Raw genomic sequence first — 144,179 nt, forward strand, 5'->3', positions numbered from 1 at the left:
TTGGTCTTAAACTCCTGGCCTCAAGTGATCTTCCCACCTCAGCCTCCCAAAGTGCTGGGATTACAGGTATGAACCACCGTGCTCAATCTCACATATGTGGTTGAGAGAGATCTCTCTCGTGGCAGGTAGCAGCCAGGAGGTTTAATTTACCAGAGCAATTGAAGCTGCAAGTCAAGGAGTCCAGGCAGGAAATTGGAGTAGAGAAATCAAGACATTTTAGGGTAAAAGCCCAAGGACATGATGACTAAACGCCTATGACATTGATTGTCTTGAGCACATGGTAGGCTCTCAGTAAATATTGAAGGAAAGAATCTCACAAGGGAAGCTGGTGATGATGGGGAAGGGTCAAATACGGACACTGAGGCTGAGTGAGTCATTGCCAAATTGCTGTGCCTTTTTTGAAGCAGTCACCCAAAGAAAGAGATACCATGGTGGCCCTTAGCCCCAGCACTTTGGAAATGTCTCCCCAAATTCTAAAGGATTACCCTGATCTCATGTTTATGAAGTAGGATCTGTTACATGAAGGACTATCTTTTACAGTCCCATGATCTTGGCAATGAACAAACATCTCAAATTGCCAAGAAGAAAGCCATGGTTCTATTATGAAATTAATTTTCCACTGATCCAGGACCAGAAGGCTGTTTGAAAGATAAGCGTTGATTGATGTGAGCATGAAGACTTCCATCCAGCTTTGCAAAATATGAGATCTGCAAATCTGCAAGTAGAAATAGAGTCTCTCTGGAAAAAATATTAATACTGTACCTTGGTGTTACTGGGTGATTGCTTTTCAACACCTGGGAGGACTTTTAAATGAACAATTCCTATTTATATCTTCCCCCAAATAGCGTTGGAACTCCCAGGCATCTTATAAAAGTTTGGAACAGGCCTGTGTTGCCAAGGTCATAACTTGATTAATCATACAGCAAGCGCAAGCCCAGGCATATTACAATTATAGAAGGATCATGTCGCAAATGATCCAGGCACCTGAATTGAGTGAATGTCTAAGTCCCAGGAGGCATTCTGAAAACAAAAATGCAAGGAATGAATCCAGAGGATGGTCATGAAATCTACAGCAGTTGGCGAGTTTAAGAAAGAATTGAGAAATGACAGATGAGAAAAGAAAGATAGAGGCAGGACCCTGAGAATGCATTTCCATGGCAGCTGTCAACTAGTGGGAGAGAGAGTGAACAGAACAGAGTACTGAGATGACAACGGAGTGCAAACTCGCACGTTGCAGACTCTGGAGAAGGGGAAAACCGAACGAGGCTTTGGAGGCACCCAGAAAATCCTTTTTGCCTCCCCATCTTATACAAAGGAGAAAACCCAGTTTCGATCCTGAAAATCAACCCAAAGCCCGCTTACCAGGATTTGATTTGATTTCACCAGGCTGCTCTTCATGCAGCCCCAGCCTGATTCTATGCCCATGCCAGGGACTGTGCAGGGAATTAGATGAACACAGATTCTGTTTCCATTTGCCCAAACATTGAAATAAGACTAGTGGTTCTGTGGAACATTGAGGCACAAATAGTGATTCAAGAACAAAGCGACAGCTTTTCAGACAGATGCAGGAGGTTTTCTTTTGGTGTTTTACAAACTGGCTTGGGAAGACATGAGAGGGAGCAGAACTCACAGTGATGGGCAAAATAATAGACACATCCGAAAGACAGCCACATCCTAATCCTCCTAGTCTGTGAATATGTTACCTTATATGACAAAAGGGACTTTGCAAATGTGATTAAGGTTAAGGACCTTGGGATAGGAGATGATCGTGGATTATCCATTTGGGGCCAATGCCATCGCAAGGGTCTTGGTAAGCAGAGAATCTTTCCTGGCTGCAGAGAATCAGAGAGACAGCAGCCTGAGAGACACCTGGCCCAATGCTGCTGGCCTTGAAGGTAGAGGAAGAGCCATGAGCCAAGGAATGCAGATGTCCTCTAGAAGCTGGAAAAGGCAAGGAAATGGATTCTCCTGTAGACCCTCCAGAAGGAACACAGTCTTGCTGACACCTTGGTTTGAGATTAGTGAGATTCCTGTCAGACCCTGAGCTCCAGAACAGTAACATGATGAGTTTGTATTGTTTAAAACACTAAGTTTGTAGAATTACTTTTAGCAGTCACAGAAAATTAAGCCACTCATCAGGCTGGTGGAGAGAGAAGGCCCCCAAGATGAGAAGATCTCCCCCCAAAATAGAAAGAAGCAGAGTTCTGCCAAGATTTAATCTCAAGATTTGCCTTAGTCAGCTTGGGCTGCTATAACAAAATATAACATGATATAACAACATACCACAGACTGGATGGCTTAAACCACAGACATTTATTTCTAACGGTTCTGGAGGCTGAGAGGCCCACGACCAAGGTGAGGGCAGATTCAGTTCCTGGTGAGGGTCCTCTTCCTTATTCTCAGGTGGCTGCCTTCTTGCTGTGCCCCCACATGGCAGAGAGAGAGACAGAGCAAAAGAGAGAGAGAGAGAGAGAGAGAGAGACAAAGACAGAGAGAGAGAGAGAGAGAGAGAGAGAGAGAGAGAGCGTTCTGGCCTCTTCCTCTTCTTCTAAGAGCACTAACCTTGCCATGGGGGCCTCACTGTCACAACCTCATGTAAACCTAATCACTTCCCAAAGGCCCCGTCTCCAAACACCACCACGTCTCATGTTAGGGATTCAACATGCACATTTTAGAGGGGCACAGACCTTCAGTCCATAGTAAGATTCTTAAAAACATCGATGGGCAAGAATGAAAAGCAAAACAAAATAGAATATTTATCTAAATCTACAAGCAGGTGAATTTTCCTCAGGGGTAGACATTAAATGTTGATTATGACTGGTATAGTAAACTCTCTGAGATATTTCTTTTCACGTTGGGTGTACCTTGAACTTATTGTTTGTCATTGGAGAGGCGTGTATATCCTGGACAAGCTCACAACTGTTATGGCTGGAAGCGCACAAGACTATGTGAAGCCTGTGTGGCTGCTCATTGCGATGGAGGAGGCACAAGGAGAGAAACTCAACCTGACCCAGGGAGGTTCCAGCTGGGTTGTCCTGTTGGTTTTTGTGTTCATCAAAGTAAATAAGTAAAGCAACCCTGAATTTCAGTCAACATAAGTCAGTTTCTCAACTCAATAACAATCCTGTCAGTTAACAAACTGTCGGTTTGGCAGTTGACATTCTACATAATGGCTCAGGGACCCAGGCTCCTTCCCTCTTGTATCTCTGCCCTTTCCTAGGGCCTTGATAAACTTTATTCCTGGCCAGTGGAAGAGGAAAGATGGTGGAGAAGACCCACCTGCTTCTCCTCTGTCCCAAAGTTTTTTACTTTCACTCACATTCCACTGGTGAGCCACTGGTGAGACTCAATCATGTTGTCTTACCTAGATACAGGGGAGGTAGGGGCCTGTCTCTGCACTAAAGAAGGAGACACAGAAACCTTTGGGGCAGCTGGCAGTCTCTGCCATAGAGTTAAACACATTTGGAATTACTTTTAGCAGCCGCAGAAAACTAAGCCACCCATCAGGCTGGTGGAGAGAGAAGGCCCCCAAGATGAGAAGGTGGGGTTTGTTTTTGTTTTTGTTTGTTTTCGAGACAGGGCCTCACTCTGTCACCTGGGCTGGAGTGCAGTGGCGTAATCCTGGCTCACCACAGCCTCCATCTCCTGGGCTCAAGCGATGGCATCTAGTAAGATGTTGCCCAGGCTGGCCTCGGACTCCTGAGCTCAAGCGATCCTCTTTCCTTGGCTTCCCGACGTGCTGGGATTACAAGCATGAATCACCATGCCTGGCCAGATACTAAGTATTTTTAAGAGTCAGGGATCTAGACCCTGGGAAATGTACTGATATTGAATGATAATGTCTGATTTAACTGTCCAGCTATGAGCTGCAGAGAAGATCACTCTTTTGTGGGTAGCGTGTGTGTTTTTCCATCAGGGAATGAATATTGACAAACTCAATCACCCTGGAAGGAGCTACTCCGGGAAGAGGAAGGAAGACTGGAGAGGTGAGACCAAGAGCTAAGAGTCAGAAAAACTTCTTTCTTTCTCTGGACCTCCCTGGTTGGGACTGGACTCTGAGGTGCAGAAGTAATTTTGATTTCAATGGCATAAGAGAGTGGTTGGTCACTGCCAAGTATAGACAGGTTGGGTGTTTTTCGTCTGTTTGTTTTTTGAGATGGAGTCTTGCTCTGTTGCCCAGGCTGGAGTGCAATGGCACAGTCTCGGCTCACTGCAACCTCAGTCTCCCGGGTTCAAGCAATTCTCCTGCTTCAGCCCCCAAGTAGCTGGGATTAGAGGTGCCCACCACCAAGTCTGGCTAATTTTTGTATTTTTAGTAGAAACAGGGTTTCACCATGTTGGCAAGGATGGTCGTGAACTCCCAGCCTCAGGTAATCTGCCCATCTCGACCTCCCAAAGTGCTGGGATTACAGGCATGAGCCACCACACTCGACCACGGTGGGTGTTAAGCAAGCTAATGTCCTTTCAAGTGGCCAGGGGATTTGGTCTAGACTTGCAACTTTTGAGAGCACCTCTGTGCAGAAGTAGTTGTAGCGGTGCTTTCTTCCATATTCTCCAAACGATTAGTAAAGCCCTCTTAAAAAGTGTGCAATGGTAGCAGTTCTGCTGTGAAAATTAAAAGAAGGGCTTGTGTTATGTGCTGCCTTGTGTCCCGCACCAATTCATATATTGAAGTCCTAACCTCCAGCACCCAGAATGTGCCTTTATTTGAAAATAGGTGCTTTAAGGAAGTAATTCAGTTAAAATGAGGTCATTAGGGTACGCCCCAACCTAACATGCCTGACGTCCTTGTAAAAAGTGGAGATTAGGACACAGACATGCAGAATGAAGACCAGAGGACTAAGCAAGAAGGCAGCCACCTACAAGTCAAGGAAAGAGGCCTCAAGGGAAACCAACCCTGCTGACACCTTGAGGCCAGACTCCTGGCCCCCAGAATTGTGAGAAGACACACTTGAGTTGTTTAAACCACCTAATCTTCGGTCTAGCAGTCCTAGCAAATCAGTATAGCCTGGTTCACACTTGGGGCAGAAGAGTGAAGAGGAGGGCAGGCAACCCTCCCCAGGCCACAGTGCTGGTGTTAGGAGAAGTCACTGGCAGAGGCAGTGTATTAGTCTGTTTTCACGCTGCCAAGGCTGGGTAATTTACAAAGGAAAGAGGTTTAATTGACTCACAGTTTCATATGTCTGGGGAGGCTTCACAATCATGGTAGAAAAGCAAGGGATGTCTTACATGGTGGCAGGCAAGAGAGAAAGCAAGAATCAAGCAAAAGGGGAAACCCATTATCAAACCATCAGTTCTCATGAGACTTATTCACTACCTTGAGAATAGTATGGGGAAACCGCACCTATGATTCAATTGTCTCCCACTGGGTCTCTCCTACAATACGTGGGAATTATGGGAGCTACAATTCAAGATGAGATTTGGGTGGGGACACAGCCAAGCCGTATCAGGCAGCCATGCCCAGTGTGCAGTAGCAGAAGTGGCGAGGTACTGGGCCAGGGGGCCAGGCAGGGGGACATGGGCGGATCTGCTCTTGAGAACACATAGAACTCATGGAACTTACTGGGCGACCAAGTTTTCCCATGGCCTGGTGGGCTGGAAGTCTTCATACATCCTATTAGTGGATATATGACCTCTTCTGGAAGTTTCCAGTTGGTGAAGCCAAGCCTGGTATGGGCTGCAAGAGAATGCTTGTTCTCAGACTAAACCGTTCAAAGGAACTGACGGTGTGATTTGAATCCCCAACTCCCTCTCTTTCTGTGTGTTCTTTACTTAACCTCCATGAACTTGGCTTTCTCATCTGTAAAACACTGATGGCCGGGTGCAGTGGCTCATGTCTGTAATCCCAGCACTTTGGGAGGCCAAGGCAGGCAGATCACGAGGTCAAGAGATTAAGACCATCCTGGCCAACATGGTGAAACCCCGTCTCTACTAAATAAAATACAAAAATCAGCTGGGCATGGTGGCGTGTGCCTGTAGTCCCAGCTACTCGGGAGGCTGAGGCAGGAGAATTGCTTGAACCCGGGAGATGGAGGTTGCAGTGAGCTGAGACTGCATCACTGCACTCCAGCCTGGGCGACAGAGCAAGACTCCATCTCAAAAAAAAAAAAAACAAAAAGTTTATACTGACAGTTTTTGCTTATAATATAATATATAATATAACAGTCCTGCCATTCAACCTAATGACCATGACATAAGGTTTTTAGTATTGGGCTTGGCACATACTATGTGCTTAATAAATGGCAGCTGCTGTGTTTATTATAGGAAAATATCACTTGTGAGAGGAACAGAGTCCCTGGAGCCTGGGTTCCTTCCTCATGAGCAGAATGGATTACTATGAAGGCTGTTGGCCATTTGTGTGCTGGGGAGATATCAGCCCACTCTGACAACTTCCAGCATGGTGACCAGATTCCCTGTGGAATGAAAACGTCCTCAGAAAGGAGCAAGAAGACTGAACTACACAAAGATCTGTAGTTCTCTTCTGTTTCGAAAACTAATTCTATTGTCACAGGGCCAGATTCAAGCACATCGTCCCACCAGAGTCATGTGCCTGTGCTCACCTGAATTCTCTTTCTCACAGCTTTGATCATTTCTAAAGGAGGCCCTCTATGTCTCAGCATAAGCGTGTTAGCCATTACCAGAAAGGAGGTTCGTGAAGCCAGATCACAGAGGAAAGTTGTCCACGTGTTTAGCCTTTATACTGTGTTGGCTGTGTTTAGGATACACGGTGATGCATAGATACATAGGAACCAGAGTGGATTTTCTTTTTGGAAGGGGCAGTATTTAGTCCCTGTGCTATTAGAATATTTCACCTCTGAGCACGGAGATGAAATACTCTAATCCATATTAAATATGGATTATAAATTCAGCGGGTATTTGATTTCTTGATGGAGCTCCTGTCATCTCCCACCGTTTTCTTGACCCTAAAGACCTTCAATGCTGTTTCCTTTCGCTTTTCAGACTGATAGAATTCAAGGAACTGTAGGAAACTTTGGAACAGAATGCTTGCCACGCACACTGCCCTGGTCTGCGCCTGATTACACACAGGCAGCTGCACCTCGCAAAGGCTGCCGGGATCACATCATCCTGTTATGAAATCGGACTTTTAAGGAGCTGGAGTTAAGTGGCAACTTTAGTGGCTGTCAACACAGCCTCAGTCAAGGCCTGAGAGAGTGTAGTTTACTAGGCGAGGTTGTTCTGGGTAGCCATCAAAGGGCCTGGAATTGGTGGGTGAAGGAAGGAGGACGAGGGCAGGGAAGGAACCAGGAAGCCGGGAAGCTGCAGCACGAAGTTCCCCCATCTTGCTCTGTTAGTGCTGACCCCAGTGTCTCGGCTTCCAGTCTCCATTTGCTCCCTGAGCTCCAGCTGTGCTCATCTCTGGTCTGCTCAGGACTGGGTCTCTCTTTTATTTCCTCGAGCTGTGCTCCTAAACCTTGGGGCAGAAGGGATAGGGAGTCAATCAAATCAGGCCAGGATTAGAAAATCAGCTACTGAGTTGAGGGCCACAAGAAGCCACACAGTAATTACATTACAAATGTCCTATCTCATCAACTCTGAGAGTGGGCATGATTTTTATCTTCATTCTGTAGATAAGTAAACTGAGGCTGATAGAGGCTACATGAATTACCCAAGGTCACACAGTCCACAGATGGTGAAAATTCAAATGCAGAACTTTTGGGGACCCAGGCTTATTTTGTTTCCTATACCACACCGATCCTCCATTCAAAAAGGAAAAATATGAGAATTCTTGGAGGTGGTGTTTCAGGGAATTTCTAATGTGGTGGTGGGTGTGCTTGCGCACCTGTGCATGCCTGTGTGTGTGAGGGACAGAGGGAGGAAGGAGGAGATCCCGCTGGAAAGACAGAGAAGGATGAAACTGAGGAGGACTTTCAGTGTCAAGGGGAAGAGTTTGCATTTCATTCTGAGAGAAGCGACTGCACAGGAGGGACGTCCTGAAGGCTTGTGAGGAGAGGAGGGACCTACAGTATGGTGAGCCCACTGTTTCACTTATCAGGGATGGACTTGGGTGGGGACAAGAGGCAGCGAAATCACATGGTGTGCATCCACAGAGCCCCTGAGATGCTGCTGCTTATGGAACCACTCATTCCGTCAGCCAATACGAGGCTCTCCATGTGTGAGTTTCCAACTTCCATCTGGATTGTTAATTATTGGATGGCAAAAACTGCCTCGCACATTTTTGATTTCCCACAAAACCTAGAATAATGCTGAGCACACAGCCAGAGCAAACTAACACATGTGTTAATTGTTCTTCCCTTTCGAATGAATCCGAAGCTATTGTCATACATCTATGTGTTACATATGAATCCCAAGAGAAAGGGTGCGATAACTCTTTTCATAGGGAAAATTTCCTCCCCCACCATTGTAGATCTTTTAGCAAATATGTTCTAAGTTGCTTTGGAAATTTCCCAGTCCTCAAAATAAGAAATGACAGAGAAGTCTTACTGAAAAGTCTTGTTTTGTTTTTTCTTGTATTTTTTAAATTTAATACTTTATGAAGATCTTCAATAAATACTGTGAAAACCCAGTGAGATCTCGACTCCCTACCCCAACTCTGCTGGATTCACTGGAATTTTCTGTCAAACACACCGCTGAATTCATGCATAAATGACAAACTCTAGAATCTGCTTACTATCTCTGATGGGCTGCTTCTTACTGATCACAAAACAAAAAGGTAAAAGAGGCATTTCCTTGGCTCTGCCCTCCCTTTCAATTGGAGAGATTTACAGTGACCAAGGGCTTTACCTCATGCTGTGAGCTGATTTAAGCAAGTCAGCTATCAGAGCTGATTGGCACTTGATGAACCAGCAGGCTAAACACTTGAGGGGAGTTTTTTTGTTTGTTTGTTTTTTCTGAGATGGAGTATTGCTTTATCGCCCAGGCTAGAGTACAATGGTGCGATCTCAGCTTACTGCAACCTCTCCCTCCCAGGCTCAAGCGAGATCCTCCCACCTCAGCTTCCCAAGTAGCTGGGACTACAGGCACACCACCACACCCAGCTAATTTTTGTATGTTTAGTAGAGATGGGGTTTCACCATGTTGGCCAGGCTGGTCTTTAACTTCTGACCTCAGGTGATACTCCTGCCTCAGCCTCCTAAAGTGCTGGGATCACAGGTGTGAGCCACTGTGCCCAGCCAGGGATGACTTTTAAATAATGGGACTCAGCTTCCTGGGAACTTTGTTATCTCAAAGATTTATTATATTTATGCTTTTATTATTATCTGTGATTGACATAGTAATTGTATATGTTTATGGGGTACAGTGTGATATTTTGATATATATGTATACAGCATTAGTGATCAAATCAGGGTAATTAGCAAATCCATCACCTCAAACATTTATTATTTCTTTATGCTGGGAACATTCAAGATATGCTCTACTAGCTATTTGAAAATATACATAAATTGTTGTTAACTGTAATCACCGTATCCTGCTATAGAATGCTAGAACTTATTCCTCCTGCCTAGCTGTACTTGGTATTTGCTAACCGACCCTCGGCTATCCCTCCTCCCTCAACCCTTCCCTGTCTCTAGAAACCACTATTCTACTCTCTACTTCTATGAGTTCAACCTTTTTTGGCTTCCACATATGAGTGGGAACATGCAATACTGGTCTTTCTGTGCCTGGCGTATTTCACTTAACATAATGTTCTCCAGGTTTATTTATGTTGCCTCAAATGACAGAATTTTCTTCTTTTTTATGACTAAATAGAATTCCATTGTATATATCTACCACATTTTCTTTATCTATTCATCTGTTGATGAATATTTAGGTCAATTTTATATCTTGGCTATTGTCAAACACGTATTTATTATGTATAGTCATGTATTCCTTAATTATGAGTATACGTTTTAATGAATGCATCATTAGGAGATTTTGTTGTTGTGCAAACATTAAAGAGTGCCCTTACACAAACCCAGATGGATTAGCCTACCACTCACCTAGGTTATATGATCTGGCTTATTGCTCCTAGGCTACAAGCCTGTATAGCATGGTACTGCACTAAATACTATAGGCAATTGGAACACAAGCGTGACAGGGTGTATCTTTGTTATTTAAATAAATATAAACATAGAACAGGTATAGTACAAATACCTATACAAGATAAGAAACAGTACACCTGTATAGGGTACTTACCATGAATGACACTTGCAGGACCGGTAAGTTGCTTTAGGTGAGTCAGGGAGTGAGTGGTGAGTGAATGCGAAGGCCTAGGACATGACCCTACACTACCATAGCCTTTATAAACATGTGAACTTAGGTTACACTAAATTTGTTTATTTCTAAATGATTGTGCTATGACATTTTAATGGCTATGATGTTGAATTTTTCAACTTCATTATAATCTTACTGATACACCGTTGTGTATCAGTCCCTAACAACCAAAACCTAATTATGCAGTGCATAACTGTAATTCAACTTACTTATAACCCAAATCATCCTGTCAAGGATTTGAGAGCTTATGGCAAAAACACACAGAATGAACTGGTAACCTCAAAATCAAATTAAAAAATCAGATCCAGGGAAAATGGAAATTAAAGGAGGAAGTCAAACTCAGGGAGGAAAATTGAATGCAAATATCTGGGCCCCACAAGAGATTTCAAAATGGCAGCACATAAGCAAACTGAGCTGAAGTGGCATTTTGTTTGGCCCACATCGTGTTTTTTAAAAGTTTTTTATCCTGTTTTACAATCCAGTGAGAGGAGAGACTGTTATAGGACAAAAGCAAATGAAGAGGTAGGTGTAACTAATAAATGCAATGTGTAGGCCTTGTTTAGTCCAACTGCAAAACTAACATTGGTTTTGAATTTGGAAGATTTGAATGTGGATCAAATATTAGAGGATATTAAGAATTATCGTTAATTCTCATAAGTATGATAATGATATATGTGCCAGTAAAACCACAAAACATCTGAGATGTATTTTTAAATATATAAAATAAAATATGTTTTAAAATATATAAAATTAAAAACAAAGTGGGGTAGGTAAATAAGATTAACAAAATGTTGACAATTTCTGAATCCAAATGACAAGTTTATGAAGGTTCATTCCGCCTCTCTGTTTTTATATATGTTTGAAAATTTCCATAATGAGTACTTTTTTTTTTTTTTCGAGACAGAGTCTCGTTCTGTTGCCCAGGCTGGAGTGCAGTGGTGAGATCTCAGTTCACTGCAAGCTCTGCCTTCCAGGTTCACGCCATTCTCCTGCCTCAGCCTCCCAAGTAGCTGGGACTACCCACCATCATGCCAGCCAATATTTTTGTATTTTTAGTAGAGACGGGGTTTCACCATGTTAGCCAGGATGGTCTCTATCTCCTGACCTCGTGATCTGCCCGCCTTCGTCTCCCAAAGTGCTGGGATTACAGGCGTGAATGAATACATATTTTTTAAATGTAGGTATAAACGTCTTGAGATAGGTTATATGCTTCCTAGTGTCATAGAGTCTCCAGGCCTCCAACATCCCCCCTGCCCAGACTCAGTCTCTTAAATTAATTACTGGCTTGGGCTACATTATTATATAATTAAGATTCTTAGAGTCAGATAGAAAAGGGAGACATGGTCAGTTGTTGAAGAGCAATAAACATAGTTTTCTTAACTGGGAAGGACTTAACTAGTACTTAACAGCAAAATAAATGTCTTTCAAGGAGCTTCACAAGGGACCAGAGTAATGTTGCTGGTGTCCTTTGCAGTAGCACTTCTCAACCCACTTTGGTGAAGGATCCTCATCTTTGGGACTGGTGAACATGCAGTTTGAGGAATGACATCCATCTGTGGGCCACACTCGGAGTAACACTCCTCCACTTCAGCACCCCTCAGCAAGAATCAATCGAAACTGATCGAAATCCCTTTCTCAGGAAAGCCTTTCTGGGAGGATCCAAAGCAAGAAGGCCTGGGGATGCAGCTTTTGATGGTCTTGCTGAACCTAAAGACAAAATATGAACTATTTGAGACTTGAGGACAATGGGCAGAAGACATTTCTTCAAATAGCCCTCCATAAACATTTCTCATTGCTGTGGGTTACATTGTAGTCCCCCTCAAAATATGGTCAAGTCCTAGCCCCCAGCACCTGTGAATGGGATGTTATTTGGCAGTAAGATCTTTGCAGATGTAATCAAGATGAAGTTTGTGATTATTAACGTTATGTGTTAACTTGACTGGGCCGCAGGATGCCCAGATAGCTAGTTAAACATTATTTCTAGGTGTGTCTGTGAGAGTGTTTCTGGAAAAGATTAGCATTTAAATAGATGGACTAAGTAAAGCAGATGGCCCTCCTCAATTTAGGTGGGTGTCAGGAAACTCATTGAGGGCCTAAATGGAACAAAAAGGCAGTGGGAGGTTTGAATTATGTTTCTTTGCCTGGCTGCTTGGGCTTCTCCTGCCCGTATAGCATGACTTACTTTTACCATTGGCACACCTGTTTCTCAGGCCTTTGGATTCAGACTGGCTCTCCACCACCAGCTCTCCTCAGTCTCCAACTTGCTGACTGCAGATCTTGGAACCTCTCAGTCTCCATAATCATGTAAGCCTATTCCTCATTTTGTGTGTGTGTATGTGTGTGTGTGTGCTATATATATATAAAGACAGACAGGCTGTGTATGTATAGATTTATACATATATATAGAGAGAGAGACCAATAGGCTATATATGTAGGGGACACAGTTGACATGTACTAAAATGATGGGTCTGAGGTTACGATGGGGAACCCACAGCTCCCACCATAGGGTCTGTGGTAGGCTGAATAATGCCCTGCAGGAGACCAACATAAATAGCCTATTGGGGTGTGTGCGTATATATATATATATAAAATATATATACACACACACACACACATATACACACACCCACACACACACATATATACACACACACCCACACACACACATATATATACACACACACCCACACACACACACATATACACACACACCCACACACACACATATATGTCTATACATAATATATATTAGTCTACAGTCTATTATATAAGTCATATTATATATAGACTAATATATACATCTATATATAGAGATTAATAGGCTATAGATATATATAGAGAGATATATATGCTAGTCCATTAGTTTGTATCTATTATATAATTTTATATATATGCGCCTACATATAGGCTATATATGTAGTCTAGTATATATTTTAAACTATATATAATATATAGTTATATATAACATATACAAACTAATATATATATGAGTATAGTTATATATAATATATACGTCTATATATTAGTCTATTATAGTCTTATATATTTTATATATAGACTTATATATTAGACTATAATATAGATTAATAGATATTAGACTGATATATAAACTATATATAACATAAACTAATATATATTAGACTATATATATTATATATATATTATAATAGACTCTACATACAGAGAGAGAGCCTATTAGTCTGTTTTGCTGGGAAACCCCCATTGGCTAATACAAAGTCACACTAGGTTACATTTGGCTTTAGTTGATCACTGGTGTCTTTATAAGGAGAGGTAAATTTTGGCACAGAGACACAGACACACAGGGAGAAAAACACGTGGCGATGGACGCACAGATTCTAGTGATGCATCTAGAAGTCAGAGAACACCAAGGATCACCAGTAACCACCACTAGCTAAGAAAGAAGCATGGAACAGCCTCTCTCTCAGAGCTTCCCAGCGGAATTAACTCTGCCAACACCTTGTCGGTAGACTTCTGACCTCCAGAACTGCGAGAGAATAGATTTCTGTGGTTTTAGACCACCAGTTGGTAGTAATCTGTTACAGCAGTGTCAGGAAGCTAATACATTCCTCTCAATCAGGATTTTGGTAAGTTTGGATCTCAAACAATTCTTTCCTGAGGCGAGTTTCTTGAGAACAGGCATCCTGTGCACCTGCTGAGGGCAGCTCCCTGCTGTTTGCTGTTTGAGAGAGTGGGTAGACACAGGTTGCCCCCATTCAGGGGAATGAAGCTGCCCACCCAGACCGTGTTAGGGAACAATTTGTCTGCAGGTAGTGCCTGCAAGCTCCAAGCCATGATTTTTTCTGGAACAAACTGTGAAGGATCCACTTTAGAATGAGAAAACTGAGGGGAGTGGGAGAAGCCTTTTGGAACGCCCTCAATGTCTCATAAAAGTTAGTGTGCATGAGACCTGGAAATCATATTTCTAACTCAGATTCCCGTGGCTCTCTCTAGAGATTCAGAGGCCCAGGTGGGACCCGAGAATTTCTGGGTTTCCAAAAGCTGCTGGTGATGCTGATGAAGGGGTTTGGGGAATGGTGCTTTTAGAAACACAGACCCAGGTGAATCAGTTTTGCTTGAAGTACTTGTTCCCAGAACAGACCGGCTGGCATCACCCCCTGAAGAGACAGCAGCCTATTTTGGCTTTGTTTTCTCCTGGACAGACAGAGAGTAATGCAATGCAGAAGATGAAAATGGCACTAATTTAATTCTCTGAACAAGGTGGGGCTTAGGTAGTTTTATTTATTTATTTTTTTAAGTAAAAATTCCCCAAGAACTGTGAAAATATCAATGGTATGAGAAAAGGATAGAGGCAGACACTGGACGGTTGCGGTTTTTTGCTTTTTAATCTGTCACTTAGCAACAACATATGTATGGCTGACAGTTGGACTAATCTTTGAGTTGGCAACACCGAATTGTTAGGAAGTTTAAAATTGTGTTTTATCATTGTTAGCGGTGTTTTAGCAAATCGTGTAAGGTACAATATGTGCTTTCTGCTGTTTTGGAAGGCAGACATTTTAAGCCAGAAATATTTGACTATAAACATATTTTGTACTGATCCCTATTTTCCTTCTACATAGAAGAAAAACCAAAGCTTACCTAAGCACAGTAAGAAACCCAGTTAATCACTGCTATAGGATTAGGGGGAAATGTGCTTCAAAAATAGTTTATGAAAGTTTTAATTACACACACAATCATAAAATGTTCAGTAATTGCTGCATATTGATTCCGTTTTTTTTTTCTTCTGGAAATGCTAAAACTATTTCAATATACACAGAATCAATAAACATAATTAAAATATGAGCTCATCAAAACAGTAATTAAATGTACTTAACAGCTTTTGTGGCTTTTCCCCATATGGTTACTGTGGGAGTGTGAATCTGGCGCGCTAGATAAATGTAACAAAATAAAGTGAAAGCCTCAGCAAAGATTACTGTCGTATCATAATACAATAAAACCCAGCTCTGCAGCAACTCGTGCTAAATCAAAAAGTTGACAAAAGGAGTGGTGTATGCAATTATTATACATTTTGGGGCTGTTTTCTATTTATAGGAGATTAACACTATCATGGTCCGCATTCAGAAGGAACAGTAAAATCCTCCAACATGAAAGGAATTTGGGAACAGCACCCTGAGCTCTGAATAGGAAAATTCCTTTTTTTAGGATCTTGCCGGCAAAGAGTTTGATCTTCAACCTCTTATCCCCCTAGACTAGGTCTGACTTTCAGGGGCCGAGTCACATGACTCCAGAGGCCCTAAACCATGTGGTTCTCAGAGTCATCTTTTGGTTTTGCCCTTTCCTTAATTCATTTCAGCAGACCCTGGCAATGGAAAGGTAAATTAGCTACGGCCCTTGCCGTGAAGGGGTGTGTACAACCCATGCTGCCTGAAAATGGGGTTGAATCAGAAGGTAAGAACATGAGCTGTGTCTGAGGTTGGTTTCCTCCAGGAGGAGATCTTGAGACAGGCTTTCACTGCAAGTAGTTTATGTGGGAGTCCATCCTTGGAAACATGGCCAAGGGACAAGAAAGTCCAGGAAGGAGAGGAAGCAATTAACGTGCATCACCAAGCAGGCTACCATGGTGGGCAGCCAGAGCTCTACCCCAAAAGAGAACTCCGAGAGATGGTACAGAATATCTCTGAGCTGTTCTATGTGAACTGGGATATTTATCCTCCAATTTCTATATGCCTTTGCCAGAACTAAGTATATGCCTTTGCACTAACTCCCTGGTCCTCTGACCTGATTCTGGCGGCAGCTGAGGGCCAACACCACATGGAGAATCTTAAGCACTTGCAGGGACACCACTGGCATGTACAGGGGGTAGGGGGGAGGTTCCCTGTGGTGGAACCCACAGCTTCCATCATAGGGTCTATGATAAGCTGAATCATGCCCTGCCAGAGATGTCCATGTTCTAATCCCTAAAACTTATGACTGTTACATTACATGGCAAAACTTTGAGGATGTGATTCCATTGAGGATCTTGAATGAAGATTTTACCCTGGATTATCTAGATGAGAAATAAATGCAATCACAAATGTCCTTATAAAAGGGAGGCAGAGGGAGATTTCAAGCAGAAGAGGAAAAGGCATTGTGACCTCAGAGGCAGAAGGTCAAGTGATGTTATCATAAGCCAAAGAACACCAGCAGCCACCGTAAGTTGAAAGAGGCGAGGAAGGAACTCTTCCCATGAGCCACTGAAGAGGGTGTGGCCTTGTTAACACCTTGTTTTGGCCTGAAGATATTGATTGGGACTTCTGGCGACAGAACCAGAAAATAAGACATTTCTGATGTTTTAAATCACCAAGTTTGTGATAATTCATTACAATAGTTACAGGAAAACAATACAGGGTTGTAGAAAGGAAAGATTCTTTTGAAGGGGAAGGATAATGGTAGATAGAGAAGAAACAAAGTCAGCAATCATGTAATTATCAATAGGTAATTGAATCTGACAGGGTATTTTTTGTTGTTTGTTTGTTTTGGAGACGGGGTTTCACCATGTTGCCCAGGCTGGTCTTGAACACCTGGGCTCAAGCAACCTGCCTGCCTCTGCCTCTCAAAGTGCTAGGATTACAGGCATGAGCCACTTCGCCTGGCCTGCATCTGAAACTGAGATTGATTTAAACATAATCCCAATTTCCTGTTCTCTCTCTCTCCCAATACCCTACTTCCTGCCAAATATCCTGCAGAATGTTTTTTTGTTTTCGTTTTTTTGTTTGTTTGTTTCGTTTTCTTAGCAAGTTCATCTACACTTGATGGCTGGACCTAGTTCTTTCTTAAACTGAAATGTCTAAAATTAAGCCATTCTTATTCTGTATTTTCCTGTATCTTGGCCATGGAGGGTTATCCACATGGGCTGTCTTTTTCTGAATCATCTGGAGGCTTTCTACCAACACCTGTGGAACATGTTCTCTATGTGTTTTCCTGCATCCCTCAGCACACCTGTTGTAGAATTCTACCCAGGTGATAAATGAGTGGGATCACTCGACTCTGAAGCCGTACATGAAATTTCCCCAGACTGTTTGGAAAAAACAGACTGTACACTGTGATTCCTCCAAAGAGCCTGCAATTAGACCTGGTTTTTAAAGTTGAAAAATACCTAATCTATGAAAATTAAAGAAGATGAAGGAAGAAAAATGCATGAAAAAATAAACTCTAAAACCTCTTGATTATTTTGGACTTGGGATACAGATGGGAGTTCCTCTTTGTGCCAAAAAAATCCATTGAACAACACCAGCTGTGGGGGTAAAGACAATCTGAAAGGATCACACATTGCCATTCACGGAAGGAGCTGTATTAAGGAAGGAGGGAAAAGTTTTGCAGATCAGTTGATTTCTCAGCGCATCATGTGGCCAGATGAAAAGCCTAAGACTACATCTGCAGGCGGATTGTACTATTATTAATATTCATGCAGAGACAATCTAGAAAGCTGTTTCCTCTGCATTTTTAGCAGTATGGTAGGTCTGGAGGAAAAGCGTTTCTTTTGTGTTAAGGAGTTTGTGCTGCATTACTTTAGAGCTTTATGAAGATTAATTTTAAAAGCATTGGGAGTAAAAATATTAGGCCTTATGCAAGGGTAATATTCAAAATATTATACAGTCAGCAAAACCAGGCTGACCGGTCAGATGCTGTCCTGGAGCCCCTGCTGGGGTATTAACCTTTCTTCAGTTCCCGGATCCTGGGGAGGCCTGGGGATTTCTGGTGGCCCAGAGACTGGGAGAGGGTGCCAGGGGACATGCAGGGGCTCAGAGGAGCAACTATGTACAGCATGGCCATACCAGTATGCACCAGCTAAGTGTGAACCCTCACCATACCATGTATAAAAATACCAGGCCCTCCTCTCACCTCTTCTCAACAGGGAGAGGTAAGAGCAGGCATTAGAGAATCAGTTCTTTAGTGAATGTTATTTGTGCTTACTATGTGCTAGGCATCATGCTAACTGAGCGCTAGTTATAAAAGCGCTTGCCAACTGAGGAGCAAGGGGGGAAGTGTCATTGTTATGATTCATTTGAGATGTCCAAACACTTGTCTTCTCTGGGGTTTCTTTAGCTGCAAAGTGGTGAGAAACTTGATGCTGGCTGCCTTCAGTAGAACAGGAAAAAGGAAGGGGATTGGGTGGCTCAAATGATGGAAATGTTCAGAGGCAGTTGCTGCTGGGCCCAGGGGATCGTGAATGTGTGTGTGAGTGTTAGTGTGTGTAAGTGCCTGTGTGTGAGAGTGTATGTGTGTGTGTGTATGTGAGTGCTTGTGTGTGTGAATGTGTGGGGGTGTGTGTGTGTGAGTACATATATGTATGTGTATGTGTGTGAGTGCATGTGTGTGTTTGAGTGTGTGCGCTTGTATCTGTTTTCCCACTTTCCTTCTACTGGCTAATATACCGTTTGAGTTTCCTTGAAAGCAGAGCTTGAGACAATAACTTGGGAGCAAATAGTTTATTTGGGAAGAGATTCCCAAGAGGCAGAAGCAAGGGAGAGGGAAAGGGACAAGGCAGGAAGAAAAGCCACCACGTGCTAGGGTAATGAGCTGAACACATGAGCAACTGGGGCTCTGGGGCACCTCTGAGGAACCACATAGAATTCAGAATTTCTACAAAACTGTCCAAAACAGAAGATGGGGGAGGCTAGGACATTTATCTACAGATCTTTGTCTCCCATTGGTGGAGGGTTGCTCCTGGGGACATTAAGTCCCTGTACTTCTGGGCTGTACCTGCTCATGCCTGGTACAGGTGGCACACTTGACACGGGACACCCCACAGTAGGGGTGTGAGTGTCCACTCCAGTTGTCTTCGAAGTGGGTAGACCAAGGAGATGTGGCACGGTGCTTCAGATACATCTGCCCAGCTGGGCTTTCCTCAGTGTTTCTGCCAGTCCCAAACTCCACGTGGCTGCCCCCATCACATAATACCAAATATAGCAGCCTTGGTGGGAACAGGCGCTTCCTGGATCCTTGGAAAGACCAGCTGAGCAAGCCCTCTTCTCTCTGGTGTTCACAGAGGTTATTTAGCATAGAATCTAAACTCTGAGCTCCTACATAACAATTTCAGAATGTCACCCTGAGGTTAAACTTAGAACCATCTCATCATCCATGTTCTGGATTTGTTTCACTTTATCTTAAATGTGGGTAAAATTCCCCAGGCCTTTACTGATTGCCCACCAGGCACCTCGAGAGTTCCATTGGTGAATTCCCTCAATCTATGAAGATAGCAAGTTAGGCGCCCAAGAAATGGTGATCAGGCTTCCTATCTATAATTAGGTAACTATAAATCAACTTGACTCTAAATCACCAAGCTCAGCCTCTTAGTAGCCCCCTTTGAAAAATACTTGCTGTGCTGCATTTGTGTTCCCTTAATATTGTTTTGTATGGTTTAAATGTCATGTTATGTTGGCAGTTTAGCTCTATATTGGAAAAGAATGAAGTGAAAATTGTGGAGTTTTGCCTCTCATTGAAGCTTCATTTGCTAGGCAGGGATATCTACCTGGCTCCAAGGCATAACGTGACTCTTCCAACCTGATTCAATGTTAAAGTTGACCTTACTCATGGTGAAGTTCCCTGTGGGGTGTCAGCCATTTCCATTAGGTTCCAGTCAACCACTCAGCAATGCAATTCTTGTAACCTTTAGGTCCCTAGATCATGATCCCCGATGCCGTTTTCCCTAGAGTTTCTGGTGAGGTCAACTGACGTAGATGGTGTGAATTCTAGTCAATTTTTTTTTTCCTTACGAGCAACACTTTCATCTGCAGGGGTCTGTTTTGGTCAGAATTCAGGGAGGCGTGTTGGACTTGAATGATCTTAGCAATTGTCTTCACTCTTCACCGTGTTTGGTCTCTGTTGACAAAACCTGCTGATACTCGTAAGGACTTTGAGGTCAAAATAGTTGCTTTCTGCCTCTTACCTTTGTGAGCCTGATCACGTTTGAAAAATAGATTTTCCAGATGGACTGCAGGTCGCAGAGCCTCATGGTTGTGGAAGGGACACTTAAACTGTTTTACCTGCTGCCAAAAGCCAATAACAGAGCACAGCTTTTTTCCTCCTGCGGGAGAAGGTGATGGGCTACAAGAGCCCATGCCTCTCACTCTGCATTAGGGCATTCCTGAAGACCATATGTGCAACGTCGTTCCTCTTTAACTCCAAAGTCATTCAAGGTGGAGGGTACTTCCTCTAAAAACTCTTGAATTAATCTCTTGGTACCAATACCTTTTCAAATTTGTTTCTGGACTTTTATTAACTTTCACTTCAAACGCAATAGTCTAAGGGCTATGAAAACCCACAGAGAAACTTGAGTGAACACCTACTATATCTTGGAGTGGTTCTAATTTATATCCTGTGAGGAATGGCCTGCTGAAAGTGCGTATTCATTTCCATTTCTAGGTTGGCTTTTTGGCTGATCTAATTCTTTATCACCATTTAGCTTATGAAACACCTATTGGTGCAGCCTGAGTTGACCTTCTGCATTCCTACTGACAGTTGAGACATAGATAGGCATAAATTAGAATACAGAAGTTTCCTTTTTGGATATCAGTGGCTTTTAACCCTTCAGAGATTAAGTAAGCAACTAAAATAAATAATCTTTCCTTAACATTTTTTCTCATGCCCTAGTGTGATATTTATTGGTGTTTTAGGTAGTGCTTTTTATATAATGTAGTATTGGTTAATGCTTTCTCTGACTATACTAGTAAAGAGCTGCTAACATAGGCAACAGCTGTCGTGTCCTCGTGCCCTGTTGGGTTGAAGGAGGATGTCACAAGGAGAAATTTTTGATGACAATTTCATGAATTGTTTATTTATTTAAAGTGGTTGACAGCACATAGTCTGAAGTTAGACCTCCTGGTTTTGAATCCTGATGGCTTTACTTACTATGCATGTGACTTTGAGCAAGTTACTTGAATTCTTCGTCCCTCACTTTCTCAATCTGTGAATAGGAATAGTACCTGCCCTACATAGTTGTTGGGAGGACTAAATAATAGTATATCTCAAGAGCTGAGAACAGTACCTGGCACACAGTCAGTGCTAGATATGTTTTTAAGCTCTGTCTGTTATTTTAAAATCACTTTTAATATTATTATTGTGTGCCATATACTGTTTGAGGCTCTAAAGATACAATGGTAAGCATGACACAAACTTATTAATTAAACAAATATATTTCAAGATCCTAACATAGGAGCTGGATGCTGGGGACACAGCAGTGCGTCAAAGAAGATCCCTCTTCCTCCCTGCAATCTAGCAGGGTAGACAGAGAATAAAAAAATCAGAAAAAGAAAAGAAAAGAAATGGAAATGCTAAGAAGAGGAAAGTAGGATACCAGGATGGAGAGGGAAGGGTGTGTGAATCACAGGCTTCTCTAATGCATGATGTTTAAGCAGAAGGAAGTGTGGGACTCTTGTGGATATCGGGGTGAAGATTCTTCTGGATAGAGCAAAAGCAAAGTACAAAGCTCTGATCTGCAAGCAAACCAGGGTGCCTGGAGCACAGTGGTAAAGGGGAGATGGCAGAAGATTAGGGCAGGAAGGTGCGAAACCAGACCAAGAACTGGTGAGTGATGATAAGGACGTGGGTATTGACTCTGCATAAGGGAGCATGAGGCAGGTGCAGGAGATGTTGAGTAGAGGAGCGGCTTGATCTAACTCATACTTTTACAAGGTCCCCCTGGATACCATGAGGAGAGAAGGGGGCAGCAGTGGAAGCAGAGAGAGCAGCGAGGAGGTGAGCGCAATCATCTGGGTGAGGGGTGCTGCTAGCTTGGGCTCCGATGAGGGCTAGGTGGTGGGAAGCAGTGGCTATCCACAGGATACATCTAAAAGTGGCTCTCAGGGATTAACTAATGTTGGATGTGGCACTCACGTTCTAGTAGGAGGTGCCAGAGACTAAACACGCACAAACAAAAATAAATAAGATAATACAGATAGTGACAAGTGCCAAGTAGAAATGAGAGAGGACCGTGGGATAGTGGGAGCCAAGGAGACCTCTCAGAGAAGAAACCATTTGAATCAGACTTCAGTGGCAGCCAGGTGTTGTAAGCTCACTGTTGGCAAGGGAGGGATTCCCACCCGAGGATGATGGAGATAGGCAGCTACGTGACACTGGGCCCTGGGCAGGTGAGATGGCATTTTATTAGTCACACATATTCACAGCCTGGGACAGGGGAGCACCACATACCATGCAGGGCTGCCTGGGGCTTGTACTTGGGAACAGAGTGAATATCCAACAGCTGTATAGTAGCAAGTGGATGGGGTGACCTGCAGAAAGATGTCATTGGTTTGTCTGAATAATTCTGCAGGTTGGCAGCAAACTGAAACCTGCTACTCAGGAATAGGCAGGAGCTAGTTGGTCCCTGGATACAGAGGTTATTTTGGTAGTGGGTCTTATCCGCAGGAGAAGGAGGGGAGCTTGGGATCAGGCCATTTTAGACCCTCCCAGTTTTAACAGATGTCAAAATTTGGGCCTTAAATTTAGGTTTTACCCCACACCAGGTTGGGAAGGAGATGATATGGACCTGGACCAGAGGATAGCAGCACGGATTGGGAGAGGTAGGGGTTCATTGAACATTTCTGAGGTGGAGGTGATAGAATTTGCTGATGAACTGAATGTGATTGGGTGTGAGATAAAAATATAAATCGAAGATGTCATCTAGATTGTTTTTACTTGAACTACTTGTGAATTGTGGCATCATTTACCTTCTGGGCAAGTCATGGGATGGTGAACAGACTGCCTGGGAGTAATGAAGAGTTTATTTTGTATATGTTATGTATGAGATGCTGTTATACATACAAGTGGAGCTACCAAGTGGGATTTAAATGTATCTAAAGTTCATGGGAAAGGAAGGAGCAGAAGAAATAAATGGAGGAATTATCAGTATATAGATTGTATTTAAAGCCAGTGGACTGGATGAGATCAACTTAGGGTGTATAACAGAACCTTGAAATCTTCAGCATTTAGAGATTGAACAGAAGAGAAGCCAGGGAGGGAATCAAGGGAGGTTCAGTGAGGTGGGATGAAAGCCTGGAAAATACGATACTTAAGAATTATAGAGAATAGAGGGTTTCAAGAAGGAAGGTGTAGTCAAATGTGTCAACAGCTTGCTCCTGAGAGGTGGAGAAAGATGAGAATAGACAGGCATTGCATTTGGGAAGATGGTGGCCATTGGCATTCTTCAGAAGAAGCAGAAAGCTGGGAGTGAAAGAAGACAAAATGAGGGAGCAGAGAGCAAATTTGGACAACTCCTTGGAGGAGCTTAGCTGTAACAAGAAGAAATAATATGAAGAAATAATGTGGAGGAAGAAATCTTTGAAAATTGGCATAAACTGGTAAGAGTGATTAAAAAAAAAGATGAAACTTGTGATGCCAAGGAGATCAGAGCCACAAATCTAGGAAAATCTTGGGTAGCTGGTATGGTGTTTAACAAAGGGGACAGGCACTTCCACTGCACATTTCAAGCTGATAATATAAGTTGGAACTACAAATAGTATTTGTGAAATTGAGGACTATGTGGTATGTGGATAGTCCTAAAGAGAACAGGGATTCTGTAGGACAGGCCCCGAATAGAAAGATGGAGATGAATTATTCTAAATATATAGGACAGAGAAAGATGGCATGACACGCACACTATTTCTGTATAGCTGATAATTTTAAGACTTAGAAAAATATGGAAATGTTATGAGATATTATTGGAGAAAAGCTGTTCTATACTGACAATGTGAAAGACAATTTTAAAAGTACCTTCTTTGTATACGTTCACATTCTAGTTTAATCATTAACCCCATACCACCAAAGAAGGCCACGATGGTAGATGGTTAGAGCAGTGCACTTCAAGTCAGATATAGGTCTAGGTTGCACTTTTCTGTGACTCAGTTTCCCCATCTGTACAATGGAAGTACCATTACCAGCTTATAGTGGGGATCAACTAGAAAAGGCACTAATGTCCTGTTTGTCATTCATCAGCGTTTTACATGCGTTAAAGGAACCCTAAAAAGGTATCACAGTTATCAAGTGTGAAGTGGAGAGAATACCAGATGAGAAAAAATTTGATGGTAACCTCCTCCAGCTACATGTAAGGTAGCAAGACATAATGGAGTCTGCCATTTTTATGTTTTTGTACAGGAGCTCTCTTAACTTTCCTCAACTTCATCAACTCATTAAGTAAGGTTCTCTATTTCCTCAGTAAAACCTTCTGACTGATGCCCAAAGCATGTCAAGTGCTTATGGCGACGACTACTCTCTCTCAAGCCCTGACACTTCTATTCCCACCAGTTGTGATGAGCAAGAGTCAGCCACGTGTCTCCCCAAACCTATTTCTGTTCGCTGGTCTAGCACCTGTAATGCAAATATTATATTCTTATTATTTACATAAATATTATGTAAACTGATGAACTATTTGATAATGACAAAGTGCTTCAATAAATTACTATCAGAGTATATGTAAAGGACACATAAAAGATGAGAAGAGAGTAAAAATGTAAGAAAAATTGCTTCATCAGCATCTTAAAGATCTCATTCTGCCTTACAGAAACCAAAATGGAAACTTCTGGATGATGCATTATGGGTGGTTTTGAAAGAAAGACTGCTTAGAACTCAGATCAGACCCTGGCACAAAGAAAGGGCCTTGGCTCAACATCAAAAGAGTGGTACGTGAATGAACATCCATATGTTTTAAGTTAAAATTAAATCTTTAAGGTATGTATATATCACGTTTTATGATTCACTGCCTTAATTAACTTTTGCAGTTGACTTGCCAAGTGCCAACCCAATTTCACTGGATAACAGTAAAACTGTAATGTTTATTTTTCAGTTATTATAAATGTATACTCATTGCTTATACAAAATTGTAAATGCATAAAGAAGAAAATAAAAGCTATTAATCCAGAGACAAACACCAGCAATAATTTAATGTAGCCCCTTGCAGTCATTTTTTCATATACTTTTGAAAATAAAATTATACTACGTTCTTTAGTTTTTGTCTCTGCTTTTAAATGTTATATTGTAAGTATTCCTCATGTTAATATTCATCTATATTCACCATTGTATTTGTTTTGTTAAAATTTAGAATAATATTGTTGGTAATTGATTACTCCATTCTCACGCTGCTAATAAAGACATACCCGATACTGGGTAATTTATAAAGGAAAGAGGTTTAATGGACTCACAGTTCCACGTGGCTTGTGGGGGCCTCACAATCATGGCAGAAGGCAAAGGAGGAACAAAGTAACATCTTACATGGTGGCAGGCAAGAGAGCTTGTGCAGGGGAACTCCCATTTATAAAATCATCAGATCTTGTGAGACTTATTCACTACCATGAGAACAGTATGGGGGGGAAACTGCCCCCATAATTCAATCATCTCCACCTGGCCCCACCCTTGACACATGGGGATTACTATAATTCAAGGTGAGATTTGGGTGGGTACACAGCCAGACCATATTAGTAATAAACATGATAATCAGTTGTTGTTAACTTCCATCAATACAAAAAGTATACAAGGCAAAAGCAACGAATCACCCTGAAGCCAACTACCCAGAAATAGCCACTGTAAAATTTTGAAAAACATGATCCTAGGCATCATTTTTCACAAAGATTTAGATAAAAGGATAGGTAAATATGACACATACTATTTTGTAAGAGACTTTCTATATTGGAATTAATTTAGATTTACTGAAAAGTTGCAAAGATAGTATAGAAAGATCCCAACTACTCCTCACCTGGGCTTTCCTAATATGAACATCTTATATTACCATGGTGCATTTGTCACAGCTACTTAATTTGCTATTAACTATAGATTTCATTTAGATTTTACTAGTTTTTTCACTGATGTCCTTTTTTATGTTCCATGATCCAATCCAAGATACCACATTGCGTTTAGCATACTATTAAAAAAGTTAGGTTGGTGTAAAAGTAATAGATAAATTTTAAGTTTATTTTAACAGAATAAAAAGAAATTGAATAAACATAAAGAACTTCTAAACCACAGATAAACATTTCTCCATCATAAGAGAGTGTTTCCTAAATGAACACTATACATTTTTAAATAAATATTATGAAAACATTAAGAAGTTAGAGTCATTAATTTTTTTAAATTAGATGTTATTTTTGAACAATATTCATCTGCTATGAAGATAACATTTGTTCCTTTCTATCTTTTCCTATCTCCCTCCCCACTTTCATTGGTTATATTGTTTTGTAGAATTTTTCCAGGTTTCTAATGTGCATATTCTATTCTGCAATCAAATTGTCACTTTCTATCTTAGCCTATAATTAGTTGGCTTCATCATTTTTCACCAGTCTCTTTAACTACGACTTATCTATTCCTAATTCTATATTTGATTCATCTCTTGGTTGGCTGGTGTACTCTGTTGGAAATTCATTTCAAAAGTGGGTTAAGGGTGCTATATTCTACTAATTTTTGAGAATGCTGTCTGTGATCCTTATATTTAAAAATAAAGTATCTCCATATTAGCAAATCTTTTCTTTTTTACTTAGAAAAGAATTACAGCATGTCTGAGATCAACCTCATAGTTGCCCTTTGATGGTGGATTGCTTTTACTCCCTGACAGTTTGAAGAATTCTTTATATATATTTTTTACGTAAAGCAATAATAGTCATTTATTATATTATCATTATCAAGTATTATGTACTGTACATAATTGTATGTGCTATACTTTATTATTGGTTGTCATTGATGCATAATAATTGTCCATGTGTATGGGGCACAGTGTGATATTTCAATGTATGTGTACACTGTATAATGATCAAATCAGGGTAGTTAGCATGTCCATCACTCCAAACCTGTATCATTTCTCTGTGGTGATAACTTTCAAGATTCTCTTTTCTAGCTATCTTAAAACATATGATAGGATTATTATTAGCTATAGTCACCCTACTATATAATAGGACACTAGAAAATATTCCTCCTATCTAACTGTAACTTTGTATTTGTCAAATGACCTCTTCCCATTTCTCCCTCCTCTCTCCCTTCCCCAAGCCTCTAGTAACTACCATTCTAGTCTCTACTTCTGTGAGATCAACTTTCCTAGATTCCACATATTAGTAAGATCATGTGGTATTTGTCCTTCTGTGTTTGGCTTACCTCACTTAATATTATTTCCTCCAGGTTCATCCATGTTGTGCAAATGACGGAATTGTATTCCTTTTTAGAGCTGAATAGCATTCCACTGTGTAGATACACCATATTTTCTTTATTCTTTCATCTGATGATGGACACTAAGGTTGATTCCATCTCTTGGCTATTGTGAATAGTGCTGCAATAAACACGAGAGTGCAGATATCTTTTCAACATATTTACATTCTTTTGGATTTTTACCCAGTAATGGAATTGCTGGATTATACGGTAGTTTTATTTTTAAGTATTTGAGGAATTTTCATACTGTTTTCCAGAATAGCTGTACTAATCTATATTCCCACCAACAGTATATAAGAGTTCCCCTTTCCCTATGTTCTCAAAAGCATTTGTCATTTTTTTAATCTTTAATAATAATGATTTTAACTCGGGCGGGGGCAGTGGTTATCTCATTGTAGTCTTGATTTACATTTCCCTGTTGATTAGTGATGTTGAGCATTTTACCATACACCTGCTGGCCACTTGTATGTGAAAAAAAATTTTTCTTCCTGAGTTTACTGTTTTCACCAGAACACATTTCCATCTGGACTCATATGTCAGCTTTTCCCTAGAACACAGTGTACCCTTTCAACCTGCAAACCTAGTTCCTCCTTTGTTTCAAAGATTTGGTTTTTCACTATTATGTCTCAAAAGAACAGAAGTTCTTTTGCAGTGTTACATCAGGAATACCAATTATTCTTGTGTTAGATTATCTTCATTCTCTTTCTTCTTTCTAATTGCTTTACTTTCTGCTTTTTCCTCTGTATTTACTATGATTACCCTCAGATTTTCTCCACTCCAGCAACTTAATTTTTATTTTCATCTCTTTTCTTGCTAATTTTGGTTTGTTGTAATATTGTTGTTTTAGTTCTCAATGTTTTAATAATTGCTTCAAAATTCATTTTTGTCTCGTGTTATTTTATTATTCTCACTTTACTTTCTTTTATTGACTTAATGTTTTTAAGTTCTATAGCATAAAGCACTTAATCACTTGGAATGCTTTCGTCTGTTTTTTTTTTAAGTTGTTTTCTTTCAGATGTGGTTGCTCATCTATGTTCTATACCATAGATCTTTTATTATATAAATAAAAGAATAATCTAATTCTTATTGTGTAAAAGAATAATCTTCTATTATCCTCCAGCTGGCCAACGATCTCCCTCTCTCACTATCCCTCTCCCTCTCCCTCTGCACCACCCCCCACTGTTTTTTCTTTTCTTTTCTTTTCTTTTCTTTTTTTTGTTTGAGATGGAGTCTCACTCTATCGCTCAGGCTTCCAGGCTGGAGTGATCTTGGCTCACTGCAACCTCTGCCTCCTGGGTTCAAGTGATTCTCCTGTCTCAACCTCCTGAGTAGCTGGGATTACAGGCATGCACCACCATGCCCAGCTAATTTTTGTATTTTTAGTAGGGACGTGGTTTCACCATGTTGGTCAGGCTGGTCTCAAATTCCTGACCTTGTGGTCTGCCCTCCTAAGCCTCACAAAGTGCTGGGATTACAGGCGTGAGCCACTGTGCCCAGCACATCTCTCCCTTTTCTAAAAGATCTTGGCATGGTTGTCCAGACCTTGTATTTGCTGCAATATAATGTGTATGACTCCTTCTTTATGGCTTTCCCAGCTTATCTGAAGTTGTGTGTGTGTGTGTGTGTGTGTGTGTGTGTGTGTTTTCCTCTGAGTTTGAGGACAGAGTGCTACCTCTTAGCTACTCTTATCTTTTTTTCCTCTCTCTTAACCTAACGTATGGAATGGAATGTGGAGATGCAGTAAGTTCTTGTAGGGGGAACACAGCTCTCTTTCTTCTGAAGTTCTGTTAGGTATCTTATGTTCCATCTTTAGCCTGTCTCCTAAATCGACACAGTAGAATAAAAGGCCTTGGCATCCCTCCTTTGCTAACCCCCATGTGGTATGAAGGGTAATTTGCAGAGTTTCTTCAGGATTTTCCCCATGTTACCTGTTCAGTCTTTTCTCCAAATTAGAAGCCATTAATGAGACATCTCAACCTTTCATTAACTCACTCTTTCTTCAGTGCTAGGTACTCAGTCTTCCCTCCAAGTTAGAGGGCATTAATGAGACATCTCAGCATTTCACCCAGGCTTGAGTGCAGTGGTACAATAACAGTTCATTACAACTTCAGTCTCACAGGCTCAAACTATCCTCCTGCCTCAGCCTCCTGAGTAACTGGAACTACAAGCACATGCCATCACACCTAGCTGAAAATTTTTAGTAAATATGAGATCTTGTTATGTTGCCCACCTCAGCCTCCCAAGTAGCTAGAAACACAGGTGTGAGCCACCACACCTGGCTAATTTTTTAATTTTTATGTTTAGTAGAGATGGTGTCTTGCTATGTTGCCCAGGCTGGTCTCAAACTCCTGAGCTCTAGCAAGCCTCCCACCTCTGCCTCCCAACATTCCGGGATTACAGGCATGAGCCATTATGATAGGCCAGTGGATTTCTAAAAGGGGAGTTACTGGGTCAAAAGGTATGGACATCTGTTTTTTAAGATTCTTGATACAAATTGCCAATTTGCTTTCCATATTTGTTATGTTTCAAAATATTATTTAAAAAGTTCATGTCAGAATTCCCAAATTGAATTTATTGCAATGGGTTTCAGAAGAAATGGAAACAAATCAATCCAAGACACAGAGCACTGTTCATCTGAATATGTAAGCTACCAAGAATGAGGATGTTATGGCACCAAAATGGTATGAAGGTTGCACTCAATGAGGTCTGAAGAGATCAGTTCTGAAACCTGGTGAGAATAAGATAGGTCCCGAGGCAGTTTGGTGGTCTTCAGATCAGTCAGCAAGAAGGAAATGAGGGGTGTCACAAAGCATCCCAAGTGGACAACATGTTAACCAGGTCTATAAAAAGTGCTTCAAGGTATCACCCTTCATTTTTTTAATTCTCACAAACTATCTGCTATGCTTTCTGTCTGCTGCAACAACAAAATAGTCTATTTTTACTCAGTTTTTCTCTCCTATAAAGAAGAATCAACAAAGCATTATCATGTTTCTTCAATATAACTGACCTCATCTTATTAGTAAAAAACAAAGAAGGATGTGTCATCTTATTAGAAATGACATGATGTATATACAGCCATATGTTTTCAAAGGGTTTTCTGTCAGTGTTAATCAAAACTCTTCCAAATTTATGAACCTACAGTGCAGCGTGTCAACCATATGGTATCTCCCCTTCAATATCGAGAATTTGAATTAATAATAAACATTACTTAGCGAACCTAAATGAGAAAAACATCAACATTAAATTTAAGAAAAGTAGAAACTTGTAAAAAAATTTCCCCAGGCATTAATATTCTTAGCATGCTGTTTAATACCTCTATCACACTGCTCTTTGGTTTTACTGTCTACTCACTTACTGGACATTGCAGAGAGGGCTGCAATCTATTTCATGATTGCTACAAAATTGTCAAATATCCACTATGCTCTATTTTCCCCTTTGCTTTGCATTATGTGGGAAAACATTTGAAAAATCTGGACTGCAAGAGAAACTAGGAAGGCTATTCAACTTACAGTTTAGTGTCTGAAATCTGTCCAGTGAGACCTTCCCTAATCTTTATCCATGGCCTTCCCCTGGCAAATTAGTAATGTCTTTTGTACCTAGCAGTCACCTCCAGCCCCTTTGTTATCTTAGGAGACAGTATCATTCCAGGATCTGTGTTATTTAACTTAGGTTGATCTCTAGCATGAGGGTTGGATGGAGAATCTGTTAGGGTCTCTCATTAGGCAAGTGAGTACTTCTTAGTTGGAGGAAACATCTTTGATTCTTACACATGGATCTTAAATACAAATTTTCACAAGACTTAGGGTGGGGCGGGGGGCAGTCCTAATTGGGAACAGGCTGAATAGGAGCCAGAAATGTGCAGCTGCTGACCATAAGCCCAATGCGATGGGCAGGGGCTAAGAAACTAAGGGCAGGAAAGAGAGGCTAATCCATCTTTACAGTACTTTCTCTGTCATTCGGAGGGTGATCTGGACAAGACAAAGATGTTGATGGTGATGATGATGATAATGTCTAATTTGAGCCATTATAATACTGAAAAAATATGCAAAAAATTATGGGGGCTTCCAAAAAAGATGTGGCAGACACACACTAAAATGATCCCTCAACAATCCTCTCCTGTTGAGTGTGGGTGGGACCTGCAATTTGCTTCTAGTGCATAGACTTTGGCAAAGGTGAAGGCAGTTTCTAGCTGTAATTAAGGTTCTAAATCAGCTGATTTTGAGTTAATGGAAAGAGAGATTATCCTGGGTGGGATTGACTTAATCAGGTAAAAGTCTTAAAAGAGATTTTTTCCTTCTGGCCTTGAAGAAGTCAGCTGCCTTGTTGAGGGAGGACCTATAAGGGACCTGTGATCCTGTGATGCAGGAAGAAATCTGTATTTGGTCTTCATCCCAGGCTCATGGCACAGAGCTTCTAAAACACTTGTGATATCCTGAGTGATAGAAGTGTCTCGTTATTCATAAGAAGTCCCTTTTTATTATTCCTGGGTTCATGCTAATGAAGTGACTTAGGGTAGGCGCCCCCAGACAAACTCAGGACGGAGCTGGTCACCAGCAAGACCAAGTACTTAGACGGTGGGAACCTTCAGCTCCATCCACTGACCCCCCCAGGAAGGAGATGAGGTGCTGAAGATTAAGCTTCATAAAAACTCTTCAACAGTAAGATTTGATGAACTTCTGGGTCAGTGCCAGGAGGTGGGAGCACCCTAACGCCATGGGGCTGAAGTTGCTGTGTTAGGGATCCTTCTAGAATTCACCTTATGCGCCTCTTCATCTGGCTGTTCACCTTTACCCTCTAGAATAAACCAGCTAATGTAAGTAGAGTACTTTCCTGAGCTCTGTGAGCCATTCTAGCAAATTATTAGACATGAGGACAAGGTTGGGAAACCCTCTACATGTATAACCTATCAGTCAGAAGTCAAGGACTTGCCACTGGCATCTGAAGGGCAGTCTTGTGGAACTGAGCCCTCACTTGTGGAATGTGATGCTAACTCCAGGTGGATAGTTCAGAATTGAATAGAATTGTTGGACACTTCAGTGTCCAGAGAGTTAGAGAATTAGTCAGTGTGAGGAAAAACCCCACATATTTGGTGTCAGAAATGTCGAGTGAGTAAAAGCAGTTTGTAGGACTATGTAGGAAGACACTGCAGGTAGACTGTACGAGCTGAACACAACCCCTGGGTGAGAGCCAGCAAGAAAATGAGGACCTTGTCCTACAGTAGCAAATAACTGAATTCTGCCAACAACCACGTGAGCTGGGAGAAAGACTGAACTCCACAAAGGGAAATAACTCAGTCAGCACCTCGACTGCATATTTTTAAAATCCTAAACAGAGAACCCATCTAAGCCGTGCTAGCCTCCTAAATAGAAACTATGAGACAATAAATGTAAGTTGTTTTAAGCTACGAAGTCTGTGATAATTTGTTACACAGCAATAGATATCAAAAACAAAGGACAACCAAAGCAATATAAAGGTTAGAGGTTTGGTTCAGCCATTTGGTAATGAATTTGGAATTACTTATTACAGAGAAAACTGCGACATAATTCTTTCTTCAACTTTACTTAGAAACATGGGAAGTTTCTAGGAACATAATTATCTTCAGTTATTTTCTAAGACTATAGATGACAAAACAAAGAGATGATTTTGCTAATTGTTTTCAGAGACTCTTATCTCCAGAGAGTCTGATCTGGTTGATTTGGGGTGGTACCTGAACATTAGTATTTTTCAGAGTTTCCCAGGGGATTGTAATGTGCAGCCTGGGATTAACATCTACTTGCTTCTCCCTGGGAAGAAACATGCCCTTCTCATTCTGTTATGAATAATACTAAAATCTCTCTCTTTTTCTTGCAGGCCAAATGTCTTAAAAGTGGGCTTCAGAAATGCCAGTGTCATAACTACATGAAGGGAGAGAGAAGGCCAGACTTGCCAGGATAGATTTGGAGATTTTAACCAAATGGAAGATGTGGGTGAGAGGTGAGAGGGAGAGGCGAAGGAAATTCAGGTAGGACACCCAGGGGCTATTGATTTAATCTGAAGGGCTGATATTACTCAGCCCCCTTCTTGTTAAAATTTTGATTCCAGATCAACCTACCCTCTTCAAACCTGCCTGAATCCCATTTGAGTAGTTTGGGCATTCATTTCCTCTGCCTCCATATTTGGTCCAGCATGCTTTACTATTGTTGTTAGCATTTATTTCCTGTATCCTTTCTGTCCACTAGAAAATATTAGCTACATTAGCAGCCAAAATCCTTTCTGGCTAAGGTAGAAAACATTTCTAAAGATTAAAAAAAAATCCAGAGCCATAGGGGATGGCAATTCCATGCTTGGAAATACATTTGGGAATCTTCTATGAGCCCAAAGATGGTGACAAGGAAGATCTTAAACTAATTGGGTAAAATATACTACTTTGGAGTAAGTCATTGAGACACTAAATTGGAGGACCACAAAGAACAAATAATTTCACCCTGAAGGACTGTGCAAGTCAGGATCAGCCCAGTTATGCTGCAGTAATGAACAGCCCTAACATCCCAACACAACACACAGTTATTTCTACTAATGCTCCATCATCATTTCAGTATGGCCAGGGTGGTTGGAGATTTTCCTCTAGGTCATTCTCAGTCAGAGACTGGTCAGTGGAACCTCTGACTGCTAGAACTTTGCCAGTAGAAGGGCAAACCATTTATTGACTCTTAAAATCTCCTGCCAGGAAGCTGCATATGTCACTTTCACTCACATTTTAACAGCCTAGGTAAGTCCCATGGTTCTACATAATGCAAAGCATCAGGGAAGTGCAATCCTACCCTGTACCAAGGAGGAAGAGAAGCTGATCTTTTGGGGAAATCACTAGTAACTACCACAATGATTTAGTTCAGAGTCTTCCTGAGGCCATAGACTTTGGCAGGGCCACAGCAATACTACAAGAGGTCCATGAATCCACACTGTCTAAACGTACTGTCTACAGACCCACAAATTACTAAACATTGGACAAATGCAATTCTTCTTGAAGTAGGTATAGATGTGTTTGTGCAGAATTTCATTACTAAATTCATAGTAGCTTTTCGTCTTAATGTATTTTTTCAAAGAACTTGCATTAAAATTACAACTATTATATTGAAGAAGGGTTTTGAAGTGAAAAAAAAATTGTCCTTGTGTTCAAGAAGATTGGGAGCCACTGGATTAATGATTTACTTGACTCAGTGCAGGGAGTCATCCAGATGTTTTTCTCCTAGGTAGTATCCTTGATCATCCAGCATCTGGGATGTATGATGATGCTGCGAAAAGTCTCATGAATATTGAAAGAGTTGGTTAAAATATACACTCCACCTATGTACCACATATTACTGCTGCTACCATATAATCATGCATGAAGGTTTCATTCGTCAATTTTTCCCACGCCCTCCAGAATCTGTCTGAATATACAGTTGCCTTTGAAACTGCAATGCAATAGAGAAATTCTTTATTGTGAAGAAATATATAACTTCTTTTTGTACCTTTTAGATGGAATCAGTTGTCGTTAAATAACTAATGTACCCAAATCTCTGTGGCCAACTCTGTAAAAATTAATTTGAATTAAGAAGTTGTTGCTTTCGGAATGTCCACCTGTAATTTATGATTTCTGCTTGTGGGGAGGGAGGAAGGGAGGATCTTTGTTCTTAAATCTTTTGAGAAATAGTCCATCATATTATTTGCTTTCTGCTTTTGAATCCACCCTGCATCCCGTTTCTTTCATTGGTGTTGGTTGAAAAGACGTTGAATACAACCAGCGTACTCTGAGGGGACACTCCCCCTGCACCTGTTCTTTTCTTCTGGTAAAGACTGGCCACAAAGAAACCAAGTACAAGGAGGAGAATTCTCAGCTCTTTTCCCTGTTTACCATTTCGTCAGTCTCTGGAATTTTCTTACACTATTGGCTATGCCATATGATATCCTGCAGAAGTTCTTCACCCACGAGATTTTTCCCTAGGCTTGGAACTCACCATCCACCTGCAAACGGCCTGATGATTCAAAAACAGTGTTCCTCTTTTGAATGGCTATTTACAGTTTTGAGAACTCCTGCCCGGGATGTAGAAAGAGAGAGCAGTCCCATGAAATTGGCATCTTTGAATAATTTCTGCATCAGATGAAAATGAAGAATTTTCCAAATACTACTGGACATGCCACAAAGAGAAAAATAAACTGGAAAACAACTTAAGCCCTCCACTGCAGGTGTGCTGGCAAAAATTTCCATATAACTTTCACATGGTTCCTGGCACGAAAAAAAATGTTCACACTGAGGTCTCTTGAACCAAGAAAAGGGATATTAAAGAATGCCCTCTAGAATTCTTTTTTAAAAAAATTAGCTCTTATTTCTAATTATAAAGGTGATCTACAAATTGTAAAAACACTTGACAAGTACAGAAAATAATAAAAAGAAAATGCTTCCCCCAAGTAATCACATTACTCAGGGATGATAACTGTTAACATTTTGCTTATATTTTTCCAACACTTTTTTATCCATAAAAGACATATTTTATTCAGATTGTATAATGCCAAATTTTGTGTTAAAGATACAAGATATATAGCCATCAATTCAACTTTATTGAGTTTATCATTGAAGTGCTTTTTCTTTATTGATTTTTAATGTACTTAATCAGGTAACAACCAAGAGTGGCAATGTTAAAAACACCCAATCCAAAAATTAGTTGATAATTGCTTATTGTATTTTAATAGGTTTTGTTTTCTATATTTTAATTTTTAGTCGTTAAAGGTACGTGACCAAGGTAACTTTACTGTATATTTTAACTCTAAAAACAATCTTGAAGGTGTTTTACAAACTACAAAGCCTTTACAAATTATTTTTCTTGTCTGTCTAGTAAAGGTAGCTTATTTGAAGAAGAAAATGGAACGCAGAAGTTATATTAAGGATTGTTACTTTTGCCAACACAGAATGACCTCCATTTCCTCATTTAATTTTTGGGATTTAAATTGTCCTTTGAGACTAATATTTTATCCTTGATTTATTTTATTTGATATTTACTCATTACATTTTTGTTTCTACTTTTCTTTTTACGTATGCTGTCATTTTTTGGGGGCGTGGTGCTATATGTCTCGTAAAAGGAGAGAGTTGGGTTTCGTTTTTTAACTCAATCAGAGGCTTTATCTTTCACAAAGGTGTTAAACACTTTCACTTTTACTGATTGGGGCTGCACAATACAACACCTCCATCATTCTGTTTATATTTATTTTTTCTTCCATGAATTTTCTTTTTGCTCCGATTTTTCCTATGTGTACTGTTTTCGTTGATATTTTATCCTCTAGGACAGGGATTCTTAGTCTTAGTTCCCAGAGACTCTGATTAGCAGGGCTTTCTAAGGATTCCCTGAAATTGTACAGTCCTCTCTATGTGTGTGTGTGTGTGTGTGTGTGTACTCACCTGTGCACATATACATGTCTGTATGAGCTTTTGACAAAAAGATCCACACCTCTCATTATATTCTACTCTCCTCAAATCTCCAGTACATCCTCCACTGTCTTCACTTTTACCTGTTTAGAAAATATAAGCAAGCACAAGAGAATTGACCCCACCCTCCCCATCTCATCTCCCAACCTGTTTTTGTGCCCACACGCCTGAAGGTTGTGGAAATGGAACCAGCCTCTCCGTGGAGGTCCTTGGTCCAGTGAGAGTGGGAAGGTGGAGGATGTAGAAGGGGTGCTGAAGATGGCTGACTGTGAGTTCTGGGGGTGCAACAGAGCAGTGTTGAGGGCTGAAGAGGGGAAGGAGGGGGATGGTGTCAGCCAGGGCAGGTACAGGACCACTAGGCAGATGCATGAGGGAGAGGTGGGCTCCAGTGGCAGCTCCCTTTTGCTTCCTGCCAATGCAAGTGTGGAGGCCAAGGGAGCGGTGATCATCAAAGAAGGGTTTTTCTGATATTAAAAAGTACAGCTCCCACAGTGTTACCATCTTAAGAGGCTAATTTCTTGTTTTGGTAAAAGCTTTCACAGATATGCATTTTGCATGTTCCAGGATGGTATTAATATTGTTCTAACAGATTAAACTTATTTGACATACCACTGAAGGACTTTTCCCACACTTCCACAGGGTTTTCAAAATTCTCCTCATAATGGCTCGATGAGACTCCCTGCTACTTGATGGGCCATGCTAACTGCCTGAGCCATCCCCCCAGATGCTGGACACTTAGCTGGCCTTAACGCGTTTGGCATTATGCGATGGCATTGCCCGAACCCCACTGAGCACAGAGCTTCTCTGCAGACATCAGGGGCTGGCCTGGTGGGAACCATGCCATGGCCCTGCCGCTGCCCTTCTAGTGCCAGCTTTGCTCCAGGACTTGGCCTGTCTCCCCTGTCACCCTTTCATCAGCATCTTGGACATGCAGGGCATCCTGCTTCAGTTGCTCAGTTTTCTGGGCTGAAGGAGGCCAGAGCCAGGCTTGAGCTCTGTCTGCAGTGGAGATGGGAGTGGCATGGGGTGGAGGCTGAAGTGTCTGACTCCTGCTTAAGGAGGCAGGGCCCACAGAGCTGAGAATTTCCCAAACACAGCAAGAATTCAGCCAAAGTGGCAGGCAGGCAGTGATATGGCAAATGTTGAGTGGAGGCTATACAGGCACGGGATGTAGCCAGTAACAAAGGTGCCCACAGCGTAGGTACAAGCTGGTTGGCTTTGGGGCTATGTCATTTGGAAAAATGTAAAAAGCTACCTTAATAGCTAGGAAATGGTATTGCAAGATATTTTCTTTAATCATCACAGAAGAAAACAATTTTTCCTCTTTTCTTTTTCTTGAGTTTCATTTGGCCTCATGAGAATCCATTCATTCCTCATCTTGGAATCCCCAGTGCCTAGCAGAGTACCTGACACATACTAGATGTTTGACAAATATTTGTTGTATGGATCGAATGACATTCAAAGAGACATTGATGTAGCTGACAGAGCCTGTCCCCACTGAGTTCCAGAGCTGGGTGCCACTGCTTGCTGGGCATGGGCTTCCCACTCCCCACAATGAAACTCAACATGAACAAATTCCAAATCATCACCTCCCCATCTCTGCCCCAGTCTCCTAGTACCTAGTCCTCAAATGCCTGGATGATTGTCATAGCCTCCTACTAGGTCATCTGCTCCCAGCATCTCCCTACTCCACCATCCTTTCCTCTTTTAAGCCACCTTTCTTACATGCTGTTCTGATCATGTTACATTTCTGTTCTAATGTCTTTCCTGGTTCTCTGTCATCTGCAGAAAGGATCTCTAAATCCATAGTTTTTCTTAAAGAGTCTTTCAAAATCCACATTTATTACCCCTATATTTCCTTAACAAATCACTACCCTGGTGTCCCACCCCCAATCTTTGCACGATGCACCCCGCACTCCAGCCACATGAAAAGCTCAGTGATGCCTAAGAACCCAAACCCGTCATGCCTTTTTTGCATTGCTTATGTCATTTTGTTTCCACGTGGAATATGTCCACTTGCCTCACCTAAGTTATTGACTTTTACTAAATCTGTGAAATAGAGATTAAACACTGCTTCTCTGAACCTTTTCTCCTTTCTTCTCCTTTATTCCATCCCAGTTTCAATCCCACAGAATCAACTCATCTGAATCCCCTTAGCCCTTATATCTAGTACATATGTGGATATTCTCTGTATGTGTGTGTCTGTCTCAGAACTCCTTGAGGATTAGATGGATAAATAATTCACATTTTCATCACTAGATCCTTGTTCAGTATCTGGAACACAGCCAGCACTGTATTTTGTGTGATTTTGTAGAACTGAATGCCATGTCTTGGGTAACAATTTTACCTGTGGCAAAATACTCACGGGGTTTTTCATCACCAATGTCTGTGTTCTCTTCCTCCATATGCCCCAGATAGAGCTAAAAAGAAAATGCAAAGTCAAATGTTTCCCACACATTAGGCCCAGCATTCCTCTTTAACAAAGAAGAAAACTCTTCTCCTGATTCTCTTTTTGAATGGCACATGACCTCTCAGGACAAAAAAAAAAAAAAAAAAAATTCCATTGTGTGGCAAAAGTCAGAAATGCTTCCTGCTGTCTGAATGCCAACCAGGCCATCTGTGTTCCCAATCAGACCTAGGATCCCCATGCACAGGACGATGTTGGTTTGACCTCAGCAAAAATCAGATCTGCTCTACATGGTGATGATGATAGCAAACATATGGAATTGATTAAATGAATAAATAACCTTACTTACTTTTGCATAAGAATATGTGGTACCCAGGTCAAAGATAATCCCTAATTTTTCTATGCATAATAGATTCCAAAGTGTAAACATCACCAGTAGCCTGAACCAAACTAGATGCTTTAAGTCAACAGTCAAAGGTGCGATTGTAAACTCGGAAATATTGACAATGTTTGTGAATATCACTTCTCTAAATTAGGTGAGAGGTCCACAGCTGATGTGGGTGCCTAATTTATCTGACATCTCAGTGTCGGGTCCTGGTCAGCTTCAGAAATTTGATCACAGCTTTCTTCCTACATCTCAACTGTAGATAATTTTTCTAGATGTTGTCTGCTGTCTTTTAATTTATAAATGTAGTGCAGTGTCAAATAATACATCAGAATCTGGTAATTCTTTGCCAGAATTCCTTTGGTCATGTCTCTCCTTTGAAGCCAGGGCCATTGAACAAAATTTGTTAAGGCCTCAAGGTGATTTCTGTCAATGGAAATTTTACTTCACTCTTTCATTTCACAAGATTTTAAGAGACATTCACTCATTGATCACTGGTTTTGTTATCTGTATGCATTCCCTCTGTCTGAATCTGGCTGGTTAGGGTGCCAGGACCCAGAACCAGGGTAGCTTGGGCATGCCAGGTTGGGAAGGTCTGAGTAGCAGGTCACAGGAGGAAGGCCAGGAGGGCACGATGTCAGAAAATGGACCAACGGCCACTGAACAAGAAATCAACATTATGAGGACTGGTGGTGAAATTCAGCAAGACTTCCTGTGGTTGGATGAATTGCATCCCTCCATGATATGGTCTGGCTGTGTCCTCACCCAAATCTCATCTTGAATTGTAGCTCCCATATTTCTCACTTGTGGGAGGGACCCGGTGGGAGATAATTGAATCATTGGGGTGGTTTCCCCTCTACTGTTCTCATGGTAGTGAATAATTCTCATGAGAGCTGATAGTTTTATATGGGGAAATCCCTTTCGCTTGGTTCTCATTTTCTCTCTTCTCTGCCACCATGTAAGACGTGCTCTTCACCTTCCACCATGCTTGTGAGGCCTCCCCAGCCACAGGGAACTGTGAGTCCGTTAAACCTCTTTTTCTTTATAAATTACTCAGTCTCAGGTTATGTCTTTATCAGCAGCATGAAAATGGACTAATACAACCCAAAAGATATGTTCACTCCTAACCCCTGTCACTCCTAACCCCTGTCCCTGTGAATGTGACCTTATTTGAAAATAGGATTTGCCTATGTAGTTAAGTGAAGGATTTCAAGATGAGATCACCCTGGATTTGGGTGGTCCCTGCATCCAATGATGGGTGCCATTAAGAGAAAGGAGATGAAAACCTGAGACAGACACACAGAGAGGAAGGCTGCATGGAGACAGAAAAAGAGATTGGAGTGCTGTGTCTACAAGCCAAGGAGCACCCAGGGTTGCCAGCAACAGCCACAAAGTAGACTAGAGGTGTGCAACAGAGTCCCCCACAGAGGTTCCAGGGGGAGCAACCCTGTGAACACCTTGATTTCAGACCTCCAGACTTCACACCTGCAAGAGAATAAAGTCGCCAAGTTTCGGTAATTCGTTACGGTGGCCCTAAGAAATAAATACACTCTTCCATGTACATACACACTTCCCACACACAGCATGCTCAGAAATTTACACGGGCAGGGCCTGAATCTTGTTTACTCCATGGTCTCTAGTCCTACAGCAGTGCCTGGCATTTAGTAGGTGCTCAATCAGTATTTGTGGAATGAATGAATGAAATCTGTTCTGCCTGCTTCCCACTAAAACAGATTGAAACATTCGAGGTGAAGAATGATAGGGCTTTTCTTACAGATTCTAAAAATATACATGCTTAGGATTGATCATTTTTGAATATAAGAATCAGCGTTTAGAGAAGGTTAGGTAAGGTTTTTATCATATTTAATTATGAAAACAAATAATTTAAAAAATCATTCTATTATATTTCAGCTCAGGTACAATGTTGGAGGTGAATAAGATAGGTTTATGGCATGTCTAGAATAAGACATTCATTCATTCATTTTTTTCATTTAATCAGAAAATACAGTTCACCCTTGAAAAACATGGATTTGAACTGCACAGGTCCCAATAAGTGGATTTTCTTCTACCTCTCCCACTCCAGAGACAGCAAGACCAACCCCTCCTCTTCCTCCTCCTCCTCAGCCTACTCAATGAGAAGACAATGAAGATGAGGACATTTATGATAATCTGCTTCCACTTAATGAATAGTAAATATATTTTCTCTTCCTTAATAATTTTCATAATAACATAACATTTTCTTTTCTCTAGCTGACTTTATTATAATAATACAGTATATAAAATATGTAACATACAAAATATGTGTTAATCAACTGTCTATGTTATTGGTAAGGCTTCTGGCCAACAGTAGGCTATTAGTTTTGGGGGAGTCAAAAGTTACATGCAAATTTCTGACTGCACACGGTGGGAGGAGGAGGCAGTGCCCCTAACACTGTGTTGTTCAAGGGTCAATGGTATTTCAAATATTCCTTAAGCACTGTAGAAGTGATGAGCACTTTGCTCACGGTATAGATCCAAGGCACAAAGAGTCAGAGACTTGTGGAACCTAACGAGAAGAGGAAACAGCAGTTAATCAAATTGCTGCACTAGTATATCACTGCAAACATAGTAAGAGCACAAAAGGGGAAGATAGTGTGCTCTGGTCACAGGTAATTGCCTAGTGTATGTTCCTGCAACCCATCTGTAAAGTCAGTGGGGCGGGGACCATTTCTCTTCTGGCTTCCCTCTATTTTCCTAGAGCTTAGCTCAGTTCATAATCCAGATATATTTTATTAAATAAGTAAATAAAGGTTATTGTTCTAGCCTCTAGAATCCCAGGTACAGAACTTTTCTTCCTCTTCTAATCGACTTTGTTGTTGTTGTTGTTTTTGTTGTTGTTTTGAAACAGAGTCTCACTCTGTTGCCCGGACTAGAGCGCAGTGGCATGATCTCAGCTCACTGCAACCTCTGTCTCCCAGGTTGAAGCACTTCTCCTGTCTCAGCCTCCCAAGCAGCTGGGACTACAAGCACGTGCCACTGCACCTGGATAATTTTTGTATTTTTAGTAGAGACAGGGTTTCACCATGTTGACCAGGCTGATCTCGAACTCCTGACCTCAGGTGATCCGCCTACCTCGGCCTCCCAAAGTGTTGGGATTATAGGCATCAGTCACCACACCCGGCCCTAATTAACTTTCATCATAGGGAGAAAAATGCATCCTTTTACCAAGATCAGAGATGCTGAATAAGCCAGCATCCCAAGCAGCCAAAAATCAATACAAAACCAAAAAAAAAAAAAAAAAAAAAAAAAAAAAGTCTGTTCTCAAGGACACAGCTTAGAGGTGAGGACAGTAGGCAGAATAACAGGGTTTGGCTTCTTCACAGTGAAAGGAAACTTCATCTGGGGAAACCACCAGCATCCTGCCCAGCCATCTGCTGTGGCAGCCTCAGGCACCTGTTGAAACATGTGCTTACACAGAGCCCGTGTCTACAGGAACAACCACTGGGGGCTGGATGGTGTTTGCCAGTCAAAATAAAAGAATCATCAAGGCAAGGTTTTGATTAGCCATTGTTTAAAACGTCTTGATTTTCTTCTGGCTTTGGCGATATTAGTCAAAAAGTTTACGTGAGTAATTCTCAATCTCTTGATGCCATCATAAAGTACTTGTTAGATGTAGGGTATAGTGCTCAACCTAAAATAGCAGCTGAGATTTCTGTCCTCAAGTTAGCCAACAACTGGGTAGGGGGGCAAGGCTCTAGGGGACATTCACATCTCTTCTAACAGTACTCTTTCTGTCTTCTTCCCCTGTAAAGTGACAGCTCCCCACCCCCCACCCCACCCCTTAGTCCCTGTGCTTCTGAAGGATTTGACTCCACCCTCTGTTTGTGATTGGAACATGTGGCTCAAATCAAGCCAATCAGCTCATCACATTGTCTTCTCCACGGTCAATGAGATTTTGGCTGGGAATGTGGCACCAAAATCTCCCTGTCTCCTATTGTATGGGAAGATGGAAGGATAGAATCTTGGGAGCTACTGGCAGCCACCTTATGCCTAGGAGGGACCACAGAATGATTTCAACATCAAAGATATGGAACTGAGAAACGGAAAGGAAAACTGGGTCCCAGGCACAGCATTTGAACCCTGGATCAAGCCAACAATCATCCTGAACTCTGTTCAGTTACAAGAATCAAAAGTTTTCCTCCCTCCCTCCCTCTGTCCCTCCCTCCCTTCCTTCCTTTTTATTTTTTTAACCCAGTTTGGTTTGCACTTTTTGTCATTCACAACTGAAAGAATCTTAACTGACACAGAGTCACTATGAAAGGGATGTTGGCAAGAAGTGCCTGAGGTCAAGAGAGTAGCCAGGATGGGCTACAGATAGAATAACAGAAGAGGCAGAAAAAGAACATCCTGGGCTCAGCCAGCTGTGCTCATGAGTAGAACAGTGTGACTGAAGGACCGTTCAGAGGGCAGAGGTGGGAAATGATTAAGGCTGATGCCAATTCAGTGAGTGGCTGATGCCAGTTCATTGAATGGCTGAATGATGAGTTTGGAATTTAACCTGTGGGCCTTGAGGAGCCCTTGGATCTTTTGTGCTGAGAAATGACCTGATGAGGAGGAAATGTTTCCTTAAGGATCATCAATTTTGTCAATCAGCTCTTCAGGCCAGGCTGGCTTGAAAGGCAAGTGAATGCTTTGTTTGCTTAACCATCTTTTTTAGAGGCTTTTAGCACATCAGAGAATACTTTAAATTGTACTGGTTCCCTTTGGTGACAGAAGAGCAAACACAGCAAGGAACCCTGAGGACAAAGAGCCAGGTGAATACACCATTAGCCCCCAAGGAAGATGGCCTGCAGCCTCTTAATAACCATCTAGGCTGCTTTGAAATTTTCCAGGTCTAACAACCAATCACTAGGCTGACGGTATATGAATCTTAGTCTTGAAAGTGCATCTAGGACAAAGGGACATCAACCAGAGAAATGACCCACGTGGTAGCATCTTTAGTCTAACAAGTTAAAGGATCTAAAATAAGAGCTTCTCAATGCCTCTTTCCCAGAAGGACACAGAGGGTATGTTTTGGGCACTTGTGGCGCAAACACACCTGATTAAAACCAGACCTACAACTTGTCTTTAGAACAGCCTTAAGTGAGTCTACTGTCTCTACAAAGTCCTGCTTATAAACTGGGTGCAGAAGTAGAAAAATCAAGGGAATATTTTTATTCCCTTTTAGAAGATCTGTAGACACTCTGACTCCACCATTGGGGTAATTATCTTTCAACAGCAATTAATTTCAAAGTTATAAAACATATGAATAAACCGTTCTTTTTCTACATAGTTTTCATTTTAATATACCATTACAAATAGTGAGAAAAAGGCCTGCTTGAAGATAAAATTCCAAAGAGGAGGAAGTTATTTCAGAGGGACTGTCTAAAATTTTGTAGGGTTTTAAGGATAACATGAGACTGACAGTGGTATTATGTGAAAAAATGCCAGAACATCTGTTATGTGAAGTATAACAACAACAAAACCAAAATAAATCTCTAGTGAAGAAAAAACTCGTAATAGATTACTGTGGGGCTTCTGCCTTGTTCAAAGGGAAACTGGCAAAAGCATTGCAGTGGGAATATGACGGGTAAAAAGTAATAATATGATATGAATGAAGTGATGCCAACTTTTAGGGTCTGCTAGCTCAGCCCTCTCATGCTTGGCATATTTGTGCAAGGAGTCCTCAGTTACCCCAGCCAGCTCCCAAGGAAACCCACTGTCAGTCACATACAACTTTGTTCTTTTGTGTTCTCTTCATTGTTTTCAATATAAGCATTTTTTCTGTTAATAAGAAAAGCGTGATCTGATTGGTGACAAAAAAAAAAAAAGAAAAAACACACACACACGTTGTCAAGTCAGTTTCCCTTCATTCATTTCAATGCATAGCCATGCTATCTGGGATGAAAAGACTTTAATCTGGCTAGATATTAAGAAATAAACAGATGAAATGCTAACATCTTAGCAAATGTTTAAAATCCAGATTGGCTCAATTTGACTTATAAGGAAGTTTTTAAATAATTTTCAAAATGCAGCTAACACAAGCACACTTTTATATCCTCAAGAAATAAAATGTCCCTGTTCTGGCTGAATCTGAGAAATCTTAGCAGCACTGCAATGCATTTAGAGTTTTTGTGAAAATTTAGAAGACCGTACTGTGGAGGGTATAAATCAGTCTAAACAGTAACAAAGTGATACATTCCTTACATCTTTTTTTTTCTTAATTTATTTTATTTCATTAATTTAGACAGAGTCTCCCTCTGTCACCCAGGCTGGAGTGCAGTGGTGAGATCTCGGCTCATTGCAAGCTCCGCCCCCGGGTTCACACCATTCTCCTGCCTCAGCCTCCCGAGCTGCTGGCACTACAGGTGCCCACCACCATGCCTGGCTAATTTTTTTGTGTGTATTTTTAGTAGAGACGGGGTTTCACCGTGTTAGCCAGGATGGTCTCGATCTCCTAACCTCGGGATCCACCCGCCTCGGCCTCCCAAAGTGCTGGGATTACACTTTGCATCTTAAAACACAAAAACCTCTTAAATAATTGGTTACTGAGCATCAGGCATCTCCAAGTCAAATGTGAGCACGTGATGTTGTGCCACTTTTAATGTAAAGATAGTACGTCCCTTTTGGAACAGAGTAGCTGCTATCTCAAAAATTTAGTAAATCTACATAAGAGGAGAATACCTAAAAGATCTCCAAAGAAATTTGTCTCACGTTATGAAAAGGAAGAGTCATAATGGGTTCTGCGCTTTTGACCTAGAATATTCTAGCGATCTAACCCCTGCTGCTCTCTCCAAACTCATCTCAGTTCACCGGTACCCTGGCCCCCTGGCTCCCCACGCTTTAAGAGACACTGACTTTCTACTGGTTTCTTTTATGTGCCAAGTTTTCCTGCCACTCTCTCCGTCTGGAATGTTCCTTCCCACTCAACTCTTCGCGACTGACTTTTTCAAGACCTATGTTGTGTATGTCTTCTGGACATTTCTCTCCATTTCTTGTGATAACAAAAATCCAAATCTTCATTGACAGGACGAGCCTGTACCCCTCCGTCTCTAAGATTTTGGAGGAAGAGGCCAAACCCTTTCCACGAAGCTGAAGGCACATGACAGCTATGGCCACAGTGATTGGTTCAAAGATTGACATGTGACTTATGACAAGCCAATCAGGGCCAGCCCCTGAAGTCATTCTGGAGCCAATGAGAAAGAGGCACTCCTTTACTTCCATGCCTCCCTTCCTTCCTCGTTTGCTCCCTCTCCGTCACTCTGTCTTGCTCTGTGTCTTTCTCAATTTCATCCTCTCTCCCTCTCCCTCCCTCCCTTCCTTTCTTTCCTTTAACTGGTTTGAATTTGCTTTTTGTCACTTGCAAACTAAATATTATGGACTGATGAGCTTCCTCAAAGAGGTCACCTCTGAGTACAATATCGAAAGCAATTGCCTGTCCCCTTCTCATTATTTTCTTAGCAGGCTGAGTTTTTTCAATAGCTCTAACCACTATTTGAAATTACATTGTGGTTTACATTTTATTGTCTGTCTCCCCATGTAAGATATAAGCTGCATGGGGTCTCAAATTCCAGACTAAGGAGGACATTTTATTCAGTAGGCACTAAGGTGCCACTAAAGGACTATGGATAAAGTAATAATCAAATCTGAGCTTGGCTTAGAAAAAAAATACACAAGTGATAAAAATATTAACAGCAAGACATGGTTGGATAGTAAGAGAAGTGTGTGTCTTAGAAGTCTGTATCTGCTGCTTCTATCATGGAAGATACTTATTAACTTAAGAACCAATGTTTCATCACAGGGGTAGTTCATAAACATGCTGGCTGAGCCTTGAACTGCAGACCATCTGCTGGAACACTGAGGAAAGGACCATGGTGAATGGTTTCAGTAGTAGTAGATTATACTTAACAGTCCAGCAAATGAGCTGGAAATTGATGTGTAAGTGGCTTCCTAATAATTCCCTGATGGTCCTGCTGAGTTGCAGGCTTTAGTTTGTTTGTTCATTTGTTTGTTTTGAGACCAATTCTCACTCACTCTGTTGCCTAGGCTGGAGTGCAGTGGCGCAATCTCGGCACACTGCAGTCTCCACCTCCTGGGTTCAAGCGATTTTCTGCCTCAGCCTCCTCAGTAGCTGGGATTACAGGCGTGTGTTACCACAGCCAGCTAATATTTATATTTTTAGTAGAGACAGGTTTTCGCCATGTTGGACAGGCTGGTCTTGAACTCCTGACCTCAAGTGATCCACCCGCCTTGGTCTCCCAAAGTGCTGGGATTACGAGCCTGAACTACTGTGCCTGGCCTATTTAGTTCTGTATTTAGTTAGGCAACTCACTGAGTCAAGAGATAGGGAGGATAGCATGGAAATGGTCATGAGTTTTCCATGTTGTCAACTTGGAAAATTTTAAGGGAGAGGTGAGATTTCAGAAACCATTTAAATGATGTGAATATTGGAACTCTTATAGGTGCTGAGGAGGCTGAGAAATTCTAGGCCTCCAGTGTTGTATTAGAATGGGGATGGGACATTCACTTGACATTCCCCTGCCCTCTTCCTATCAGCACCACTCGGGGTGGATGCATGAACTGAATTATCTCACCTCTATTGTGCATGAGATATTTGCTCAGTGTTCTAAAAGTTTAGTACACATCAGAATAACTTTGGGCCAGGGCCAGCTTCTCTTAGGAGGGCCCCTGCTTGGTTTAATCCCCTGCTGTGGCTGTCTTGAAATTCTTAATAACTTTTTGACAAGGAGCTTCAAATTTTTATTTCACTGGCCTCCACAAATTACATAGTTGATCCCTCCTGGGGGAGTTAGTAAATTCAGATTCCCAGGCTCTACCCCAGAGCATGTGATTCAGAAGGTCTTACATGGATTTCTGAATTGTCATTTCTAGACACAGCCTAGGCAATTCCTTTACTGAACACCCTTTGAGAAATATTTTCACAAATGCTAAGGTATAGATTCATTTAGTGTACAACAACAGGGAGTTTAAAGACATTTTCCTAAGGAAAGCTGAAGTCTGAGAGCACGGAGAGGGCAGGCACCAGCATTTCCAATAAACGAGAGAAACCTTTTTCCTGTTCTTCCTGGACACAACTTCTTTCTGTCTCAGCTCTATCATTTCTGTAATGATCACTCTTAGAAATCCTTGGGTCCCTGGCTTTTTAAGAGTCCTTCTAGAGAAACTCAGAAATACCAGGGTCATTTTCCTCTGTTATCCAAAAGAAGAAGGGGTAAAGAGTGCGTGAATTTACGAATGAGTGTCATGAAAACCAACAGAGATGTTTAACGTGAAAGATTAGTTTTTTCTAGTCCTTTCCCTAGCAGACATCACCAATCATGGCCCCAGACATCACGAATCAATCACGACATTCATCTCCTCTGAGTCCAGGTATGGCCTCAGATCACCTCTCATTCCAAGCAGCGAACCAATGAACTAGATTTGACAATGTGGGTGAAAACTATTTCCCAGGTATGTCAATTGGGTCAGGGACTGGGGAGCTGAGGTGAAGCAAGTGTAAGAGAGTTACTTTCTTCTAGATAAAGCAGAACCATTAAAAGGGTCACCCCTTTAAAGGATAACTTCACTTACCAGCTTGCCTGTGTTGAAAATAAACAGAAGCCCAACACTTTTGGGGGAATGATATTATCACTGTCAGCTCCTTCCTTTGGGATAGTTAAAACTCTGGGGCACTAGAAGTAACTTGATGACTTTTGATAGGAAAAGTACTGGGTAACATTTTTGAACATATTTAGCTCAATTTTACCAATGGTATGTGGGACCTTTTGTGAGCTGAGGGGGGCTTCTCCCCTTAGCTAAATTCATTAACTACTGTGATTTCAAAGAAAATCAAGGAATTTGCATCCTTAAACAGGAGGTAGCTGCTACATTACCTCTGAGATCAGGATCTCATTAAGATACAACAGCACATCTTGAAAATTGTCTCACCAAATTGACATTTCTCTGAACTCAGTTTTTGGCTCAAAAATGTCACACATACTAAAACTCACTTGAAAGTATATTAAATTCCAAGACACTGCTGTCGGTTAGAGAGGCGGGTGCCTACGAGCCAGCTGATTCTGGGATCCAGAGCTCTGGTTCCAACCACAGCATTATTGAGCACTTCATCAGGGCACAAATAATTTCTCTCAAACACTAGCCAATCAGATCACTTTCTTGTAACATGTTGGGAAGTGGGGGGTGGGTAGGGCTGGCAGTAAATCCAGCCTTTCCAGAGGCATGTACCACACTTTATAGTGTTAGTATTTGAAATGGAAAAACAAATCCCCTGAACAGGCAACAACAAAAACCCCCTTGTCACTTTCTATAATGTCGTAAACATTGCATTAGGACATTAGGACATTGCATTAGGATGTGTTTTCTGTTAAGAGCAAAACTGGAGGAAGGATTACAAAGACACTGACCAACTGTTTAGTAAATTTCAAACAGGAAGTGGCTCAAGCTGTGAAATCCATCACGTTTGTCTTTCAAAGAAAGAGGAGACATTTTCCCCACATCAGCCACACCAAAAACCTGTGAGATGTGTGTACACACACACACACAGACACCCAATATAGATAGAACAAGGCATGGAAGGCAACACAGTTCCTTCTGCCACACAAACACACAAATATTAAAGTGATCATCTTGGGGGTGGGGACCTGGATTAGGAATGATGCCTGAAGAAGACTTTGGTCATTTTCATACTTCCGTTTTTCTCAAGGAAAATGGACGCAGGTGTGAGTCGTGACATTAAAAATATAAAACTATTCTCTATGATCTTCAGATGGACGTGTTAGATCTAAACCTACCCTTTGTATGGCATCATCCTGGGTTTTACAGGAAATGGAAAAGATATTGCGTCTACAAATTACATCACATGACAAAGAGAGGAGTGAGTGGCAGGAAGTCAGGCTGGCTGGGTGTGGTGAAGGCAGCTTGAAAACCAGGCAGAGAGTTGAACTCCTCTCTCTTAAGCTGTGTGGTTCCTGGTGGAGAAGGAGAGAAGGGTAGCTGGTGAAGGTGACATCCGAGACTGATCATTCTACAAGTAGCTGTGGGCTGTTGCTGGGATCAGAGAGCCCACATAGAGAGTCCTGGCAGGACTTGAAGGGAGCCTGTGTCAAGCACCAGGATAGAGGAGAGGGGAGAATGGATGGATGTGAGAGATGTGTCTAAGTAGTTGTCTGGGTAAGACTCAAAGCTGACACCCTGGTTGTGAGTCTAAGAGACATGGAGATGGAGCAATGCCATCTAACCCAACCACGTGGGAAAGGGGAGCTGCTGGGAGTTTAGTAGGAAGGAAAGCCAGTGAGGAAACCAAACAGGAGCATTTAGGAAGCCCTTGGAAGAGTTATGGGTCTCACAGGCAGGAGTCTCGGAATGAGAGATTTGGGAAGGTTTATCAGCAGTTCCATTCTACAGAGAGATCATGGAGAAAAGACAGAGACTTTTGTCTCCAAATAACAAGATCGAAACTCATGCTAGTAGGTCCCTGGTACAGTAGCTGGGTAGTAGAAATATTGACTTAATTTGTTGATATGTCAATTACCCAAAGCTTAATGGGTCAATTCTTCAAAACTAAGATAGGACTAGCCTTCTCAAAAGTCTACTAAAGTAGTATTTCAGTCTATGGCAAGAGTAAGCTGACAATTGGCTGAAGATGGGTGGGGATATATTTGTGTGTATATATACACACACATACATATACATATATTTTTAAATCTAGGTTAATCAAATATAGCTATAAAAATTCCACATATTCCCTCTGAAGTAATAATATAGCACATTTTATAGCATTAATCTTCAGGATTATGCAAATTTCATTAGATGCCATTTCCAGTTAGGAAGGGGAAGGAGGGTAAAAGCCAGACACATGACATTTCTGCTTGCTCAGTGAACAATTGAGATATCCGAGGTCTTATTCATATATTTTATTCTCATGAAATCAATTGAGCTCATTGCTTAAACTGTCAGGTCTGTAGGTTATGTCTGTATTTAAGAGGCTTAAATATTTATCAGTATTTTTATTGAGTCATCTGAAAAATTGGCTTGTACAGCTGGATATCCTTGGGGGACAGAGTCCTGCTCACCCCAAATGAACTAGGAATATTCCTGCATTTCCTCCTTTGCCCCCTCTCTACCTTAACCCTTACCAAGAAGTACATGTTTCTGAAGAAAAAGCCTCAAGGATGTCAAATATGATATTATATTATCTCTGATGAGAAACATAAGGTGTGGGGAATGGCAGAGTGGCTCATGCCTGTCATCTCAGCATTTTGGGAGGCCCAGGTGGATCAGTTGAACCCAGGAGATCAAGATCAGCCTGGGCAACATGGTGAAACCCCATCTCTACCAAAAAAAAAAAAAAAAAAATTAGCCAGGCGCAGTGGAGCACACCTGTGGTCCCAGCTACTTGGGAGGTTAAAGCAGGAGGTTCACTTGAACTCAGGAGGTCGAGGCTACAGTAAGCCATGATCATGCCATTGCACTCCAGCCTGGGCAGCAGAGAGAGACCTGGTCTCAAAACAAAAAAGCAAAATAAAACAAAAAAACGAAGTTCGGAGGGTGCCTGAGACAGACATTCTATGTTAAAGCTGAGGTAAAGCTGCTAAAAGCTGCTCTTTCTCCTTTCTCTCTCAAGAAGAATGATTCTAATTGTGAAGGCAGCTCTATTTTTATATATTTTTTGTTTTGTAAGCCTTTGGTAAATATAATATTATTTCAAATAATGTAACATACACTAGGTGATAAAACTAAATTAGCACCTATTCTATTTAGCCATCACTGCATTTAATGCAAAGATTACAGTGATTCTGTAGACCCACACCTTTGTGTGTGAGTACATCCATGCACTTAAGGCTAAGACATCAATGAAAAGCCTACAGCCCAGGGAGCATGCTCAGATAAAAAAAAAAAAAAAGCTGTCATCTCTTAAGTGCCTACTATGTGCCAGATAGGTACAAGGTATTTTATAGCCATTATCTCATTTTATAGCACAGCTGTTTTAAGGTAGACATCTCTTTTCCTTTTTTTTTTTTTTTTTTTTTCCCAGATGAGCTCCAAGTGGTTAGCTGACTTACTCAAGATCACACAGCTGGTGAGTGTTAGGACAAAGATTCAATTCTAGGTCTAGTCACAAGAAGTCATGCTTTGTTTGTTTGTTGGTTTGTTTTTTGAGACAGAGTCTTGCTCTGTCTCCCAGGCTGTAGTGTGCAGTGGCATGATCTCAGCTCACTGCAACCTCCGCTTCCCAGGTCCAAGTGATTCTCCTGCCTCAGTCTCAGCCTCCTGAGTAGCTGGGATTACAGGCATGCACCACCACGCCCGGCTAATTTTTGTATTTTCAGTAGAGACAGGGTTTCACCATGTTAGTCAGGCAGGTCTCGAACTCCTGACCTTGTGATCTGCCCGCCTCGGCCTCCCAAAGTGCTGGGATTACAGGCATAAGCCACTGTGCCTGGCCCATGCTCTTTCTATCTCCTTTCCCCACCTCCCCACCCCATTGTAAAGAGGAATTTCCCAAGCACCAATAAGCTTCTTACAACCTGCAGTTGACTGTCGAACATTTCCAGATGCTTCCAACGAGACCATGCCAAGAACATAACACATCCTTGATCAATGGTTTTAGACCATATTTCCCAAAGTTTGTTCAGTTAGATGACTTCCCCATCAATATACTCTTAACTGTCAGCAGAGTGAAGAGCCATTATCAGGTCAGGGAAGGTTTTTAGAGACTCCACAGTCACAGATGCTCTTTGCCCTTCAGCTGATTCTCTAAGGCTACAGTGGTGGTCTCCATCCACAGTGACCATCTCATTCTCCTTTTTTTTTTCCAGAAGAAATAGAACATATTCATTTCTAATGGGTGTTAACTTTTTCTAGACTTGAGCCTATTTGTAAAAGCACACAGCACTATAAAATGGCCAGAAACCAAGAAAAATCTCGGTCCTTTATTACATTTGCTTAATGATCAAGGATTCCTAACTAGACATTTTTTCCTGCATTGGCTGTTTGCATTGGATATGCAAATCTTCTCTGTTCCCAGGCCAGTCTTGAATATATTTACAAGGTTATGGATGTCCATTATTCACTTAAGTATAGATTAGGAATACCGACAAATACTTTTATTCAAAGAGTTAGATCATTTTCAGATCACTCTTCATTCTAGGACTTAACCTTCCTCTACTCCCACCAACTTTCAACATTCCCACAAACCCAGAGTTTCATAAAAATGTACTAAGTAACCTTAAAGCCCTTTATGAATAATTATGAGTTTTTAAGTTTTTGTGAATCTGCATATTAATTCTGTCCCATAAATAAAACATGAAGCAAAAATCCAGCGTGTTGAGTGTCGGGGGATAGAAGAAAAGAAGGAAGGATAATTATCAGTTTAATGTGGGAACATACTTAACCTAAAAGATTACCTCCAAAATTGGTGACATCCGAAGTATATAGAATGTACAAGGATGTTTTCATTTAAATAAAAGGAGGAAAAGCTTTATATTAAGTTTATGCCATTTCCAGAGCTCTCTCAACAGCCCATGTTTGAAAATGCAATTGTCAAAATTTGTATTTGCTAGGGATTAGGCTTTCTCACTTGTTCAGTGTCTTTCATCTCTAAGCAGTGTATGCCTTGTTGCCATATAATTCACATTTTCCTACTTGGTGTGTACAATTTGGTTATCTATCTATAATGACAGGTTTTCTTGGGGGGTGTTAATGAGATGTCATTGGTAACCAAATTAACTCCATTTTTCTCACTCTCAGACCTTATGCATGGAAAGGGCAGAAAGAAGCAGAGCTGGTGCCCAGAGAATTCCATGTCACTCATGCCTGAAGTTCCTGGGGTGGGCATATGGCAACTAAAGTGGAGTGGGTGGGGATCCATGAATATCTCTTCTAGAACATAATGCCCATGGGTACCATTTTCATACTTTTAACCAGTTTGCAAATAAGGGAGCTGCTGACTAACCCAAGGCTCTGTGGGCCCACTATGCCTGTTTGATCATTAAAACCAACCCAACTAAGGTATCTAACTCTGAAATGCATTTTTTCCATGCCTCTGAAGCTCACCATGTTTATAAATGTCATCTGTGAAGACCTTGAAACCCTCCACAACTTGCACTAATCATGCTTGCTTTCATGCTTTTTTTTTTTTTTGAGACAGTGTCTCCCCACCTCTGTCACACCCAGGCTGAAGTGCAGTAGTGTAATCACAGCTCACTGCAACCTTGAACTCCTGGGCTCAAGGGATCCTCCTATCTCAGCCTCCCAAGTAGCTGGGATTAAAGGTGTGTGTCACCACACCTGGCTAATTTTTAATTTTTCTGTAGAGACTGGGTCTCACTCTGTTGGCCAGACTGGTCTTGAACTCCTGGACTCAAGAGATCCTCCTACCTGTAATCCCAGCAATCCCCCTTATTTCTGGGATTACAGGTGTGAGCTACCACCCTGGCCTTACCTCCATGCTTAATACTGGTTTTCAGCAAACTCGTGCTATCACCTGTGGTGGCTCCAAGCTGCCTACCCCAGGGCTTCTGATCCCCAGAGTCACGTGGGGTGGAAATGGGTTTTGCCCAGGGCATTCTGCTGCTTAGTTGGTTGAAAACATTTCCAAAGACTTTTTGAAAGTTTGGAAAGGGCTAGCCAAGTGATGGTAATGGTACTGTGGGCCTCATAATTACTGAAAATGTTTCTTTAAAGGCATTTCTACTTAAAATGTCACTTTTATGTTCCATTTCCAGATTCCCACAGAACTGGTTGGGTCAGGTGCTAGGAAGGTCCTGTTGTAGGTGAGGACACCAAGACATGGAATTTGGTAGAGTTTTAAGGGCCTCCAGTTATCTCATGCAAATGTCTGCAATCACTGACACTCTATCACTAGCCTATACAGTGTAGAACACCTTTCTGATCTCTTTGCTTTTTTCCCTCTCTTCCTCTCCTGCGTTTTTCTTACCCAACTATGAGGAACTTGGATGCTTTAAAGTTTGTGGAAAGGATAGTTTAAAATAACACACATACCAATGACTCAGTTTTACCAACTCTGTCTGCCCCCTGTGGAAAGACACGTTCTCTCTTCAGTTGAACAGCCAAGACAGAATCAATATAGAAATTCACACCCGCTAGGAATTTCTCACAAGAAGCCATCAAAATGGTGATTTAATGTTAAAGCTCAAAAATTATACTCAAAGTTGACAAGAAGAGCATGAAGTTTGACCTGATTTCAAAATGGGTTCGATTCCCACCACTGTACTACCTGAGCACAGAGGGCACGTTACTTAACTTCTTGGAGCTTCAGTTTATCTGTCAAATGGGGATGTTTTGAAGAGCATTATGGGGACTAGAGGTTAAGTATGTAAGCGTGTGACCTGTGTGTATTCCTGCCACCTCTCTGAAAGGACTGTGTGCTCTCTGTTATGGTTACTTATCGTAGAGTTCCCTAATGAGAGACAAGGCCTTTTCCTTAAAAATAGAATGATAGTTTAATTGTTCCATTTATTTATTTTTGAAGACTTAAATTCCTGACATTGGGCTTGGTGTGTGAAAAGTTCAAAGTAGAATTAGACAAAGTTTCTTGCCTCTATGAGCTCACAGGTTAGCCAAGGAGACAGAGAGATATAGAATCCATACGAGCAGGCCAGGCGCGGTGGCTCACGTCAGTAATCCCAGTACTTTGGGAGGCTGAGGCAGGCAGATCACGAGGTCAGGAGATCGAGACCATCCTGGCTAACACGGTGAAACCCTGTCTCTACTAAAAAAATACAAAAAATTAGCCAGGCATGGTGGCGGACACCTATAGTCCCAGCTACTTGGGAGGCTGAGGCAGGAGAATGGCGTGAACCTGGGAGGCGGAGCTTGTAGTGAGCCGAATAGCACCGCTACACTCCAGCCTGGGTGACAGAGTGAGACTGTCTCAAAAAAAAAAAAAAAAAAAAGAATCCATACAAGCCAGTGGCCAGAAGTTTAAACCTATTGAGAGGGGAAATATACATTCTGCTTTGTGAGACTGGAGAAGGCTGGGATGAAGACAGCGACAGCACCTTCAATAGAGTCTTGAAGCCTGAGCTGGGTTTCCCAGGAGGGAGAAGGGGAGAGGGCAATTTGGCAAAGAACACAGAGGAGCAAAGTCGCCGAGGTGCACAAGTCCAGGCTCTGGAGGGAGCATCTCATGTTCCCTCATCCCCACCTTCATTCTGCAGACATGGACTGAGCCCCTACTGGGTACTGGGCCTTGCTCCATCTCCTGGGAATACAGCAAGCAAGGTCTTTGTTCTCAGGGAGTTTAGGGGCCAGTGGAATGCCAGACAGTGAACAAGCACCAGGAGAGACACCAAAGACAGGGAATGAACTAACCTTGGCTGATGAAGCAAGGGGGACTGGGGGCTGCCTCAGGTGACCATGCAATCTGTGGAAAGTGTCATTTCAGCTGAGACCTACTTGGATGATAAGTAGGGGTAAGATCCAGGGAAAGGGGATTCCAGGAAGAAGTAATAGCGAAGAATAAAGAAAAGGATACATATCTTCACCCCTTTCAAGACTGGGATCTAGAGAAATTCTATGTAGAAGAAGGAAAAAAGGGTATCCCTGACTGATCCTGAAATCCAGAAGGAGTTAGAAGTTTGAAATTTGGAAGAAATCATCTTTCTGGCAGCTCCTTACAACTGTCAAGCAACAACCAATAATTTTCACTACCTCCCTCCCACTAGTTAGAAAGTGATCAACTGTCATTAATCTTGAAACTTCATAGAATGCACAGCAGATTCAAACTACTCATAGGCACCAGTGGATTCTAGCTGTTGAAAAAAATGAATACACAAAAGTGGGATGAGCCAGGATATTGTCCAAATTCAGATAATCTGTTTCATAGAGTGATAATTCCTTTGAATTTCACAATAGCCATTCTATACTTTTTGTTTTTAAGCGAGGCTTTAGTATGGATCAATACTGGGCAACACCAGGTCTCTTCAATGAGTGAGTTGCCAATTCGTTAGTAAAAAGGAAGGTTTCTAAGGATCTGAGTTGAGAAGAGAGTTTGGAATTTCAACTAGAAGTGCCTTTCCTACCCAGGTGAGGGGAATGATAGCAGATGGAGTAAAGAAGCATGCATCTTAATAGAAACCTTTTAAAAATCATGCTTTTGTTTATAAAATCTGCCGATTAACAGCTAGAAACAGACAATAAGATTTCTTCTTTGATCTGTATTATTGTTTTCATTGCCGAAATCCCCTTCATTGAATCACCATTTTATTGACAGCACACAAATCATAGTCGGGCTGTTTTTTCTCTTTGTATTCTCAGATAAATCTTAGGTGATGAAACTTCGGTTTTGCAGACATTTTTAAGCTATAATAAATTGCAAAGGTTATGCTCAGGACCCACCCCCCCAACCCAAAAGCAACATGCTTGCCACTGTCACATTAAAACAAAATCCAAAATGCATTACTTAACTCAATCAACAAATATTGTGCTTCATTTGGAAGGATCTGAAGCCGTATTTCTCCCCCTGAATTGCGGTATTTTCAGCTAGACCTCGTGGTTAACAGCTTAAGTTAAGTCTGCCATGTGTCAGACATACATAAACTCATGGACATTATATTACAAACTCAGCTGCAGTTTAAATTATTGGGTAAACTCTTTTCACGGAGCTCCAACACAACAAAATCCACAACAAAAATAGCAGGCCAGCTGCCCACGCTACCAGGAGAGACCCTCATTAGATGTCATTTGCATTCCATTAACCACCAAGCAGTGGGTCAGTCATTGCCTGTCAGACGTTCAACTCATTCTTTTTGTGTTAATTAGCAGAGAAAGAAGGAGTTAATGAAGATCTTATGATCTGTGATGACTCATCTGGTTGTTTGAGCCGAATCACCACTCTGGGCCACTTCATCGGACCCAGCTCGGGCTGCTCTGAGCAGGAGAGGGAGGCTGCTGAGGGGCGCTCTCAGGGGTCTTTGGCGTGGTGGGCTTTGTTAGCTCAAGATTAGAAGGAGTTAATTGCTTCAAGATTGCTGGGAGATTAGGTTACTGGGTAGGATGTATCTATGTAAGCATATGTCAGCGCTAGTTAGAAGATAGGAGACGCTTATTTTAATAAACTTATGAAAAGAAGAATTAATTTGTCATTACATTGGAAATCTTATTTTATTAACTTAATTTGAAAATGTAAAGCTGTCTGAAACGCCGGTTTTTCACTCACTTTCCTTCTGAATATGTATGAATCCCGGATTAGTTGATGTGTAACACTGGTCATTCCAGGCTTTTTTCCTGGACGTTTCACCCAAGTCAGTTTGCTGGTGGTGTCTGACTCTAGGGGAGTGGGCTGGTTACCATGAACCCTGGGTTCTTTCTCCATAGTGAGTTGCACGTGGCCTCCGGGAGACTCCTGGGCAATTCTGCCAAGAGAAGAGAAGGACCTGCTTCTGTCTGCCTTGCTTCCTCCCCTCTGAGTACTATTCGTATACAAATGCTGTTTGTATTTGGGGCCCACGAACAGGATGGGGCAGAGACTATGGAAGAAACCCCAAGGATCCTTCTCTGAACTGGAGTCATCGAAGGTGTTTTCCAAATGCTCAGTTTACATTTCATGGTTGAAGCAAATGACCTAGCAAGGCAGGCTGTTCCAATTGTCCTCATCTCCTAGAATCTTACAGGAGAATATAGGAGAAGGAGTCCTGTTTATTCAGCATTTACTATGTGCCAAGGACTGTTCACTTTGTTCTTATTATCCTTTTAAATCTTTACAACAAACATATGATAAGGACTCTTAATATGTCCATTTTTCAGGGGAAGAAACTCAGGCACAGGGAGATTCAGTAACTTGCCAAGGGAACATAGTAAGAAGTGTCACCCACCCACCCCAGAGCCCTCCCTCCCCACTACACCCCTGTGTGTCTGTGACATAATCGAGGGAGCTTGGCTGTGTGACATCAGGAAGGGCGGGTGACGGCGTTGGTGACTCACAGAGCTCGTTCTCTGTCTGAATAGGGCAGGGGCTGTCCCAGCAGAATGTGGCCAGGTAGGGGGAATGTGGGCCCGGTGTCAAAAAAGCTTCTGAGGTTTTTGGTTTTATTTCTCCAAAGAGGTTAAAAACCTGAAGTTTTAAATAAAATCTCCGGATTTAAAAACATTTGTCTAAATTTACAAAAAAAAATACTGTGCAAGTCAAACAAGAAACTTCTGAGGACAACTACTGGTGACCCCTGTGGAAGGTGGGAAGCCCTTTGAGATAGGTTTTCCCTCCAAAGTGCCTTGCACGTAGGTACTCAGTAGTCACAGTTGAATACCTCGGTGAATCCAGAAACGGGTCCCTGGTCCCGTCGGCACATCAAACTGCTGAGTTACAGAGAGTCGTCACCCAGTGACTTCAACTCACTGTACCCAGAATTCCTTTATCAGATCAGCCAAATGACCCATCCCCGATCTGACCTTTCTTGAGGAAGACAGCGTGTTGGGATAATGGTGATTATAATTTCAGTAGAAAAAAATTGAACCCTCTTCCTGGACCGCTTACAGGGTCCCCTTTCCTGACTGGGGTTAATATGAATTGGGCCAAAAATAATCATTAAAAAATTTAACAACTCTATAGCCAAGCAAGCGGTAACACTTGGCTCAGCAGGGCCTCTGAGACTCTGCCACAATACGGCAGCCTCTCTGTTGGACAGTGCCCCGACATTCTGTTGTTAAATATTTTTAACATCACCTCTTCAAAACAGTTTTAAATGCAAAGAAAAAAGGTGCATGATGACAACTCTGGGACCCTCTGTCATCATCATAACTAAAGTTACAGCTCAAATTTTGAGAGTCCTGTGATAAGGATGTATAAGCATTGTTGAATTCCATAAACACTATAAAGTGGGTATTTTACTATTATTATCATGATCCCATTTTACAGTTGAGGGAACTGGGTTACTTCTCAAGATGACACAACTGGTACACTTAGTTGAGAAAAAAACTGACCTTGCTGCCTACAAAGCCCAAGCAAGCCCCTATGCAACTTTTTCTGTAAAAGGCTAGACATGTGGGCCGTGGGGGTCTCTGTTGTGACTGCACGCCTCTGCTGTTGTAGCACAAAAACAGTGATAAACAATATGTAAACAAATAGGCCTGGCTGTGCCCCAATAAAATTTATTTTGGGTTTTCTTTGTTTTTATTTTGAGACGGGGTCTCACTCTGTTTCCCAGGCTAGAGTGCAATGGCGCAATCATGGCTCACTGCAGCCTCTACCTCCCAGGTTCAAGTGATTCTCCCACCTCAGCCTCCCAAGTAGCTGGGACCACAGGCATGTACCACCATTCCCAGCTAATTTTATTATTTGTAGAGATAAGGTCTTGCTGTGTTGTCCAGGCTGGTCTTGAACTCCTGGCCTCAAGCAATCCTCCTGTCTCAGCCTCCCAAGCTGCTGGGATAACAAGCATGGGCCACTGCACCCGGCCTAAAACTTTATGTATTTCTTTCTTTCTTCTTTTTTTCTTTTTTCCAAGATAGAGTCTAGCTCTATCACCCAGGCTGGAGTGCAGTGGTGCGATTTCGGCTCAATGCAACTTCCGCCTGCCAGGCTCAAGCAATTCTCCTGCTTCAGCCTCCAGAGTAGCTGGGATTACAGGCTCATGGCTAATTTTTGTATTTTAGTAGAAATGGGGTTTCACCAGGTTGCCCAGGCTGGTCTTGAACTCCTGACCTCAGGTGATCCACCTGCGTCGGCCTCCCAAAGTGCTGGGATTACAGGCGTGAGTCACTGTGCCCGGTCAAAACTTTATTTTTAAAAGCAGATAGTAGGCTGTATTTGGCCCACAGACCACACTTTGTCAATCCTTGCACAAAGTTGTATTATTTCTCAATGGTTGAAGAAATTCCACCTGCTCAACCCCGCACCCTCCAGTGCCTTCACCTTACCACAGGAGTTGTTCTAGAGTAGGTTGGACTGTGATTTTTCAATGCTTCTTTCCAAATTGTTAAACTTTCCCATGTGGTCCTACATGAGGTCCTTACTCTGTCCTCAGCAGGAACTCATGCCAGGGACTGATGCTTTTTGTCATATTGGATAAGCCACTGGGCATGTGCTGTTATGAAACCTCCATACTTAACATGTGGTCTGTGGACCAACATCATCAGCATCACCTGGGCGCTAGCTAGGGAGGTGGAATGTTGGCACGGCCCCAGGCCTACTGTATCAGCCTGCATCTTAACAAGGTTCCAGGTGATTCACGTGCACATTGAAGTTTGAGAAGCAATGGTGTAAAGAAAATTTAAAAATTGGACTTGCTGTGGCTTGTTTGAATTTGGCTCCAAGTATGATACATGACATGTGACAATGAGACTCCTTTTCTTTTCTGAGACAAGGTCTTGCTCTGTCACCCAGGCTGGAGTGCAGTGGTGTGATGACAGCTCCCTACAGCCTCAACCTCCCCAGGCTCAGGTGATTCTCCCACCTCAGCCTCCCTAGTAGCTGGGACTACCACCACTTCTGGCTAATTTTTCTATTTTTTGTAGAGATGGGGTCTCTCTATGTTGCCCAGGCTGGTCTTGAATTCCTGGGCTCAAGCTAGTCACCCGCCTTGGGCTCCCAAAATGCCAGGATTACAGGTGTGAGCCACTGTGCCCAGCCAAGAGTACTTTTAATAAGCTACACATAGATGTTACAAAGTAGAGAATTCCCTTAATGCTATTAATAAGAGAACTGTTTCTGTTGGGTGACTGAAAAGCATACCTGCTATTGCCAATTCCTGATGCTGCATTAACTAAGGTTGTGTTCAGGCAATACATCAAAATGGGCCATCTGTCTGGCTGTATGGGACCCCTGCTGTGATTACTATTTGTCCAAAGCGGGCCCCTGCAGGTATCAAGGAGAACCTGGGGCTGAGCTCTATGTCAGCTGGTGTCCGTTGTCCAGGTGGATGACTTGAGCACTGTATGGCAGCTGGGCCATCCCTGGGGACCTGTCTCGTGATGGGACCCATGACCTGGGGGGTGGAGGGGGGTTGAGGTGACCCTCATACCTCGGGATGAGAAAAGGAGCCTCCTTTTAGAAAGATACAGGTCCTTTTTCTGGTCAGTTTGTTTCAAGGGGATTTTGTGAACCACATTATCTTGACTATATTGTACAAAAACTGCAAAATCAAAATCGGTCTGAATTACAGTCCTTGCAAGGGGTTGGGGTTCATTTTAATTCATTCCTTCCTTCCTTCCTTCCTTCCTTCCTTCCTTCCTTCCTTCCTTCCTTCCTTCCTTCCTTCCTTCCTTCCTTCCTTCCTTCCTTCCTTCTTTCCTTCCTTCTTTCCTAGCAGAAATGCCTCAGGGTTTGAATCCCCACAGCTCCTAGCCAGATGCCAGTGCCCAAGGTCACCCATCTTTCTCCATCAAGGGACTCTCTGAAGCTCTCATGAAGTCAATGTGTGGTAGGCAGCTGTGGGCAATGGCAACTTGCAGAGGGGATTAAATCAAGAGTAAATCTGTGCTTGGACTAGACCTCGCATCTGGCTGCTCTGGGAGAGCTACACAGGCTTTCTAAAACCTGCTTGCCTGGTGTTTTCCAACTCAGACAAAAGCCGAGCATTTACTAATGTCAAAATTGCCTTGTCTTCATATTGGCAATATATTTAAAAATTCCAATTATCTCTTTAGCCTGCAGTCAAAAGGTTAGCAGAGGCGGGATGCAAGCTCTCCGCATTTCTAAAAAAAAAAAGAAAGAAAAGAAAGAGAGAGAGAGAGAGAGAAAAGAAAGAAAGAAAGAGAGAGAGAAAGAGAGAGAGAGGGAGGGAGGGAAGGAAGGAAGGAAGGACGGAAGGAAGGAAGGAAGGAAGGAAGGAAGGAAGGAAGGAAGGAAGGAAGAGAAAAATGAGTAGGAAAAGGAAAAGACTAAGACAGCTGCCCATCAACAGGGAGGGAACTTCCTGGAGGCTCCAGGACAGGGAATCTGGGCGCTTATTTGCAAACAAATCCACTGGGAAGAGCTAATGTGGACATTGTGAACTGCTATTTCTTTTTCTTTTTGAGTTAGATAATAGGTCTCCTGGCAATTAAAATGTTCCAGTCATATTTAATCACTTTTCCATGAAATAACTGGCCCTGGACATGATTTCTGAGATTCACTGATTTTTAAAGGACCATAAAATAAAATCACTGGGAGGTTAAGAGGCAGGGACTGAAGAGAGGTAAGACGTTATTTGCCACCTGAGGGAAGAGAATATCATTTATTTTCTTATTTCTTGACCTTTGTCAAGGAGGTAGAGCCCAAAGGAGGCTATCAAAGGCTGAAAATAAATGATGCATGCATTTATTTGCATGCAAACAACCATGGCTAAAGTGCTGGATGGGTTCTGGCAAAGTCACCGTCCCCTCCCCAGACACACCTGTTTTAATGGACCATTTTGCTAAAGTTCTGGTGTCACTGTTGCTTGGTTTGCGGAGTCCTTGAAACAAAATTCTTGGAAGAAAATTGGTGTTTTTCACTTCCCTCCCCTAAAAGTAAATCACTTAGTCCAAACAAACTAAGGAGGAACGTTATTTGAGGACACTGGCTACTATCTTCAGAGAACTCATTCATTTATGGAGACATATTTTCTTCCCAAAACACATGCAAGGTGCTGGGTATACACAGTTGGCTAAAGATAGTTCCTGCTTTTGAGGAAGCTACAGCCGAATGGGGTGCAGAGACAAATACATAAATATTGATTTACTTATTCAGTTAGACATTTATTTATCAAATGTCTTCAAAGTGCTACTCCCTGGACAGGCAAGTTATAACAACCACACCACACCATAGTGTGGTTATTCTAGTGCACTCAGAGATGTGTTTCTTGTCTATTACAGGGGGCACAGAGAAGGAAGCAAGGAAGGGAATTCAATGTTTTGGAGGAAGTGACATGTTGCTGGAGGATAGGACATTTGGCAGATGGTCAGGGAAAATGAGAGTTATCCAGGTGGGGAGGGGAGGAAGGGACCTCCAGGTAGTAGGAATGGCAGGAAAAGAAAGCACAAAAGAAAGAACCAGTGGCGAGCACTGAGGGTACAACAGACATGTCATAAGTTTTGAGCCATAAATTGCAAAGCAGGGGAAGGGGAGGATGTTTCTGGGGCACTAGGGAAGCCTCAGTCCCCAAAGACTCCCTGAGCCTGCTGTCTTCAGGTCTATTACTCTACCTGATGCCTGGTAGCCCTCACCACATGTATGATTGTGCCTTTATTTCCGTGATTCGGTGGTAAATATTTGTCTTCTCCATCAGCACAGGTCAGGCACATGCTCACATTATATACCCAAGGCCTTCCACACTGCCCAGAAAATAATAATAATAATAATAATGCTAAAAAATAAATACATAAATAATGCTGATCAAAGGAATGAGACAGCGATCAAAAACCAGGCAAAAGAAAGCTATTTAAAGAGTTAAACAAAGGAGTCACGTGGTGAAATTTGTTTTTTAATAGATTATTCTGGCTGTAGCATGGAGAGAGGAAACAAGGGACATAGATGGGGAGTGGGACAGTGGCTGAAAAGAGATGGTGGCAGCCAGAGGCAGTGTCATAGGAACGGAGGAGCTGACAGAGGAAGGGACATGTTTGAGAACTATCTTGATGGCAAAATCACAGGACTTAGTCGATGATTAACTCCATGGGGTTATGGAAGGAGGAGGCGTCTGCAATGACTCCTAGGCTTGCAATTTGGGTGACTGAATGGATGATGGTGTCAATCTCGAAAACAGGACCCAAGGCACTGGCAAAGCGACAGCTTAGTTTTCAACAGGTTTAGTGTAAGGAGCCTACAAGACAAGCAGGTTGGGCTGACAGCTGAGGCATAGGGAAGAGGCTGGACCTGAGGGAAATACTGAGAGAAATTAGAGTTGACCACGACTTACTGTGGCCAAAGAAACACACTCTGTTTCAGCCTGCTCTTGGCTTCTCATCTTGTGCTCTGCAAGTTTGTGTGATATTCTTCCATGGGCCCCGTGGTCCTCTTCACCCAAACCCCGTGGAATGGAATCAGCTAATCTTCTACAGGGCATGTGCCACTATACCCATTTTAAAGACAAGGAAACTGAGACTTTTAGAGGCCTCAGTGGTACAGACAGGATTCAAGGCCCTTTCTGACTTCAGAGTCCAGGTTCTGTACCTCTGACTTCTTAAATGCTCAACACTCAATTTATAGGCTGTCCGTAGACTATGATGGTATGATCTGGAAGACTCCATTCATCCCCACTAAGTGCTGAAAATGCTGGCTGCCTGCTTTCTGGTCCCCTGGCTGGAGCACTTGCCCGTTACAGTAGCCGTGATCGAATAGCCCAGAGTCTGCTGTCTTAATGTGCCGTGCAAGCCATGGTGATGGGCAGATCCATGCTGAATTTCTTTCAGTCTAAACTAAAAGTGGATTTTCTCCCCGTTTAGAAAAACATGAATGTTGTGCTGCTTTCTGTGAAGAATCAGTACATTTCCCTGACCTGCCCACCCTTCACCCCTTTGCAGGAGCTCCTGAGGGAGTTTAGTTCACCTGCTTCAAGTTCTAGTCTGTGTGAACTCCACTGTTTGTCCCAAGTGGCAAGACAGGTGTTGGAAAGAGCTTTGTGAGCAGCTCAAGTGGTGGTCAAGTGATTTTTAGAAATGTTTACTTGCTAGCAGTATAATCTACATTAATCAAATCGTTCCTGTCTATAATGAAATTTGTACAAAAGTTGCTAGATAGATTTTCTCCAAAATGGGAGGGTATATCAGGCATGTACCGATGGATAACAAAATAAAAACATGGCTGGGTGTGATGGGTCATGACTGTAATCCTAACACTTTGGGAGGCCGAGGCGGGTGGATCACCTGAGGTCAGGAGTTCAAGACCAGCCTGACCAACATGCAGAAACCCCATCTCTACAAAAAATACAAAATTAGCAGGGAGTGGTGGAGCATGCCTGTAATCCCAGCTACTCAGGAGACTGAGGCAGGAGAATCACTTGAATTCTAGAGGTGGAGGTTGTGGTGAGCCAAGATAGTGCCATTGCACTTCAGCCTGGGCAGCAACAGTGAAACTCTGTCTCAAATAATAATAATAATAATGATGATAATAAAATAAATAAATAAATAAATAAATAAATAAATAAATAAATACACTGTGGTATACAAAAAAAAAAAAAAGTTTTCTGGTTCCTGGGAGCACCTCAAATGAAAACACAGGAACTTATCTTCCAGAGCACCAGAAATGTCCATCTACGCCAGGGTGTCTGGGTGACCCGTAGAGCCATATCAGACACGTTAAGATGCCATGGATAAAAAAACCAACAGGGTTCAAATATGAGCTGAAAACAGAAGGTCCTGAGGATGCATGCTCTGTAGGTGGAAATTCACAGCTTCTCATATGGGCAGTTCTTTCTGTAGCAGCTTCCAGGGCACAGAGAAACAAGGATTTCTTGATGTATTTAGTGATGGTCAGTGGTTCTCCTAAGCAAACAGTGGGTGGGGAAGACGGCCGGCTACTATAAGAAGTTTTTACTTTACTATGGAAGATCATATTTTTAGCTTTCATCGTAAGTAGCAATGTTGCTCCTTCAGGCTACACGATTGCAGTAGCTGTATAGAATGTTCTGGGTCCTGAGGTATGATTGACAGATCACGTTAGGTCTTCCCATCACCCCTTTTCCTGGCCTTCTGAATGTGTAAGTACAAACACCAACCTCTAGAACTCTTCACCACCTTTTATTCTTAGGGCCACAGTATTAAATGCATTTATCTAGTCCCAGAGTTGGATATAAAGTCATACACAGAGTTTCCTCCCTGAAATGAGATAAAAATCTCTCACTTCCCATTGAAGCAACATGCCAGAAACTCAGAACGGATGGTCCAGATTTAGGGGGAAGCTGATTATTCATGATGACTGCCTGGCAGCATCATGAATTGGTAATGAGGACGCCACTATCATGGAGGGATCAAGCCCAAAGCCCCGGGATAGCTATGAAATACAGTATTGTGTTTACACACTGTAACCTCACCCCTCAGAAGTGAATAAAAAAGCAAGGCTTCAAATGTTGCTGCAGCTCAGAGTTCCTCTCTCCCAGCAGCACCCTGGCTCGCATTGGCCATCCAAGGAGCGATGAGATGGGGCAGGAGGGAAAGACAGGCCAACCAAAACACTGCAAAGCAAGCTCTAGTGAAACCAGACTGTTAACATCTTACAAACTTTATGGCATAATGAACATGTAGTAAAAATCATTTGCATTCTTTGATTATATATGTCAGGTTCCTAAATATCTTGATCATGTTATTTTGCTAAAGATATTCTGAAGGTGGATCTGTATATGATTTACATAAATGAGGCATTTGCATAAATTAAATTAACAAATATAAATACATGCATATACAATGCTGATACCACTTACTAGACTCATAAAAATAAATCATGAGGGATAGCATATGATAGGCCATGTGGTTTCTGGGCAATACCCACATGTTCCTGATGCATGCTTGGCATTTTGTTACCAGAAGAAGGAGGAAACTCCAGCTCATGCATTTCTGAAGGCTGGTCAAAGGAATGAGACAGCTTCCTAGGGAAGCTATGGAACAGACTTTTGGAATGAGCTGATGTTTTAAATGATTGAAAACTCAGTTTCGGGTAGTGACTAAACTCATGACCACTAGAGCCAGATTGCCTGAGTTCAAATCCTGACCATCATTAAATCAATGTGAAGTTTAGGACAAGTCACCTAATCTGTGGCTCAATTTTCTCATCTGTAAACTGGGGATAGTACCAGTAACAACCTCGAAAGTTTATTTTCATAATGAAATGAATTAAGCTCATGAAAGAACCTAGAATAGTGCCTGGCATACGGAAAATGGGTAATACATATTAGCTCTGTTCATATTGCTGTTAGGTGGTCACTTGACATGTTGGAAAAATCATTTTCCAAGGCCATATGTCTTCCTACATACTCTCTCTAACTCTTGACCAGTGATGCTCAAACCAGTGTTGGAAGCCCTGGGATGAGAGAAGAAACGTTCCCGAAGATCATGCCCTTTACCAATATTCAAATCACAGATCTAAGACATGGCCCGCAGATGATCAGCATTGCATCCTAGGCCCCAGTGGGCTGGTCTGGCTGACAGGTTACGTGGAGAAGATCACTGATAATAGGTGGCTCTCCCAATTCTAATCAGGCCAGGGATGGGACAAAAGGAGGCAGGAGAACTTAATGCCCAGCCAAGCTCAGTCTTTGTTCCAACACAGCCAGACAGTTCACATTCAGCCAGCTGCTGATGATGAGGTTTGCACCTGAGGCTGGACACTGAATCCCAGAAGGTTTTCCTATAAACACAAAAGATTCACCAATGAGTTACCACTGCCTTCCTTGCCCACACCAATGGGAATGATTGCTCCTGTGAAGGAAATTAGTTTATTGTTTTTCAGAATTAAGCTAGATTTTATTCAAAAATTTTTTTTACCAATTCTCAGAGATCAAATTACTCAGTCTTTTTATTGCTTTTTGGGTCACTGGAAAAAATGGTCTCCAGACTTTTCCTACTGAGCCTGGACTAATCAAAATATTCACTTCTGTTCATTAGCTGTTCTTCAGACCATAGAACACCTTCAGATGTTTATAAACCAACCTTGAATCTCTCTCTCAGGCTTTTTTCCCATTTGAGAAGCTCAGTTCCCACAGTGCCCTTGTTGATTAGGGGAGGGCTGCATGCAGCCTTGCTGGGACCATAACCCCAGCTGTGGTGTCTGAGGGCACCAAAAGGCCCTCTGCCCTGCAACGATCACACTTGCTTTGCAATTTTGCTTCACACTGGCCTGGCTGGACTATCCCAGAGGGCAGTATACATGTTTCTGGGGTCAGAATGATAATTACCATAATAGCAGCTATCAGTAATCCAGCCCTTTCTATGGGTCAGGCCATATGCTTTACATATGCTATCTCAACCATCCTGGGAGGTAGCTTTGCATATTTGTGTTAGTAAAAATGGAATGCTGAGATGAAAGGCTGAGGTTCTATCCCTGAGTAACCCGCCATTTGCATTAATGGGAAAGTCTAACTCAACTTGATGGGCTCATTTATGTCCATCCACATTGGGCCTTAGTGTCTGCCAAGGGAACCAATCACACAATGTCTTAATCTCCTCAGGGTTACCCTGATATCCTAAAGTCCTGTTGCCCCCATCCTCCACCCCTCAGAATCTCCATCAGAAACTCTGTCAGGGTACTCTTGTCTGAAGACTGTGACACAGCTTCTCAATGGCCTGCCCTGGGCCTCAGCTCTCACATCTGTAGAATGGGAATGTTGAGTTCCTGCCCAGCATATTCAGAGGGTTATTGTAAAGATCAAATTAGATCATGAGTGTGAGGAGCACCAGCACCAATGCAGTTATTGGTATTATCTTCCCAGTGGGACAGATACCCTCTCAGGCTTACACCTGAACAACTATTTTGTGGAAACTTACATGCTGGAAGAAAATAACACATCACTGAAACTACTGCTTGAATTCTTCTAATTCAAGATTTCCAGTCCTCACCTTTCTCATAAGCTCCAGATCAAATATTCAACTGCAAGGTGGAATGGCCCCTGGATGGAATGAACGACATTGGCAATGAAGTTTCATGTTGAAGAAGGACTAACTGAAGTGGTGGCCCCAGTTATCCTGAACAGGAAACAGGACATGAAAGCTTCCTCTTTCCCCTTCTCCAGTCCAAGACTGAGCCCAAGGGTCTTCTCTGAAGATGTTAATCTCTTGCTGATCACACATGGAAGTCCCAGCCTAAGAAGAAGCTCTTGATGATTACAAAATAGGTGCTTAGCAATAGTTCTTAATGAGTTGTCCCCCAACTGCCTGTATCAGAATCTCCAGGGGTGTTTGACACAGCAGCAGATTCTTAAGTCCATCAAGTCAGAATCTAAGCATGGACCTAGGCACTTGCATTAAAGAAGATTCTTAGGTGATTTCTTTAATGGCCTCTTTTCTATGTACACATGGAGACAGACAAATCTCTGGTGTTGCTTCCTCTCCTTGTTCAGACAGCAGCCCTATAAAAATAGGCTCAAATACAATCACCTTGGAGGTTAGAGCTTCAGTGTATGAATTTGGGGAGGACAAAATTTAGTCTGTAACAGTTACTATATTCTTGAACATTTTTAATGGGTCTAATTATTTATCTGTTAATTTTCTTAAGAGTTGAGAGCCACAGTCTTAAAATCACCACCCTCTTCTCTTCTGCACTGTTTCATAATGAACAGTACTGATATTTTCACTAAACATTTATAAGAGAAGGTAAATTGGTGTTTAAATTCAATTTTTCAACTTGCAGCATAAATTGTGGGACTTGAAGGCATTAGAAAATTGAAGGGTTATGAGAAAGGCTGACCATTATGAAAAAATAAAATCTTCAAATCTATGATCATTTTATTGCCTTTGCTTCTAAAAGAAATTTTCCTTAAAAGAGCCCACACTGTTTACTTTCATTCATTCATTCACTTCTTACTTTTTTGTGTCAGGTGCTAATGAAATAGATGAACAAGACACAATCCCCACCTCAAAAAAGTGTTTATCTACTAGAGAAGAGAGATGACTACGTCAAAAAAGGCAACGCAGTACTCCAAGCACTGTCTCAAATTTTTCCTCCAAATATCCTGCCATCTAGCCAAACTGTTCCAGCCTTTGTGTGGAACTGTGGGACAGGACCCATTTATAGCAATAATGACTTGAAATAGATTTCTTCAATTTGCCTGATTCAACATAATGCTACAAATAGGGCCTGTACCTTATCCAAATAGTTTAGTTGAGTCATTGAATACAGCATATGCCAACCATTTCGGCAGTAAGTGTTTCATTTTAAAGCAGTCCCTGTGTTTAAAGCTTACAATTATGACAATGAAGCGGTAAGACAAGTATGTGGATGGGGTATCGGGCATGTGGCTGGGCTGGTGATGGGAGGTGAAGACCAAGAATTCAGAGAGTGAGAACAGAAAAGAGAAGAAAGATGATGAGAGACAGAATGAAAGACAACAGCAGAAACAAAGGAGGGTGGGAAGACAGAGATATGTCGGGAATAGTTTTTAAAGGGGGGCCAAGTTGTGACCCACAGGTGGGGGCTGTGTCCCATTGCTACCCCCATCTCCTATTATGGGGTGTTCCCAGAGTGGAGTCTGTTGGTGACAATGACAGCAGTGCTGAGAAAGCCAGAGTGGGATGAGGCTGATCTTCCCCCACGCCCCCGCTCCCTGTGACATCCATCAGAAAGGGCTAGCTTTTGAGAACTGAGAGAGGGGGGAAATAAGCAGAAGTAATTTATTCGGGATCTTTGAGAGGATAATAGCCAATTATTTGTTTATAACACTGGTTAAATTTTCATTAGGCAGATTAATGGAATATCATGTACTGTCAACATTGGACTGAGGGGTGGTCCGTAAGAGATAAACGGGCAAACAGGCGCCGTGTCTCTCTGAGTAAATTAGTTTTTGCTTTCCTGTTTTTCATATGAAAATGGGAAAGGTGGGCAAGGTGGTGCATTTTAAAACAGGTCTCGAGATGGGCCAAATTGGTTAAATATGAAAGCAATCCTGGTAATAAATACATTATAATAATTTAGCATCATGGCCATCATTTTGATTTCATGAAAGTCTGGGATAATGTCGATTTTTAACCTGCTCTCTTAATACACATTCCTTCTCCCTGAATTCAAACGCTGCTCACTGTGAGGTGAAAACATATTACTTTGGGGGGCCTGATTTGTCTGTGTAATGCGCTCAGCATTACAGCTGGTAAGTGCGAGAGGCTCCTTGGCTTTCTTCTGAGTTTGGGCATTGTCGTTGTGGATGGCAGGAGTGGTTCCCCCAAGGCTCATCTCAGGATGAAAATTCCCTGTGCTCAGCAAGCAGGGGAAGTCCCCTATCACTCTGGATGTAGACTGGAAGGTGCACACTCAACCGTTTATTTGCTGCTACATTGCTGGTTAGGAGTGAAGCTCTAAATGGGCTGGGTTCAGAATCTTGGCATTATCCCATGTATGAATCAGAAGCTGAAACTTTAGAATTGAAAATTCTGTTAGCAAATTGGAAAGGACTCTGTCTCACTGAAATTGGCCACCTCCTAACAATTGATATTCTGCAGTTTTAAGAAAAGTAATTGGCAATTAAAATTTTTTTAGTTAAATTAGCATTGGAGAGTCATTAAAGTTCCCATATATAGAATGCAACTAAGAATACTCATTTGCAGCTCGACTCTGGATTTCTAAAAAAAAAAAAAAAAGTCATTATTTAGAAGGCAGGTGATAAAATGTAATTTCTATCATCATTTAAAAAAGGAAAGAAGAGAGGAAGGAGAGTTAGAGGAAGAGATGGAAGGAAGGGAGGGAGGAAGGAAGAAAAGAGCAATTGTGGTATTGTGGAAAATCAACTAAATGGGACCTCTTGTTCTTTTTGTAAAATACCAAAACCTGCCACAAATATGTCTGATAAAATCTCTTTCAAAGAGGCAAGGCATTACTGTGAATGTCTTCAAACCATTTTGCTGGTCTGTATGTTGATACATATATAATCCTATGCCCCCAAAATACTTTCCAGTATGAACTGGTTAGAAAAGAATGTTTGTTTGCTTTAAAAAAACCAACAACAAAAAACAAACAAACAAAAAACCCAAAAACAAATAAACAACAAAAAAACACACATAGCTTTTCCTACCAAAGATGCATCCCTACAGTTTACCCTGGTCCACACTGAGTGGCCCATCTGCAAGGTCCCGCGATGACTCATCTGCTGCCCGTACAAGACTAGGGAGGTGGAGAAGATGGTGGGTGAGGCGACTAGCTGTGTCTGTCCTCCTTCCCTTTCTTCTTGCTTGCTCTTCTTTACATCCCCTCTGCAGCGGCAGGAGAGTGAGTTTGGATGAGTGGTTGCCTAAGAGCTTGGGTAGCTGGTGTGATTGGGTAACCAGAGGCTTCTAAGGAAAGCTGGGGTTTCCACCCTTCCTTCTGAGTAGTTCACATCCTTGCTTAGTTGTAGGTTCCAGGTCAATGAACAAGGAAATGTGTTGTTATAGGTTAAATTGCTCAGAAATGGGGAGAAGTGGTTGGTGCACTGAAGGTCACATTTGTCTGCAGGCTCTGTGAGTGAAGTGGTGAAGTGGCGAGGACCCTTTCCTGGCTGCCAGCCAGGACAATGACTTTTCAAAGCCTTTAGAGAGAGTCATGTCTTCAATATTCGACATCCAAGTGCTACATATGGACCTCCTTACTGGGGCATCTAGGCCACAGATGCTTCTGTTGCAAAGCTTTGGGCAGAAAAATTACAGCACATGTAAAGAGTTCCATTGGAGGGGAAGGTGGGTGGGGGATCATTGTCAAGTTTCTGGGTACTCAGAACAAGCATAGTAAAACTGCCTTTAGATACAGTACCTGAGGACCTCAGGTCGCAGGGTCTGGGCTGCAAGAGGCCCTCTTAGGAAGGCCGTTTTGGTTATTCGAGAGCTAAAACCTTTTCGGCTGGAGGGTCCCAATAGGCCCACAAAATGGAGGACATTATACTGCTTTGACTAGTGAGTTAAAGAGCAGTTACCTGGAAAAACACAGAGCCTAGTTTTCCTAATTTGAAATATAAAAAATATTCTCTGCGCTATTACCTCCTTTTAGTGAAGGCAATTCACATTCTTTTGGTGGTTTATCCTCCTTATAATGATCAAATCCTAGAGTCAGAACTTCTAATGTAAACCACTTTTACAACTGTAATTGGATCTAAGGCAAATGCAACCACCAAGTGGCCTAAGATTCCCTGGCAATGTTCAATCAGGATATGATATCGCTTATGAAAGTGATCTCTTACTATTGATACCTCTCCCAAGAGCAGCACAAATTAGAGGCATACTTAAGTGATTCCAAAGCCTCACAGACAGCAGAAGAGTATGCCACTGGTAAAGTGAGAGTTCTCAAATATAGTATGATGCACATTTCATTGTGGTCATTTAATGGAAACCCTATGAAAATGTTCTGCTGGGTCTGGGGGTGAAAGAAGTTCTAACATTTAGAGAATCACATGAAATGTGGTTCTTAAGAAAATTCAAGAACTGGTCATGCTAAAAGCATCTGAAAACAGACTTTGGGGAACTGTGGGATACATGGTCTCAAAGTGAAAACACATGGACTTTCCCACTGTATCCACTTGGAGAGGACCCTGCTGGAAGCTCACGTGCACCCGTGCGTAGGTGCGCGCACACACACACATACATAATTCAAGAGCTTGGAGATGGCCTCTGAAGATGCAAAGGTATGAGCCCTATCAAAGGATGGCTTCAGCCCTCAGACATCTCAAATGCCAACATAATAAAGGCAGGTAAAAATCTCAGTCCACAAATTCAAGCATGTAGAAATATAATTGCTATGTTTATGTTTCATGTATTTTAAACATCCATTTTATATATAATTTCTGATTTTAGCATACCCCCATTTGACCTTTAGCCTTCCCCATTCCTGGGTTATGTTACCATTTCAGGATCTTATGTAGTGAGAGGGGAGATGTGGAGCATCTGGTCTACCTGTTATCAGTCTACAAAGATTACAGCTGAGACATCAACTGTCCCTCCCAGGGTGGTTCCCTCAAGCCTGAGATACCACACTTGGAACATGGGAAGTTTTGCCAGGTTGACTTTGGTCCTCTGTGCCTAGACACACCCTATAGCCGTTTCTCTCTGGGGTCTTGCTGTCTTCCAAGAGACATTGCCAGGAAGTGGGCCTCAGTCCCTGCTGCCACAGAAAGAAGCCCTGCCTGTTACGTAAACTCTTTAAATCTCAATTTCCCATGTGTACAATGGAAGAATAATAGCTATAGTAAGCACTCAATAAACATTAGCATTTAAAAAATCATCATTAATAGATAAGTTTGAATGGCCATAAATGAAAGCAAAACATCCAGTCTCATAGGGCTTCCTGACTCATTAACGCTATAGGGTCACATCCTTTTAAATTCAATTACTTCGCTGGCATTTCTAGACACAATGTTGCCTGTGTACTATACATTCCTGGATGCTCCTATGGTCTTTCTTCATGACTCTTTAGCTTTTTTTAACTTTCTGTTGAATTATGATATATATTACATTTAAAAGTACAAGTAGGCATGTGCTCAAACACACTCCTGTAACCAGCATTCAGAACAAGAAACAGACATAACCACCTCCCCAGAAATGCCCCTCATTCTCTGGCCCAATCACTGTGCATCCTGCAAGGGGAAACACTCTCTTGACTTTGACAGTGTAACTGTCTTCCGCATCGGGTTTAGCTGTCTTTCTACTTTATAGAAATGGAATCATTGACTAAGCGATTCGTTTTTTGCATCTGGCTTCTTTCACTCTATTATGTTTGTGAGAGTCAACCATATTTTGCAAGTATTTGTAAACCATTCGGTCTCATTGCAGTGTAGTACTCTATTATAGAGCTGATATGTCAGTTTACTTATTTTCATTTCAAGACGTTTACAAATGACAGCCTTGGAGCTTAGTGTCCCCACCTGAATAAGTCTTGGGGCTACTAGGGGCCCCTGTATTTGAGATGCAGGAGCCTCTGCTTGCCTGGATGGCTGTAGGTGCCTGTGCCCTAGTGAGTTGAACTATTTCCTGTTGAGGAACACCTAAAGAATTGACCAGCCTGGCACCAGGGCGGCTTTGGCTTGCTCCTTCTCTGTGTGCCACCTAACTCTTGGAAAACGTCATCCTCTTCCAGCTTTTCCCAACACATTAGCAGAGCATAGAGGCGGGACACAGGAAGGAAGAAATAGCCCCAAGAGGGGAGAAAACAAAGGGTGAGTGACAAGGGGGAGCTGGAGGAAGAACTGATGCAGGGCTGAGTCCAAGGATTCACACACCCCCTCCCTTCTCACCTTGAAAATCAGAAAGAGGCTGAGAATCCTAAAAACCCATAATTGGAACCGAAGTTCTGTGGGATGCCACTTCAGATGAAATTGTAGAAACAGTAATGACAAATTCCTCAACATTATTTAGAACTAAAAATGGAAAAAGAGAAGGATGAGGTCTTGGGTTGGATCAGCCTACCCACATATAGTCTTTATTGTTTTTAATCTTCTGACTTTAGAAATAATCATGCTGCTCATCAGAAAGATGTCAAGCAATGCAGTAATGTGAAGAAAGTAAAAGACCTCTAGAATACACCTTCCACCCCAGAAATAACCGCTGATAACAGTTTGGCATAGAGTCATCCAGATTCTCTCTCTCTCTCTCTCTCTCTCTATACACACACATACACACACACACACACACACACACACACACACACACATATTCTCTCTCTCTCTCTCTCATAATATATATAATGTCGTGGTCAGTAAAGCAGAAAACCTATCCCGTGTGTATTTCAAACCACTGCATCTGAATCACAGAAAGCATGGAACTGCCAGTGGTCTCAACCCCCATAGGTGATGTCATGGAGATGATAATCTCCAAATTGCCTCTAATCCTATAATGGCTTCCAAACCACATATTACACCACACGTGACAACCCAATTACTAATACCACCATTTTCATGTATGCAAAGGACAGCTAGCTTTTCAGCTCCCGCAATTAGATGAAAGCACAGCTACAAATTAACTGGCAATTTCAGCGCAATATGAGGAAAAAACCATTCTTATCACATTCCAAAGAAAACCATAACCAAACAGCCATACTGAAAGCTGAGTGTCATCCAAGCATACTTGTCAATCAGCAAGGTAAATGTGTCTCCAGGGCCCCTGGCTGTGCCCTGAAGGAGGAAAACCCTCATGGTTCTTCATTTAGTCAAGAGGCGAACAGGGACCCACAGGCATCAAAATTCCAAGATTGCAAAATTAAGGAAGTACAGACTTTCTCAATCAAATTATGCCAACTCTGGAAAGTTGGGGGGGAGAAATCAACCATTTGTGTCATTTTCAGAGCCAGGACTACGTAGTCACTCTCTGCTGGGCCCTACAGGTCATCTAGTCTAGCCAAAACCCAGAGAGGCGAGAGTGCTCACATACGGCCCGGCAGAGTTCAGCCTCTGCCATGGCTCTGGACTTAGAGCATCAACCTGGGGCTGCCAAGACAGGTTGAGAGTCAGTGAACAAATCTGGAAAAGACAGGGAAGGGAATGGTTCTCCCTAGAACAGCTCCTCCAAATCCTCCTCTGCCCATGAGTATCAGGATGGTTCTCACCTGGCTTTTACCAACCTCCCCTTTGCCTGCCTGCTGGAATCAAGAATTTCTCAATAGATGCTCCAGCTTACTTCTCCTTAGGCCTCCACAGCCTTTGAACCACTTTTCATCTTTATTTGTTCTCGCTTCTAAAGGTTCCTTCATAAAGTTTCCCCTTTGCCATTCTGAAGGAAGACTGACCATTCCTTCTCCTACACCCCTGCCTGCCCTAATATGGCACCTCCCACATAGTACACTTTACAGAGATGCCTATCTCCCCTACAAGATGCTCAGCTCCCTAAGGCTAGGAGCTGTCTAGAACTTGCCTTTGTGTTCACACAACCATGGCACATGGGAGGCACTTAGTAAGTATTTGATGGAAGGAAGGAAGGAAAGAAGGAAGGAAGGGAGGGAGGGAGGGAAGGTAGGTATGGGGAAAAAGGGAAGGGGAAGAAATGAAGGCACTAATCTCTCATTCCATTTGCGAGTGGCCTGGCATGATTCAGAATCAAGTGGAAATCACTATCTTTTCAAAGTCATCTAATCTAGAACTTTCTTCTAGAAATAGAAGTATATAGATTTTAGACTTAAACATGTTCTTCTTCTTTAGGAAAATATGATGGCTCGCTGGCTGCTGTGAGGAGCTGTGTTCTCTGCACAGTGGATATACACAAATAGATTTAAACTAGAGATGGATGGTCACAGATGGATGTGGTTGGGGTGTGGAAGAACATCTTGAACTATTTTTCAGACATTTCAGTTTCGGCAAAAACCAAAACATGTTTTGCCAATCACTTTCCCTTAATTTTAAAAACTCATGGATTTCAAAGGAAATTTAATCTGAATGTTTCTACTTCATTTACTTCATCTCTTCAAAATGTTCTCCTGAAAAAGTGAACTGATGTCCTGGACATTTAAAGGACCTTTTGTAGTTTGCTGGTTGCTTTCAAGCAAGAAGCCACTTAAAATTTTGGCCAGGATAGAGGTGGGGGAAGGTCAAAAAGCCCTAAATCTTGAAGTTAAAGAAAAAAAATAGTGCACGTTGATTTGAATTTGTAGCTAGGAAGTGGGCGATATGTTTCTCATGCTGAAACAAAGAAAAAATGGTTAAAGTTTAAAAAAATGCAATTATTTAAAAAGTGAATAAATTTTACTTGATCAATCAATAAAAGTAAAACTAGAAATAATTACAGATTTTGGTTCATTAGCAATACAAATTATTACAAGGATGATTACAGATACCGATTCATCTGTTCACTTAGGTTCATTTGTGATAGAGTCTGAACGTGTTTTGTCAATAACTCCTTAGCTGTAAGTACATATGACTATTATGCTGTGGCAGATGGATCATGACAAGGCTTTAAAGCGAAGGGAAATAGCAGAATGGTAGGTGCACAGCTTTCTCAAAACTCCTTATAATCTGCCAATTGTCCCTCTGTCCATTACTCTATAACCCAATCCTCAGTGACACTTGGGCGGGATTTGTTTACAATCTGCTGCTCCCCACAGACCTTACCTGATATCCCTTTGTTCCACCAGATCCTTTCACTGCGTAAGTTACAAGCTGGGAACAGCTCAGGCCCCTGGGGCATGCATCTAATTCATTGGAGTCACTGGGAGAAATTTAGTGCACAGCAGAAATCCAGTCAACACCCTCATTCCCAATAGTTAATATACTGTTTGACACCACTGTGGCCAACAGAAGAATTAGTCCATCTTTCGCAGACCACCCACGCTACTAATAGCTAATAACTAACACATGGGGAGACCATAGCTAATGATGTCCCTGGGTTCAGTGGTTCATTGTGTTTTTATTTCCTTTTTTCTCCCTCTTTATTAGCATTCACTTACTCAATTAACAATCGTGGAGTGTCCTCTGAATGTCAGGTGCTGTGCTGGGCATTTTGGAGGAGATACAAATGTGAAGGAACTATATCCACTGCTCTCAAGGGTCCCAAGGGCTTATGTTACCATCTTGGTGCTGTCCTTCATGCACTGCTGTGGCCAATGCAACATGCATTATAGAGGGTGCATTTTAAACTGGGAACTTCTACAATTGGAGAGAAGCCCAAATGGGGAGACAGACTTTGTCTTCCAAATCTGTTAGTCTCCAAGAACCCATCAATACTGACATCTTCATGCAAGGAGACCTCAGCAACACATACATTATGTGGATTTACTTGGGAAAATATAAAACAAAATGAAAATAAAATGAAAGCTGGAGGCATCCTCGAGGTACCTTCTGAAACACCATGGGAGTGCCCAAACCATGAAAAAGACCAATATGAATAAGAGAAAGCACGCATCATGGATCTTCCAAAAACTGAGGAAGAATATCTCCAAATGAGAACTGACAAGAGGATTTCCCCCATCAGTCAAGGCATCTGTCCTTAGACCAGAAGTCACTGACTGCTAAGAGCTTGCCAATCCTAGTCCTGCCACATTAACTTGCCTCCCAAACAAAGATTCCAAGAACCACACGTTTTTAATTATATAAAGTAAAGGTTGATGAATGATTCATACAACTAATCTAAACTTGGGCCAGGTTAAAATAATACTGTGTAATAACTTATATTTATACAGCTCATGAGAGCACTTTTCCTTCGAGCTTAAAGTAGATTTCAGATAGTATCTCGTCTCTTCTCATAACATCTTTGTGAAATAGGCATGGTGAAGGTGTCAGGGTGTCCTCTTGTCTTCCACAGGCAGGGCAATAAAGGGTCAGAAAATTTCAGACCCAAGTCCAAGACCACACAGTATGGCAGACAGGAAGCCAGGACCATCTCTGCACTTAGGAGAGAAGTCACCTCAAGAATCTGGACATGATGGGACAGTGGCACTGGTCTTCGGAGCAGGCCTCCTCCTTCCTGAAGGCAAGTGACTACAGTAACACTGGAGTTTGGGATCATGACAGCTCTATGGCCATAAATTTCCCTTTGTTTTGGCAGTTTTGGGGGATCAGAAGAAGATTTGAGGACTTAAGGGCATAAGAAATGTCATTGTGAGTCAAACCTGTGGCTTGTTGGCTCCCAGATTCTTCCTCCCAACTAGGAAATAATGATTGAATCAGCATGGCTGTTGGAGTAGATGTTATCTCTCTCCCTGGCTCTCTCCAGCCTTCATCCTTCAGACTGCCACTCTCTGTATCTTTGCCAGAGAGCTTTCTCTCCAGTCCTGGAAGGAAAGTGTCTTGCCCACTTCAAGCAGGCCAGGGTGCCTGAGTATTAACATCCCCCTGACTGGAGTAGTGTGTGAATGTCTGTGCTTCTCAGTGGGTGGAACAGTAGCTGGTAAAGAGGTGAAATGGTGGGTGGCCCTAATGCTTCTCAGGGTCTTCCCATGGGATTAAATTCCAGGCTTCCAGTGGTCACTGGCTAGATAACACACACTTCACAGTGGCCTTCCCATGCCCATCTTATTTCCCAGCAGACAGCCTGCCCAGAATTCTGGTCTCCGGTTCTGTTTCTGGGAGAACTCAAGCTATGACAACTGTCTTCTGATAAAGTTTGCTTGTGTGTCCCCACCCAAATCTCATGTTGAAATGTAATCTCTAGTGTGGGAGGCAAGGACTGATGGGAGGTGACTGGATCATGGGTGCAGATTTCTCATGAGCTAAAGGTTTAGCTCCATCCCCCTTGGTACTATCTTCAGACAGTGAGGAAGTTCTTGGGAGATCTAATTGTTTAAAAGTGTGTGGCACCTCTCCCAACTCTCTCTCTCTCGCTCCTGTTCTGACCATGTGATGTGCGTAGTTGCCCTTTGCCTTCTGCCTTGATTGTCAGCTGCCCGAGGCCTCCTCAGAAGCTGAGCAGATGCCAGCATCATGCTTCTTATACAGCCTGCAGAACTGTGAACTAATTCACCCATTTTCTTTATAAATTACCCAGTCTCAGTATTTATTTATAGCAATGCAAGAACAGCCTAATACATCCTCTCGGACATCATCCTTGATGCCCTGATGACTCACTGCAGAGCCGCCATGCATGAACCAAGTCTCTATAAAAACCTGTATCTATGCCTCTCTCAGGCTCAGTTTCCCCCCAAGTTCCCTGCACACCGGGAGAAAGAGGAATATCATTAAGTCTGGGACAGAACCTGAGCAAAAAAGAATAAAAGGAAAAGCATACTTTGAAAACCTGAAAATCATCTCAGACTTCGTTTGGATTATTATTTTTTTTTTTTTCAGTGTCTGGTGAGGACTGCATCAGGAAGTTAGAAATGAATGGACTTTAGCAATTCATATCCTTATTTTTTAATGTAGTTGAGATGAATATTTTATTCTACCTATTGTATGGCCAATGGCACATGTGAGAGCTGAAATGCTGTTTGAATTCATTTTCTTAGGTATGTCAACCATATGTAGCACACTGGAGAAATGTAAATCCATGCGATGAGTATATTTGCCCTCTAGTGGCTTAGTGGTTATTTGCAGAATGTAAATCCACTTCATTCATTCAGTCAGTCAAGATAGTCTAGAGCGCTTATTTTGTTCCAGATGCAGTGTTGAAGGCTAGTGAAATAAACAGTGGTAGTCCCTGGCTTCATGGAGCTTACAGTTTTGTGAGGGAGATGGGTATGAAAGCAAGCTAACAGTAGGAATCGAAGCATTGAAAAATGTGATTAGACCTATGAGGGAAGGCAGCACGGTGCTTTGAGAGAAAAGCAGGGCATATTTAATTTGAAGGAAGACAGGAGTCCGTGAAGGCTCTCTAAGAAGTGATGTTTGAGCTGAAATCTGAAGGTGGAGTCATCGAGCAAAGGTCGGGGTGGGGGCGGAGGCGGCGGGGGACACTCTTAGCAGAGGGAACGGCATGTGCAAAGGTCCCGAGAATGGAAAGAGCTTGAAACACATTCTCAGAGGAAGGATCGCCTAGGGGTTAAAGGCATGTTGTGCAGATCCTGGCAGGGTGGGCCCAAAAGGTCCTATCTCTATTATTAGCCCTGTGACACTGGCTAGGACATTGAACTTCTGTGTGCCTCTTCTGTACAATAGGGTTTGCAATAATAATATCTCGTAGTGTGAGACTCAGATAATAGCTCACAGTCCAAGGAGTCAAACATGTTTACACTGCTTGGATTACTCGTCAGTGCAAGTGAGCTGAGTTGGCAAAGAACAGGCCACGTCTTAGGAGGCCATTGCCACCACACGCACACATGCACGCACACATGCACACACACATGCACACGCAGGCACATACAGACACACTATTCCTAATGTCCCAGCGCTTCCCTATCTTGAATGCCAACTCACTATTCTTCAGAGGCTTGCTATCCAGAGTGCAGGCTGACGACTGGCAGCATCGGTATCACCTGGGAGCTTGTTTGAATTGGTCCCATCTCAGACCATCCGAATTAGAATCTGCATTTCTCAAGCCCCGGGGGACTCTTACACATTCGAGCCTGAGAAGTACTGCTTTAGAGGCCTCCAACGCCAGGCGGCTCAGTGTCAAAACACCACCACCAACACACGTCCTATGGAAAGTGCTACCAGGTGACATCTCTTCCCTATTTTGGCTCCCACACTGTCCCCTTTAGCACACAGCTGAAATCTAAGATCCAAAGGAGAAGTTTCTTCTGTGGCTTACAAAGAGGTTGAGAGGCTGGAGACAGGTACCCAGTTGCAGGATTTAGGTACTGAATTGTAGACTGTGAGAGAGGAAAATAATGATATGAGGGGAGATAATAATCCAGGAGTATAGCTTTTCTTTTTATCGTAGCCCCCAAATTTTACCCCAAGTCTTTCTAAAAGTGACTCTCTAAAAACTGACAGTTCTCCCTTCCCTGATGTGTTTGGGCACCACTAAAATGACCCACCCTCACCCATCCAAAACTTGCGAATGACACCACTATGTTGAGATGTGATCATATGTTTAATGATGTTGCTATGAACATATTTGTCCAAAGATGATGAGCATATGAGAAAGTATTGCTGCCTTATGGAAAAAGACTAAAAAGTCTAACTTTCTGTTTTTTAAACTCATTGACTTTTGATCTGTGTTTTATAAATACTCCATGATTTTGGGATGCTCCTAATATTATTTACAATGCAGATAAGTAAAACACAAAGGCTTATAAGCTGCTCATATTATCTGAATATCAAGCAAGAATTTTTTGCACCATTTTCCTCTTAAATGTATGATTTAAATGTTGTCATATTCGTAATTACTTTGAACATTTCACACACACAGCACAAAAGATTCTGATGCAACATTTCCTTTGATAGCCTATTATGCTCAATGTGAATTCTAAATCAAATCTTGTTACCAAATAACACTGCACATTAAAGGTTTTCAGAGTTCATTTGCAAAATAAATAATAAGCCCACAATCATCTCAAATGGAAACAAATCAAGGATGCATTTCTAATAAAGTTGCCTTATGTTTGATCATTTTTGTGATAAGATTTAGGTACCCTTAGCAGGGAGAAATTGGCTGAAAAATAATTTATCAGCTGGACAGGCCAGTCTCTTCTTTAGTCTTTTAAACATATCTTCTAAATAACATCCATTTGATGATAGGTCTCTACCTGTGTTTAAAGGCCACTCACTGAGAGTGATTGAAGGATTTCTATTAGGAGCTCTTGAGAAAGGATCTCTCCTTCTCACCAGGAAACAAATCCATGTCTCTATGGCAGAAGATATAGGGAGGTTCTAAACTGTTTAAATATTAAACATACTTGACACTTTTCTTCCCCGGCCTCATGCTGGAGTCTTTTGAGGCAGTAAAGATGTATGCACATGGAGGGGGCTTGAAGTTTGAGATTTCATTCATTCAAAAATGTGCATCATTCAATTCAGAGAGCTGAAGAAAAAGGTGGGGATTGTATTAGAATGTACCATATAACCTGTACAATATTTTAAGTAAACTTAAATAATCAATACATGGAAATGTTGAGAAACTTCTCCCAAAGTCACACCATCCCATTTGTAAGGCTGCCCCTCTAACTGTACATTGCTATTGAATAGTAGCTGTTTTACCAGATACGCAGTTTTGTGAATGTGCCTGCAGCTCTTTAAGGAAAAGATGCATTCTCTCATTCATCTTTGTTCTTTTCACATCTGGTTCCAAGTGAGTGCTCAATAGATACTGGGTGGATACATGGGTGGATGGCTGGCTGGATGGATGGATGGATGGATGAATGGATGATGGATAAAAGGCAGGAATAATCATGAATGGCTAGATAGCATGCTGTCTCTCCAATTAGGTTTGAATTGTTGAAGAGTAGAGGTGAAAGGAAATGAAGTAGGATATTATTTTAGATGGTATTCTTTTGATTTTGTATACAATCCGTTCAAACTGCCACAGCCAAAAATAAAAATGTATGGATCATATAACTGAAAGGCCCAAAAAATAGATCCTGCTTCAAGCAGAGCTGGATCAATATGCTGGGATGACATCCTTGTGGGGCTAGGTTGTTGCTCTTTTTTTCTTTTTTGCCTCTGCGTCCCTCCACACTGGCTTCACTCTCAAGCATTTTCGGGTTTACATAGTCATTCCAGCACTTGCTGCTGGTTCCTTTCTTCCTCCATTCCACTCCTCCACTCCTCACTTCCATCCTAAATACACCACAGTCCCTTCATAAGTATAACGTGATGTTTGGAGACAAGTATGGCAGCATAAACTTATGAGTAATAAACTGAAAAAGATCATCTTAAAATGTGTTCAACAATCAAAATATAGAATTTTCCCACGTAATCAAAGAGAAATTTCTATCTTAAGCACCTTTAACTGTAATTTCATATTGTTTTTCCCGTTTTAGAGAAATAACATTTTAGTGGTAATTGAAGCCCAGACAGCCCAAGTAACTAGCCTAGGGGCACACAGCTATTACGTGGCAGAGCTGCAGTGCAAACCTGGGGAGGCTGGTATGCAAAGCTGAAGCTCCTATAACCTTTCTTCCCTTCTGCTAAGAGTATTTCCTCATGTGTAAAATGGAGACAATAGTAACTACCTCTAGGGTTGTTGGGAGAAATTTTATGAATTAATACATAGAAAACTCTTTTAATAGTGCTGAGCACATAGTAAGCACTCAATAAATGCCAAGTGTCTCGTGCCCTCATATGCTTCCCTGGGCTGAGGATTGCAGAGCGGTAGGAGAGATGTGTAACCAAAACCTAATTCTCTTAGAGTCTACTTAGTACATTTCTGACTCACTGATACTAGACTACACAGCCATACTCCATTTTATTGTGCTCTGTTTTATTGTGTTTCACAGATTGTGTGTCTTTTACAAGTTGAAGGTTTGCAGCCACTCTGCAATAAGAAAATCTATTGGCATCATTTTTCCAACAGTATATGCTCACTTTAGATCTCTGGGTCACATTTTAGCAATTCTCGTAACATTTCAAACTTTGTCATAATTATGATGTCTGTTACGGTGTTCTGTGATCAATGACTTTTGATGTTGCTATTTTAATTGTTTTGGGGCACCATAAGCCATAGCCATATAACACAGCAAACTTAATCCATAAATGTCAAATGCCTTCTAATTGCTCCACCAATCAGCTATGACCTCATCTTTCTCTCTCTCTCTTTGAGCCTCATTACTCTTTGAGACATAATAATATTGAAATTAGACCAATTAATAATCCTACAATGGCCTCTAAGTGTTTAAGTGAAAGGAAGAGTCACATGTCTCTTACTTAATTAAAAGCTAGAAATGATTAAGTTTGGTGAGGAAGGCATGTCAAAAACCAAGATAGGCTGAAAGCTAGGCCTCTTGTTCCAATCAGCCAAACTGTGAATGCAAAATAAAAGTCCTTGAAGGAAATTAAAACTGCCACTCCAGGGAACACAAGAATGATAAGAAAGCAAAATAGCCTTCTTGCTGAGATGGAGAAAGTTTTAGTGGTCTGGATAGAAGATCAAACCAGCCAGAACATTCCCTTAAGCCAAAGCCTAATCCAGATCAAGGCCCTAACTCTCTTCAATTTTATGAAGGCTGAGAGAGGGGAGGAAACTGCCCAAGAAAAGTTTGAAGCTAGCAGATGTTGGATTGTAAGGTTTAAGGAAATAAGCCATCTCCATAATATAAAAGTGCAAGGTGAAACCACAAGTGCTGATGTAGAAGCAGCAGCAAGTTATCCAGAAGATCATGCTGAGATCATTGATGGAGGTGGCTATACTCAACAGCCTTTTATTGGAAGAAGATGTCATCTAGGACCTTCATAGCCATGGAGGAGAAGTCAATGCCTGGCTTCAAAGCTCCAGAGGATATGCCGACTAATGCCTTGTTAGGGGCTAACGCAGCTAGTGACTCAGTTGAAACCAATGCTCATTTACCATTTCAGAAATTCTATGACACTTAGGAATTATGCTAAATCTACTCTGCCTATGCTCTATAAATGGAACAACAAAGCCTAGATTACAGCACATCTGTTTTCAGGATGGTTTACTGAATATTTTAAGTCCACTGTTGAGACTTACTATCCAAAAAAAATATTCTTTTCAAAAGATTACTGCTTATTAACAATGCACCTTGTTACTCAAGAGCTCTGACGGAGAGGTACAGGGAGATTAATGTTTTCATTAACGCAATATCCATTCTGTAGCCCCTGGATCAAATAGTAATTTTGACATTCAAGTCTTGTTTTTCAGGAAATATATTTCATAAAGCTCTAGCTACCATTGATAGTGATTCCTCTGATGGATCTGGGCAAAGTAAGTTGAAAACATTCTAGGAAGAGTTCACCACTCTATATGCCATTAAGAATATTTGTGATTCATGGGAGGAGGTCAAAATATCAACATTAACAGGAGTTTGGAAAAAAATTGATTCCAACCTTCATGGATGACTTGGAGGTGTTGAAGACTTCAGTGGAGGAAGTCACTGCAGATGTGGTGGAAACAGCAAAAGAACTAGAACTAGAAATGGAGCCTGAAGACGTGACTGAATTGCTGTAATCTCAGGAGAAAATTTGATCAGATGAGGAGCTGCTTCTCATGTATGAGCAAAGGAAGTGGTTTCTTCAGATGGAATCTATTCCTGCTGAAAATGTTGTGAACATTGCTGAAATGACAACAAAGGATTTAGAATATTTACAAACTTAATTGATAAAGCAGCAAAAGGGTTTCAGAGGATTGACTCCAATGTTGAAAGAAGTTCTACTTGTGAGTAAAATACTATCAGACAGCACTGCATACTAAAAAAATATTTCATGAAAGGGTCAATAAATGGGGCAAACTTCATTGTTATCTTATTTTAAGAAATTGCCACAGCCACCCCAACCTTCACCAGCCACCATCCTTATCAGTCAGCTGCCATCATCATTGAGAAAATTGAGGCGAGACCCTTCGCCAGCAAAAGATTACAGCTTGCTAAAGGCTCAGATGATCCTTAGCATTTTTTAGCAAAGTGAAGTATTTTTAGATTAAGATATGTAGACTGTTTTTTAGACATAATTCTATTGCACGCTTAATAGACTACAGTATAGTGTAAACATAACTATTATACACACTGAGAAACCAAAAGAAAATTTGCAAGTTGCTTTACTATGGTGGTCTGGAACTGAACCCACAATATCACTGAGGTATGCCTGCACTGAGTTGGTGAAAGTCAAAAATCCCCCTATCAGGCTTAACTCGGCACGTGTTTAAGGCAGCTCTGGTGTTGATGATTTTTACCCAGTGACCAGCCTTGGAGAATGGACTCCCTTGACAGAGACTGCCTTTTGGAGCCAATCACAATGGAGGTTCACTCTGCAGCTGAGGCTAATTTAATTCTGTTATGAAAATTGTATGAGTACCATGCAATAGAATTCCAAATGTTTTACTTTGTAGTAGAGAAAAAACTAGTGCCAGAAAATAAACATGTAGGCTTTTTAGGGAAAACTTCAGAGGCAAAAGAATGCAGAGCATTTAAAGTTTGGGCAAACAATAGTTTCCCCCTGTGTGTCCCATACTCTCTTTCCCAGGCCCAGGAACATGCCCCGGGGACGTGCACCTGTCTTTTTTGTCTGCTGAGAAACTTGCTCCATAGCTGGCCATTAAAGACCCAGGCAATCAATGCAACCACAGCTATCACACTCTCCTCCAAAAGCCCCCGTTTCTCCTTCCACAAGAAAATGTTTCTGAGGTCATCAACTATTCTATCGTAAATGATAGATTAATTCCTGACATGGGGACATAGGAGTCCCTAGCAATTCAAGATTACTAAAAACTTTGAGGCATCTCCCTAAAGAGGGGCACAAGCTCTTAACTGACATTGACATGTATTAGCAAAAAGGCCAAAGCAGGTGTCTTGCTTTGCCAATTCAGCACAAAGAGAGGATCGGAGCATTATGATAAGGGGGCCATTCATGTTGCTGTAGGCTATAGTTGTGTGTTCACACTTCCATAATAAACCTATTTTCAGGAGCTTATAATTCAACCGTAAAAATCTGCTCCATGCTCAAACTTGGCAGAACAAAATCTCAGACTCTGAGCTCAAAATCCTTCCCTTACTTTAAAATATTTTTTAAAGATGTGTTTTGGATGAGTTTAAATTTACAGAGTGCCAAAACTATTAGGGATTTGAACAGCTATTTTTCTTTATTTGATATCTAGAGACAACTAATCCGTGCCTGTGTAAAAGGAGTCTTGGCTTTTTTTGATCAGTTTTGCCTGAAAGGTTGTCAAGTTGAGAAAGAAGTTAAACACCAATCTGAAATGAATTAGAGAGCATTAGACAATAATTAAACTGAAATTAGGGCATCATTTATTCATCAAGTCATCACTAAGAAAAGAATCCAATCTTCATAGATACCTTTAAAATATTTAGATCTTAATCTTAAACATCTTTGCAAGTAGGAAGAGAATGATGGAATTGTTTCTGCTCAAAGGGGTTTGCCGATGACAGTGACTGAATTTTAAATGCTGCCAAGCTCTGTGGGCAAAGTGGAGAAATAAAGCTACCCTCCAAAAGCCGTCTTCCACTTGTGTTGATAAACGGCAACGATGGCTGATGGCAGGAAAACTCTTCCATCTCGATAGGATGTCCTTGATCACATCCCCAGGGTCATGTGGGGCAAAAGTAGCAGGTGGGTGACATATTCCTCCTGCTTTATGCCTGAACCTTGGTTTTCCCATGTGAATAAAGCAGCGGTTTGTGAAGCTTGGCTCCTGGGGTTTTGGAGAAAGTCTTGCTACAGAAAAGAAAGGGGCAGAAACCCTTGAGGAGGGACCCTGTCAGCACACCCAGTTCCTGTCTGCCACAGCTGAAGTCAGAGTCGCCCCCAGGGGATGTGATGAGCAGGGTGACCAACTCCTCCTGGTTTGCCCAGGACTTTCCCAGTGTTAGCATGGAAAGCCTCACATCCAGGAAACCCCTTGGTTGTGAGAAAACTGAGACTGTTGGCCAATCTAGTGACACAGGAGCCAATGGTATCTACTAAAGGGAATAAGCATACCCAGAGAGAGACATGTCCCTGGCCCAGTGAGCACCTGTGAAATTGTTTTCTAACAAGAATGAGACCGCTTATCTGCAGGGCTTCCTTTTGTGAGCTGGGGCCAGCACTGAATGACTGGAACAATAAAAGTAATGCTACTCAGGCCTGGGGGTGGGTCCCTTATTCTCTACCTTTCCCTCTGCACCATTCAACCTCTAATCCAAATGAACGCTGAATAGATCCTAAAAGTCATTGATTTGGAATAAATAAAATTTCATCTTGTCCATCTGTCTCCATCAGCCCTATCCCCATCTCTCCATGGGGCTCAAACACTTCTCTTCTAGTGCCTCCCAACCCTAGGCCTCAGGAGGTCACTGCAGCTCACACTGAACTCCTACCCAGGCTGCCCTGTCCACTGAGCTGTACACTCACCTTTCAGTTCAGTCACCTCCTCCTTGAAGCCTTCCTGACATGCCCGTCTGAAAGAACTATCCACCACCGCTTCTGTGCCCCTGTCCCCTGCCAAGACTTCCATCACAGCTTTCAGAGTCTTCTGTGACCTCTACCTCTAGGCAAGGACGAAATCTTCTTACCTTTTTCACCAGGCCCTGCCATTCTAGGCACTCAATACAAATGTGTCAGTCAAGGAATGCGTGAGTCCCCCTCAAAGCTGACCTGTTCCTTTTCAAACTCGTCTGGGATAAATGAGTATTAGCACAAATGCAGGGCACGATAGGTCCAGGATGCAGGTATAATTCAGGAGCCCAAATAGCTAAGAGAGAATGCCGACTATTGTTTCCCTGCAAGCCTTCCCTGCTGGTCAGCTTCTCTGTGGGACTCTAAAAATTGTGAGCTCTCCCTTGTTAGGGGCTTTGATTATTTTAATGGTGCCTCAGAGAGGGAAGGTTAGAGGAGGCTGTGCAGAGCTTTAAAAAAATTCCTCTTTTGTTTAAATGGAGAAACTGAGGCACACAAATGAGAAGGGAGTTGCCTCCAGCTTGTAGCCAGCGAAGGTGGCAGGCTGCTCTGTGTTTGCTCATAGCCCACTATCTCTTCCTTCAGAATGATGCTGAATCCCATAGAAACCCCGGGGTGAAGAGGATCTTGAGTCATCCTGTCCTCTCTACTCGAAGTGTGGTTCCTGGGCCAGCAGCAGCGGCCTCACTCTGGAGCTGTTTAGAAATGTAGAATCTCAGGCCCCACCCCAGACTCACTGAACCAGAATCTGCTTTTTTTTTTTTTTTTTTTTTTTTTTTTGGAGACAGGGTCTCACTCTGTTACCCAGGCTGCACTGCAGTGGTGTGATCATGGCTCACTGCAGCCTCTATGTCCCAGGGCTCAAGTGATCCTCCCACCTCAGCCTCCCAAGTAGCTGAGACTATAGGTGCAGCCCACCACACTCAGCTAATTTTTGCATTTTTTATAGGGTTGTGCCATGTAGCTGAGACTGGTCTTGAGCTCCTGGGCTCAAGCAATTCTCCTGCTTCAGCTTCCCAAAGTGCTGGGATTACAGGCATGAGCCACTGCGCCCAGCCTAGAATCCACATTTTCACCACATGCCCTGGTGCTGTGTGTGCATCTTAAAGTCTGAGAAGCACTGAGCAAGTCCACTGGGGCTCTCAAACATTTACCTAGCCCACAGGTGGCTGCAGTCACCTGGAAATCTTCAAAAATACTGATGCCTGAGCCTCACCCCAGACAGACACAGCCAGGAAATAGGAATTGTTTTAAAGCTCCACCAGGAGAGTCTAATGGGCAGCACAGTTTGAGAACTACCGATCTAGTCATGTCCATACTGGTCCACCAGCCTGGTCCATCTTTGGACAGTTAGAAGTTCTTCCTCCAATAGTAGAAAGGTCTTTCTCAGAGGTAATCTAACCATCCAGAGTTCTCTGGCTGACTTCCTGGTCATTTGGTCCATGTCACTGAAGACTCAGTTGCTGATGACAAAACTGTACACCTGACACAGGTGTGCATGGGTCTAGTTTATCCTATGTGATGTGCCTTAAATGCATCATATTGTATTTACAGCGGATGATCTCTCTGGTTGGAGTTACTATTTTCTCTTGGAAAACATTGGTCTCTGGGCCATTCCTAGGCATCTGGAATTGACCTGTCCTAAGGGAACTAATTAGAATAATGGTGGGGAGGCTTTTTATCTTGGTTTTAAATTTAGTGCTGCTGATGATTTCTTTTGCTTTTAAAAAATACTACATAAAGGAGATCAATTTCCTGAGAGAATCTTCAAATATTTTTGTGTAGAACTTTAATTCTTCTCATTATGTCATTTTGCTTTCCTAGCATTATATCATCGATATGACTAGAGCTTTCTGACTTACCTTGAAACTAACTCAAAAGCTTATATGCTGAAAAATATATACAGTGAGATTCAGTTAGAAGTGAAGGTGGGCAAATCTATACCTAATGTAAATGACGAGTTAATGGCTGCAGCACACCAACATGGCACATGTATACATATGTAACAAACCTGCACATTGCACACTTGTACCCTAAAACTTAAAGTATAATAATAATAATAAAGAAGACGTTAAGGTGGGTAAAAATAGCTCTCTCTCTCTCTCTCTTCCTGCAGTTATTTTTTCTTCATTTAGTGCTTTGATGGCTGTATTTCCATCCTATCTATCACTTCAGTTGCTGAATCGTGTGCACTTCCAGTTGTGGGAATGAAGAGAAAGAAGATGATCCCTTCTGGTGAGCTGTGAAAGTCCCCTCAGATGATTAACAGATGAGAGCTAAAAAGTGTAGCATTTCAAAGCTGCCAAAACTTTGCAGAATATTTTACATTTCAGTGGATTCATCTGTTTAACAGCCATTGCTGGCCTGGTGTGCTCCCCTTCAAGACATGTGCTTTTGGTTTGGGTCTTTATTGGTTTTGTCCTTTATTTCCACTCTTTCCTTTACATAGGCAGACAGGAAAGCATATTCATAAAGTGTTGTATGGCGTGAATCGAAGCAAATATGCCTTTTCTTCTGAGGAAGAGACAGGTCTAAAAACAGTTTGGGGTGATTGATCCTCACACTGCTGGTGCTGCTTTTGATAGGTGTGGAGGAGGTGGCGGTGGGGGCAGAGTTGTGATTAAAGACCATCTTCCATTATGCTCCATGACGCTAAAAGAGGTTCCAGAAAGTTTAAACCATGGTAATATCCATGCAATGGCCATAAGGACCAAGTTGATAGATTTTTAAAAATTCAATCATATATCCAAGGGAAAGTGTCCCAATTTCCTCCCCCCACTAAGAAATGTGGTAGGCATGTGGAAACTGGAGCCTTTAAACATATTCATTTGTGCCAAGGTTGGCATTTGTTTCAGTGGCTTCCATAGAAAAAGTCCAGGCTCATTCTGTGGGTGTACATGACCTCCACAGATGCAGCCGGCATAGGGAACATGTATGAATTTCTACCGAGAGACAAAGATGATACAGAGAACTTGGTGAGTGAGATCCCTGTTTATAGTAGGAGGATTTGAAGAAAATGAATATCCCAAATATCAGAATGTGTGTCTGTGTGTGAGAGAGAGAGGGAAAGAGAGAGAGGGAAGAGAGACTGTGGTAGACCGTGCACCAGTATGGACTCCTGGACCTTTTCATGAGCAGCAATGACAATCATTCTACTAAATTAACATCCTATCTTGACCAACTCATTTGGCAACAACAAGAAGTTCACAGCCCAAAGCAGGTGCTGACCTCCCCAACCCAGCTCCATGCACACTATATCTGTATAAAGTAGAACGCTATACCTTGCGGCTCATAAAATGACCCATCAACTTTCCTTTTTCCCATTTTCCAAGACCACATCTACCTGGCCGGCTAGGTTGTGTGGGTGTGCTCCTAATTCCAAAGGCAGAAAGATTAGATGGTGGGGGGGGGGGGGCACAATGAGAGGGTGGGGTAGATGGAGAGGCATTTATATGAAGATATGGGGGCTCCTCTAAGAGAAAATGCAATGCTTCATCCCTTTTCTTTATGGTGCCAGGTATTTCAACAGCTTCTCCCTCATCTTTACACCAACCCTAAACAGGGAAGATTATATTGAGTTATCATATACAAACAGAAGTGCACTAATAATAAATGTTCATCTTGATGACATTTCAGACATTTCAGATTGTGACATAGAACATGTTCAACCCCTGAAAGTTTCCCTTATGCGTCTTCCTCATAAATAGTCCCACTCAGAAGCAAAACATTGTGTCATCTGTCACTGAAAATTGACTTCAAAATGACAGAAAGTTAAATATTCTAGAGAGAGGCAACCAAAATAAATACATTCACTAATAATAATGATGGTAATAAAAACCATTTATTGATCATTTACCATGTGCAGGCATTAAGCCAAGTGCTTTCTTTTGTCATCATAGTTTATCTCCATATCAACACTATTAGGAATACATTATCCCCGTTTAATAGGTGAGGACATTTCAGCCCAGAAAAATTATGTAATTTACCGAAGATCACACAGCTAGCAGGAGGTAGAGCCAAGATTTGAACACAGGTTTGTTTCTGCAAGTCTTGAACCCTGAATCACTGTGCTGTATCATCAAGAAGTTCACACCGGGTGGAATTCAGATGATATTCTATCAAGAAAATATAGGAAAATATTCTACCAAGTCACAGGCTTGGAATTTCATATGGTCTACCCTCATTCCTTAACAAATGGCAGATTTCATCAAGCTACATAACTAGCCTCAACTAACTAAAATGCTTGATTAACTTGGATATCATTTATTCATTCAACAAATATCTATTTGTCCCCTCCCCTCCCACATCAGACCCTGTGAGAGGCACTAGGAATACAGTGGTAAACAAAACAATTTATAATCTAGTATATCCACTTTTAATAGTCTGGTCAAATGGAGAAAACACCTTTGTAAATCAGAATCTGTTTCTAAAAACCAAATCTCATTTTCTATACCAAGGCCATTTAAAATCTTATGATCGATATTCCAGCTGTCAGAGACTGAGCCTGTGATGTTTGTTTTCCTGTATTTCTAAGGTAAGAGAAGTGATTAATACATTTTCCAAAGATTTGTCACAAGTTCTTCAACAAAAATGCCCCATATGGTAAACCTTCTGGTTATTGGGGGTTTTGTTAAATAGCATAAACAGTAACTCAATGTTTTTTCAAATACTGCTTGAGTTCTTGACTCAAAACAATGCGTGCTGTTTGGCATGTGATTTGCATATTGTTCCTATAATATCCAAATTAACTGACCTCAGTTTTCACCACCCCACCACCTGCCTTGTACCATTTGCTCTCCTTCCTATCCTTTAAGTTTTGGGATATATGTGCAGAATGTGCAGGTTTGTTACATAGGTATACACATGCCATGGTGGTTTGCTGCACCCATCAATCCATCATCGACATTAGGTATTTCTCCTAATGCTATCCCTCATCTAGCCCCCCGGCCCCTGACAGGCCCTGGTGTGAGATGTTCCCCTCCCTGTGTCCATGTGTTCTCATTGTTCAGCTCCCACTTATGAGACAGAACATGCAGTGTTTGGTTTTCTGTTCTTGTGTTAGTTTGCTGAGAATGATGGTTTCCAGCTTCATCCTTGTCTCTGCAAAGGACATGAACTCATCCTTTTTTATGGCTGCATAGTTTTCCATGATGTATATGTGCCACATTTTCTTTATCCAGTCTATCATTGATGGGCATTTGGGTTGGTTCCAAGTCTTTGCGATTGTCAATAGTGCTGCAATAAACATACATGTGCATGTGTCTTTATAGTAGAATGATTTATAATCCTTTGGGCATATACCCAGTAATGGGATCGCTGGGTCAAGTGGTATTTCTGGTTCTAGATCCTTGAGGAATCGCCACATTGTCTTCCACAATGGTTGAACTAATTTACACTCCCACTAACAATATAAAAGCATTCCTACTTCTCCACATCCTCTCCAGTGTCTGTTGTTTCCTGACTTTTTAATGATGGCCATTCTAACTGGCGTGAGATGGTATCTCATTGTGGTTTTGATTTGCGTTTCTCTAATGACCAGTGATAATGAGCTTTTTTTCATATGTTTGTTAGCCACATTAATGTTTCACACCTTCTCTGTGGTGGATCCCCCCTGTTGGGCACTGACGTGGATCACAAAGATCAGCATGTTTTGTGCCTACACCCTTGGCCCATCCACATGCTTCTTCCCAAGACCTCTTTGTTTCTGATTTTCTAATTTTGTTCTTGTCAGATATTTGACCAACCAGGCAGACCATATACCACTTCCCAGGAATCTACGTATATCCTTACTTTAAGTCACTTCTCCCTCCACATCAAGTTTGTGGCAAGGTATGCTTCTTGAATTTCTGCCCTTATTAATTTCAGGTCATCCCCTGAGTGACAGCATTCATTTTAGCATGCCATGATATATTGGGCTGACTTCTCTGTGAGCCCCAAACTGGGTTTTTCCCCCTCAGTAAGCTGGTCCTTGGAAACCTCCCCCGTGTGCATAATCATGAACCCAGAAAGAGGTGAGGTAGCTGGGGGATTATTTCCTCATCTCCCAACAGTCTCCTAGAACATCTTAATTCTCGGCACCTCAATGAGAATGTAAACCTGGGAACACTTAAGCAGGGAGGTTGTAGGAATGTGGGCCAGCACAACAGTGCCTGCCACACTAGCCAAAAGCAGTTATGAAATGGAAATCTTTTAAAAATCCTATTCACCATATTAACTAGGAATAAATTTAATAATAAAGGCACAGAACCTATATAAATAAAACCATAAAATCTTATTGAAGATCTTAAAATAAGACCCCCAAAACTGGAGAGACATAGTATGTTCCTGGTATTGGAAAACTTTATACCATAAAAACATCAGTCCTCAAATTAACTTAGAAATGAAACGCAATTCAAACCAGCATCCAATGCTTCTTTCGTGGACGTTGGGAGTGCATGAAACTATTTTAAAGTTTGTATGGAGTAATACCTATCTGAGAATGACCAAGAGAAGTTTAAAAGGGAAAAATATTTGGGAGGTCCTCTTATAAAATTATGCAACTCACTATACTATTTTAAGTTTATGCATAAATACACATACACACATATATTATATATATATACCACACATGTATATATTTTATGTATATATATATATACACAAAATACTGAACTACACTATAATCTAATGCACCACTGACAGAGGAAAAAAGAAAGATCAAGAACAAAATAGGTTCAGAAATAGATTGCAGTCTATATGGCAGCAAAATACATACAAAGGTGACATTTTAATTCCATGTGAAGAGGACCATTCATAAATGAATGATGCAGGAATAACTGGCTGGCTATCAGGGCTGGATGGAATGCTCTATCTCAAAACTCACATCATAAACAAAAATAAATTCCAGATGAAATACTTGAAAACTATGAGTTTGGAGAAAGTTCAGTGCTACCCACATGAGAAATAGGTGTGCTGGGCTCTATCCTCAGGCAGGGAGTAACGAGAGCCTCATTGCTTCAAGCTTTGAACTTAAAAGCTTGAACTTGAAAGTTTCCCTGGCCAATGACTGGGATGATGAAGGGAACAGGTCCTGTGCCCCAAAGCACTTTTCCAAAATGAGCTTGTCCCCACCCGGGGACAATGCATGGTTTGATCCCAGCTTGCCAAAATTAAGCTTTGCGTGCCTTGGAAAGTGACTTGACATCTCCAGACCTCAATTTCCTCACCCATAAAAGACTGTGAAGACTCAAAGAGAAGACAAAGGTAATACACTCAAAACAGTTCTTGGCACATAGTAAGCACCTGGTAAGTGCTAGCTATTATTAGTTTTATTATTGTCATTAATATAGTTTCTGTTCTCCTCTGTTCAGCTAGCAAGTAAAATCAACTGGCTATTACCAGAAAACATCCCCCCACAACATTCTGCGCATGAAGTGTTTCTCCTCTAATCATTAATACACAGGCACTGGCCCTGACAGAGACAGTTAAACCAGGGTGGGTCATGACTGCATTTATGCCCAGTAGCACCTGCTTTCTAGTACTTATTATGGTTACTATTATTATTATTATTGTCCTGCCAGTCCCATAACTTTAACACATGGTTATTTGTTTTCCTTTATATATTTTTTCAAAGCTGGTATCTTACTCTTTGTGAAAATCCTACCTAACTAGGTCTACTTGGAGCCTATCATTTGCTAATGTATTTTTTTTTTCCTGTTAAAGAAATTTTCCCTACTAACTTAGAAAAGGAAGAAACAGTGCCCAGCTTGACCCTATCCAGTTAGACTAATCCCCATATCATGATTGTTCTCTTTTAATTAGACTTCCTAACAGCTTTCCCAGGTCCAAACGGAGACTCCTCAGGGATCTGTGAGATCTGAAAAAGATTTTCCATAAAGTAATCGTAGAAAAGCAGAAATCCTGAAACACATCTCCTTTTGCTCTGTAACTGCAGAACTTGCCCTAGTGGGAGGCCCACAGGGGCCCCTCACACATCCCAGACTCCTCCCAGCCAGGTCTGAGTGCTCATTTCCTAGGTGGTTTCAGATAGTGCCAATTCTTATACTGAATTAGGAATTAGAGAGTCTCCTTGCTCATTTAAATGGATAATGGGCTTTCAGCAGAGGAAGCGAATGTTTATTAAACATGGCCAGGCATGGTGACTTGCACCTGTAATTTCAGCTCTTTAGGAGGCTGAGGCAGGCAGTTCACATGAGGCCAGGAGTTCAAGACCAGCCTGGCCCACATGGTGAACCCCGTCTCTACTAAAAACACAAAAACACCCAGTAAGCTAAATAAATGGTGGTTGTTTAAAATTACTAAGTTTTTAGGGGCTGTTATGCAGCCATAGATAACTGATACAGATAATATCACGAAAATACTAATATAGTAATTACATAATTGGATTATGATGAGAATTAGTGACATTATATATAACACATTTAGCACCTAGTACAGAAGAAATCCTCCATAAATGTCTATTATCATTGTCATCCTCCTCTTATTCATCCCATTCTACAAATGAGAAAACTGAGGTTTAGAAAAGTTTAGGAAATACATCAGTAAACAGCTGAGTCTGGTTTCAAACACTGTCTGCTTCTAAAGCTGTGAGTTATTCTTGTGGGAAAATTTCTTTCTGTTTGCTCTGTCCTCAAGTCATTGGTACACCCAAATGCTAAATGAAGTCACCAGAATTCAAATAGGAAAATGGTTCTCACTCTACTCCTCTTCTCCTTTGAATCTGTAACAAACCTTTAAATAAAAGTTGATAACACAGATATTTATGTGTGTATATATATTCACACACAAAGAAAAGTATTTGACATTTTCAATTAATTGCTTAAAATGAAAACACTCAAATTAGAGTTTGGAAGGATACTCCGAGTTGTCTTCAAATTCTTATTTGTTAAAATATTCTAATAGCAACTGGTTCACATCTCAATGCAGGAACAGTCTCCAGTATGGTTATCTATGGCAGCAGTCCCCAACCATTGTGGCACCAGGAAACGATTTTGTGGAAGACAATTTTTCCACAGACTGGAGGTAGTGGGGATGGTTTCAGGATGATTCAAGTGCATTACATGTATTGTGCACTTCGTTTCTATTATTATTACGTTGTAATATGTAATGAAATAATTATACACTTCGCCATAATGTAGAATTAGTGGGAGCCCTGAGCTTGTTTTCCTGCAACTAGATGGTCCTGTCTGGGGGTGATGAGAGACAGTGGCAGATCATTAGGTATTAGATTCTCATAAGGAGGCTGGGTGCGGTGGCTCACACCTGTAATCCCAGCACTTCGAGAGGCCGAGGCAGGCAGATCGCTTGAGGTCAGGAGTTCGAGACCAGCCTGGCCAATATGGTGAAACCTCGTCTCTACTAAAAATACAAAAATTAGCTGGGTGTGGTGGCGCGTGACTGTAATCTCAGCTACTTGGTAGGCTGGGGCAGAAGAATTGTGTGAACCCGAGAGATGGAGGTTGTAGTGAGCCAAGATCACGCCATTGCACTCCAGCCTAGGCATCCAAGCAAGACTCCATCTCAAAAAAAAAAAAAAGAAAGAAAGAAAGAAGAAAAAAAAAAAGATTCTCATAAGGAGGAGCATGCAACCTAGATCCCTCGCATGCACAGTTCATGAGAGCATTTGCACTCGTATGAGAAGCTGATTCCGGTACTGGTCCATGGTCTCGGGGTTGGAGACCCCAATCTGTGAAATAGGCTTGTTGCTTAAAATGCTGGGCAGAAGTCAATTGAATGTTGCTGAGTAAAATAATAAAAGGAAAGAAAATCTTAAAGGTTCTTAATAATTGCTAGTCCTACAACACCATGATACTTTTTCTTTTTTTCCAGGTAAGGGTCATGAACATGTGAGTGAGTTGACATCAACATATTCACATTAATTAGTAGGCAGAATCCCATTAAAGACATGAATCTGCGGCACTGCTGCGTACCTTTACCAGGAAGGCAGACGTTGCATGGGTGAAATGTTTGGGAAGGGGGCACGGATGACTTGAATGTGTTTATCTTCCATCCTGAAAAAAAAAATCCAGTGATTTTTATACTGCCACGGATCAAATGGAATCATAGCTAAAAGGTGAAATTTACATCCTTGTGTTCATCTTCTTGTGATAATTCAATCATGTAACTAGGTTTATGGTCATTTTCTAAATTATCACTGCCATTCCTAGAGGAGTGAGAAATACCTTTCTCACTATACCACATACACTGTGTGCCAGGGAAGGAATTGGAAGGCAAAAAGCCACACTGATGGGTAAAGAATTCTTCAGCCACCATGGGAATTAATTAATGGAATTCCTTTCCAGAATGAACAACAATATCATTCCTCAGGGCAGAGACTGCAGGGATTCACCAAATATTCACCCTTTCTCTTTTTGTATTAACAGAACTGTATTTCCCAGCCTCCTGGCAGCCAGAAATAGCCAGGTGACTAAGTGGTATCTAAGCAGAAGGTCTTTTGCTCTTCTCCTTCCTCTTGGAATGCAGATGTGATGGTTGGAACTACAGCAGCCAATTTGCAATTATTTCATACACAAGTGTTTTGAATCTCAGCCCAAGTTCCTTCACTTATGAGTTGAGCAATTAACCTCACTGTGCTGTGCCTCAATGTCCTCACCTGTCAAGTACAGATAACAATAGTACCTGGTCATGGATAAGTTTATCCACATAGAGGTCCTTGCAGAATGATTGTGTATAGTGAAAGTTTGGTCAAAGACAGGTGCATTTTGTAGAAGTACCAGAAATAGAGGTGATAATGGTAGTCGGGGTAATTTTGTCAGTAGTAACAATTATAATAATAAAGTGAGCTGAGGGCCAAACTTAAAATAGCACTTAAAATGCTATTATGAAGAGTTTGGATTTTATTCCATGAAAAGAACATGTTGAATAATCTTAAAAAGGAGAAAGACGTGACTCTATCCAAGTTATAGGAAAGCCTTGGATGGATTCAAGGTTAGAGACAGAATTAACTTCTCTTGATACTGACTGTTATATTGAAGGGTAAAGGGCATTAAATGAGAAGGATGCTTATTTGCTCAGAAATTAATTTGATGTCCTCAGTAACACTTACTGAAATGGTTTAATGGGGTGGGAGTTTTTATCTAAATGACTCTGCTCTGCAGGGGTTGATTAAGCCACAAGTAGGAGTTTCTACCACACTTTGTCCTAGATATCCCTTTGTAGGGTGCTCTGCGCTTGACTGTTGGCAAAACTTCCTAAAGCAGGGTTTTCCTGCACTTTCAGCATAAGCACAGACACAGTCATTTTTTTGAAACTGTAGTTGGCTCCTAACTTACTTCAAGATTCTGAAATATTTTCAAATTCCAAGTGCAGCAACTGCAACTGACTGAGACATCAAATTACTTGGGTTCTTGGCATTAACGAGAAAAAAAGCATTATTTAAGTCATCTTTGGTTTCAAAATAGAGGACTATAATTTGCTCCCAAGTTTGAAACTGCTGTGTATTCCATCCATCTTCAAGGAAACGGCGGGTATGTGATTTGCTATGGAAATATTCTCTGCAAAAACTGTAAGGCCTTAATGAACCTTCCCGAGTTAAACTACATTAAAACCATTATTGAGCAGGAGTCCATTTTTCTACTTATTTGGATATAACCAGAAATATCAAATGACTATTATTATTCATTTAAAATCCCTTCAGCTTGCTGGGCACAGTGGCTCACACCTATAATCCCAGCACTTTGGGAAGCTGAGGTGGGTAGGTCACTTGAGGTCAGGAGTTTGAGACCAGTCTGGCCAACACGGCTACTAAAAATACAAAAATTAGCCGGAAATCACTTGAATCTGGGAGGCGGAGGGTGCAATGAGCCGAGATCATGCCACTGCACTCCATCCTGGGCAACAGAGTGAGACTTCGTCTCAATAAAATAAAACAAAATAAACAAATAAAATCATTTCAGCTGATAAAAAGCCTAATGAAGAATCTGAGATCACCAAATACCCCGCTGCTGTTGCAAATTCATGTATTATCAGACATTTGTCTTTGGACCACTTTCAACCACTGGGATACCATATGCTAAATTCCCTCTTCCATTCAGGGGAAGACAAACACATCCTTGTGTTCATCTTCTTGTGATAACTCAATCATGTAACCAGGTTTATGGCCATTTTATAAATTATCGCTCCTAGTCCTACAGGAGTAAGAAATACGCCCCTCACTGTAGCACATACACTGTGTCCCAGGGAAGGAACTAGAAGGCAAAAAGCCAGGCTGATGGGTAAAGGATTCTTCAGCCACCATGGGAATTAATTAATGGAATGCTTTTTTAGAATGAACAACAATGTCATTCCTCAGGGCAGAGACTGTGGGGATTCACCAAATATTCACTGTTTCTCTTTTCATGTCAACAAAACTGTGTTTCCTAGCCTCCTGGCAGCCAGGAGTGGCCAGCTGACCAAGTGGTCACCAAGTGGTCTAGGCAGAAGGCCTAGATTCTACCTGATTCTACCTGGTGGCAGGTAAACCAATTAGGTGCACTCTGAAAGCTTGCTCCCAAGGCCTGTGATTATAGAAATCAGAAAAGGGGAAACGGGGTCTGGGAAGGGTTTACACGTGGATCACGATCGGCCAGCTCGTAAAGGCTTTCTAGAAGCCCATGCTGAATATGCTGAGGTTGTGGGTTCAGAGGCAAAACAGACGTGACTGGTCTAATGTCTACTGTGGGCCCAGGAGTGGGGAAGAGCCCAGTGAGGGCCAGGACTTACCATTCCTGAGGACCCTTATCTCAGAGGAAGGAGGCATGGTGTGGAAAGGCTGTCAAATCAGCAGTCTCTTTTTAACTGATCTTGATTCAAAGAGGATTTAAGACAACTTACAAATATATGCAATACATATGTATGAAAATCCAAAACAGATCTGGGGCAGGCCATGCTTGGGCTTTTACTATCCAAGAGTATCCTTGGGACAGTCATGTGACCTCTATGAACCTCAGTTTCCTCATCTGTAAAATAGAGTGGAATGGTCCAGACACCTTCTGAGGTCTCTTCTACCCCTAATCCATATGCTTTTCAAAATGTCCCACACAACCAAGGGAATGATCCTTTGTATGATAAAATAACTTCCAGAGAGCTTATGTGGAAGACTCTCTGCTAACTATTACTTCATTTAACCCTTGAGAACTCCTCAGAACGAGGTGGCTACTATTACCCCCATTTTACAGATAAGAACACTGGAGATCGCAGAAAGTTAAGTAAATTGACCAAGACCACAGATATAGCAAGAACAAAGAAAAGGGAAGTGTATCACAAAGCTTGAGATAAATGAAAAGGCTGGGAGAAACAGCCCTAATTTCACAGATGATGTGGGTTATGATGAAGGAACAGGAACTTGAGTCCATGCCCCTGAGGCTGGTGGAAGTCTCCACCCAGCTCTCCACTGTGGACGTCCAACAGTGTGGAGCATCTCACCCTGGTCATGTCAGTTTCTCCTCAGGAAGTCCTGAGGCCTGGTCTCTATGGCAAAGTAAGGCAAATTTGGAGTGATTGTGAAGGCAACAGAATTTGGCCAGGGACTTGGCTACGTAACTTTTTAGTCCTCCTTACTTTGTTTCTTTGCCTTCCAATCTCACATGCATCCCTTTGCCAAATTTAGGCCTTCTGGTTTACCACATAATGGCCAGGGTAACCGCAGTATGCCGATGGTGAGCCAGGAGGGGGCCTGAGGTCACACCAGCAAGTTGGCAGCTGCCTCTGGGGTGGGGATCCAGGCAGCCTTGGAGCTGGGGCAGCCACAGCCCTGCCTCTGCTTTCAGTTTGACCTTGAAAAGATGGTCACTCCCTTCCAGAAAATCAGGGCACAGGCCCCTCAGCTAGTACTGGGAGAGAAGCTGGGCTTTCTGCTAAGTACCTGGAAATCCTTTACAGGTAAGAGGCTTTAGGCATTGCTGCTCAAAACGTGGTACAAAGACCAACAGCAACAGTATCGCCAGGGAGCTGGTTAGACATGAAGAACCTCAGAACCAGAACCTCAGAACCTATAGAACCAGAGTCGGTGTTTGAGTAAGGTCCCCCGGGGGAACTTTCAGTTGCTCTGGAGTACCAGGCGATTTATCAACATTGAAACAGTCTGATGTCTGTGCCCCAAGCTAGACCAATTAGATCAAAATCCCTAGGGGGGATGCCCAGGCTTAGGTAGTTTGTAACGCTCCCCAGGTGATTTTAAGGTGCAGCCTAGGTTAAGAACCACTGATTTCACATTCTTTGCACCCTCTCTCGCCAATCAAAAGCTGCTCTAGCCGTTTCTAGACAACAGTTGGCAGGTGAATCTTCAATGAAAAGAGTAAATGAAGGACAGCATGTTTTTTATAAACATAAACTGATTCCACTTAAAGGATTGGCTTTTCTGTGGAAATTATGTCCTTACTGTTTTCTATTGGATATTTTAAAATGTTCCTTCTTTTATGAAATGTTGGGGGGGGGGTGTTGAATGTTATTCATATATATATATATTTATTTATTTTTATTTTTTTCCAAGAGATAGAGTCTTGCCCTGTTGCCCGGGCTGGAGTGCGGTGGTGCAATCCGGGCTCACTGTAACCTTGGACCTCCTGGGCCCAAGGGATCCTCCCACCTTAGCCTCCCAAATAGCTGGGACTATAGGCATGCACCACCATGCTCTGTGCAACTGTAGTCCCAGCAATCCTTCCACCTCAGCCACCACACCCAGCCCTGAATTTTTGAAAAATCCAAAGTCTAAGAATCATAACTCTAGAAAATAGATTCAAATATTTCTGTGGATACAATCTCCACCCCCCTTCTCTATCCCAACTCCCACCTCCTCAAATTAAACAAAAGTCTCCTCACTCAGCAAAGTACTACATCATGGGTCAGAACTCAGGAAATGATTCCAGCCTTGGACACAAGCATGTGATTAAAGGTAAAAAGACATGGAGTCCGGTTAAATAACACAGGGTGTCCCATTATGTAACATGCTGAATTTTTTAAACAAATGGTGATATTCATGATTAACCTACATTGGCCATCTACAAAGGAGTTTCTTGGACACGCGTGATTCCCAAATGTTGGCATGTCTCAGAATCACCTGGAAGGCTTGTTAAACCCTAGATGACCGTCTTACCCCTTGAGGGTTTGATTCACTGGGTCTGGGGTGGGGCCCGAGAAATGTGCGTTTCTAACGAGCTCCCAAGTAAAGCTGATGTTGCTTGTTCAGGACCACATGGTGAGAACCACTGCTTTAGACAGAGAGAAATTGCTAGAGAAAATGCATTTCTTGCAACAACAACAAAGTCTATTTTTCGTTTAGTTTGTCTATAGAGTATATGTACCTTCAGCAGGAATAAGCCACTTGAAGAGAATGATTTGCAGTGATTTTTATAAAATCAGGTTTTTTTTTAAACACAGCACCATATTAGCTGAGAAATCCTGGATGGGAAAGGGAATGTCTTGTGTTGGAGGCAGGTGAATAATCCCACGGGGCAGTGGTCTCCTTTGAGGCCTGAACTCCATGTCTTTCGGTATCTCCCTGGACGTCCCGTCCTTCTCCCACTCCATCTGGGCCTCTGATTCCCAGAGCAGCTCTAATCAGATGCACCTTCCGGAAGGCGGGCTCCCTGTTATCCAATGCGGACCACAGGCCCACTACATTTGGCGGAAGTGGAGGAAAAAAAAAAAAAACACCCACGCAGCCCTACTTCGGGACGCACCTGCACAGCCCAGAGGACAGCCCACCAGCCTCCAAACAGTTCTGCGAAAAATTAGGCTATCTTTCATTAGCTATCTATCATGCGGCCTCCACCAGGCTGCAGGATATGAGGGCCATTTAATTAGGCCCTGCACCACTCTCCGGTGTGAAAAGGCTCTCAAACGCTTTGATTCCCCGCTGCTTCGCAGCAGGAAGTTGTTGGCGATAATTGACATAGGATTTCCTTGTTAACCAGCAGCAGACACGCCGGATTAAAGCGACAGAGATCTCGAGAAGAAAGTGAAAGAGATAAGAAGCTCGGAAGACTTCTGCTTATTTGGCACTTGAGGATGGCAGGAAACAGCAATAACCCACTCAAGTGGCGACTCCAGAGTGGAAGGGCGTCCCCTTATCAGACCCATTTCAGCTTGGCTGATCAAAGATTGACTCCCCGCAAAATCACATAGGCCTGGGGTTTGTTAGTTTATTAAGCGGCGGGTTTTAGGAATTATCACAGGTTTAAAGATGGATTGCAGTTTATATGAAGGGGGAGAGGATTATCGGGTTTTCATCTTAACAATTATAAAATATCACAGCTGAAAGCTAGCTTGCAAATGACATAATTTTCCACTGCCAACTAAACAGGTCATTGTGAGGCTGCCTGTGAGCGCACTCAGTGAGGGAGGAAATACAGGCAAATTAACTCTGGGGAGGACCGGGGATGAGGGGCCTCCACGCCTTGTTCCACTTAGGAAGACCGTGCGATCTCATTTTGCCCTGTGCGATTCCTTAGGTAATTATATTTAATTTCTTACCGGGGCCAATTTAGGTCGACTTGCATTAAAAGAGAGGGGCGAGAGAAACAGACCACTGAGATGATTCCTAAAATGCAGTTGTGAGGAATGACACCGAAATAGAGCCACAGGAGCGGAGTGAAATGTCCACTTTGGAATACAGATAATTATTGTACATCACTTAATAACCTTACAGGAGTACGTGTGGCATTAATAAAGGATGCGGAGCTGTCAAAGCATGTTATGGGACTTCCTTTTGACAACTCTATACAGGTCCTGGAATAGTGGAGCTGTGAGACAGGTTTGCAGTTCTGCTTGCCTGTGTGTGGACTGTGGATCTGTGCTTCAGATAACTACATCAGCTCAAGGGCTTGCATCCTTACTGGTTTTTAAAAATCGCATTTTCTGGCCTTTGGGTTGGTTTTTGGTTTTTTATTGTTTTAGTTATCAAAGAAATAGGTGATGGTGGCAGAAAATTTAGGAACTCCAGCAAAATATTTAGAATGAATAAAAAGAATACCCCCCTCCACCCAGTGGTTAGCACTGGTAAAGCCCTCAGATTTTGTCATTACACAAACACAAATACGTAATTTCTCATGAAATCGGGTTCAGTCCTTGTAATTTTTTGAAATGCACAATTTATTTAATAAACCATGAATTTTCTCCCATATTTAGGATATATTATTTGAAGTTATGATTTTGAGTTGTAGCATTACGTTTGATAATATAATTTACCTAAGTCATCTGCAACAGTTGGACATTCAGATTGTTGCCGATTTTTTGCTATTCAAAGCTAAAATGACCGGCTTTGAACATAACTCTTTATGTGTTTTACTGCTTCCTTGGCAGAGTTGGAATTAGAAGTAGAATTTCTGGCTCAAAGAGCATGGGCGTTTTTAAGGACACTGATACCTGCTCACCTTTGCAGATTCTCAACATAACTTGGCGATTTCCCGGTGTGGAATTCAGAAGCGTTTTGTGTCTTCCGTCTTGAAATGGGAGCATATGACAGCAACTATTTAAAGATCAGTCTTTCTATCTTGGGTTCTTTCGTTCTGATCTGACCTTTCGCAGTTAAGCACTGTGACAATGACAACAAACAGTGGTTCAATAATCAAGTTAATAGGGCCAAACTCTGAAGATAATCATGTCAATGTTAACGACTTTAAACATCTTTTATCGGAGAAGTTCAAGTTCCTCTAAGAGCACCAATTCATTATCCTTCACAAGTGCAAAGGGAATCGGCTGAAAAAGCAACAAAAACAAAAACCTTTAAAGCAAACTGAAAGGGAGGCGGTGAGAGGGAGGAGGAGAGGAGCTGGTTCTGAATCAAGTTTTTGTCTAAATAAAAAATAACTGTTAGGGCCTGATCTAGTATAGAAAAGATGGGTTTTTGGTTTTGTTTTTAAGTTTTGTTTTTAATTTGCTGCAAAAAGGCTGGGGCCTGTGAGCCACAGGTCTTTGAGAATCTGTGTTGAAAACAACAAAGCAAAGTCATCTTTGTGTTCTGTGCCCTTAACATCATTCCTGTTTGAACGTGGTTTCAGGTATAACATCCAATTGCTCCTGCTGGAAGGACCATTCTGCATGCAAATGGCAGACATACTCTGGGGCACTCAAATATATTGTTCCTGAAAGAAAGGAAGTGGCCTGTAGAGGTAAAAATGTATGCTGCTGAAGGATTTTTCTGCATAATTTTCTCCCAACGAGGATGTAAAAAAGATGCTTTTATTTAACCCATAATTCTTTGGAAAGCATCTATCTATGAAAAAATACTCTTTTTAATATATCTATCTATGAAAAATATATGTCTGTCTATGAATTGACCTATAGTTCTTTTTAAAATGTATGCCTATAAAACTATTTTTGAAAAACTCAATGTAGACATTATGTATCTGCTAGCATGTTAGAAGCAATATTTAATCATTCATTATTTTGAAGCCACTTATATTTTTCCATCTACAGGTAAGGTTGGAAAATGGTTGTTTACCTCCCAGCACCACAGTCTAAAGCTTACTACACTGAAACCACACTGAGCATGAACACAGGGTGCCATGTGCCAGAAATTAGCCTGTTTCTGACTGGGGAAAAATAAATTGGCATGAAATTTATTTTCCCTAAATATTCCCTTTTGTCCTTTTTATTTTGAGGTAACCCTTAATCATTTTATAAGGCAAAATGCAGTGAGGTCTTTATCCACAGTGCAACTTTGTAGACTGAAGGCATTTGTAAGTTCTGCTTCACGGTAACCCTGACTTTCAACACTTTTACTCATCTGAAGGGCTGAAGAGTAACCAGTCTCCTGTCCCCTGATCCTGCTGATGGAAGAGACTTAGAAATCATTTCATCAGCCAGGGCTGCTTTGCTCAGAGAAACATCTGTCCAAGAAGGCAGACAAATCAGGGGAGTATCAGTAACTGAAATAAAATACAGCAAGGACATCGCCTTCTCAATCTGTTCCTGGACTGTGCCTTGGGAAGGATTGTCCTTGGACCTCTTGTAATTTAGGGTAGAGAAATCAGAGTCAAAAGGGTCTTGTTGTAATAGTTTTCTCATTACCATCTTGGAAAATTTCCAGCAAAGTTCTGGGAAAATAACATGATGCCCTGATGCTAGTAATATAGTCTGACTTGCAATTCCAGCTTCCATGGGACCGTACACATAAATGAAAACAAATTTCTAAGCTTGAGTTTAAGACTGTGTCTATAAAGAATATCCACAGAGAAGGTCAGAGAGTTCTTTCTAAATAACAGTAATCAACTCTGCTTTTTCAAATAAGGAAGAGTTTGTACTTCCAATCTTCTATGGAAAAGAACCGCAATGCTCAAACACTTGTAAGTTTCCTTTGGGGCCTAACAAAGCAAGGTTTGTTTTAAAAATCCTTTCATCAAGACCTTCAGGACTGCTTTTATTTATTGTTAAGTTGCAAATCCTTTATCCACAAGAGAAGGGACTTATATATGATCTATGACCTATCTAGAGAATCAATATTCAATATATGTGATGTATATTGAATATATATATTCCCATCTATATATATCAATATTCTATGTATATCACATGTAGAATATATATATTCTCATCTATATATAATCTACATATGTTCTATAGAATCTATATATTTCATATAATTATATATTATAAAATTATATAATACAAGTATGCATAGTATATATTACAGAATAATATTTATGATAAATATATATAAAATGTCATGACAGGTTATAATGATAATAGTATAGCAAAAGAAGAACAAAAAAGGACACATGGGCATTTTATAAAGTATCATTTCTGAATTTTTTTCTTACGTCTTTACGTAGAAGATATTCTACTAGAAGATTCCTCTGTGAGGCTGCTAGTACTTCTCCAGCAGACCAAGCCAGGAGAGCTTTCTGAAAGGTGAGCTGATTTTCTCAACACCCGTAATGAAAGTCAGTCACTTATATATATCAGGGACTTCCTGTGTTATGTCAGGCATGGTTTTAAGTGCTTTGTTATATGATCTGATTTAATCCTCACACCACCCTATGTGCAAAACAAATTTCCAAAACTAGAAGTCTTCATTTACTTATTTCTTTAAAAATAAGCATGTATTAAGTGTCTCCTGTTGGTCAGGGTCTGCACTGAGTATTGAGGATTTGAAGGCAAAAAAGACAGAGTATGTGTGGGAAAATAAGCCCATAAGCCAGTAGAGTAGAACACAATCAGAAGGAGGCAGGGTACTGAGTGGCTAGTGCCCTGACTTCTGATTCAGTGGACCTTGAATTGGGATCCCATCTCCATTACTTCTGTTGAATTTCCTTGGGCAAAATGTGTGACTTCTCCAGGCCTTGGGTGCCTAATCCATAAAGTGGCAATAATAATACTGATTTTACCAGTTGCTGCAAGGATTAAAAGACACCCACATGTCACCCACGTAGTAAGGAGCTGACATCTAGTATGTTCTTAATAAATGGCATTACCTACTCATTATTACTGTTCATGCTGTAACCATTTAGTCAAGTATTTTAGAATTACAAAAAAATTTCAGAACATGACGTTTTCATCTCTAACATCAATCTCACTCCTTACAGATTTTACCAGATTTTCCAGGGGTTCTCAAAGATTGTCTGCAGACCAGCACTGATAAGTGATTGCAGCTTCTTGAGTCTATAGGGAGAGACCTTTATGCTGTCTCTACTAGAAAGTAATGCTTTTTTCCCTGAGATTTTGTTCTTTTTTAAAATTTTTATGTGCTTTTAAAATTTCATGTGTGTGTTAACATGTCCTTTCTTTACAGAATGATGAAGACCATATATAAATTTCTGAAAAGATTTGAATGATTTGATTTGGCAAAATAAAGAATTGTCAATCCTACATAGAGCCCCGTACACCAATTTTTAAAAATAATTTTGTTGCTTCACAAAATCTGGGAACCACTGGATATATGAAGTACCTCTTTTAGCAAAAGCATAGTCAACTCTCACCCTAGGAAACAGTTCATTTTTTGATCTGTTTTTATTTTTCTGTGGCAAAAAGGGCTTTTGTGATGCCTCTTTGAATAAAAGACTCGTTTTCCTAAGTGATGCATCTGCTTTTAATGTCTTAAATGCTGGGATAGAACAGACATATCTTCCTGGGTCTGGGTTTTCTTAAATAGCCAGAAGTCTTCGTGATGAAGACAAGCAAGCATCTAATAGAGAAATAACTCCAAGACAAAGTGCCGTGGCTGCACGATGTCGCCTCCCTGACAACCTATAAATGGACCATATTGATGAAGTGAACGGGACTCTCTCTGGTCATTTTCAACTAGAAACTAATAACCCCCGTCATGATATCAGGCATGCAATAACCTCAGTTAAAACTAGGTTCATCAAATAAATCACTCAGGAATTCCTCTATTTCTTTCTCTGGACACATTGCACATCTGCTCAATGAAAGGAAGAAAGAAGCAATATTTCTTTGATCAGGAATTTTTTTTAATATTCTTGTATCCATCCCTTGGGATACTATCTTTTCAAGTGGGTGCAGATAATACATCACTTTCTAATGAATGTGGAGAATTTATGAATTTAAGCTATAAAACCAAATATGAGGGATTTTAGTTGATCTCAATCTATATTTTACATTGTCATGAGAAAATAAACTGGACCACAAAGCTGTATTGTGCCCAGTTCACTAAATCTCCTGATCTCTCATGACCTTTTCAATGTGTTCCATTTGTGGCCACATGTGGGAGGGGGATACAAACAGATGATTGCTTTGTACTTTTCCCCAATATGTCTAAATACATGTTACACTTTTCATACCCTCTCAGCCGCGGACAGTAAGGGCTTGGCCAGAGCATCAGACATCAGCCTCAGCTAATATTGTTGTACGTTAACATCTTACTGACTCTGTTAATACAGGTATTGGGTGAGTTTGGAAATTTGGAAAATGAATATGCTTGTCATTCTGTGTCCTGGAGATCTTAAAAGCCCTAGGTCATTTCCCTGAGTCTTAGGGAATTATAGACAGAAGATGTCTTTTCTGCATGTAAAACAGAAAACTATAAAAGCTGCACAGCTAGGTTAGCTAAGCTGTCCTGAATGTAGAACAAAAAGTGAATGAAAAGGCAAGGCCTCTAGTCTGCTCTTGCTGGCCTGTTCTACCAGTCTTAAGCCAATTACAGTTGAGGGCACTAGGAGCCAAGTTCAAGTCCCAGCTCTGCCGTCTGGCAGCTTTGTGGCAGAACAATCACAAAAACCTTGAGTTCCTCATGGGTGAATTTGGGATAAAGGTACTGATCTGTAAGGAGTTCAATGAGTTAAGATTGAGGAGATATTTGGCACCTGGACTGCTATGTCAGTGGTGCCCAAACTTTTTGGCACCAGAGACTGGTTTTGTGGAAGACAATTTTTCCATGGACCAGGCAGTAGGGGGATGGTTTGGGGATGATTCAGGAGCATTACATTTTTTATGCACTTCATTTCTATTATTATTGCATTATAATCTATAATGAAATGATTATACACCTCATCATAATGTAGAACCAGCAGGAGCCCTGGGCTTGTTTTCCTGCAACTAGACGGTCCCATCTAGGGGTGATGGGAGACAGATCATCAGGCATTAGATTTTCATAAGGAGCACACAACCTAGATCCCTCACATGGGCAGTTACAATAGGGTTCGCATTCTAATGAGAATCTGATGCTGCCACTGATCTTGACAGGAGGCGGAGCTTAGGCAGTAACATGAACAATGGGGAGTGACTGTAAATACAGATGAAACTTCACTCACTCAACCACCGCTTACCTCCCACTGTGTGGTCAGGTCCCTAACAGGCCATGGACCGATACTGGTCCATGACCTGGGTTGGGGACCCCTGTGCTATGTGGTAGGTGCCCAGTGAGTGTTAGTTCCCTTTCTTTTCCTTGGTTCAAAGCCCAGCCTTAGGCCTTGCTAGCTGTGTGATCCTGTGCATGTTACTTAACCTCTCTGACCCTCAGCTTCCCCCTTTGTAAAATAAAGACGATATAAAATGTATCTTGTAGGGTTGTTATAAATGGGCACAAAGTTCCTAGGACAGTGACTGGGATAGAGGTGTTATTTGCTGTTGTTACTGTAACTTTTTAAAAACTCTTACTATTATTTCTGTTATTGCAACATTACTGTTACTTTTCCTCTTCTTGGATCTTTTTCTTGGCCTTCTGTTTCTTTATCTAGAAAATGAGGGGATTGGGTCAGATAATACTTTCATCTTTTCTAAGACTCAGTATGTGAAATAATGTTGGTAGGAGCCATTTAGCATCTTTGAATTGCTATGCAATGTAAGATGGCAATTTTATAATTTGCTTTTCCTACCAATGCTTTCTCCTCAAAAGAATAGTAATACTCATCATCAGTTGAGTGCCTGCTATGCACCTGGCATACTTATTTTTTAAATAATTTTAAAGTTTGAAATGATTATAGCAGCCAGGTGCAGTGGCTCACTCCTGTAATCCCAGCACTTTGGGAGGCTGAGGTAGAAGGAGTGCTTGAGCCTATGAGTTCAAGACCAGCCTGGGCAACATAGTGAGACCTCGTCTCTACAAAATATCAAAACAATTTAGCTGCATGTGGTGGTGTGCACCAGTGGTCCCAGCTACTCGGAAATCTGAGATGAGGGGATCGCTTGAGCCCAGGAGGTCAAGGTTGAAGTGAGTTGTGATCATACCACTGCACTCCAGCATGAGTAACAGAGTGAGACCCTGTCTCAAAACAACAAAAAAAGAAATAATTATAGATTTACAAAATTTGCAAAGAATACAGAGTTCCTATAGACCCTTCACGTGGCTTCATGTTCTATTAATGTTACCATCGTATGTTACCGTGATGCATTTGTCTAAACTATGAAACTGGTATTGATATATTACTCTCACCTAAATTCCAGATCGTATTTGAATTCTGCCAGTTTCTTTTTTTTTTTTTTTTTTCATGAATGTCCTTTCTCTGTCCCAGAAAAACTGTGACCATCTCTCAGTCTTTTGTTTTTCATGGCCTTGACAGTTTTGAGGCGCATTGGTCAGTGTTTTGTAGAATGTCTCTCAATCTGCATTTGTTTGACATTTTCCTCATTTAGAGTAAGGGTTTGGCAGGGAGAATGCCACGGAGGTGAGGCGCCCCCATTGCATTAGTGGGTACCTCCTGATATTCACGGGACATGATGAGTGATGTTATCTGGCCTGCCTTTAATGTCATGACCCATTGTCTGGATCTTCCATTATCTATGCCACAGTTGAGGAATAGCTAAGTTGTTTTCAGCTGTTTGTGATTATAAATAAAGCCTCTATAAACATTTACACAGAGTTGTTGTGCGAACATAAATTTTCCTCTCACTTGGGTAAATACCTAGGAGCGGGTAAGATCATTGAGTCATCTGACAAGTGTGTGTTTAACATAACAAGGAACCACCAAACCACTTTCCAAAGTGGATGTACCATTTTGTATGCCAACTAGCAATGTATGAGGGTTCCAGTTCTACATATCTCTACCAAAATTTGGTATGTCAGGTTTTTTTTTCTTTTTTAGCCATTTTAAGAAGTGTGGAGAGGTGTCTAAATTATAGTTTTAATTTACATTTCCCTAATGGCTAATACATATTGTTATAACTTTATTTGCATTGTGTGTCTTCTTTGTTGATGTTTCTATTCAAATATTTTGTTCTTTTTTTTTTTTTTTTTTTGAGATGGAGTCTCATTCTGTCACCCAGGCTGGAGTGCTGTGGCACAATCTAAGCTCACTGCAACCTCTGCCTCCGGGTTCAAGTGATTCTTCTGCCTCAGCCTCCCAAGTAGTTGGGACTACAGGCACATGCCACCGCACCCAGCTAACTTTGTATTTTTAGTAAAGACAGGGTTTCACCATGTTTGCCAGACTGGTCTCGAACTCCTGACCTCGTGATCTGCCTGCCTCGACCTCCCAAAGTGCTGGGATTACAGGTGTGAGCCACATGCCTGGCCCCATTTTTGAAAAATAGGCTTTTGTGTTCTCATTGAGATGTGAGAGTTCCTGATGTATATTCTCTGCATACAAGTATTTTATTAGATGTGTCATTTGTGAATATTTTTTTCCTGATGTGTGATGGTTTTATTTTTCATTTTCTTAACTGTCTTTTGAAAAACAGAAGTTTTTATTTTGATAAGATCAAATTTATTTTTTTTAACGGATCATCCTTTTGGTGTTGTACCTAAAAAATATTTTCTGCCCAATGAATAAAACCTTGATGACTTTATGGCAAAGTGATGTTCTTTTGATGTCTTTTAACAGCCTTATAGTTGTATATTTTGTATTTAAGTCTGTAATTTGTTTTGAGTCAGTTTTGCATGGGAAGTGAGGCCTGGATTCAGCTTCATTTTTAGTACAAGGATATTTAATTGCTCTAGCACCATTCATTGAAGAGACCATCCTCTCACCATGGAATTGCCTTTGCACCTTTGTCAAAAAAATCAATCAACCATGTATGTGCGGGTCTGTTTCTGCACTCTATATTCTGTCCAATTGATCTACATCTCTGTCCTTTCTCTATCATTGTTTTTGTTTTGTTTTGCTTTGCCTCATTTGCATTTGGGCCAGGTTCACTGGCCTATTGACAGATAAGCAAACCTATCTATCTCTAAGCAAGGCAGCTTCCGTTTGAAAACCAGAACTCACAATTGAATCTCGTTTTATCGTTCTCGGCCAGTGAGGAAATCATTCTAAGTTTCAGTTAAACTAAGCAATCTCATCATGAAATTCCAAAAAATATAGGTTAAAAACAACAACAACACAACACACAGACACACACACACACACACACACACAAGAGTGTTTTTGAGAATGTGGTCCCATAATGGAGCACAGTGGAGCCTGGAGTGTCTGTTTCCTCTGGCTTTCCTCTCCTGCCCTTTAAACACCCTAAAGGCAGAGGTCACATGTTCTCCCTCCAGTGAAACAGGGATGTCAGCGCTGTGACCCTGTGAGGGTTATACCATTTCTTTTGTAACTATCAAGAAAGACTCTTGAGCAAAACTTCACGATGATAGTGTTGGAAAAAATACCCCCAAGGACCTCAAACTCCTTTTGATATCATTATTGCATTCAGAAAATTATGCCTTTTAAATGTAAATATTGTGACCAATGTAAATTCATTTGAATTAGTCTGGCTGAACCACGTATCGAAGCATTGAAGTTCATTATATGCTCACATTTTTAAAATAATATTTTTAGACATAGTTGTTTTTTTTCTAAAAGTACTACAGTGTTTTAAAATTCTACAATTTAGCCAAAACCCCATATTCATATTTTTTCATGCAAAGCAGCTGCACCAGCTAACTTCTGGTAGGTATTGAAAATATAATCTCAGACCTCAAAATCCAGTCAGTGGTTAAGAGCTTTCACTCAAACAAACCCATTCCAAAGGGGAAATCTTGTCAAGCACAAAGAAATAACAGTTTTTAAAAATCATTAAACATTCAAACCTTTCCAATTTGAACTGATATTAAAGAAAGATACATTTTATCCTTTTGAGTTCAGAAGAGTGCTGTGACAACATCTCTTTGCCTCATGGTTTTGGCTATGGTGTGAGGCCAAGCGTGTTTTCTGAAATTTAAGCATTTTCAATAAGAACCTGATATGGCCTGACTGAGCTGTAAAACACCTGTTAGGCCTGTCCCCCAACACCAGACGACAAAGGAGGTCCGCCAAACACAGAGGGCCTTGAATCCATCCAATAGAACACACGTCTGTGGAGGCCCTCAGGGACTCTGGCTTAATGAATAAAAAGGAATGATTTATAATTAGTCTGACAATTGTGTTGAATGGGTGTTTGCAGCAGGATTGAAATGTGTGCCTAAACTAAGTTTGAAATTGCCTATAATTCTAATTACATGTGTTTTTGTTTTGTTTTGTTTTTTTCTGTTTGGAAAACTTTTCTATAGACAAAAAAAAAAAAGGCAGGGATGGAAAATGGCTATTTCTTAAGAATGATACTGGCATGTAGCGCTCATCACTTCCTATTAGCCTCACAGAACGTCTGAGAAGTAGATTCTAAATTCCAAATGGGTAAGGCTCATAAATAAGGTTTCTACGTCCTCTAGAAAAATGACAGCATTCTCTAGCAACTCTACCTGCCCCACAGGGACGTGCTAGCCCATAGTAAGTGCTACTCAAGTGTTCAATTAGCAGACGCACCTGGAATTTCAGCACTGCGAGTCTTCATCTGGGTTAGATAGCCCACTTGCCCCACTCCTTGCAGCCCCTTGCCCTCTGATGGATGAGATCAAATGTTTTTATGATATTCTTACCACAGCCTGGTCCAGTGCCCTTCACATCTTACAAATGTGAAGTAGGTTCTGAAAACCACCTCCAGAGAGCAGCGAAATTCAGTTCCCATCGCCTGTGAGCAGCTGTACCTGCTCATTGACATCCATGTCATCCCTTACTTAAAATCCTGCTGTGGCTGCCCCAATCCCCGCTGAGAATGACATGCAGGCGCTTTGCTGTGGCCTCTAGGGCTCTGTGTGACAGCTCCTGTTTCTGCCTCCGCCCTCTGTCTCTCAGTCTCCCCAGGACATCGACCCCTTCCCTGACCCAGGGCTGGGCTTGGCGGTTCTGTTCCCTCAGCTCCGTTCATCCTTTCTTCCCACCGTGCGTCCCTTCTCATACTTTAGCTCTTGGCATCAATGTCACCGAGTCCCAGAGTCCTTCCCTGACTACTTCAATAGGTGCCCCTGGTCTTAGGGTGTTTCACTTTGTCTGTTTCCCTTGCAGCATTTGTTACTATTTGCAATTATATAGTTATGTTTGTATACTTGTGTGTGTGTGTGTGTGTGTGTGTGTGTGTGCCCCCCCTAGATAGAAACCTCCAATAGGAGCAGAATCTATATCTATTTTAATCCCTGGTTTATTTTTGTTACCTAGGATACATAGCAGACACCCAATAAACATTGGCTTAATGAATGAAAAAGAACAGACACACAGACGTTGCAATAGGATAAGGAGAGCAACCAGCACCAGAGAACAAGTGGACTTTTCCTGGGAGTGATTGCTCTCCTCTTCATGGGTGTAACTGCAAATCATTCCAAGTTGAGTTATGTCACCTTTTTGCATCACTGCAGGCTCTGGCTCTCCCATCTCCCCGTGGGATGGGACCTCCGTGGCCCTGACAGCTGCAATTTCTCTATGATGGGGGTTACAGAGTCTCACTACCCAATATGCAGTCTCTGTTTACTCTCAACTTCCTACTTTTAGATCTGAAGAGCTCTGTGCCCAGCCATGGGCCCAAGCGTCTTCTATCACCTTCTTCCCATAATCAGATGGTCAGCCATGGAAAGCCACCTGATGTCATGCTTGCTGCTCATAATGCCTAAGGAAGGACACTTTGGGGGCCTATTGAAACTTTTAACCTATCCAGGACAAAAAACACGGAATGGAGGCTTCCAGCAAGGAGAAAGAGAAGATGGAGGAGGAGGAACAGGAAGAGAAAATGGGAGGAGGGCCAGGAATGAGGAAGACAGTAGCTGGCACACCAAGCGCTATCTATGCACAGTTTACCATGCCAGAAATTGACATATATATTTCCTATATGTTCCCTAACCCCATAGGAGTTAAGAGGAAACTGAGGTTAATAGAAATAAGGTGCCTGAAATCACCCAGTTACTAAATCAGAGCTGAGATCAGATTTATTTAAGATAATGCAATTTTAAAAAAATCAAGTCCCTCCTGGCTGAGAAGCCAACACAACGGTTTGCATCTGTCTCCTGTCCTCTTAGCTCTGCTTTTGTACACACAGCCTTTTATGGAGCACACACAATCCACCCTACAATTCCAGAAGGGAGCTAAGAGAAGACTCAGACACAAAGGGGCTGTGAAGATTAAAGATGCCCAGTGGAGGAAATCGAGGCTGGGATTTGTTCTATGGCAACTTAGCCTCCCTATTCCACCAGGAAGCTGGCTGCAGAAATGATAATGATGAGTAATGATTATAATCTTTTGATGTCATCAACACTCACTATGTGCTAAGCCCTAGAAGTGGGGACTACTAATACTGGCCCCATTTTTCAGATGCGAAACTGAGGCACAGAAAATCACATAGCTAGGAAGGCTTAGGACCTACTCAGTGTACACATAGTGGGAGCCCTATGTCACTACCCCACAGTGCTTCAGGGGAGTTGTTGGAAGAAAGGCTTGTGACACTGAAAATTGTTGTTTGTTGCCTAAGTGCTTAGGGATGGGGCCTCCGACACATGATGTCCAGGAGCCAACGGTACCAGGCCACGAGCAACACTTGAAGCAAACAATCCCAAACCTTGCCATCCTCTAGGACCCACCTCAGCCGCCACCTGTTCCTGGAAGATTTCCCAGAGCCGCTGCTGGCATTAACTCCTCTCTCCTCTGGGCCCAAAGGAGGTGATCACTTGCTACATTTTATTCATCTTTCTCTGTCATCTCCTACTCCGGCCCACAATCTGGTGGTTTTCACTTTGATGTGCCCTGCATACCCTGTGGCCCATATGGGTGCAAAGAAAATGACTTCTGTGAGGATGAGCTCAGGAAAGGATTCAGGCACAGAACCCACAGAGAAAGTGGCTGCCATTTTGCTATCCAGCCATGCGAAGTTGTTACCTTGTCATGATGCTGTCAGTTGGGAACCTGAGCACCCGTGGCTTAGTGAATACCATGTGTGTCCTTCAGTCCCAGGCTGTCTGTTTCTTCTCTGGAGCCATACGGTATAGGCTTTGCATCTGGCCAAGCTAGTCTTGGACCCCACTCTGCCCCTTCTTGGCTTATTGGCTTCAGACAGGTCATTTACCTTTTGCTGCTCAGTTTCTTCATCTGCAAAACAGGCCTAATGACATGTGTCTCATAGGTGTTGTGAAGATGAGATAAGGCAGTGTATACAAAGCAAGAACAGCTGCTGGCTCATAGGTCTCAGCAGTTGATATATTTGCCAGTGGAGCCACACAACCACCTTGTCCCTAGGAAAATTTAATGGGCTGCCACCCCGCCACCAGGAAACCTGACCCAATGCACACAGAACTGCCTTGAAATCCTGTAGCCCACAGCAATGGCTGCCACCCACCTTGCCAGGCCTAGATGACTCCCAGGCCAGGAGTGAGGCTGCCCCCCATGCCTTGGAGAGAGGCTGCTGCCAGCTCTGGGCTGTGGGATTTGGAAGAGAAGGTGGCCTGAGTGACATACCCACCTGTGGCACCTGTCCTGGGGAAATCCCCAAGAGTAAATTCTGGGCTGACGTTTTTGTGATGGGGGGTTGGGAGTTGGGGCTAAACTGCAAAGCAAACCAGACTGAGGGTGAGGAGGAGGCTGAACCCTGTTCCTGGGTTATTTTGACACCATCTCCAGCAGATTCATTCATTCATATCACAAGCCTTTCTCAAGCACCTACTATAGGCTGAATGCCAAGTATCCCCCAGTTTAGAAGGGACAAAAGGTAGGTAAAGAAATAATTACAATCTGCCAGGCACGGTGGCTCACACCTGTAATCCCAGCACTTTGGGAGACCAAGGTGGGTGGATCACCTGAACTCGGGAGTTCGAGACCAGCCTGACCAACATGAAGAAACCCCGTCTCTACTAAAAATACAAAATTAGCTGGGTGTGGTGGTGCATGCCTGTAATCCCAGCTACTTGGGAGGCTGAGGCAGGAGAATCGCTTGAACCTGGAAGGCGGAGGTTGCAGTGAGCAAAGATCACGCCATTGCATTCCAGCCTGGGCAACAAGAGCAAAAGTCCATCTCAATAATAATAATAATAATAATAATAATAATAATTACAATCATGTAGACAAGTGGGAATGATTTAGTTAATAGGGTAGGGAGCAGGCAAGACATTAGAAAGAGCTCCTGGAGAAGCCATCTCTGAGGTTGCATCAGTTCTTTTCTTGCCCTACTTCCATGCACAGTGGAGTTGTTGAGGGGGAGTTGTGATTCATGCACAGGGAATGAGGTGTGTTAGGCTGTTATTGCATTGTTATAAAGAAATACCTGAGACTGGGTCATTTATAGAGACAAGAGGCTTAATTGGCTCATGGTTCTGCAGGCTGTGCAGGGAGCATGACATTGGCATCTGCTTGGCTTCTGGGGAGGCCTCACGAAACTTACAATCATGGCAGAAGGGGAGCTGGTATCTCACATGGCAGAGCAGGAACAAGGTGGTGGGTTGGGGGAGTGTTACACTTAAACAACCAGATCTCAAGAGAACTCACTATCTCGAGGATAGCACCAAGCCATGAGGGATCTGCCCCATGACCCAAACACCTTGCACCTGGCCCTATCTTTAACACTGGAGATTACATCTCAACATGAGATTTGGTGGGGCATCCAAACTATATCACAAGGAGAGCCAAACTCCTGATTGTTCCACCATCTTGGCCATGGGATTTTGCCTGGGGTTAAAAATGAGAGCCTGGAGTCAGGCACACCACATTGGAATCCCTGTTCCACCGCTTACTAGTCCTGTGGCCTTGGCCAAGCACCTTGGCCCCTCTGAGCCTCCCTGCTGTCACCTACAACGTTAGTGCCTGCCATACCTCTACATAAGATAATGTAGGCAGTGTGCTGTCACATAATAAAGGCTCAATACATATAAGCCGCTTTTATTGGGAACAGCAGGCCAGTTCTTTAGGGCTTTAAACAGACCGGGTGGGACGCAAACAGTGGACTTCTGCCAGCAAAACTGTGGGACCCATCAGACCAGCTAAGTCCAGGGAGGGAAAACACATTTGGGAGAGCTGGCGGGAAGATGCCTGCATCTTTCAGGGGTGTAGAAGGGAGAGGCTTACAGAGACCACATCAAAATGATGGAGTGGATGAGAAAATAAGAAGGGGGAAAAGAGGGAGCTCCAGAAAGAGAGTTGGAGTGATGTGTGGAGACAGGAGTGGACATATGAAGTGTGATGGAAGATTATGGGCTGCTGAGAGCTGGAGTGGACAGTGAGGAGACAGACGGTGTGGAAGGAGAGGTAAGCACTTTGCTGCAATAACCAGATGGATCAAAGGTGATGAAGTGCCAAGGGGAGTGCAGATGGGTGGAGAGCATGTGAGAGAAATCCAAGCTTTGCTGGCTGGTGTGGTCCAACTGATAAGCCTGAGAATCAGGACAAGACGTCCTGTGAAGACTCTGTTGCGTGCATGTGCATGCCCATGTGTGTGTGCCGGCACATTCCCAAGCACACATTTAAGTGTGCATGTGTACCCAGGCAGTCCTCAACTAAAGGACCCATTGCATATAACCTCAGGGGTACAAAAGCATCTTGAGCATTTTTGCACAACAAATATCAGTGATAACAATAACAGCAGCAACGATGATAACTATCATTACTAACCCCTTATTATGTGCTAGCCCCTCTGCAGTAAGCCTTAAATGCATCATCTCAATCTTCACAATAACTAGGTGGAGTTGAAACTATTATTTTTCCATACTAGAGATTGGAATTGAGGCACAGGGAGCTTAAGCTATGTGCTCAAGTTCACACAGATGTAAGAGGTAGTGCCAGAGTTCAATACTAGTTCTGACTGCCCAAATAGCTGGTATCATTATTAAAAAACATTCCAGGTGACAGATATTTAGCCAGGAGTCTAAACTCCCTTTAGGTGACATTCTTTTGAAATAATGTCTTAGTTGGAAAAGAAATAGAGCTGGTGAACACAAGAGGTAACCGGGCTGGCTAGGGTTTTGCAAGTTAGGGCCAATGTTCTGCTCATCCCCGTGGGGTTCCAGGGTCTGAAAGTGAGTCAACTCCATGTGTCACACTGACATCCTCAGACCATTCAATGGATAAGGACAGCAATCAGGTCCAAGGCTGCTCTTTGGTCATTAAAGAGTGAAGCCAGCAACAAGTTTGCAGGCTGTCCATCTGTCTGTCTTGGAAGCTGCTGGCAATAAATATTTTAGTACAAATGTAGTCATACCTGTTAAGCATAAAGGCAAAAAACAAAAACAAACAAACAAAAAAAAACGTGTTTTAATAATGCAATCTTACTTTTTCTGAAAGGGCTTCAAAGGAGGTGTTTACAGGAGCTATCCTACCCTGAGGGCTATATAAAGGGCTATTTGAAGCCCAGTGTTAGCTAGCAGGAAATTGTCTGATGAAACCTTGGAAAATCACAGCTTTTTCATTCCAAATCAAATTCCGATTGCACCTGCTGATGGTGGTTCATTCTTTCACAATCTCCACCTTCCATCTCCATCAATGTCTGGCATTTTCTTGTGTCTCTTGGTTGGGGTGAAGTATGAATGGGTTGGATCCCAAATCATGATGATCATGAGTGTTTTAAAGCACATGCAAAGGATCAGCTGTGCTGAGTGCTCTCCATAGATTAGCTCATTCCATCCTCTTCCCCACTTCCCAGATGAGGGTCAAGTCTCACTGTTCAACCATCTCCTCGGGACCCTGTGATAATCCTCATAGGCAGTAGGGTAGGGGGAGTAATTGGCACCTGGTAGGTTGGGAGGCAGAGCTTCTGTAGTGCACTGAGCATTGGCATTTTGGTGTGGCTTTGGGCAAACTGAAAAATGAAGATAATAAAAATACCAGTCTGGGCGCTGTGACTCATACCTGTAATCCCAGCACTTTGGGAGGCCAAGGTAGCAGGATTTCTTGAGCCCAGAAATTCGAGGCCTGCCTGGGAAACATGGAGAAGCCCCATTTCTACAAAACATACAGAAACTAGCTGGGCATGTTGGCATGCGCCTGTAGTCCCAGCTACTTGGAAGGCTGAGGTGGGAGGATTGCTTGAGCCCAGGAGGTAGAGGTTGCAGTGAACCCAGATTGCACTACTGAACTCCAGTCTGGGCAATAGATCATCACCCTGTCTCAAAAAGTGAAAAAATAAATAAAGATTCCAACCCCACAGGGCCACTGAGGGGTCTATGAGATGATCTAGGGTAAGGGTCTGTTACAGTGCCCTGCACTGGTTGCTTGGTCCACAAATGGTGTAAGTGTGAGTAGAGTCATTATAATTTGCTTCCTGATGGTTTTGGTGTGCTGTTGACCAAGGCTGTACATTGAACAGTATGCTCATGTTTTGATTTCATTATGCTGTTATGTTTAAGGGGGCATAGCTGCCAAGGTGAATAGCAGATGGAATATGCCCTTAAAATGGTCAATTCTGATAAAAAGAAAAGCTTGACAAATAGCTATAAAAATGAGAGCATTAAAGAGTGGAAGTGCGATTCTTGGGAGGGAAAGATAACTTCTTCACCAGGCAGTTAGGGAAGGCTTCCTGGAAGAGGTGGTCTTTCAGTTGACTGGAAAGAATAAACAAGATTACCATGAATGGAGGCTGTAGTGAAGGGAGGATTTCCAGGAGTAGGAATGAGATGACCAAAGGCACAGAGGCAGGAATCCCCTGGTTACTCAGAGAAGTCCAGGGATTCTGCCCACAAGTGACTATTCAGAGAATCTGATTTATTCTGCCTTCTCCATGGGGTTTTCCTCAATACTGATATCTGGTACACCTGTATTAGTCAGGATAGGTAAATCACTGTGTAACAGCCTCACAAACAGTAGCTTACCTAATACAACTAAGTTCTATTTCTTGTTTCTGTCTCAGTTTGTGGGCAGGGGCCAAGGCTCCTGCTGGCTGATGACTTCATCGTCTCAGGACCCTGAGGATTCCACTGGATCGCATCTGGCTAATGGATGAAAAGAGTGTGTGGAAGCTGCGCAGGAGGTTTTAGGGGCCAGACCTGGAGGTAGTAACTTCACTTCCATGGACATTTCCCTGGTCAGAACTCAGTCACATGGCCCCACCTAGCTGCAAGGGAGGCTGGGAAGTAAGCCTTCTGTGCATCCAGAAGAAAAATAAAATGGGCTTGGTGAACACATGGTATTCTCTGTCCCTGCCACAGTTTTCTAGATCTAGACAACTTAGAGCCAGTAAGCAACTTGGAGATTAGAATAATAAGCCCTTGAGTTCATTTAAGTATTCTTTCAAGTTTACAAAGTGACCTTGCTATATGTTTTATTCTCATGCCAGGAGAGCCCTAAAATGTTTTTCATTACCAACTCTGTACAAGCCCTATGTAGATTCATTGCAGACAATTCATCATTTAAAACTCCTAAGAAGTAGACAGGACATATATTAATACTAACCCCATTGTACCATTGAGGAAGCTGAGTCAGAAGTTAAGACCTAGTCTCGGGACTCTTTTTCCCCTTTGATCCAACCCCACCCATTCCAATGAGGAAAGGAGGCCATGGAGGGGGTCCCATCCCCTCTCTTGTACCACCTTTAGAGCAATGGTTCTCAAACTGGGACACTTGGCAATATCTGGGGGAAAAACAGGGGGGATGCTCCTCACATCTGGTGGGGAGAGGCCAGAGGTGCTGCTAAACATCTTACAATGACAGGGCACCCCAGAAAGAACGGTCCAACCCAAAGCATCAATAGTACTGACAAACCTTGCTTTAAGAATAGCTCTGAGAGAGGAGGAACTTAAAATAGTTTCACATTCCAATTGATTTTCAAAGAAAAGCAAAGACCAAAAGAGACGTCTGTAGTCAGAGGATGGTGTGGGGACTGTTTCCAGAGTCTGTGAGTGTCAGGACATGATCAGCACCTGGCTGTTATGGTAAAAGCAGTTGGCGGCTGCTGCCAAAACTCTGTGTCAAACGCCCACACATCAGGATTATAATCCCTATTGCCAAACCAAACATGTTAGAAAGCAAGTCAGACCTCTTTGATGAGATGTATCCATAGCCACAGAATTTCTCAAAATATGTCATGCGACTCACAGTGAGCAGGTTGTACAGGGCACTGTAGCTGTGTAAAGATGCACAGACAGAAGACTGGGAGGAAACCAATTGTTCAACGTGGTTGTTTCTCAAGGGTGACAATGCAAGTGATTTTCTTTTATTTTGGCTGCTGTATTAGTCTGTTCTCCAGCTGCTAATAAAGACATACCTGAGACTAGGTAATTTATAAAGAAAAAGAGGTTTAATGGACTCCCAGTTCCACATGGCCGAGGAGGCTCACAATGATGGTGAAAGGTGAATGAGGAGCAAAGTCATGTTTTACATGGCAGCAGGCAAGAGACTGTGTGCAGGGGAACTCCCCTTTATAAAACCATCAGATCTCATGAGACTTACTATCACAAGAACAGCACGGGAAAGACCCACCCCCATGATTCAATTACCTCCCACCGGGTCCCTCCCACAACGTGTTGGAATTATGGGAGCTACAATTCAAGATGAGATTTGGTTGGGGACACAGCCAAACCATATCAGCTGCCACGTGCATTTCCAAAGCAGTTATTTTCCACAATTATTGAAATGAGTCTGTATTTTTTAACTTTGTATTTTAATGTAATTTTAAACTTGCAGAGAAGGTGCTAAGATAGTACAAGAAACTCCCATAAACCCTCACCCTGTACCCAGATTCATCAATTCAGTACATTAGACCCCATGTGCTGTGTTATTTTCTCCTTCCTCCTCCCATTTAGAGTAATTGGAGACATTGCACCTCTTTACCCCTAAATATGTGAATTATATACTTATCCAAATCAAGAAATTCAACATTCATAGCTCCCTTTTACGTGAAACCGTAACTTGACATTTTTTGCATTTCTTGATCTTGACATTTTTGAAAATTATATGCCACTTATTTTGCAGAATGTCCCTCATTTTGGGTTTGTTTGATGTTTCCTCATGATTAGACACAGATTATGCATTTGGGGGCAATAATACCACACAGGTAACATTGTGTCCTTCTAAGATGCACTTTTTCTTAAATAAAAAGGAAAAAACTATGAAAAAAGAAATGGCTTGATCAATGAATCTAGCCCTCTTTCCCACGCACTAATCTCCACTCCCTACCTCCTTTTAGGGCAGGCACCACGGCCATGTTTTACTCATTTTGATGTGCTTTGTGTGCGTAGTAGTCATCTTTTTTCTCATTTTACCTCCTTCATTTGCTGAACCTTTCGACTGCAGAAGCTCTGTGCTGATCCTGGGCCTGGACTGTGTGCTCTGAGCATGACAGGCCATCAAAGATTCACTGGGTTGAATGACAGGTTCCTGCCTCATCCTAGCAAATCTGTGCAGCCGTCTAGGGTGTTTTTCCCTCTTTGGTGGCTACACAGCTATTACTTCCTACCTCTGTCTCAGGACTTAGGACATACAGTTAAAACAATCTGTTTTCTTGTCTCCCTGACTTGTGTCTGAGCTGCCTGAGGAGAAAAACCATGTTGCATCTGTCTCTGGCTCCAGGGAACCTTCCCCAATGTACCAAATCAGTGTTTAGTACTCATTTCCAGAATAAATGGCATTTAGATAACCATTCAGTGTGGAGAGGTGACTTTTCACTTAGAAAGAATTGTCTGAGAGTGTTCATTCTGTTTAGATAGATCTTTAAATTATGAAGAGGCAGACAGCCACACAAACAGCAGAAACCCATACACATACACACACACACACACACGTTCTGGGGGGATATGGAGTTACTATCCAGTTCAGGGTGTATTTTTTAAATCAAAATGGCCCATTGTGCCCCAAACTGGCTAATTCTGTGCTTCAGGTATCTAGGAAAATTGAGGAACATATCGTGTTATTAAAGCAAAGTAATTTGAGAGTAGCAGCTTCTCAGCTGTTCCCATGCACTCAGAGCCTCCAGTCTTCATTTTGAAACTACCAGTTGTCCTAGCAACTTTCTTTGCTTGTAACTCTAAAACCATGAAAAGTAAATGGGAATAAGCCACTTTCAATTAAATATGAGCAACAATTACATTTTGACAGTTTAATTGCATCCTTTCTACCAGTCTTTCTAAACAAGACACAGGACTACCAACTATGCCAACTGTATTTTTAGATACTTCTGCAATTAAGGAAGTATCCCTAAAAGAGATAAAATAATTGGTGGACTAAATGGCTATTTCTTGAGGGAACTATATTAAGAAATGAGTGCTGAACCATTGCATCCATAGTAATCAGCTTTCAGCCACTGTGGACACACGGAAACTCCTTCTCAAAGACAGAATCCTATTCGCCAAGCTTTCCCTTCTGCTTCACATGGCTGACTCAACTGAGTGTCAAGAAATGCTTTGACTGGCAAGGGCTGGGTGGGCTCATGGCCCTGTGGTCTGAAGGAGTGCCCCAAGGTGAGCTCCAGAGGTAGCCACATCTGTGTGACAACCCAGGCAGAAAAGTTACTGGGAAGTGACTTCATTTGAGAACCATGAATGCGTTTGGAATATGATATGGCCTCTTTAGAACTTTTTTTTAAAGAGAGATTCAAAATACGCAGTGGGATGAGAGAGGGGCGTACATTCTTAAACTGAAAAAAAAAAGTAAATCATAAATGGCATAATCTCAGATAGTACCATCAAGGTACACACATGTCGAAGCAAGGCTAAACAAACAACAGACATCCAAATGTTAACTGCGGAGGGGTGGGTTGAATGGTGAGCTTTACTTCTTTATTTTATTTTTATAATGAAAAAACTAGATGTTTCCCATAGCTCTATGGTCGAAGACAAATTTGGAATAATAATGCTAGGTGTGTCTATGTTTGATGCTGCCTGTTAAGAGCTGAACTGTAACCCCCGCTTCAAATCCATATGTTGAGGTCCTAACCCCCAATGCCTTAGTCTGTGACCTTATTTGGAGATAGGATCTTTCAAAAGGTAATTGAATTAAAATGAAGTAACTAGGGTGAGCACTAATCAAACATGCCCAGTGTCCTTTTAAGAAGAGGATATTTGGACATAGCCATGCAGAGAAGGGAAGATGGTGTGAAGACACAGGAGACAGGGTCTGTCTGTCTACAAGCCAAGAAGAGAGGCCTGCAGCAAATTCTCCCTCAAGGCCCTCCGAAGAAACTAGTCCCATCAATGCCTTCATCTTGGACCTGCAGCCTCCAGAACTGCGAGACAATCCATTTCTGTTGCTCAAGCCACTCCGTGTGTGTTGGACTTGGTGAGAGCAGCCCTAGGAAATGCTTCAGTCACAGAGTTCAGTGGACTCATGGTGGGGTTGATGAAGGGGCAACCCATGCAGCTATGCAAAGCCCAGAGCTCAGAACGGCCCTGCACATTCTCAATGCTCTGCTGTTGCACTTGGCCAATAAGTTATTTAGTCGGTCCTGACTGTATCCATTCTTCTATGCATGTCTCCATTCTCCAAGGTAGAGCAAATAGATACTCATTTATTTACTAAGTATTTATTGAGTACCTGCTGTGTGCCAGACACTTTGCTCTGAGACACAGAAAAGAGTTAGGCTCAGATCTTGCCCTCTGGGGACCTGACCTGAAGAGAAAGAAAAAGTCTTGTAGATGGTGCCTACAAATGGAGGAGGCAGAAGCCATGGGAGTACCAAGGAAGGGGCACCCTCAATTCAGATGGCTTCACACCAGCCTCAATCACATATCCCACCCCATATCCATTCTAAAGATAAAGAAATGGGCCAAGCTGCCCAAGTTCTGCCAGCTGGTCAGTGACAGGCTAGAAGCCCAGTCATACATCTCTTTCCACGATGCCATGCCACTCCCAGAAGCACTCTATATGATCTCTCATAGCGTTAACACAAATACCAAGGGAATATTGAGCGTAATATATTCACATCTGAGCATTAGCCAGGGCTGCAGGTGCTTTGTAAGGCAACTTTAAAGGATTCCATTTTCAGAATGGGGTTCCCAAATCCACCAGGTAGGAGGGGCACATGACTGCAGAGCCGAGTGTGGGATAGAGAACCTGAAACCAGGGGAAGCGCTTCCTAAAGATGAATCCACATTGGCTCTGGTTAATTTTAATTGTCTTAGAAGTAATTGTGTCTGGATCTGTTCCTGGGGTCCTAGGGGCCCCTCTTTGGGGAATAATAATAATAATGGCCACTCTCTCTACCAAATCTTGAAGTGTCTGCTTAATCATTTGTTTCCCACTATTGACAAAATAACTGATACCAAAAATTCCATGCTCAGAAATTATGCATGAAGGCAATGTTAAAGTCTGTGTTATCAGCTAATATAAAGTACATGGTATTATTTCCATGAAACAAAGACCCTGTTTACCATGGCCCCCACTCAACTCCCCCAGTCTGATGGGTTTTGTTCTACATCTGAGAACGTCTCTCTCACCGGCTCAGAGAAATGCTGCCACTCCAATAACCTCATTATTTAAGATGCCCATTTTTTAAATATGGCTAACAGATGGGTAAGAGTAATTCTCATCCAAACTTGTAAGCAAGTGAAAACTTTGTCATTTATTAAAGCCGGGCTGAGAAACCATCCACATCCGTCTGCATCAAGCAGCCCTGGATTCAGTGTTCACCAGGCCACAGACTCGCCGTGGCTTTCTGGAACACCACTGGCCAGTTCAGCACTGTTCAGCTCGTATGTCAAACTCACTCAGGCTGTTAGCCTGAGTGCCCCACAGGCCATCAAAAAGAGGTACCAAACTCCATTATAACGTCTTTTAGCACTTTCTGCACTTCCACGCCATGCCAGTGGGATACCTGGCTGTGCGAAAGAGGACTGCAAATGGGATTAGAGACATAACATCATCTTGCCTCTCCCTCCAGCCGGGCGAGGGAGAAGGCAGGTCATGCCAAGCAACCAGTCACGTTCTTTGATTTTCTCAGGGGGCTTGTAGCTGGCCTGTTGCCCCTTAAGTTCCACTTTGATGGATGAACCAACACTTCTCAAGCCAGGACTGCCACCTGGGGCCCCTCAGCTCAGGTAACTGGGGAAACTGAGTCATGGTGATGTGATTCAGAGCACCTCTATGCACAAGCGAGGTTCTGTCACATTCTTCCAGGTTTTCTTCTTGAGTCATGGTAGTGATGTGTGTATGTGCGTGAATATATTTTCTTTCGGTTCCTCCTAGAACACGGCGACCTAGAGAGAGGGTACATGGTGTTCCAGGAGGCAGAGGACAATCAGTTGATCAGGGCATCTGGGCCAGGCTGGCAGAAAAAAAAAAGTCTCAGCAGTTTATAAAAGAAGAAATAAATAAACGGCATGATTTGAGTCATCAGCCTTGCCTGTCCGAGTTCACCAGAGAGTTGACGACTCAGAGCTTCGCTTCATGCCATTTGGACCTTGCCCGAAACCTTCCAACTGTCCCAAGCAGGAAAGAATAGGCCCTCTGCTAATTACCCCAGGGGCCAGCTTTCTGCTGCTTTGAAGAGCTCTCTTTGATGTGATGCAATTCTGCTGCCAGGCCTGGCTGTGCCCAGATTAAGCACATAATGAGCAATTATCAGCTGGGCTCTAGGAGTGTGGCTGAGGCAGCCGAGTGGAAACCTGGTCTGCACTGCAACTATTCCAAGCTACCAGCACTCCTTCTGGGCTGGAGTAATTCACTTACCCACTGCTCTCTGCACCCCTGCCCTCAGTGATGTCCTTCCCATCTGTAAAATGGAACCTAGGAGGCTTGGGGATTGGGGCAGGGGGTGGGGTTTAGGAACTCTTCTTAGAATGCCCCCAGTGACTGGAGCAATCAATTTCCTGGACACACCACGCATGAGCAAAAACTCACAGCACTAGAATAACACTTGGAAATACAACCTAGGATAGCACAGAGCCTAAGGGGGCAGGCTCTGCAAAGTCACCGATATGAGCTGTGTGACTTGTCAAGGGATTAATCTCTCTAACTTTTGTTTCCTCATCTGGAAGAACAGGAGGATAAGATAACTCAACTGTAGGGCTGTCGGGAGGGTCCCTGTCTCTGCATCGGCCGCTTCTCAACGCTCGCTGGTGGGATTATGATTACATTCACACGTATGATCGTGTGCGATCCTCGCTCCCACAGCATACAATGGGGCAGGGATTAGTGGATTCGTTATAAGAGAAGGCAACTGAGGCATAGGCAGACTGAGTGACTGGTAGGTCTGTCTTCCTTAAAGGCCAAAGAAGGAGATTTGAGAGGCATTTCAAAGACATTAGAAGGAAGCAATGGGCGCTTTGGTGACATTTCTGTCCCACCTACTTCAAAAAGTCTTTAGAGACCAGACCTGGGGATCCATTCCGGTTTTGTCTGACGAAAGGTGAGTCCTGTACTAACAGGTTTCCTCAAAGCACAGTGCAGGTCTCCCAGGAGGGAAAAAAAATACCTAACCAGAGGGAAGAGGCTTCTCTGTTTACAGACAGCACCGGCTCGTCTTCCACCTGAAAGGCCCTGGCCTTCCAAAAATCTTCTCTTGACTGCTTCCTAAAATTCCTTTTGTCCTCCTGCCAGACATCAGGCTTGAAAGACAAGCCTCTCTGGAAAGGGGCAAGGGACTGCCTGTCCCAGGTGGTTCCCTTAGCCTATCCCCAGGCCCCCATCCGCAGAAAGCCACCTCCCCTTGCCTCCCATGGGGTCTTCCTTGACTTCCCATAATTCCCCTCGTGGGCCTTACAGCTGGGGTCATGCAGATGGTTCTGAGGGGCAGTTGAAGGAGGCCGTGAGCATCCTGGGATAGAGACTACATCTTACTCATCTCTATCCCTCACAGGTACACAGTAGGAACTTTTTTCTAAATTTAAGCCAAGGACCTGTGATCATTTCTTGAGAGCAGGGATGGTAGAGAAAAGGTGGAGGAGACAGACATGGTGGAGAAGGCTGAAAAGAGGCCACCTCACAGTTCTGTGGAAAGCCAGCCTTTGCCATCTTGTCAAGTTCTGGAATATTCTATCTGCCTCACGCTGGGGGGCTCTGCCCTCACCTTATCCCTTCTCCCAAACCTTCTGATAAAAGAAAAACTTCAGCCAAATAAAATGTAAAGGAGTATAATTGAGCAATGAACAATTTGCAAATCAGGCAGTCCCCAGAGTCACAGCAGATTCACAGAGACTCCAGCGCAGCCACGTGGTGGAAGAAGATTTATAGACACAAAAAGGGAAATGACGTACAGAGATTGGAAGTGAGGTACAGAATGGCTGGATTAGTTACAGCTTGGCGTTGGCCTTATTTGAACAGTTTGAACACCTAGCAGTCTATGAGTGGTTGAAGTGTGGCCGCTGGGATTGGCCAACTCAGTTATTATTATAGGTGCATACTCCTAAGTTACGTTTTCAATTTTGTCTTTTTTCTTTTTGAGATGGATTCTCGCTCTGTTGCCCAGGCTGGAGTGCAGTGGAGTGATCTTGGCTCACTGCAATCTCTGCCTCCCGGGTTCAGGCAATTCACCTGCCTCAACCTCCTGAGTAGCCAGGACCACAGGCACCTGTGCCACCACACCTGGCTAATTTTTTGTATTTTTAGTAGTCACAGGGTTTCACCATGTTGTCCAGGCTCATCTCGAACTCCTGACCTCGGGTGATCTGCCCGCCTTGGCCTCCCAAAGTGCTGGGATTACAGGCGTGAGCCACAGCACCCAGCCTTGTCTGACTGTTAAGCTAGATTACAGTTCATCCACAAGGACTCAAATAGGGAAGTATGGAGTCCTTCTTAGGCCACATTTAGTTTGCTTGACTGCGTTAAATGAAGTGATGGCTCCTGTCCCTGTCCCTCCACACGAGCTGCATTTCCTCCTCTCCCTTCATCACTTAATTCTACCTCAATCCTTCAGAGCTCAGCTCAAAAAACCCTTCACAGAGAAGCCGTTTCTGGCTGCCTGGTTCAAATAGGGGGCCCATTCAGTGCTCACTGCAACCTTGACTTCTGCTTCATGGCCCTTGGCCCAGTTTTTCCTCCAATGCTTATTTATGGGAATATTTGATGAGTACACACCTCTCATGCCCAGGAGTCTTTACAAGTCAAGAAGGTAGCGAGTGGTCCTTTAGTCTCCGCAGCTCTCCCAGGGCCTGGGGCATCATGGGTACTCCATAGAGATTTGGTAAGTAGTGAACAAGCAAGGGTTAACAACGTTGTTTGGGTAGAGTCATCAGTTCTACCCTGAAGCCCAGGATATATGCAGCATCCACCACTAGGAAGGGACGGGGCTGCTTTCTGTCTGCCCACGTGTCAGCCCCAAACTCAAGGGCGCCTCAGCTACCACCACACATTTTACCCACGGGAAACTCAGATGTATGTTCAAGCCAGATTTTAACAACAGCCAAAGCCAACAAACATTTACTTAAAATATAATGCTCTCCTCCTTCCCCAGGGGGAACTTTTCTGACATTTGCCACCTTTGTGAATCATCATCATCGTCCTGTGAGGCAGGTGGATGACTGGAGTAGCCTTGACTTCCATGAAAGCCAATGTCACATCCAGCGAGGCCAGAGGAAAGGGCAGCGGGGGGGAAGGGGGGTGGCAAACAAGCAGTTTTCACATCTCAGGCTCTGACATGATTGCCTCTCTCTCTTCTCCTGGTGGGTGGGGAGGTGTGTTATGAGCCGGTGACTTCAGGCTGTGCCTAGAGAGGGAACGAGTCCCGCAGTTGTCAGGAGCAGCTTAGCAAGTCCCTCCACACCCTCACAACTGAGGCCCGATCAATCCACAGCCCATCAGCAGGTATTTGAGTGGAGCTGCAAGGGCCAGTCAGTGGGCTGCCAGACCAGAGAGCCGGGAGGGGCCGGCTCTGCAGAGACAAATGCACATCATAGCACCCGTGAAAGAGGATCGAGTAAACCCCTGCTCACCATGTGGCCAGCTACAAGGCAGGGACACAGAGGACAGTCCCCACAAAAGCCCGCAGATACCAGGAGAAGAAAACATGTGTCACTCATAAAAACCCTGTCTGAATGTCTTTCCCTCCAATCCACGGCACTAGGGCCAGGGCCTGGCACACGGGGGCTTCATGGAGCAGCGTAACATAATGAAGAGATGCTGACTTCAGGGTCAGACAGCTCGGGGTTCAAATCTGAACTTGGTCACTTGCTGGCCAAATGACCTTAAACAAGCCCTTAATTTCTCTTCACCTCATGTTCCCATAGGAGTTAAAGACATCCCTCTGAGGTCGTTGGGATAGTTGTGGGTGCACTCCACACATAGCTGTGGTGCTCCAATGGCCATCGTCCTCACAGAATGACGAAAACATACCGTGGGCAGACAGAAGAGACCATGGCCTTGAAAGGGCTCTCTCTCTCTCTCTCTCTCTCTCTCTCTCTGTCTGTCTTTCTTTCTTGCTAGGATTCAGGCCAGTGTTCCCTGTCCTTGTCTTTGAGCCTGGAGCCCACTATAATCCATCTGAGAATTCACGTCCCTTTGCCCATCTTCTTAGTTTACTAGCATGGATAGAAAAATTACAGTAAATAATTAGGCTGAGAACACATGCAGAGTCTGAGTGAAGTGCTTCATTGTTGGGAAAGCATTTTTATGCAGAGTGTCGCTTGACCACAAGGAGTCTTGTTGGAAATGGAAAACACGAAACAGGTGGGAAGAAGTAAATAAATGGTCTGAGCTCAAACCCTGACAGTGGGACAGCAGCCCGGGCTGTGCAGGGGTGCACCTCTGGCTCCAGGTGTCAGCGGCGGGGCTGGACTTGCTCTGCCAGTGGTGCCAACAGCAGCACCCAGTGGCCTTGGGAAATGCTGGGGGGTGTGGGGCAGGGGGCAAAGTGAAGGGATGTGTAGTGGTTACCAATCCCCAAAACTCCATCAAGACACCTGTCTGTTCCAGCTGCTATATTGTCAGTGTCTACTTTCATACCCTGGTTCTTTAGAAAGGATTTGGCTTGGCTTAGTGACTATATATATACATATACACACACATACATATATATACTGAGTTTGGGGTCAGATGGCTTGGGGTTCGATATAGATATAAATATATCTATATTTGGTACGTAAGACATGCCAAATCCTTTCTAAAGAGTGGAAAGGATGTATATGTATATATATACACACAAACACACAGAGTTCACAACACAATAAAATAAATACATGAAGAAATCAAAGTGAAAGGGAAATAGAACTAGTAAAATCAGATTAATCAAGGATTCAGGCCATGGAACGAAGAGCTACAGGTAGGGCAACTCTGATATTAACCTGTGGGGGATGGGGAACTGGGCTTCATTTGTAAACATGCAAAGACTCTATTTCACCCTCAAATGTTACCTCCAGAGCTGCCTGGACACACCACGGACACTGATCACAGATATCCACATGGTATGTCTCGCCTCACATCACTGTTTTACACTGAATTTATTTCCCGGCATGAAACCCAAACATTCTACCTTCAGGAGTCATGGCCTTAACCACTTTTCCCCTGGGAATTAGCCCAGGTATCAAACAGCTTCCAGGTCTGGGAAGCAATATGCCTCAGCCTATTGAAGAAGGTCAGAATAAGCATCTTCGGAAATTTTGGACACAGCAAAAGAGATATTTACTCTGTGAAAGAAATATTGTTCAGATGTTCCTAATTCTGTCGCGTGCTTACAAGTCTGAGTGCATTTATCCATGTGGACTAGCCTTGCGCATCCTCTGGATTTGAGAAAGAGCCCACTCTGTAATCTACAGAGAAACCAGTACATCTCATCAACAAGGCACGTGGAGCATTTCCCTTTTTCCTGTCTAAAAGTGGGAACAAGATGACTTCTTATCCCAAAAGATTCTTAAAGACAAGTTCACTCCTGGAGACGACAGGAAATGAAATTGTACAGTTTCACTGCTTAACAACAAATCCAAATGCAGCAGCTTCATCCTTTATTTAATGGCGTGGGTAGGGGCTTCAGGGTTTCCACCACACCTGTGGTACTTGCCGTGTGAACTCAGGCACAGCCTAATCTCTCTAAGCACAGACTTTCTCACCTGTAAAATGGAATAATGGTAATCCCAGATAATAGAGTTATTGGGAGGATTTTAAATGTAAGAATGCATATTAAGTATTCAGTCATTTCTAGCACTCAATAAATGTTTACTGCTATTATTCTTTTTTTTTTTTTTTTTTTTGAGACAGAGTCTTGCTGTGTCGCCCAAGCTGGAGTACAGTGGCGCGATCTCGGCTCACTGCAAGCTCCGCCTCCCAGATTCACGCCATTCTCCTGCCTCAGACTCCTGAGTAGCTGGGACTACAGGTGTGATACCTCAGTTTTGTCATCTGCAAAATGGCCAGATTGTATGAGTTGATTTCTAAGTTTCCTTCAGGCCCTAACCCTCTCGGACTCCATGACTCCAACTCTCCACAATCCTCTTTGGTGCCCGAGGGAAGAGGGACCGGGCAGAACCCTGCCATACTCTGGATAAATATGAGCACAATAGAATTCCTTGTGGAAATAAATCATCTTTTCATATAAAGTCTTCTGAAGACCATTTCAAGAAGAGTAATAGGTCGGCCAGTCCAACACCTGCAGGTTGGGTAATAATTTACTTAGCCCACTGACTTGGGGGCAGGTCCTGCTCTTGATAAATGGCCCAATTAAGCATCTGTTAATCACGGCATTATCTCATCGGAAGGTGGAATACCTACTTCTCTCTCAAGCAGTTTTTCAGTGAGATAACATCACGAATTCCCCAAACTGTGAAGGGAAGGGCATGTAACAAGCACCGGGAATGATGCAGGGCCCCTCTCCGGAGCTTCGGCCCCTATAGTTGCTGGGAATATTCCCTGTGCCCCATCCTGGCCCTTCCCCCAGCAACCTTCCTATAACCTCAGCTCCTGAACTCTCGTGTTCGTCTGAGGCCTTGATAATAAAGCAACATCTGCAAAACCTACAAGAACTTTACTGCAGTTAATTGAGTAATTGAAGCAAGATGCAGGGAGGGGTGATCTATGGGCCTGGGTTGAGGGCCAAGAAGGGAGACAACGGATTTATTGCAAAGGCCGTGGGCGGCCTTGGGTCCAGGCCCTGGTTCACGGGAAGTTTGAGGTCATGTGGGATTAAAATATCTTTAGAAACAAATGGAATAATTTGACTGAGATATCAGAAACGCTGTGCCAGTTTATGCCAGGAGATCAGGTGTGATTTATTTACCTGTGCCCAACACAGTTTTTGATATTTGACCCATTGGTCTAAATTTATAGATGATCCGGCAAGTGGATATCCCCTGTGTCCGTCTGTCTGTCTCATCCTGATTGTTACATGAAGCCAGGCTTTGTATGGTTCAAGATAAGTAGAGTTATGCCTGAAAGGGCTGGAGGCCCGGAAACTATCCAGGTGGTAAGCAGGACCAAAGATATTTACAATCCAGCAGTTCTATTTGCTCAAAAATGGCTTATTAGAGCAATGTGCCATAGGTGGCAATATCTTCTTGTAATCTGAATTAATCCATAAATCTACATTTAAGTACAATTCACCACCTTGAAGTCATTGGGAACAATGTAATTTATTTGCTAGCCTTGCAGATGCCAGATCAATGTATTATAGATACATAAAGTTGCCCATGTGAGCACCTGGCATCAGACCTGGTCCCAGCAACTGGCCTGAACACACGCCCCCAGCACACAGGAGGATCGCCTGTTTGGGAAGGTTATTGCTTCTTTTGTAGTTTCTCCGTTGCTTTATTAAGTCCCCAATTCCTTGCAAAACTGTACAATTTTAATAACTCAAATCCGTGTGCATCATAAAGCTGTCTAAATATACCTCACGCCCTGGGTATCAGACAGATCCTCGGGTGATGATGTCACTGGGCCTGATTAACCGGAACAGGTCATCCACAAGATTTTATTACAAGTGTCATTTAGATTTCTGACAGCTTTACAAGGCTTAATGGCTTTTTATTAAATACATTGTGTTCAGGGAAGCTGACAGTTGTGGATGCCTTGTAAATACAATGCAATGGAATTTCTTAGAAGCTGCATGAGAGAAAGCAGAAGGGGCAGGGACATCCCTCCCTGTCCCCGGGCCCATTGCTCAGGAGACCCGGAGTTCATCGCCTTCCGAGACAAAAGACAAATGACCTCCTGAAGACGCCATTCCCGCCAGCTCTTCCAACCGGGCAGGTCTGCTCCAGGTTGGCCCAGATGTTTTCATCTGAAGCTCTCCAGAGAATCAAATTCCTCAGGCCAGAGGGTGACCCACGCCAGCCCCCCACCCCTCATCCCTTCCCCAACACTGGCTTCCTCTAGGACTTCCTGAAATTAATGTGCTCCAAAAACCGGTTAGCTAAGTTTGGTTTGTTTCTTCCAAGCAGTTTGTTGGACCCACTTGGAGGGAAGACAGGAGGAAGGATGGATGGACTATGTGCCCCTGCCACCACCCCCAGGTGCTGGGTACTGTGTTGGATGCTCTTGGTAAACTGCCTTGCCCAATTTGTACAACCACAAGCACTTTGCTGAGCAAATACTTTACTCTTCAGTTGCACCCATAACGGGGGTTTGCACGTAGTAGGTAAGCCCCTCCTGCAGCAGCTTAAAATCGAGAGGGTGATTGTGCAGTGTATCTCTTGTGTTTGAGACTTTGGGTATGTGATTGGCCCTTGCCAGGCCTTATGTATCTAGGAAAGAGCATGATGACAGTCACCTTGCTGGGCTGCAGCAAGGATACAATGACATCATAGGGTACAATGAGACCTTAGTAAACACTGGCTGTGACCATTACCACCTTTCCATTACTGTGGATGGTGAACCCAGCAGTTATGTCCAACCAGAGCCCTAGAGTGGTGGAGAAGGCTGCAGATCCTTGGGGTACACTGGGCTCCCCAAGTCCTACATGTTTCACAATGCACATGAAAGTGGAAGCACATGTGTGATGTTCCAGACCAAGGCAGTCAAACCAGAGACTCGGTAATATTCCAGCAACCACCCCCAGAGAGGCTTGGGGTTGGTCCGGAAATTATTCCCATTTAACACGGGGCTGGGGCTCCGGGGACCCTGCTGCATCCCCGTGCTTGGCAGATCTGCTGTTTCAGCTGGGTTCTGTTGTGTTTGAAGCCAGGCTTTGTGGAGAGCTGGCAAAAAGAGCCATGTGGGCTGGGTAATTTTCCTTCCTTCCCATTGCCCCACAGCCTGTGGCCTGGAGTGGGGTAGCCAGGATCTCCCTTTGTAACTCGCTATTTCTGATCTTGGGGAGTTGGGTATATAATTTTATGTGAGTGCTGTGTTGCTCAGATTCCAACATGCATGGACTCCATTTCAAGGAAAAATAATTCACAGATTCTAGAGAATTAATTCATCTTGGATCCCAATTTGAGACACAGCAAAACGAGTCTTATTCTACCAGAAAGTTAATTATCATTGCAACAGAGGTGTGTCCAGATGTCTCGTTAAAGACTTATTTGTATATTTTTAAAGTGTGTATGAGATTTGTGGCTTCCTGAGATTTTGTCCATGGTCTGTGCTTGGGGAGTCACTGAATTAGGGAGAACTGTAGTGTTGGAGGTCATTCAGAAAAGGCAGGGCAGCCTGGAGGAGTGGCCCAAGCCTCCCCTGTCTCATTCATTCATCCTGTCACCTCTCATCCTCAGGGAAGAGACACCTGGCTTGGGCCCCCCTCTGTCTACCCCCAGCATTTGGGTGGCAACTTGGAGCTAATTCTCATGGTGCAAAATCTGCCCCCCCTGGCTTGGCAAGCCAGGACCTGTCCTCTTTCTCATTTCAGTGCAGGTAGAGTTTGCCTGTTTGTTTTTTCCCTCCTGAATAAATGCCATCCCTGGATCGAAATCTTAATGGTGGTAGGTGGAATTTCCAACTGGGCTACTTTGGAAATATTCCATGTCCTGAAAATTAGAAAGTAGATACTGCTTTTATGATGAACAGAATCCATCTAAAATGATGAAAATTTGCTTTCCAACACATCTAAAATAGACCCTACCTGCCTAAACTTTCTCTGTTGTGTAAGGCCCCATAGCCACATGGAAAGGACACCCCTTGGAATGAGTCAGGAGTGGGCATGCCCCTCCACTGCTGACACTTTGGACAATGTGTTCAATCTTTGAGCCATAGTGTCCTCTGTAAAATGTGGGTGATGTTAGTTAACCCAGAGGGTGGCCAGGCAGGCTACATAAAATAACCAAGGTGCCTGGCAAGGGGCTCAGCACAGGATGCAGGCTACCTTCCACCCACACACCCATTGTCACCCCTGTAACTCACTATGAAATCAGAAGGGGGGTCCACTCTCTTTCTGGCCATCCCCAGGGCAAAGCAGTCTGTCTGGATAATGCATCACCCAAAAGGATGCTAAATGTCAACTTTTTGGAGATGGTGCCAGTTTTGGTTTGTGTGCACTGAATGATAAGCAACACTCTCACCATTTCATTCCATTTCTCCGGGGCCAACATTTACTAACGTCTGTCCTGGGGCAACCTCCTGTCTCCACGGCCTTGGGAATCCCTGTAGAGCAGACAACAATGGCAGAGGTGCAATGTGCCGTGTCTATCCCATTGACTCTCAGCAGCTCCTTCACCACTGCACTCCTCCAATCCACCTGCCACAGACTCTCCATGGAAAGTGGTTAGAGGTCAGCCAGGTAAGACAACCTCTTCCCTTCCAGCCTTTCCATGCAGGCAGCATCTCACTTGGTTTCTTGCAAAAGGTAGGTAAGTAGATTCATCTGAGTGAAAAGTGCTGTAAAAGTGGTGGGAAGATGTGCAGAAATCAGGAATGTGCTACCTCAGCTGATGGGCAGTGCCTTCCCATTAAACAGCCTGGTAAAGAGAGCTGCCGGCTGACAGGGCCAGAGAGCAGGACTCTGCACACAGAGAGCTTCTAACTTCTCACAGGTGCCTCCCTACTTGTTCGTGTTGCTGAATGCCACTGCAGAGCCTGACATTTCACCAGCTCCCAAATCTATGCCCCTCCACCCTTGCAACCCTTAAAGGATGTCCCAGCCATGGCTGGATTTACCTGTCACACTTGGACAATTCCTGACACTTACCAGTCATGTGACCCTGCCCCAGTGATTTACAGTCTCTGAGCCTCAATTTTCCCATTATTGATAATGGACGTAATGAAGCCTACTTGTCAGGGATGGGGAAATTAAGTGAGCTAACATGTGAATGCATGCAACAGAGCTGGCACTTAGTAAGTGTTCAATTAATTTTTAAAAATGATCAATACATGATATTCGCATTAAAATCATTTTTGTGAAAGAAAATATAGTCTCTAACACTAAGGCCAAGACGTTCTGATACTTGACAGAAGTTATATGCTACCCAAGGTCACCCACCATGGCCACCTGGTTTTGTGCCCAGCCTACACAACTGTCCAAGGCTTCCCTGGGCCAGCTCTTACCTGATGCATGTCTGGAGTCCAGGGGAAATTTTTTTTCTGAGTTATTTCACTTAGGATACAAGGGAAATTCTTTCCTCAATTTTCTGTCCCCAAAGCTATCCAAGAGTTTAATTAAATCTTATGAGACTTAAGACAGGAGCACTCTGCCCTCCAACTGTCTTCTGAGCTCTAACTTTTTCCCCGGCTATCTTTAATTCCCTGAGAGTTTTCACCTCTGAGGAGGGGCTCAGCGGGCTCAGGCTCAGATAGATGTCATGGGGCCTGCCTTTAGTGGCCCTGGGGGCTCCTCATGTTCCTCATGGGGGGTGTAAGGGCAGGATATCCCTTGCACCCCCTGACAGCACATACACCCATGTTAGGCTTCGTTTAACACAAAATGCCCCCACCAGCAGTATCCCTGTTAATGTCATACTCCAAGCTGATCTCCCTGCTTCCATTCTTGCCCATTCTCCCGCCCACTTCATGCTTTGACCTCTAGAATATGAATCTACCCCTGTAACCCACCCCTTCTTAAAACCGATCAATGGCTCCTCTTGCCTTTGGACAAAATTCCAAGCTCCTTCCCAGGGTTTAGAAGTTCCGTCTCAGCTTGCCTGTGCTTTTCTGCCCATCTCCCAGCTACCTCCTAGCCTAGCTTCAAGTCTCAGCTTAGGCATCACCACCTCTGGGAAGTCTTCCTTGATTGCCCTGCCTCAGAGTGCCCATGGCTGCCTGTACTTCTGCCTTCAGGCACGTATCAAGCCCTGTGTGCTGCAATTGCCTGTTCACATACCTGTCTCTCTCACTGGCTGAAATAAATTACTCCTCCCAGTGTCTCAGTGCCTAGCCCAATGCTGGAAATGTGTGCAGAGTTAATGAGTTAACAGATTGGTGATGGCTCCTTCTAGAGACGCTACCCAGATCTTTTTCAGCACCAGGACAAGCAAGCAGCTTAGAGCTCCCGCAAGACTCCTGGAGACATCAGAACTCTCCATTCTGTGGCCCAGCAGAGGTCTGTGGTTCTTACTGCTAATGGAAATTGAACTGGCAGATCAAAGGCAATGTCTCCTACAGCCCAGATTGCCAGCAGCCAGCACTATCAGAATATCAGTTGAATTGGTAATTCAAAATTAAGTGGATTAATGATTGACGTCAATTTGTAAAACCTGGTCTACCAACTAACTCGCCTCCTGCAAACAGGGCCTTTCTTATTCTGGGTCAGCTGGGAGAATGGAGCTTCCCAGATGGAAGCTGGTTGAGCTCTAGCCATACCCTGCCCACCCCCGCTCCCACCCCTGGTTTTAAAGGGCCTCTGTTCTTAAAACTACACCATTCCTGTTAGATGTCTTAGAAAAGTCTTAGCACCTGAGATCACTTTTAAAGAAATAAACTCACGAATTTAAGCCAAAAGGGAAAAACCTGGTACAATTTTGCACCTGTAACACATGAGTCACTTGATTAAAGAAATACTCAAATATCAAGTTTGTGATTCTCTCTGTGTGGGCAGGAAAGTAGGGGGCATGTGGAGGGTGAAAAATACCTCAGCGGCACTAACCTACAAATCCTAACAAAGGTCTGAATATTCTGGGGCTGTCCACATTTTGGAAAATGACTTTTTCCCGTTAGTGTTTTATTTGATGGTCAGAGAGAGACTGAAGGAGGGAACACCTGCCGGAGGATTTCAAAGCCTCCTCCTCTAGTAGGTAAG

At 42.5% G+C, this 144,179-nt stretch overlaps 1 long non-coding RNA gene across 5 annotated transcripts; it reads left to right on the plus strand.

The window, feature by feature from the left end:
- The first annotated feature begins 3,690 nt into the window (after positions 1-3,690).
- Positions 3,691-72,791, plus strand: LOC103887762. Of its 5 annotated transcripts, XR_004176886.1 has the most exons (9): positions 3,691-3,986; positions 6,961-7,989; positions 8,519-8,692; positions 11,663-12,537; positions 24,749-24,866; positions 33,223-33,373; positions 41,603-41,792; positions 52,676-52,720; positions 71,085-72,791. It is a non-coding gene; the product is annotated as an uncharacterized LOC103887762 (long non-coding RNA). The 5 variants fall into 5 exon arrangements; XR_002524464.2 differs by having other exon boundaries at positions 6,961-8,692; XR_004176884.1 differs by having other exon boundaries at positions 6,961-8,692; positions 11,708-12,537.
- Positions 72,792-144,179: the final 71,388 nt, after the last annotated feature.

This window comes from Papio anubis, chromosome 11 (assembly GCF_008728515.1).
Source record: "Papio anubis isolate 15944 chromosome 11, Panubis1.0, whole genome shotgun sequence".
Classification (NCBI taxonomy): domain Eukaryota; kingdom Metazoa; phylum Chordata; class Mammalia; order Primates; family Cercopithecidae; genus Papio; species Papio anubis.